Source organism: Ixodes scapularis, unplaced genomic scaffold (assembly GCF_016920785.2).
Source record: "Ixodes scapularis isolate PalLabHiFi unplaced genomic scaffold, ASM1692078v2 PGA_scaffold15__6_contigs__length_5221840, whole genome shotgun sequence".
Taxonomy (NCBI): domain Eukaryota; kingdom Metazoa; phylum Arthropoda; class Arachnida; order Ixodida; family Ixodidae; genus Ixodes; species Ixodes scapularis.
The window spans coordinates 2,744,034-2,888,212 of NW_024609841.1; the positions used below are offsets into that span (position 1 = coordinate 2,744,034).

At 46.1% G+C, this 144,179-nt stretch overlaps 1 protein-coding gene across 1 annotated transcript; it reads right to left on the bottom strand.

Moving 5' to 3' along the window:
* Nucleotides 1-5,843: 5,843 nt before the first annotated feature.
* Nucleotides 5,844-99,939, bottom strand: LOC121835614 (connectin-like). The gene is made up of 2 exons (XM_042290046.1): nucleotides 98,925-99,939; nucleotides 5,844-6,670 (listed from the first exon to the last, which is right to left on the bottom strand). Exons 1-2 carry the CDS (start codon nucleotides 99,937-99,939, stop codon nucleotides 6,090-6,092), a joined length of 1,596 nt encoding a protein of 531 aa, XP_042145980.1. The 3' UTR covers nucleotides 5,844-6,089.
* Nucleotides 99,940-144,179: the final 44,240 nt, after the last annotated feature.

Here is a 144,179-nt window from a genome sequence, read left to right on the forward strand (position 1 = left end):
GTACGGGCAAGAAGCACCGCGTCCTGCGTCAACAAACCATTCGAATGTCGCGTTGTCGGCGTCCTGTGTGAGTCTGCATGCTCTTTTTCGCGTTGGAGTTGTGGATTGTCCTCATCGCAGTGTCTTACCACTTTAATCGCCTGAGCGAAATTATCAAGGCTCGTTACGCCGCTAAACTTTCCGTAAATAATTTGACGTGCGGCGATTCATTCGCATGAACGCTGCAGAATGGACGCCAAAACCATGATGATAATCTTGTAGCTATTTTCGGTCGCGACGTCGCTCGTGCTGCAAAGGTGTAAAAGGTAGCGGCGATGATCGACGTCGATACTGAAACTCGAAAGCGGGAACGGACCAAGCCTAACAAGTAGGTGATGGTCACCGGTACCAATAACAAACCATTCGAATGTTGCGTTGTCGGCGTCCTGTGTGAGTCTGCATGCTCTTTTTCGCGTTGGAGTTGTGGATTCTACGTCCTCATCGCAGTGTCTTACCACTTTAATCGCCTGAGCGAAATTATCAAGGCTCGTTACGCCGCTAAACTTTCCGTAAATAATTTGACGTGCGGCGATTCATTCGCATGAACGCTGCAGAATGGACGCCAAAACCATGATGATAATCTTGTAGCTATTTTCGGTCGCGACGTCGCTCGTGCTGCAAAGGTGTAAAAGGTAGCGGCGATGATCGACGTCGATACTGAAACTCGAAAGCGGGAACGGACCAAGCCTAACAAGTAAATGATGGTCACCGGTACCAATAATTAACATCTTGTATCTACTGTTTACACCGAGCCTACTTAAGCCTTTTGAGGCCTGCAATTACTTCTTATTGCAATCACCGGGTCAAAGTTTGGTCTACGGACCGCTTTTGTTTGAACGAGCAGACGACAAAAAGCAGACAACTTTGAAAGAGCAGACGAAAGTTCGAACGATCAGGCGGCCGTGTGAATTTGAAGACGCACTGAACCCGTGGGTGGTCCGGACAACTCGGGGGTTTTCTCTCGTTCATGTTGGAACAAAGCAAATGCATCTGGCGGCCACAAAGTGTTGCCCGCACACGCAATCGTAGTTCGACAGCGTCTGGTTTGCCCCTTTCACGGCTACTATCCACGTTCTGGGACGAACGGAGGGGCAGAAACAAATGAAAACTGATCTTCAAACCTTTACAGACACTCTTGGTACAGCCCCCGTCGCAGTATTTTGACGAGAAGGCAGGTTTTTGTCTCGTTTCTTCCAAAGGAACACAGGAATGCATGTCCGGCACGGCGACTTCTGCCCACCGCCCCAGACCGGAAGTGCATCCGGCGCGCCACCACCGCGGCGTGACGTAGGAGAGTTGAGTTGGTGTATAAATCTGTGCGCCGCCTCGCCGCACCTCCGCCACTGCAAGCAGAGCGTGGCGCGCCACGCCGCCGCCGCCGGAAGGGAACAGTCCTGTGCGCCACTGCCGTCAATTTCTGAACGGCGCACAGGTCTATCGCGTGGTTTTTGCGCTCTTTCAGGAGCTTCCTTTGGTCTCTAAAAATTGCTCATTAGCTTTTTTTTTTTTTTTTGCACTTTAAACGACGATGTTTAAGTAACTTTAGAGCCTTCATTAAACTCCCAAAAAAGCGCAAGCACCACGTGCCATAGTAGCCATTCACGTGACCACAGCGCCCTCGTTTCCGCGTGCTCCCCCGTGGGCGCGAACTATAAATTCATTTTGCGCCGTAAATATAGCTCTAAAAGTGTTTTTTTTTTTCGTTGTAAATTTTGTTGTATGACGTTCTTTTTCAATCTAGACTGTTTAAATATTTTTCTCCTTTGCATGTGTTCTTTAATTAGGTTGATTACGTACACCATAATAAACATACCCACTTCAATTTTGTTGGATTTTTTATCCCCCCTCCCCACAGTATCTTGTCCAAGGGGGATGCAGCGCATGTTGAAACTTTGCCAACTTCCAGAGTTGCAGGATTTCAGTTCAGAAACCCAGGTAAGGTTCGACAAACGAAAGATTGTGCAGTCTTTACCTTTATTTTGCTCTAAATGCCACGGAACCTTCTCAGAATTCAGCTATCATTGATGACCGCGACATGTACTGTGGGGATTCCTCTGGTCTCCCTTCCCTGATGGCTGCGATAACGGCCGCGGGTCGGAACGCTCGGCCGCCTTCGCCGTGAGCTCCGACCTGTTCGTGAGGCGGAGGGCCACCTGGCTTGGGGGCTCTCCCACACAAAATGGCGCCCAACGTGGGGCCACGGCTTCCTTTATCGTGGTCGTGGCTCCTGGCCTCCGTCCCTTTGTCCGGCCTTTTTGCCCGCATTCCTTGCCTTTGATCGCCCCGTACCACGAGCGTCCTGATCTCGCCACTTATGGCTGAGCGATTAATGCCGAGTCGGAAACCCGCAGTGCCACTCCTGTGAGCGAGCGCAGTGTGATTCGTACGCGCGTTCCTGTTTCGAACTAGCGTGCGTCAAGCAGCATCCGTTGTTGCGGGAGACCTTTTGTTCTCCGTGCTTGAGGCAAATCCTTCACCTGTGTGTATTTGGGTTCCTTGCGCGCCACCAACAACTTGTCCTGAAGGGGAAATGTATATAGAAGTTTCGATGATGTTTTTGAGAACCGGGTGGACTTTTATGTCCGGCGGGGAGCGATCTTTGCCGAAAAGAGTAACGAAGGATCAGCAGTGCAATCTGGGAATGCAAATATTCGCGTTTTCTTGGACTTTGAGTAGCCGCGGACACTCAGTTAGTCGGACGGTACGCCTGCCAATAACGTCGATAAGTAGCTGGTACTGCTACTGACGGGCTCCAGGAGCCGGGCCGCGTAACCGTCGGCGTCGAGAAGCAGTTTGCACACTGTTGATGCGCGCGCTGTATTCACTGCTGGTATTGCAGTGGGCGCGGAGGGTTTCCTTCGGGAAAGATTTGTATCTGCTTGATGCCAACGTACTCCTGTATCCTGATGTTTTTCAAGAACGACACTTGTTTTGCGTTCATGGTGGTGGCGCTACGCGGTCTGAGGCGCACTGTGACAGTATCTGGGTGGACGAGTGACTCTAAGACTTTCGGAGGTTATGTTGCTCTGAAACCCAGGCGCCATGTAGCCAGAGCGCCCTTTGGCGATATCTGTCAGACTCGCGCAATCCAAGTGGAAGAGCTACTCTAAGGGCCGGTTGCACCAACGTCACTTAAGCTTAGTTTCGGTTTCGTTCGGTTGCACCAAACTCGCTTATCGCTAAACCTAGCACCAAACTACGCTTAACTTGAGCGCTCAACATTGGGCGCCTTGCTTTTGGTTGTTTCTTAATCCTGGATTAAAAACATGGCGGCTGGTTTGTCGAGGTCGACGCGGTGGACGAAATTGGTTGTGCAAAGTGTTTTAGGCTACATCAGCGTGAAAGTCTCGACAAAATGACCTTCGATTGTGCCAAGGCTGAAAAATATTGTCGTGTGAAGTGTTTATCGACCCCTGTTTTCAAGTTGGCTCTCCACTCTCAGGACGTGTTAGCCCTAACCGAGATACGTACGGAGCTGTGGGTCTGTGGGGCTCACGGGGCTCACGTCTGTCTACCCGTTGGCTCTTCTGTCAACGAGCTTATTCGAATGTACTTACTAATTTTCGCATAACCGTAACGTATTGTTTTTTACCACCTTGTTTATTTACAATTGCAGCGCGTATCCTCCAATTCGGTCAGCGCCTTTGAATAGTGGCAGTACATGATCTCGGCGATCAGCTGATTGTCGACACCTCTGCCGTTCGCATTAGATTGCGGCGCTTTTAAGTAATAAAACAACGAAAATTCAATTTCTTTCGTTTTCTGAGTTTTGAGACAATCTTCAGTGAATTTTCCTAATCTCGCGAGTAGAATCTTGGCTTCGAAAAACTGTATCGTTCCATAACCGCAAGTTTTTTGGTGATCGCGATTTTTTAGGAATATTTTGCTTTATATCTTTCATTCGTGGCGACGACAAATCGTAACGAATACTATGCTAGATTCGTTCATTGCTGTATCGGGGCAGGCTGGGACAGGCGATGCGAAGAGACGACTGTTCCTATCGGCACGATCTGATGTACTAGTGGGAGTTTTTTTTTCTGAACTCGACAGTGTGAAATTGAAGTCCGTTTGAGGCTGCAGCGGATGTTCAACGACGGTACAGTGCAGTTCTGTCACGAGTACCGTCGATGCAAGGTTTCGTGACCTGACCTCTCGACGACTTCTATTCGACGATTTCCGGGCATTTTCGCAGCTGCCGTGGCGAGTTCGTCACTGTTTTGAACTTCATCGGCCTCAGGCTTGACTCGATTTTAGTAGTCATCTTACCTGCCTACTTATGTCGATGATGTTTTGTCTTTAGCGATGTAGCGAGTAGAGTCCCCGATGGCTCCTTCACCTCAAAATGTGAGCACGAAAACTACTATTACTGTCAAAATATCCTGTTATCAACCGATATTAAACACACAATCACAGATGTAAAGAGCATTCATGTTTATTTGAACCTTTGACTTCTGTAATTGAAAGTTAAACGAAAAAATGATTGAATTCGGAGACCTTTACTTTGTTACTCACCGAAGAAATACAGCGAAAAGCAGACGCAGACAACTACTACTACGGCAATTTTTTTTTTTTTTTTCATTACGTGATTTTTTTCCGCCAATCGTATTCGTCCCTCTGAGCGTTCCCTAGTTCGCTCTGTTTGTCCCTAGATTCTCTACGCAAATCCAGCGTTTAGTTAGGGGCGCGTCTGTAAAGCCGGCTTAACGTTGGTGCAACCGGAATTTAAACCCGTGCTTACCTGAGCTCGGTTTAGGGCGCTAAACCGGCTTAGGAAAGTGCCGCTTTGGGTTAAGATAAGCGGCGTTGGTGCAACCGGCCCTAAGACACTTAGCAGTTACGTTGCTCTGAAACCGGCCTTGCCTCAAAAGAAGGGTCCACACCGTTGTGAGCCCTTGATCAAGCCGTATCGAGTCTAAGACATGTTTTTCTAGCCTCGGTAAGCTAGCTAGCTCAAATAGTTGGCGAAACGAGCAGGTTTGGGCGTGTGAGCTGCGGCCCCTTTTGTATTCCTCCCTGGGGAGCAAGATGGCAGCTATTTTTCGCGGAAACTTGCGTCTTCCCCGCTCGCAGACGCGCATGCATGGCGGTTTGTTTCTATCCGCCCCTTCGAAGTCCCCGTATACGTTTACCTCGACTTCAGAAAACGGGCCAGCTGCAGTCTGTTATCTGTTTTTCGGCCACTTATAGTCAACGGTCTCTTCCGGTAACTATAAAACCGGGTATTGTAAGCAGCCTCTGTGTTAGCTAGCCTCCGCAATGGATTGAGAACTCGGCGTTTTTCCTAGAAGCTCTCTCCCCGGTGCCCACATTAAGCGAACTCAATTAGTTTGCTTGGTATGTGGACGCGTTTCGAACGGAGGAGTCCTCTTTTCAAACTCTTTAGAACCAAATTATACTCTCAGCCGTGCCTGCACTGTACTGGCCTACTTTGCACTCCCGAAATCGATCATTATTATTTCTTTATTTCGTATAGCTAATTAGAAGGATATCGGTATCATGCTGCAATTCATGTTAAGCCTCAGTGGCGAAAGGGCCTGACGCCTATTTTTACTACTGACACTGCAGAGCCATTGGGTGGTATCCAATTAACCCTTCTCATTGGCTATACGCTTAAAGAAAGGTCAATGATTGGTGTTCCTGCCGTGCATCTTAGAAGGCAATATGGTGCTTTTGAGAGCGTAGTAAGTTCAAGTCGTAGAGTTAAGACTCACACAGTCATATCAAACAAGAGCGAATGAACAGTTAAAGGGCACACGCCTCAACTTCCCTCGGACATAAAAAAACGAGGCTTTTGCTTTGCCCATACCACATCACATAAACTACGTTAACAGCTAATAACGAAACAAAGTCACCTCAATCCTGCAACTTATCGGGGTTTTCGACACTCAACAATAAAAGCACAACGCACACTTAATTTCTCTGACACGCCACAGTGGTTCATAATCACAGACCGAGGACCAGTCCTCGCGGCATGATCGTTCGCACCAGGACCGACTACGAGAACCGACCAGTACCACCCTGTCCCCGTTTGCAGTCGTCGCACTCCGCGATCACCTACACGTCGACATGGCGGCCGCCGCCAAACAGGACCAGAGGAGGCCCACCAGACACCATCCGGCGTCCGTCGGCCGACCGGAAGCAGCACCGTTGCCCCTGTGCTGCTGCTGCTGTCCTCTGGACCATGACGCCAGCACATCCGCGCCCTTTCGCTGATTCAAGACGACCTCGATTTCGTTCTTCGTCACCTGCGCATCATCGCCGTTGCCGACTCTGTTCTTCTCGTCGGGATCGATGTCGGGATCTGAAGAGGCCCCGTCGTTAATCCTGTTACCGGACTCGTCCGCGGCATCCTTGTTTCCCTTCGCGGCGGCTGTCGGCGGCGGCCGGGCCGAAGCCTTTCGGGTGGTGGAGTGGGCGATGGCGGCGGCGCTGCGGAACTCTGGCCTGGCGTAGTCGGCGGGGCAGCCCAGCTGGCTGGCGCTGAGTCGGGACACCTTGCTGCTGCTCAGGTTGCCACTGGCTTCCAAGTCGCACTTGACGTGCCTCAGCTCCCGCCGGAGCTTGTCGCTCCTAGTCGCGTTCTCCAGGTGCAGCATCCACACGAGGCGGCAGTCGCAGCTGAACTTGTTGCCTGGAGGAAAACGAGAACCGTTTATTGATCGATCGATTGACTTGATTGACTAATCGGCAGATTAACTGTGTAACTGACAAACTTCCTGACTGAGCTTATGCTTTTTATGGCGTCCCAATTATTATGTCCCGCCAGCGTCATGGGTTGTATGCACATTTAAGGGGTCTAAAAACAAAGGATCTATTGTAAAAGTACTTGTTGGGCTAGTTGCGGATGACTGTTTTCAACCACGGTTGAAAGCCCTAAAAAGACAAACACAAATGAGAAGTAATAAACGGCGCTACTCACAACTGTATTTAAAAAAAATGAAAGCCGTTTACAGCTCTCTGTTACGCCGAATTAGAGCGCAGCTCTTGAGGAGGAGGAGGGAAAGGTGCTGAGGGTCCCGTGTTCTCGGGGGGGGGGGGGGGGGGGGGGGTCACGTGACCTGGTGGGTCACGTGACCCACCAGAGAAAATTTTCCGCTAGGTTAATTTTTCCGCTAGATTTAGCGGGAAATTTTTCCGCTAGATTTAGTGGGGAAATTTTCCCGCCAGATTTCGCGGGGAAATTTTTACCTAGAATTTTCCGCTGAATTTAGCGGCAAAATTCTTCTATTAAATTTAGCGGGGAAATATTTTAACTAGATTTAGCAGGGAAAACTTTCCGCTAGATTTAACGGGGAATTTTTTCCGCGAGATTTAGCGGGGAAATTTACCCATAATGCACCGCGCCGTTACGCCGACGCCGCTTATGCCGCAGACGGGCGCCTAAGAGCTGCGCTCTAAAGCAGCGATAGAAGTACATATAACATATATTGTGGACAAACCTATCGTCCCCTTGTCTATGCATGCGCCAGGATACACGCCATTCAGCCAGTTTACATAAATTTATATATATTAAAAAGAAGTATATCGGCATCACACAATGCAATCGACGTGTAGTTGACGCCTTCGAGCCCCCTCTTCCTGATAAAATATGCTTCTTGAAGTTCGCGTGCTGTTTGATTCTTGTTTATACCTAGAATTTTGTTGTCACCGAAGCGTGGCTCACATTTGCAGGCCTTACAGGGCGTGGATGAGCGGGATTCCCTAATACGGTCTTCATGAATGTGGCAGGAGCCATCCTACAGAAAGTAAAAAACCGCACAACCCGGAACGTGACGCAGTCGGCACAGAGCGACATGAAACCTGAAGCCGGACCTTACGCATACAAAATGTCGCATAACCTCAAGAGGGTCGCGAAGAGGTATGAAGCGCCTCTCGTGTTTTCAGCTCCCAAGAAACTCGGCCAAATGTGTCCTCGAATGGCTAGTGAAAGCAAAAACGAGCGAGGATTTGGTACGAAGCATCTCAGAACGTATATCGAATGCGTCACGGTGGTCGTGTGTGAGATACCGCTAACGTGTGGAAACTATTACGCTGGGCGAACGGCAAAGTGCACAAATGACCGTTTGAAGGTGGGTGCATAACATTCGAAGACAAGTGATGGGGCACATTTGCCCACGCACTGTAGGGCCTGCAAATGTGAGCCACGCTTCGGTGACACCCAGATTCTAGGTAGAAGCAAGATTCAAAGAGCACGCGAACTGCAAGACGCGTACTTTATCCCTGCGCATGCGTAGCCTGAGTGACGATAGGGGTATCAACACATACATATATATGTGTGCTTCTATCTTATTTTTTCGAATACATTTGTTAGTAGCGCGCTCGTTTGTCTTCTCTTGTGTTCGTCGTTTTAGCGCTTTTAACCATGGCTCAAAAAGGATCAATTCGCGAATCACCGTTGCAAAGAAATTATATTAAGCGTAAATGAGTTTAGTTTAACAGACGCGGGTGGTCCTAGAACGTCAAGTAGCTATGTATTGTTTGACATTAGAGGAAAGAATATTGACTGAAATAGATTAAGTCACCTAGAGTTGATAGTCTCCCAAATTATAACATGCTGGGAGACGAGGTGCTTGAAAACGGCTACACTTGGTGTGAAAGGCCCATAGTCAACGACAAACGTAAAAACTATAAGGTCTCAGAAATTACGCACATTTCACGTCACCCAAAATACAGTGGCTAAGCAAGCCGATGCGTGAAACGTTCGTGACATTCTTCTTGGTCGCACCCGGAACATTCAATCAAGAGCAGGCGTATTTTCGGTGGATCTAAGCGATCATTGTCCTATATTTTGTTTTATCTGCTGGAAGAACTCGGGCAGTAAACAATCTAGCGCACATGAAAAGCTGACTTATCGCCATACTAGTAACCAAAAAAATATTAAACTGTTTACCATACTCATTTCGAACGATAACTGGAACGATGTTCTAACCGAACTAGACCCTGATAAAGCGTACCATTAGTTCGTGGAAAGAATAAAAGAGTATTATTACTCAACTTTTCCTCGAGTTCAATGTAAAAAGCACAAAATATCAAAGAAACCATGGGTTACTGCAGAATTATACAAAAGAATAAAAGCAAGGAATAAGCTGTTCGATAAATTTATCAAAACGAGAGACCTTAATATTTTAACTGAATACAAAAAGCAACGTAATAAAGTGACTGTGGATTTGAAAAAAGCGAAAGTTGGATATTATACAAATAAATTTGTATCTATAAAAAACAGCCCAGAAAAAGTATGGAAGACTGTTAAAGACGTACTATCCCCTGTCCCTAATGTCATACCAAATGAACTCACAATAGATGCTCAGACATATTCTCACGCGTCACTGGCCGAGAGGTTCAACTTGCATTTTTTGACTGCAGGTAGCAGTATTCCCACATTAATGGACTACAGCAACTATGAAACGTACATAACCATGAACTTAGCTAACTCTATATTTTTGACTCCCACCGATGAAACAGAAATTAATGATATAATTGTCTCGTTGAAGTGCAGCAGCGCCTCTGGATAGGATGATTTGAAGGTAGCCCCAATCAAGGCAGTAAAAGACTGGATTTGTTCTCCTCTAGCTCATATATGCAACAAAATTCTTGAAACTGGTATATTTTTCAACAAAATGAAATTAGCTAGAGTTTGTATTATACACAAAGGTGGTACATTAACGAACCTAAACAACTACAGGCCCATATCAGTGCTTCCATTATTTTCAAAAATTGCAGAAAATGTAATAAATACTAGGTTTTCTAAATATTTTCTTTACAATAATATTATAACATCTTGTCAGTATGGGTTTCAGAAAGGAAAATCTACAGAAACAGCTTTGCTATGCATAAAAAACAAAGTAATAAGTAACAGAAAATCCACTTTACACACTCGGTATATTCCTAGATTTTCGGAAAGCTTTTGACTCTATAAAGCATGATATTCTTCTTGGAAAACTACAACGATATGGTATAAGGGGATTAGCTCTCGAACTTATCAAGAATTTCTTCTCAGCTCGAAGACAATTCACATCTATAAACGGTTTTACATCACAAACTTCCCTGATGCAGTACGGCGTTCCTCAGGGTTCAATCCTCGGACCTCTGTTATTTTTGGCATATATAAATGGCATTGTTAATATACCGCGAACCCCCGATATTATCCTGTACGCGGACGACACCAACGTTTTCTTTTCCGGGACAAATCTCGATGAAATTGAACAGTGTGCAAATTGCTGGCTTAATGAGCTATCTCAGTGGTTGCGGTCTAACCAACTAGAGTTAAACACAGCGAAGACAAAATATGTTATATTCAGGTCTAAAAATAAACTTGTTCAGCGTAAGTTCAATGTTACATTTTTAAACTCTACGATAGAAAGCACTTCGGCTCACACGTTCCTTGGGGTTTGGTTTAAGGAGTTTTTAAGTTGGACGAACCATGTAAATAAAATTAGATGTGATATATCACGTTCAATTGGTATACTGAATAAAGTCAGACACTTGTTACCAAACTGGCTTAAACTGCAGCTTTACTATACTTTTGTGTACTCCCGCCTACAGTATTGTCTTTTTGTTTGGGGAACCACGACAAAAACAAACATTGAAAAAGTTTTTCTTTTACAAAAGAAGGCCGTTAGGTTCATAGATACTTTAGGTTATATTCAGCATACATCGCCCACATTCTAAAAATACAAGCTATTACCCATCGGACATGTTCTTTTCTATTAAATTAGCGAACATTATATTTGACGAGATAAAGCGGGATGAGACCTCTTTCTTCAACGCCTACCTTCATAAGCCTGCCGATTACACTCTTAGACACACCATTTACATCAAACAAAATGCTAGAACAAACTATGGAACTCAAACACTTCATTATCAAATTGCTGACTTACTAAACACTCATGCAAATATACTTCAAATGGTACACAACTGTAGCAGTCTCCAGATGTTTAGCAAAATGATCAAATTATATTTTCTTTCAATCGAATAATATGCACCTGCCGCTTGTGCCATTAGTTCAAATGTGCAAATGTGATCAATTATATTATATGTAACAGTGTTTGTTATTTTTCACTAAACTTTGTGACTCTTCAAATGTTTTCATCCGTAAACTTATTTTGATGTGAATTAGGTAATTGTTGTTAATTTTTTTTCGGTATCCTTAGAAGTACGTGCCGAGTGCTGTAATGGGTGCTGGTGGCCAGGTCAGAGCACTGTGTCTTCTTTTGCCGCAGCCTCCCAGACATATGCATGTCGAAATGAACTTATTATTATTATAAGAATGTCCGGAACGCAAAATGTCCTTCAAAACTATCACGAAATACATCATCAGCTTCCACGCAATAAATGTTCTGGGAAGTGCAAGCAAACCTAGAAGGCAGCAGACACTGGTAAGACTTGGAAAATAAACCTCCTGCAGGAGGCATCATAATGGACGAACTATTTCGCTAAGGGACTTACTTCGATGTCTCTTAAAGGCCGACTTACGAAACCATTTTCCGCAGGGTAGGAAGGTGCACCCCAACGACCTTCGATCCCTCCCCTCTCGCACTCCTTCCTCCTCCTCCCCCGAAAAGGGCTGGTCCGGAAGCTAGTCTCTGTGGAAAGGAGAAGGGGTTTCCTCCTTTCTGGTAGGCAAGGAGGAAACCTCTTCTCCCGCGGAAAATGGTTTTGTAGGTCGGCCTTTAAGCCGCAGTTTCACGTTGTTCCCTGCAGACAGGATGACAAACGTTATATGCGGCACCCCTCAGGCACCCCTCAGGCGGTGTTTGCACGCTCTATGTAATGTAGGAACTACGAGCAGTGTGCCTGTGGCTTTAGAGAAAAGCCGGTTAGTGTTCTCACTGTGCGGCGTGCCTAGATGATGCCTACACTCTAAGAAAAAAAGGGTGTAGTCGGGTGCATCAAGCGCTCATGCACCCTTTTCCTGAAAGACGCACCCTCCGTTGCCCAGCCAGTGTGCTTGTACACCGACAATGAACATCCCCCTCCCCCTTAAAAACATCTAGGTGTACCAATGCACCGCCACGCTAGCCACGCGCCCCGATCAGCTTGTGCTTGGATTCCTCCATGGGGGTCACTCTTTGGGATGGGCAGTTTCTTAGGAAGTATGGAGCTATCGTGTTCCCTCGGTATTGACAGTAGAGTGGACGCTATGCTTGTTTTAGGCCAATCGGGTCTCCGGGTAGGATCACGTGACTACAGTCTCCAAGCTAGAGATAATGCAGAGCACGGCACCAGCCTGAAGACCAAGGCCACGGATAGCATCCACTGCACTATTAACTTTGGGTCGAACTTTCAAGAGGATATAAGCGACAAATCCTTTCATTATTGGGTTGCCCCTGAAGATCAGCCTTTGCGAGGGTGGCCCCTTTTGGCCTTGAAGGAGCTTCAATTTTTATACTCGTTTCTTTTTCTTTCTATCCCTAAGCTGAAAGCATGGAAGAAGGCGCGCAGTTGCCGGACCAATGAACCGAAGGCTTTTTTTATCCCTCGACTCCTCTGTCTGAGCGCGGATAAGGATGACGTAGTAGCTTTTTTCGATCTCGTAATGTCTGCTTCCCGGCCTAGTTGCTTGTGTGCTGTGCTGCGACCAGCGGGGCTGCCGTAGATCTCGCCCGCAACAACGTAGTCGAGTGTACCAAGATTTCCAGTGTTTGAAAAGTCCTACGCGTGTATCGGCAACAGGGGATTTCTTCAAAAAAGCCCAAGGAAGTTATGTGATGTGTTTAGTGTTCGGTTCGGCAAATTACTGCTTCGGCCACATCGTGTTGAATCTTCACGGGCCCCTTTCTTTCCGTTTTTGTGTTTGTGTGGTTCTGCAGTGCCCGTGTCGACATATATATCGGATTACATATTTTAAGTCCGGTATTTTCATTGTAAGTGCACTGCAACCTACTCCTTTGCAACAACTGACCGTTCCGTTCCGGATTACCTCTAGAATTAGGCAGTGCCTATTTTATAGCAGCCGGGAGAATAATTTCCCCGAAATTCTATTGGCAGTCGCCTGCCGTTAGCTGTATACAATCATGCGACAACTGCAGGTGGAATACTGACTTTCTTATGCTCCTGGCGTTTTGTGAAAACACATTTTTGTCGATACACGTTTTGTAGACACGTTTCATCGACACTAACGTTTCATCGTCACTCGTTACGCAAAATGCACGCTGTAGGGACATTTTGTCGCGCGTGTGTCTCTGAGGCGCGTGCTGACCGACCCAGCCGACCCGTTCGCGCCGCTTCGTGGCGACAGTCTGCGGCGGCTCATTGCAAAAATGTTAGCCCACCTGTCCCACCCATACACGTCACTTCGCGGATACATTCTGGGCGGCTCATTACAAGAAAAGAAAGGAGAGAAGCTAAAATAGAAAAGCTAATCTGAGCTGTCGATGAAACGTCGTTCGATGAATTAACGGCGACTGCCGGTGGATATTTGTGGAAATAATTCTACGGGCTGCTGGCAGAATGGACACTACCTAAGACTCACTCCCGGTTCTTGTTTGCTTAGTGATCTTTTCAGTTGTGTAAAAGCTTCTTTGTACGTCTTCAGATAGCTTGGATTGCTTGCAAGTTTGTACTTGTTTACGGAATAGGCTGTCTAATAAACTTCTATGAGATTTGAAAACAATAGCAAGTGTCCGTTTAGCTGTTTTTTTGCAATGACCGGGGCGCATACATTTTTTACTGTTTTCCTTGATGTCTTAAATAGGTTTATGAAGTTATGAAACGGGTGCATAAAGTGGTGTAACCATGCACCTTCAAATCGGGTGCATCTGTGTTCTCTTCGAATTCAGCGAGTGTAGAAAGAGGTGTAACCGTACACTATTGAACGGGGTGCTCCTGTGTTCCCTTTGAGAGCAGTAGGTGTAGAGAGGGGAGTAATGGTACACTATTGAGCGGGGTGCGTCTGTGTTCCCTTTGAGTGAAGCGGGTGTATGAAGAGGTGCAATGGTACACCATCGAATGGGGTGCATCTGTGTTCCCTTTGAGTGAAGCGGGTGTAAAAAGAGGTGTAGCCGTACACCATCGAATGGGGTGCACCTGTGTTCCCTTCGAGTGAGATTTCTGTAGCAAAAGGTGTACATGTGCACCACAACAAGGGGTGTCCACGTACTCCCATATTTAAGGTGCACTTGTATTCCCCCAAAGGGTGTAGTATATGTGAAAAGCACTTACACCCCCTGTGTGTGTACCCCATGACACCCTTTTCTTTTAGAGTGTAGGAATAAATTAAGCTACCCTAGAAGCTTAATGAAGTAAAACAAAAATCTCACGTCGTTACACTTTCTGCATTGATTCGGAAGAAGTACAGCGTACATGCATTCCCTGCTCGCAGAAGCTCCTGTATGTATATTGCCTCAAGATGCACGCCGAACGTGAGCCATCGATTTTTCTTTAATCAACTCTGCTAATGAAAAGGGCGAGCGCTTTCGCCAATGAGAACATCAAACCGTATTGCGCCCCTCCCAGCAGCATGCAGTCTCGGTAGCGGATGATATCCGAAAAGAAAATGCAGGCAGCAAGTTAGAAAGAGAGAAGAAATCGGGAAGTGGCAACACCAGAGCAAAAAAATAAATAAATGAAAGAGGTAGACGAGAAGATTGGGGATGAGTAAGACGAGAGGGAAGCCTAAATTAATGTCCGGGAATTATTAATTAGCGGGAAATTGTCTCTACAAAACAGCAGTTCCGCTAACCCGGGAAACTTCAACATGTTCAGCAGCGGGTCTCGCACCATGCGTAAGTTAACGAGTCCAACCGGGAAATAAGATAATGACCTCTGCAGGAGGATTGCGAATTCAAGCTTCAGAAAATTTGTCGAAGAGCGGGCGGCGGTTGTTCTTGGATTATACGCGATTGAAAAATATCGTACATTTCTGGGCAGTCCTTGTGGCGGGGACAAGACAAAGTCTCCAAGATACAGAAGCAAAAAAAAAGTATTTACCTCTTTCTGCAACCGAGACAACACTGATTTCATGGCATGATACCAATCACCTTTCTCCTTAGCTGATCCGATTAATCAAAAAGTCAGGAAAAATGTTCACTGTTCATTTCGGTGGAGTACACAGACGGAGATTTCTGAGGGCGTAGACAAAACAACAAGCACCGAATAGAAAAGAAAAAAAAAAGGGTGGCAATTTCTCTTCTGCTTTGCCAATCTTGACGTTTCTGTGGTCCCCGGAAACCAAGTTTGGAAGGTATTAAAAGCGGGACTAAGGATTTGCTGAGTTTACGAAGAAATATTAGTTTCCCTCTTCGGCTCAATGTAGGCTTCCGAAAGAAAACGCCTTTTTTGCTTTCTATTCTTTTTTGCCCGGATCAGCGATCGAATCGGGCGGCTCCGGCATGATCTTTGAGGCCGAACAATGCGCCATCAAGAAAAGAAATTACATGTAACTCATATGAACGAACGCACTTAATTCTTGCTCTTCCGGGTCGTGTTTGAGATCCTAAACAAGGCCGACATACGACATCCCCCCAAGTAATCAGAGAGGCGCCGCCTTTTTTCCTCCAGGTTAGAAGATGAGAAGCGATGGATTTGCTCTTCTCATTGTGGATACAGTTTAATTTACGCTTCAGATGTGGATTTGAAAAACCTAAAAAAATTTGCACTGTTTTTTTTTTGGGGGGGGGGGGGGGGGGCTGCGTGTAATGCTTGGAATATTCTCTTCAAGTATATTTGCGTCTCCAGCTCGTTGCTCACCCTCTCGTGGCAGAAACGAGAAGTGCTCTAACGGGGGTTCCCCGGTTCTCCTTGAAGGGAAGTGTGCGTGTGTGTGTGTGTGTGTAGGGGGGGGGGGGCTATGCAAGACGGCGAGACAAAGGGACCGGGATATTACCGCCTGCTGCGATTGGTCAGCGCCACGCCGCTGACCAATCGCAGCAGGCGGCGATGTCCCCGCCCCTTCGTCCCGCCATCTTGCATAGCCCCCCTGCTCAGCGGGCACGGCGGAACAGCTCACGACCATGGCTCGCCAACAGCCAGCTCTGAATGCAAACAGCACTCTTCACTGTATCAATGTAATGTTGCATCCCGTATGGGATTTGCACCATACTGTTTCGCCGGTTTTCCAACGTCAACGAAGGGTGCCGCAGTAAATGTACGTGCAAGCGGGTAGGCGTTCCTCCATAATTGAAAGGCTGAGATTGGCTAAACGATCACCGCTATTGCTTCCGTGCCCAGAAGTGCTTTGCGAAATCGCTTATGATTGCTGTTCGACCGTACTTTTGCTACTACGTTCTGGTGATGTTGAGATGAACCCGGGACCTGTTACTCGTTCCGAGGCTCTTTTGGATGTAGAGTGTTTGCCCGATGAGCCCTCTGAACAGATGGTTGTATTATTCAATCTTTTAAAGGATCTTCAAGCGCGGTCGATTCACTCTGCAAGGAGTCAGACTGACTTGGCGGCTGACGTAAAAGCTATCAAGGCTACAGAAAAGCATTGAAACTAAGATCGGGTGTATCCAGAAAATATCGGACGAATTAGAAGAGAAAACAAATTCGCTCGACCACTTTGGTCACGATATCGCTAGCGTTCAAGACTCAGTAAAAATCCTAACAGCTCAGCATGACTCATTGCAAGTTCGTCTTGGCAAACTGGAAGGATAATCTAATTTTTCATGGCAGCATTCCTGACTCACGTGAATCGTGGGAACAATCTGAGACAAAAGTGAAAGACGCTCTAGCAGGAGTAATTGACACCTTCCACGAGAATGCAATCGAGCGAGCTCATCGATTAGGGTCCTATTTGCCGAATAAGTGTCGCCCTATCATAGTTAAATTCTCTGGATTCAAGATAAGAGACAGGATACTTTCTGCGCGTACAAAACTGAAAGAAAAAAATGTTGCCGTAAGCGAAGTTTTCTCGCCCGCCACACGCTCCGCTCTAAAGAATCTTGTCGACTTCGCTAAAAATCAGCCCGGGGCACGTCCCTTTCAGCTAAAATGTAACAAGCTTGTCTTAAACAAAAATCAATACGTCTACACTGCCGAAATTGATAACGTGGTTGAACTTATGCCCAAATCAACACAAGACAACCCGCATCCCAGTTGTTCAACACACACAATGACCTAGCGGGACGCGAGGGGCAGTGGACGCTCCTTATCCCATGCATCAATTCTTTTTTGCAATATTCGGAGTGTTATGAGCAAGCGTGATTCTTTAACTTCTGCCATCGATACATGCAACGCTGATTTCATCGCACTACCCGAGACCTGGCTGCATCCGCACTTTCGTGATCATGAAATTTTCCTATCTGCTCGGCATTTCTCGATTTATCGCTGCGACCTCACAACGTGACAAGGTGGTGGTGTTCTGCTGGCCATTTCGAAAAACTTTCCATCCCAGTGTGTTTTTATTCCTTGCAACCTTGAGATTGTTTGGGCTGTCGTTGAAACAAGTAATATGGAAATCATTCTTGGTGTTTGTTATCGACACCCCACACTTTCTTCCAATTCTGTAGATGAACTTCATGACGTAATTAATATAGTTTCATCTCGATACCCCACGTTTCCTTTATTTCTGCTTGGTGATTTTAACATTCCGAATATATCATGGAACAGTGAACCGCCCAGTATACATCCCGTCTCCTCTTTAGCCACTGAGTTCTTGAACTTGTGCTCTATATTTTCCTTTACACAGCTTATTAAGCAACCTACAAGGACAACACAATCTGTTGCGAACACCTTTGATCTTGTTTTGACATACCCGCCTGATTTTGTCTCCGAGATTAGTCACTTGCCTGGCTTAAGCGATCACTCTTTGCTTACTTTCCAGATTTGCTTGTCACGGCCAAAGAACCTTTAAAAAATTAAAACTATTCGTAACTATGCAAAAGCAAATTTTAAAGCAATTATTTATGAACTGTCTATTTTTCTTGATACTTTTTTAATGATTCTGATAATCGCACTGTACAAACTAATTGGGACTTTTTTGTGGCTAAAGTGAATGATTTAACTAATAAATACATTCCCACTTTCACCATCACATCTAATAGTGATGCTCCGTGGTATAGCCGTAACCTCAAACGTTTATCAAACAAAAAAAAAAAGCGCTTATATAGATCATCTAAACTATCTGGAAATGGTGCCCGCTGGGCTGCTTACAAGCATGCCTCCGACGAATATGTAGCTGCGCTAAAAAATGCTAGGGAAAAATTTCATCAAAGCACTTTGCCATCAATGTTAATAAACGACATTAGAAAATTTTGGCGTGTTATACAACCAAAAGATTAGGATACGATCACTTTAGTCGACAGCACTGGAAACGTAATTCCTCCTAGCCAGTGTGCATTGGTGCTGAATGAAGTGTTTTCATGCAACCTTTCTGTAACGTCAGGTGTACCCATACCCGTTACTCATGGCTTTGACTTTCTCGTCATGTCTCCCATACTCATTGAACCTACTGGTATAGAGAGCCTCATTAGATCACTCAAACCTTCTTCGTCTCCTGGATGCGATTCAATTAATCCCAAGTTTTTTAAAAACACAAGTGTTTATTCTTCTATTAAAATTTCTAAGATTTTTCAGCAGTCGCTCGACTACGGTTATCTTCCTGGGGAATGGAAGGTCGGGAAGGTGATTCAACTACATAAATCAGGTAGCAAGTCTTCTCCCCTCAATTACCGACCCATCTCACTAACCAGCATTCCTTGTAAACTTTTTGAGCACATTCTGTTTTCTCATCTCGTTACATTCCTTGAATCAAAGTGCTTTTTCATACCTTCACAGCATGGCTTCCGCAAAACTTACTCTTGTGAAACTCAATTGGTATCATTTACGCATAAACTAAGCCTCATTCTTGACCATTCCTCATTTGCCGATTGTATTTTTTTAGACTTCTCTAAACCATTTGACAAGGTATGCCACAAACTCTTACTATATAAACTACACCAACTTAACCTTGATCACAAGCTTCTCACATGTATTGAATGTTTTCTTCTTGACCGTTCACAGTTTGTTACAGCTAACAACTCCAACTCGCAGCCAACCGGTGTTTACTCCGGTGTGCCACAGGGTTCTGTTCTTGGTCCTCTCTGTTGTATCAGCGATTTTGTATACTACGCTGGCCTTGTCGTGTATCAGCAGTGCAGAGCGCACGTTATCGTCTGCCGTGATAAGCAGCACCGCCGGGTAATCTTTTATTCGTTTTTACTTATATAAGAGGTACGCGAACTGTATGTATAGCAGATGCTCTCTGGCAATTAACGTGTTGAAACAGACTGCGTTGGCTTACGTAACACTCTCCTTTTCCTTATCTACATAAACAATCTACCTTCTTGCGTTTCTTCTAACATTCTCTTGTTTGCCGATGACTGCGTGGTTTTTCGTGAAATAACTTGTGACGGCGATATAACTAATCTTCAGTCGGACCTTAATGCCATCTCTGAATGGTGCAAATCATGGTATATGTACCTAAACGTTAATAAATGCAATTATATGCGCGTATCTAGAAAAGCAAATAGTTTTCCCATCTACTTTCTAAGCCACCGTCCCCTTGATGCCGTCACTTCTTACAAATACCTCAGTATTCACATTACAGCCGATCTCACCTGGAACGCTCACATCTCTTATGTTACTAACAACGCTAACAGAATGCTTGGGTACATCCGACGGAACTTTTCAAAAGCCCCTTCGTCTTTAAAACTTTTGTTATATAAAACTCTAATCCGTTCAAAACTGGAATAAGCTTCATCTGTGTGGTATCCTTACCAAGAAAACTTAATAGGTTCACTCGAAATGGTTCAAAATAATTCAGTTCGTTTTATCCTATCTAACTATAACAGAACTGCCAGTGTAAGCTCAATTAAATCTAGCCTCAACCTACCAACTCTAGAATCTCGCCGTAAATTACTTCGACTATGTCTATTTCACAAGCTCTTTTATCACCCATATCTGCGCCACGATTTTATTTTGCCACCGGAAAGAGTTGAGCACGTTGGTTACACATATTTAGGTATTCAAAAACTGTTAAGCAGGCGGTAGCTTTCACAGCCCTGTTTTCTAGCCTGAAGAAATCCTGTGAGCATCAGCTCTCCCGAAGCTTTGAGTTGCAAATATCCAGACTCGAAGACGCGGGCTACCCGCGACATGTAATTGCCTCCGTGTGCGAAAGAATTTGCCGCACCATCAAGACGACTTGCGGACGCAACGACCCTTCCACACAGCAAAGGAAGAAAAGTAGACCGTTTGTGGTTGTTCCATATATTCATGGGATTACGCATAGGTTAAAAAAGATGGCCAATCGACATGAGGTACAAGTGCTGTGTTCGGCGCCCAATAAGGCCTATTCGTTGTGCCGCAGGGTTAATCAAGGGCAAACCAGCAACAGCAAGGTTTGTGGCACCAATCACAGGACGGTTTATGCCCAGTGCGACAAGGAGGTTATATACCACATACCCCTGACATGCGGCCGCTGTTACATCGGCCAGACCGGGCGTTGTATAAATGATAGGACTCGGGAACATGCCAATAGCTTGAAGACCTTGACGGCAGCAGGTCACTTAGCCCTACATTGCCGCGACTGCAAGTGCAAGGCGAACCTAGACAAAGTTCCCGTCATGGGGCACCATCGAAACCGGTTTGCACGCGAGGTTTTAGAAGCTTTAAACATACAAGAGAAAGGGGACATGTGTGTTAGTTCACCCTCTGTGACCTTAACCAGAGAAGAGAGAACGTTCTTGCGAGGGGAAGTACCGCCCACAAGTAGACAGACGAGGAAGATGCCTTAGTTTAATAATGAGGAAAAAGAGGAAGAAGTGCAGCAAGCTAGGTATGATTGATCCTAGCCTGTCGATGAAGATGAAGTGTTTCATTAAATTTCAGTTGGTAGTCCAGCGGTTGAATGCGTCTCTCTCGTCCTTCTTACATTGGTGTGCTTGGGTTGTTCAGCTGGTGTCTCCTAAATTTATTTTGCCTCCCCCGTATATCTCATCCAGGTTGGATCATGCTTTTAAGGTTGGAATTCCACTCTGCCAAACTAACGCTTTTTTTCGGTCCTTTTTCCCACGCACATCGGATGAGTGGAATCGCTTTCCCGCACCTACGGCAGCCATCGAAGACCACAATCGTTTTAAGAACGCCTTAGCTATCATTGTATGATTAGAAGCCTCTTATTTGTCTTTATTAATAACTGCACAATGTTTTAATATCTTGATGAAATGTAATCCACTCCCCTCTATAATTCCTCAGGCCTTGAGGGTAAAAGTAAATAAATAAAAAATGAATAAATTGAGCGGTCTCAGCGAAATTAACAAGGCAAAACTTTGCGTGAATGATGTGACTTGCGGCGATTCATTTCACGTGGACGCCGCTGAATGGGCGCTAAAGTCCTACTCCCACGATGAGATTGTGCCCGCTATTTTCAGTCGCGACGTCACTCGGGCTGCAAAAGCGTGGACCAGAGTGTCGAACCGATATTTTTATCGGTTCGGTTCGGGTTCGGGTTCACGACTTTCGGTTCAGTTCCGGTTCAGTTCCGCGGGGCGCAAAAATAACGGTTCAAACCGGTTCGAACCGGTTCGAACCGGTTTGAACCGCTAAATTGAGAATATATTTCCTGCGTTGTTCTATCAATAGGCACTATTTAGGCCATGAAACTAACTGCTGTAAACAATCTGATTTTTGCGAGGACCTATTTTTTGAGAATTTCGCGAATCGCCTACAATTCGCGAAAAATGGGTCCCGCGAACAATTTCGGTAAAATGTAAACAGATTGAAATTTATAGTGAGATTCCACCGCGTCGACGCGAAATATTGAGCCCACGAAAAATAAGTCGTTTACAGTATATAGTTTTCTTTTTTTTTTATCGTTTGTTCAATCCAGTTTTATTTTCAGGTACAAAAATTATAAAATTCTGTTATTTATACCTACACAACAAGAAAGGAAAATCTCCATTAACATACCAAACGTCGTGTTTATACGACTCAACCTCCCTTCGTTTACCAGAGTCACATACATTGTACCTGAATCGAAATGTTTTCGCGAAGTGAAGTAGGTTGCCTAAAATACCCGTGACAGGTACAACTTTGTATCGCAGTATTATATGTTGAATCGTGGTTTTTCCCTTGAACTAAGAGATTAATTACAGTGAATAAAATCATGAAATGGGCACCTCGTCGCCATATATACCATAAAATGTGTTTTACGGAATACATTTCACAATATATATATGACGACGAGATGACTGATCTTAAGGCAATATAATTTTAAAAATGTCACGAAAGTCACGGGACAAGTCCTTCCACTCTATATTTTATAAAAACACTAAGCGACAGTCGCAATGCTTGTCTTTTTCTAACTAGCATTGTTTGCTCTCAGCACCATGATGCGGGCGACGAATCATGCGAAAAGGAGTGGCTGAAATTGTTCACTCTAACCTATATGAGCACCTTCGTACTGAGATCGAATCTGACCTAAAACAGTGCTTACCCATGCGAACATTTTCTATATTGGATAAACTGGCATAGCCTGGTTCTGAGGTTTGCTCTTGACAAAATGCCGGTCAATTTAATTTGCAAATAAGCATCACCCTCTCTAATTGATGATTTTTGTCAAATAGAACAAAGTGGGATTTCATGCTCTACTCAATTCGGAAGCTACTTAATTGGACACTTTCTGAGAGTTTAAGTGTGCAATCGTCATAGTTCCATCATTCGTTCCAGTAAAAAAAGGCGATAATAAAAACACATAAAAAACGCAATAATAAACTTCTATATATTTGAGAAGTTATATATGCGTGAGGAACACATATAGTTATTTAAATTAGCTTCAAAATAAAATAAAAAAACATTATTTAAAGCTTTTCCAGATCACCTATAATGTGTCTATAGAGGATAAAAGCGCCGAAAAAGATTTGCAGAACATCTTTCAGATAATTTAAAAGTGCATTTACATATATATCTTTGAGGTGAGGATCTTCTATTTATGCTGCCAAATCTTCAGACAGGAATTAAGTATATTTGTATTATCATCGATAAATAAATTTGACGTTATGAAGTTCACATAACCGCCTGAGACCGACACGGAAGGACGATACTCGAAAATACGCCAGCTGTTGAGACTTCGGCAACGTGCTTTTGTTAGCTGTTTTGCAGTGTAAAATACTGGGTTGCAGGGTATGCCAAAAAACACTGTGGTCACATGATATATCGCAAGGCAAATACACGAAATGTGCAGAAATAAGGAGATGACACGCAATTTTTTCTAAATAATCCCTTACACAACGCTTTACTGCAAAAAGAGATGCATAGAAATGCATAAAATGATATTCCTAATTAAACATAGATTCCTCGCAGGGCAAATGAAGATTTTTAGAATCCTAATATAAGTCACTTTTGGGCATCAGCTTGCCTCAGCTCGAAACGTCGCGAGATACTACTAATGCTATCTTAGGTTTTACGTGCACTTGTTTTGGGACCTTACTTCACAACTCTGTTCTTTATCAGTCATGTGCTGCAACATTTCATTAGGCTGCCGTATATCATCGCGAGACTGCTATAAATACTACACAACTTTACACCTTGGACGTCTACTGCTAGTGTTGCGAACGTCGCACTTCACCAGAAAGCTGAAGTATTTAACATGGTTTGCACGTGACGTAATCGCACTAGATACTGGTTGTCATTGCGAGTTGTTCTTGCTGAGAATATCAAATCCGATGGGGCAAAATGCACGCTGCAAAATTTTCGCGCTCAGTGCAAGCTATGTATTTGAGAGGCACACATTTTTCTTGTTGGTGCATCGTCGTTAGACACGGCGCGAGTATCTGGCGCGGCGAAAACGTTCTTTCTGGCAAGAGTGTTTTTACAAATAAAAGTTGTACCAACTACCCATCTGTCACTATCGTTTCCAGGCCACGCTTTCTAGTCTGCGCCGAAAATGTGGGGCAGAGGAATCTTTACGACACAGTATGCTTTAAAACTACCCCCCTCCCCACTCCCTTTTTTTTAGTTGCTCCTCAAGATACTTTTTATTCCTAAGGGATTGCCTGCTCCGTATTGAGTGGTGTTCACTTGACAATTATATTTGTGTCACTCGTTAACAGTAATTCTTCCTTGCTTTTACTTTGCACCAAACTGTGAAGGTTAAACAAAATACAGGGCGGTCGAAACTTGGAGAACTTGAGAACGACACTCCTGTGAGGCTTAGAGCGGCTGCCAACGTTTTGCTATCCCCGTGAGACCACTAGGATCTTTCTTTTCAGCTATCCCTCACGTACACACTAATAGTTCCATGTAACGTCGGACTAATACGTCACATTTAGACGCTTTAACACTTCTATTCTCGGTACAACTTTCTGAGGCAGTTCAGCAATAACGAAAACATGTTTGGGAGCCTCAATGGTGTGCATACATGTAAAATGGGCCGCGCAGCATTTTTTTTACCTTCAGTTCAATAAATACCGCCAAGTTGTAATCCCTGACGTTGATAACTTGCAAAAGCATGTATTAGTTTGTTCCTCCGAGAAATGAGAGACAGTCGAAAGAAAGAAATGAAACAGCTTTCCCCTCCTCAACTCGCAATTAGAACTATCAGCCACGTGATCTGATCCTAATATATGCAGCGTCAGTGTTTCTCATAGTCATAAGCAGGGTTGGCAAAGCGAAGCATGGGCTAATCTTCAGATATAGTTTTAGTTGGGCTATAATGGGGCCCGAGCCCCACTAAAGCGACAAACAGAAACAAACGACAGCGGCTAACCTCAAACCAGAGTATTTCGCGATTTGACAGGCTTTGTAGAATAAAGAAGGCTATGCTTCAACACGAGTATCATGCACACGATGGTACCATTTGCAGGCTTGTAAACACTCCTGCTAACTTCGCGAGCACCGAACAACTCAAAGCCGTATAAAGGTACCATCGCGAACATGCTGCATGTGTCTGAGGCTTGTCGCTTTCGTTTGCTTCTGCTTCTAGCTCTAGTGGGACTCGGGCCCATCATAATCTTTGAGTTGAACACGAGCCGTTACCCGAGTGTTTGGCGATACTGGTTGTCATGAACCAGAGCATTTGACTCGGGATCATGACCATCAAGTACATCATGGTGTCATGGGACTCTCAGTGCGAAGTTGTGATGTCATGTGACGTCACGGTATCAACAACGTTAATAGATCTAGCGACGTCCTCAATTTGAATCGACTTTACGCGGTGAGTCACGTGACGTCACGGGGTCACGTGATGTGACATTACTTGACAGCATGTCTTGACATTATGACGTCACGTGACGATGTGACACATGGCTATTCATAGTGCCGATAAGAGAGCGCCGCAAAAAACCAGGATTTATTATACATTGGAATTCTGTATATGACGATTTGATCAATACTTAGAGGAATTAACGTGCCAATTTTTTATTCCCAAATAATAAATTTGTAATACTAACAAAAAAAAATTACCGTGAACCGTTTTGAACCAGTTACCGTTATATTTTTTTCCGGTTCCGTTCCGGTTCAGTTCCAAGATGGCGGCGAAGATTTCGGTTCGGTTCAGTTCCGGTTCGGCTAAAAATAACGGTTCTGTTCCGGTTTTCGGTTCGGTTCGGTTCCGGTTCGACACCCTGGCGTGGACCGTAGCTGAGATGGTCGACGTCGATACTGAAAACCGCAAGTAGAATCGGGCATTACAAATCGGTGACGGCCACTGGTAACAATGATCAACATCTTCTTGTATCTACTATCTACACTTAGCCTACTTACCCCAACCAACCTCCAAAAGTGTTCCAAGGCCTGCACTTAGTTCTTATCGCAATTACCGGGTCAACGTTTGGTTTACGGGCCGCTGTCGTTGGAACGAGCTGACGACAAAAAACAGTCAAGTTTGAAAGAGCAGACGACAGTTCGGACGCATGCCAGATGAAGTGCGGGCAAGAAGCACCGCATCCCACGTCTAGAAAGGATTGAAATGTTACGTTGCCGGCGTCTGTGTGAGTCTGCATACTCTTTTTCGCGTTGTAAATGTCGATTCTACGTCCTCATAGCAATGTCTTACCACTTTAATCGCCTGAGCGAAATTATCAAGGCTGGTTACACCGCTAAACTTTGCGTAAATAAGTTGACGTGCGGCGATTCATTCGCGTGAACGCCACAGAATGGCCGGCAAAACTATGATGAAATTCTTCTAGATATTTTCGGTCGCGACCTCGCTCGTGCTGCAAAAACGTAGAAGGTAGCGGCGATGATCGACGTCGATATTGAAATTCGGAAGCGGAAACAGACCAAGCGTAACAAGTCAGTGATGGCCACTGCATGATACCAATAATCAAAATCTTCTATCTACTGTTTACACCGAGCCTACTTCAGTCTTTTGGGGCCTGCAATTACTTCTTATTGCAATCAACGGGTCAAAGTTTGTTCTACGGGCCGCTTTTGTTTGAACGAGCAGACGACAAAAAGCCGACAAGTTCGAAAGAGCAGACGAAAGTTCGAACGATCAGGCGGCCGTGTGAATTTGAAGATGCACTGAACCCGCGGGTGGCCCAGACAACTGGGCGGTTTTCTCTCGTTCATGTTGGAACAAAACAAATACATCTGGCGACCACAAAGTGTTGCCCGCACAAGCAATCGTAGTTCGACAGCGTCTGGTTTATCCTTTTCACGGCTACTATCCACGTACTTGGACGAACAGAGCGGGCAGAAACACATGATAACTGAACGTCAAACCTTTCCAGACTCTCTTGGTACAGTCCCCGTCGCAGCATTTTGACGAGAACGCAGGTTTTTTGTCTGGTTTCTCCGAAAAGAACACAAGAATGCATGTCTCGCACGGCGACTTCTGTCCACCGCCCAAGACCGGAAGTGCGTCCGCCGCGCCACCACCGCGGCGTGACTTAGGAGAGTTGAGTTCGTGTATATACAGGGTGTTTTTTTGGGGGGGAGTGTCTACATCCACGCGCGGGGATGTAGCCACGTCGGGAGGAGATAAGGCTCCATCCAACGTTATTAGATTACCTCAGTTACGGAACTGCTCATAGACGCCGCATGCACAAACACTACCCCCTTCACTCACCACGACTCGCCAAGCGTCGCTCGACGCGCCGCCAGACGGCTGCTTTGGTAACAGAATCAGGACACGTACGTTGCAACGTTGCTAGAAACGTAAAAAACCAACGGAAAAAAACTCTTTTTGTAGTAACGTTTATTGGAGTTTAGTACAAAATGGGGGCGCGTGATGTTTTCTAAAATCTTTAGTTTGCTAGGTTCTGCGGCACGATAATATATTTTTCATACAACCATGCCTCAGCGGTGATTTCAGGTAGCGCGTCCCGACCTAGGCTCATCTTAACTTCTGGGTGAATTCGCGGCGCGTCCGCTGGGGAGACGGGGGTGGCATCGCTGTGACCTCTTTCCACTGTATCTGTTTCGGCTCCGAAATGGCCGATTGAAGCCAAAATAGATGTTAGGTGCAGTTCCTCGAGCGACCACTGCAGGGTAAATGGCGGCGTTGAGATCGCCATTTGGCACTTTAGCTGGGCTCTTTAGAACGCATAGTTATGAAACAAAAATATAGATGGCGCTTCGAACTACGCTTGGCCAGAGCCGTATACACCAACTCATGTTTACAAACAAACCAGAGCGCCCGGAGCGCCCCTAGCGGACGCCACCGGCGCCGCGCATGCGCGACGGGGGTGTGGGCAAGAAGTTCGCCGTCGCCCATAAACAAACTATTGAAATGCAATGTTGTCGGTGTCGCTCTGAGTCCCCGCGCTCTTTTTGGCGTTGAAATTGTTGATTCTACGTCCTCCTAACGATGTCTGACTACTTGAGCGGCGTCAGCAAAATTACCGAGGCTCATTACACCGCAAAACTCACGTGAATCATCTGACATGCGGCGATTCAATCCGCGTGGACGCCGCAGAATGTACGCTGAAGCCTGATTCCCATGATGAGATTTCGCTCCCAATTTTCAGTTCCGACTTAGCTCGGACTGCAAAAGCGTGAACCGTAGCTGAGATGTCGACGACGATACCGAAAATGGCAAGCAGAATCTAACCATGTGAATCAGGCATAACAAGTCGGTGATGGCCACTGGTAACAATGATCAACATCTCCTTGTACCTACTGTTTACGTCCAGCCTGCTTATTAACCTTCAAACTTTTTTATTTATTTATTTTTATTTAGGAATACTGCAGGCCAATTGTGGCCCAAGCAGGATTGGGGGTTACAAAAGTCAAGTAAAAAAAAGAAAAAACGCAACACCAGGTAATCCGTAAAATGGGAGAGGGGAACAGGTGAAAAGTATGCAAAAATTGTAATAAAGCACATGTAGTAGCTCGCAACAAAGTTGGGAGGAGTGGTGGTAGTGGGGAACAGGAAAATAAAACACAATGCAAAAAGTTACACATGAAACAAACGCTCAATCGACTCCAAAACATTGTCAGATATAAATATGTGATGAGGTAGGTTGTTCCATTCTGTTATGGTTCTGGGAAAGAAGGAGTATTTAAATGCATTTGTTCGAGCGAATACTGGAGTTATTTTATGCAGATGGTCATGCCGTGTGTGCCTAGTCGAGGATGGGTGAAGAAAGGACGACGATTCAAGCCGGAGTTTTTTAAACCAGAGTTGATAAAGAAATTTTAGTCTAGCTAGCTTCCTTCGTGATTCAAGAGAGATGATGTTACTTTGAATTAAGGCGGCAGGTGAGTCATGCGGGTGGTAGCGATTAAATATAAAACGAGCTGCTTGCTTTTGAACACCTTCCAGTATCTTGATATCTTTTTTTGTGAATGGATCCCAGACTGTACAGGCGTATTCTAACTTCGTTCTTATCAATGTGTTATAGGCTAAAAGTTTCACATGAGAAGGCACGTGCTTAAGCTTGTGCCTTATCATACCTAGTTTTCGACGGGCAGCTGCACAAACGTGTTCAATGTGTGAGGACCAAGATAAGTTGCTAGAAATTGTAATACCAAGATATATAAAGCTCATCGTCCGAGAGATGTAGTTATCACCAATAAAGTATTCATACTGATGAGAGGACTTGTTGTTAGTGATGCGCATGTACAAGGACTTTTCTTGGTTAAGCTTCATCTCCCAACGATCGCACCAGCTAGAAACTGCATTAAGACTTTCGTTCAGAACAACTTGGTCCTTAGTAGAGTTAATATCCTTGAACAATAGACAGTCGTCCGCAAATAAACGAATACTCACGCTTTTATCTATACAAAAAGTGAGGTCATTAATAAAAATTGAAAAAAGAAGAGGGCCAAGGACACTCCCTTGCGGAACACCCGAAATTACAGGAAGAGGATCAGAATGGTGACCGACTACATCGACGAATTGTTTTCGCATTTGAAGATAAGCTGAAATCCATTGAACAACTGTGCTGGGAAGGCCAATCTCATTTAGTTTGTATATAAGACCGGAATCAGGAACTCTGTCAAAGGCTTTGCTAAAATCAAGGAAGATGACGTCGACTTGACCAGGCCTATCTACTATAGAAGCAAAAGAATGAATAGTTGAAATGAGCTGAGTAGTAGTAGAAAGTCCCTTTCGGAACCCATGCTGAAAAGGCGAGATTATTTCATGTTTATCGAGGAAATCATTGATGTAATTAGAAATTATATGTTCCAGTAGTTTGCACGAAGAGCTGGTAAGTGAAATTGGGCGATAATTCGTTAACATCGTACGGTCTCCTTTTTTAAAAACGGGTACAACTCGAGCAATTCGCCAATCTGAGGGAACAACGCCGCATGAAAATGACATCTGGAAGATAACAACAAGGAATCTAGAAATCCACTCAGCGTAACGACGAAGAAATGCATTTGGTATATCGTCAGGACCATTTGACGATTTAGGTTTGAGGTTAAGTAGCATAGAAAAGATACCTTCAAACGTGATGAACTCTGAGCTTATCTCAGCTTCTTCGTTAAAGGAGGAATGTCTAGTGTAAGACTTCGAGAACACTGACTGAAAGAAAAGATTAAACTCCGTAGCTATTTGTTGTTTGTCGTGAACCAACATTTCCCCAATTTTGACATAATCGACAGTTTTTTGTTGATTTGAGCTGAGGTGCCGCCAAAACTTCGCTGGATCTGTCTTAAGGAATCGTGTGAGTGTATTGGAATGATAGAACTGCTAACTTGTGCGAATTTTAGCTGCCAGTGCTCGCTTTAGGCAGGGGAGGGAGGAACTGTGAACTGGACTTCTACGGTTTCTTTTTACTTTCCGTACTAGGTGAATTATTTCGCGTGTCATCCAGGGGTTTTTGCGGCGCACATATTTACTTTTATTAGGAATAAAGTTTCGAAGACAAAAATGACAGATTGATTTAAATTTATTCCACAAATAATTAACGTCGTTCCCAGAAAATGTATCTAAGGATAACTCAAGGTAATCTAGAACAGATTCGTCATTCGCCCTAGAAAAGTCTTTAATAGTTTTGCGCTTCTGAGCCACAAAATCATCCGAGCTGCCCATGAGGCAGGAGAAAGAAACAAGCTTATGGTCGGACAAACCATCCTCCACTGATACCTGTACCTCAGACAGAGACCTACTATAAAGGACAATATCTAAAATGGACGATGAATCACCCTGGACGCGTGTGGGTACATTAACTGCTTGAGAAAGGTCACAGGCAAACGCAACGTCGAAAATGGTTTGATCAGAGGGTGAGGAGGATGATAAATTATGCCAATCAACGTTAGGTAAATTAAAATCACCAACCAATAGCATGCAGCTCTTGGAATACTTGAGTATATAATCATACAGCCTAGCCAGGTATTCATTGCTTGATGAGGGTGAGCGATATACAGCGATCAAGATGAATGACTCCTTTCCGTAAGTAACACGAAGACACAGACTTTCATGATCAGTTATTTGATCTAGCACTACAGCAGATAGGCTGCTTTTTAAAATGACGGCTACACCGCCACCACGGGAGGGTCTATCTCTTCGGTATATATTGAATGAACCAGCAACTATATCACGGTCATCGATTTCATCGCTTAGCCACGTCTCAGTTAATACTGTCACGTGAGGATCGTGACAAAGCATTACACTTTCAAGCTGCACAGTTTTGTTTATTATGCTTCTGGCATTAATGTTTAGAAGGCGCAAGTACTGTGGTGGAGAGTGCCGGTGATGTCACGTGCTTTCTGGTTGGTGGTGCGTAGATGAAATTTTAACCCGTGCGTTCTTGCTGTCATCCCATATAAACGTGTCGTCATCAATGCGAAGTTTATCGTTAACCATAAAGACACGCCTTCCATCAGCTTTATCACTCCTGGCACTCTCCCACAGCAGCTTACGCTTTCGAAGTGTGCAACGTGAATAGTCATTTTCAATAAAAATGTGCGTGCCTTTTAGTTTTTTAGCGTTCTTCAGAATAGCCTGCTTTTCGTTATAATCTTGGAGGTACAAAATGACCGGACGATTACCTTTCTTTCGACCGAGTCGGTGAATTCTACCAATTGAACAGCATTTCACATCAAGTTTCTTCTCAAACAGTTCCCCGACTACGTGATCTTTAAGCTGAAGGTCAGTTCCATTATTTGGCTCTGGTAATCCATAAATCACTAAATTAGAGCGACGACTACGGTCCTCAAGATCAACAAGTTTTTCAGTTTGTTGTGCTGTGTTAGTCTGGAGCAAACTTAACGTGCTGTCGAGACCATCTATTTTGGATGTAGAAGAGCTCATGAGTTGCAGGAGTCTTTCCAGCTCAGTTACTTTAGTACGAAGGGAGGCTATTACTGCATCGGAAGCAACTAGCTGTGACTTCAAGTCATGAATACCATTAAGGATCTCAGCTTGTCCTTTGAGAATGTTATCCAACATGCAATCACTGTCGGGGCCAGGGTTTGATTCAACGTCCCCACAAAGCAGGAGCCGACAAACAAGAAAACAATCATACATGATACACATACAAGTGCCTGGGCATGGCAAAATAACAAGAAACCTATTGCTAGATCTTACTGAGCAATGTGCGTAACGAACCTGAACAACGAAAAGGACGGATCCGGTCAGCATCGTGGGTGGTTTCACTTCGCCATGCCCAATGAACTGGAAGTGCTGTAGGCCGGTGTTTATAGCTCCCGCCGAAGGTGACGTCACTGATCGCAGCGCCACGCCGATGTCGATGAGAAGATAGGGTTCCGGCAGGCGTGAAGGTACTGGCATGAGGTCAGACAAGGACGGAGATGACGAGGCAGTTGCAGGGCATCGGAGCGGCGGCGGCAGGCCAGTAGGGCTAGCGAGACCGCAGCAGAACAGGAACGCCTGAACAACGAAAAGGACGGATTCGGTCAGCATCGTGGGTGGTTTCACTTCGCCATGCCCAATGAACTGGAAGTGCTGTAGGCCGGTGTTTATAGCTCCCGCCGAAGGTGACGTCACTGATCGCAGCGCCACGCCGATGTCGATGAGAAGATAGGGTTCCGGCAGGCGTGAAGGTACTGGCATGAGGTCAGACAAGGACGGAGATGACGAGGCAGTTGCAGGGCATCGGAGCGGCGGCGGCAGGCCAGTAGGGCTAGCGAGACCGCAGCAGAACAGGAACGCCTGAACAACGAAAAGGACGGATTCGGTCAGCATCGTGGTTGGTTTCACTTCGCCATGCACAATCTTAAGTCTTATAGTCTTTTGAGGCCTGCACTTACTTCTTATCGCAAGTACCAGGCCCTCGTTTGGTCTACGGGCCGGTGTCCTCTAAAAGAGCAGACGACAAGCAGAAACGTTTGAAAGAGCAGACGACAGTTCGAACGATCAGGCGGCCGTTTGAACTTGAAGACGCACTGAACGTAGTCCGCAGGTGGTTCGTACAACTTGACGATTTTCCGGCGCTCATTTTTGAACAAAAAAAAAAAATTTGATGGCCAGAAGTATCTGTGAATTCAACCCAAAAGTGAATTCAACCCAAGCAATCGTGGTCCGACGGCGTCTGGTTTTCCCTTCCACGGCACATATCCGCGTTCTCGGACGAACCGAGCGCATGAAAACTGACCTTCAAATCTTTCTCGACACTTTTGGTACAGCCCCAGTCGCAGCATTTTGACGAGAAGCAGGTTTTTGTCTGGTTCCTTTCAAAACAACACAGGAATACAGGTCTGACATAGGCACTTCCGCCCACAGCCCCGGACCGGAAGTGCGTCCGACGCGCCACCACCGCGGCGTGACGTAACAGAGATGAGTTCGTGTATATGGGGAGAGTTTGGTCAGTCTATGATCTCGCCGCCGTAACGCTCTCCTCCCAAGTGAGCCAATCAGCACACGGCGTAGAGCGAGAGGCATGAGCGCATGCGCGTGAACTTCCGGCTGCTCACACCTGAGTGGGGAGTGCCGCCATCTTCGATCATTCTCCCGGCGGAATGCGTGGGATCGGCATCTAAATCTCGATCATCGCATTTTCGTATCGCTGGCTCTGGCAAGAAAATGACATTCTGTTATTCCTCGTTGGGTTAAAAAGCTGATAAATGAAGATTTTTCGGCGTATGGACACAAACTTTTTTTCAGACGAAAAAGAAGTCGGCCCGTAGCAGACAACGCGTAACCTCCACTGTGCTCTTTTCCGACAGCGTTGCTAAAAAATGGCGGTCGTCTCCATCTCTCCTCCCTTCTTTCTCTCTCGCTCCTTCGGCGCTCTCCTCCCTTTCATTTACGTTTCTCCTCTCCGGCGCCTTCGTCGCCACACCCACTGGCCAAACTCTTCAATTATACGGCTCTACGCTTGGCTAAGGCCCCTGTATACTGAAAGGTAGCGCAAACCATTGTCTGAAATGGGGTACAGACATTTTTCTTCGCCGATGCCCTTCCCCTCTGAAAAGTTCTCTTTCCCCTCACTTCAATTGGGTCTGGCGCGACCCGTGATCGTTATCTTCCCATGATCCCGCGCGATTCGGTCGTCTGCTCGAAACCAACGCCATCACTGGGCGAGGCGTAGCGGTGGCTCCGCTGTTCGCGGCCCGGCCGTAGGTTTTTTATATTTTACCACAACCTCGGCGGCAACGCGATGCCATCATGCTGCGCTGTAGATTGCACAAACAGCGTTGCGAAAGAAAAGAAGCTTTTTTGCCGTCCCGACGAGAAAGGAAAACCTTTAACGGCGAAGACAATGGCTCCACCGGATCGGTCGGAACAGTTTCGAGTGCCTCCGAGGGAGACTTTGCGAGGTAAATCATTGTCAAAGTCTGAATCGTATTACCTGTCTCTTTCGGTCTTGCCGATGAAGATCGCCTAGTACGATCATCAGACAAGACAAACACGGAACTATATTAGCGGCAGGAAAGACTTTGAGACGTCTTTTACCGCGAAAACCAACTCGTTCGCTATTAGCTCGCTTGCACTGAGTCGGCCGAGATGAGTACAATGCGTAAGAGACTAGGGCGCCATTAAAATAAAGAGGGTGTTAGTGTCACCGCGTGCATCTTGCGTCAGTGAAAGGAGAGTCAGCAAGGATCGGCACCGCGATCGGTGCTTCGCAAATGGCGACTAAAATATACGGTGCTGCATTTATTTTCAGGATCACTTCACGAACGATCAGTTTGTGCCAGTGATCTTGGCAAAGACTGGCCTCAAGAAACTCAAGCCATACGTAGATTCTTCCATTTTTAGAGCGCAGCTCTTAGGCGCCCGTTTCCGGCTTGAGCGGCGTCGGCGTCGGCTTCGCCGTCGCCGTCGGCGTAATCAAGGTCACCCCAAGGTCAAATGACCCCCAAGGTCACGTGACCCCCCAAGGCCACGTAACCCCCCGAGGTCACGTGACCCCTCCCAAAGTCACACCAAGGTCACTTCAAGGTTACGCGACCCCCAAAGTGACCCCCACGTGACCCCCCCAGCTCACGTGACCCCCTCCCCCGTGATCAGGTGACCCCTCGGGAGCATATTAAAGAATGAGGGGAGGAGGAGGAGAAGGAGGAGGGGTCTACCTTCCCCTCAGTACCGTTCTCTCCTCCTCCTCAAGAGCTGCGCTCCAACTCGGCGTTACAGGGCTTTCACTCTTTTTCTGACCGACCTCTTCCGAATGTGCAATATTTTGCCTTGTAGTAAAAAATATATTGCTACAAGTATTTACGCACCCGAGACGCGTAAATTGGCAGACGTCGCATATTCCTCCACGCGCATGTTCACAGTTGCAGGTAGTATTCGAAGCTTTTAACATGGGTATGAAGTAAACCAAGCTGCTGGATTGACAAAACGATCGGTGATGCAAAACATTACCGAAAAGTCCTGTTTTACACGCGTAGTGGTGTCATTTATTTGCCTAACTCGAGCGATGCCGATTCTCCAAATGCACTTCGTTCAAGATACTAAAACGTTTTAATAGGGCGTACGCTAAGGACTGCGAGCCTTGAGGGAGCGTGCCCAATTCATGCTCAAACCGACAGCACGAGCTCCCGCAAGCAACGCTGTCCTTGCCCACGAAACTATTTACACGCAGAGAGAGGTGCATTCTATTGTGTGCCTGCTCTCAGCTTTTGCTGCTATAAACGGGTAAACAAAATATATTTTTGCAGTGCATGCCGATGTTCTAAAATACTTGACTACATTTTTTTTTTTTTAATTGTTTGCGTTTAGCGGTATTGGAAAAATTCTTCGTCTTCACGCCCGAGCGATTGCAACTCTGCTCGCACTATTATATCTGCCGATAGAGACCTCTTCCCGTGCTGTATAACTGCAATAAAGGTGCACAAACGCGAGATTCTTCACGTTAAAGAACAACACTGTCTTCATATATGAAAAAAAAAAAAAATCTCTAGTCCGCTGTATGCAATAACATGTTCGGCCTGGCACCCGGTTGTGCCCGGCACACAGGCGCGCTCAGACGCGCGCCTTTTGGGCCCCGCTCAGACATGGCGGTGGGGGTCGTGGCGCGAGGAGGATTGCCCTCGATGGAAAGGAGGAAAACCAGGGGAAAGGATGAATTGCGCTGAAAAAACACTCTCGAACCAGAGCGCTGCGCCAACGCTCCGCTTACCTTTTCCCTCGAAAGCTCGTCCGCTTCACCGAGTGCACTGTTAGAAAGCACGTGCGCAGTGTACGGCGGCAAGTTGCTTCGACAATGTTAGGCGCCGCTTTGATATTATAGCCTGTTTTCGCGCGTGACATGGTCTATGCAAGAGAAGAATCGACCGGGCAGCACTGTGCTGTGATTGTTTGCAAAAATAATAACAAAAAAAGTGAAATAAACGCTGATTCAGTGTGCGAAACCCACGCTGTCAAACAGGATGAACGTGGGTGCGGCATGTTTATGGCTGCACCGGTTCCCCGCTGCTCCAGACCTACGACGCCAGTGGCTGGCGAATTTAAACAGGAAAGTCTTCATGCCATCGAAAGGCAGTCGTGTGTGCTCCGACCATTTCTTGGACGGCCGGCGAACTGCGGAGAACCCCGTGCCGTTCCTTCGCCTGGGTTACGACCGAAAGGTTAGCGGAGGGCGGCTTAGACATTGAAAATAAGAAAACAGTTACGTGACTCCTGGTGTACTCATTTAATAGTACACGCCACGACACAGTTTGCGCACAAATAATTCTCACACGAGGCGATTACAGAGAGGCACATCAATGTGCCAATATTTTGACAGTAAATTTCAAATCAGAAAAAAAAACACGGGTCCGTCGCACTTGCTATCTGTACTCAGTATTTATATATCGATTCATATTTAAATTTGAGGTTTCTACCATTTCAATCAAAGCAGACGTGGCAACGCAGGTCTGAGCCGCTAACCGCGCAATTAGTTCAAATGTTCCCGGCGCACCCGAGCTGCGACAACTCAAGTTTCGCGCAAATTCACATGCCGTAATTCGTGCCATCCTGGCTTCGTTCAATCCTCGATTTCAGCGATCGTCAATTTCACTTGCGCTCCCCAATTTCGCTAGCGATCCAAACGCCAAGTTCGGGTTGGGAGCGACGACTGCCCCAGAACCGGGCTAAAAATTACCAACAAAAAGATGTCAGCAACTTTCTGCAACTTTCTGAGAAAGTCCAGGAGTTACACAACAAGACTGTTGACCTTGAAAATAGAAGTCGGAGACAAAATCTAGTTTTTTACGGAATCGAAGACAACAGTCACTCCGAAACATGGAATGAGTCAGAGAATATTGTCAAAGAAATCTGTAAACAAAACCTGGGAGTTGAACTTAAAACCATAGAGAGGGCGCACCGCGTTGGCCGTTATAACCCAAAGTTCAAGCGACCAATCATAGTGAACTTCGCTTCATATAAAGAAAAACAGAATGTTTTGTTAAATGCCAAAAAATTCAAGGGTTCGCCTTACAGCGTTGACCAGGATTACGCTTTTGAGACTCGAGCCACGCGGAAGAGGTTGTGGGAATACGCGAAAGAAAAGAGGAAAGATAGTACTAACCAAGTGAAGCTAAATTTTGACAAACTAATCATTAATGGGAAGGCTTTCACGTGGAATAAAGAGACTGAAGAAGTTGTTCCAGTAAAGAACTACTGACGCCCAATCAAGCCGAAGAAATGTATCCGACATGAACTAATCGCTGTCATAGTCAACTGCAGAAGTATTGTAAATAAAGTTGATAAATTTGCTGGACTTATCGAATCCGTAAAAGCTGATATTATTTTCGGAACTGAGTCGTGGTTGAGACCTGACATCGCTGATAGCGAGGTGTTTCCGAGAGATTATAGCGTTTATCGTAAGGATAGGACTCGTCTCGGGGGCGGGGTTTTTCTACTGATTCATTCTTCATTAAACTCATCCTTACTAGATCTGGGGCACGTTGACGTCGAATCGATATGGTGTAAAATCACCTTAGCAGATAGTTCCTCGTTTGCAGCCGGTGTGTTCTACCGACCACCAGATTCTAATTTAAACACATTACAATTACTACATGAGATAGTTTCGGAGGCCTCTGGTCAGACTTTTGTACTTGCTGGTGATTTTAATTTGCCGGAATTAATGTGGCAAAATGAAATGTGCCAATGCAAGGTAAACAGCCGCGCTAACCTGGAAATGAAAAGTATTGTGGATACATTTGGGCTCTCGCAATATGTGAAAGAACCAACTCGAAATGATAATATCTTGGACCTTTTGTTTTGTAACTCTCCTAGCTTTGTTAACTCTGTCGTAACTATCCCAGGCATAAGTGACCACCATGCTATCGTTGCGAGTAAAAGAACAAAAACCAAGAGGCAAAAATCAAACGCGTCAAGGAGGGTGTTTTTATTCGAAAAAGGTGATTACAGTAATATCTCTAAGGCGCTCCGTGATCATCTGCCTGTTTTTGAGTGCCTAGCTGAGGATTCTGACGTCCACAAATTATGGAGCCTGTTCAAAAGTTAAGCTGCTTGACCTTGTCGAAAAATACATCCCAAGCATACATTCCACTAGGCTTAAGAAACGAAAGAAACCATGGATGACATCAGCTACTCTTCGATTAAGGAAAAGAAGAAGGCGAGCATTTATTAGGTACAAGAGAACCAAAAGTGATACGCACTTGCAGAAGTTATCGGAGATAACACATGAATACGATTTGAATGTCAGAAGCGCAAAGGCACAATATTTCGAAAAACTCAGCGACTGCATGAAAACTAGCTCTAAACTTTTTTGGAAATATATAAAGAATTGTGGTTCGGATCCCGTGGGTATCAGCGAAATTGTGCAAAATGGCCAGGTAATTTCAGATGATGCAGAGAAAGCCACGTGTTTAAATAATTACTTTCAGTCCGTTTTTTTTTTTTTTGGCTAAATGCAGTTACCAAAGTATTTCATACACTAGCGGTGTTCCCGAAATGCCACCAGTCGAATTTAGTGTAAGTGGCATTGAAACCTTATTGCAGAACATCGATGAAACCAAAGCCAGTGGTCCCGATGGCATCTCACCACGCGTTTTAAAAAGGTGCGCTCAGGCAATCTCGCCCTATCTATACTTAATTTATACCCAGTCGCTGGCTACGAGCGTTCTACCAGATGACTGGAAAGTTGCTCACGTTGTACCTATCCACAAAGGCGGTCCGAAGAAGACTGTCTCTAATTACAGACCTATTTCATTGACGTCTATTTTATGTAAGATTATTGAACACGTTTTTTATTCACAGATAGTGTCTCACTTAAACGCAAACAATTTGATTATCAGTGAGCAACACGGTTTTTGTAAGGGATTGTCTTGTATACAACACAGCTTGCGGAATTTTTTCACGAATTTGTATCTGGTATTGATGAGCGCAGACAAACATATTGTATTTTCTTAGACTTCCGTAAAGCATTTGACACGGTTTCACACTCGCTTCTTCTCCAGAAACTTAAGATATTTAATTTAGATTCAACTGTTATTAGGTGGATTGAAAGCTATTTGTCCCAGCGGCGTCAATGTGTGGTTTTGAACGGCAAGCAGTCTGATTACGTTGATGTTACATCTGGAGTCCCCCAGGGCTCCGTCTTGGGACCCCTTTTGTTTTTAATTTATATTAACGACATTTCTAGCCAAATAACATCCCGTATTCGACTGTTTGCTGACGGTTGTGTTTTATATAGAAGCATTACGAGTGAGCATGACGCAGAACAATTACAGAGTGACCTGGTACGTGTTGAAAACTGGTGTTGTAAATGGAAGATGAATTTGAATCCAAAAAAGTGTGTCCATTTAAGTTTTACTAGGAATAAGAAAAAAATCGATACTCAGTACAGTATAAATAATGACTTCATCAAAACAGAATGTACGTACAAATATCTGGGTGTTATATTATCGAATGACTGTTCATGGAACGCCCAAGTCGATGATGTAATCTTAAGGGCCGGCAGGGCATTAAACTTCATTCAGCGAAATTTAAAATGTTCCGAAACAAACTTGAAGAAAACGGCATATCTGACATGTGTTAGACCAATTCTAGAATATGCATGTGTTGTATGGGACCCTGCGCAGAAGTATCTAATTGAAAGACTAGAAAAAATTCAAAATAGGGCAGCGAGGTTTGTTCTGGGACGATATGGGCAAAAGGATAGCTATACTGACATGAAAAGAGAATTAAATTGGGAATTACTCTCAGCCCGACGGAACAAATTAAAACTGAAATTTTTGTTTTCAATATTTAATGGTCGACTGGGCATTAACAAAGACGATTACCTAAAGCAACCGCACTATATTTCAAGCCGGACCGATCACTGTTTTAAAATACGAGAATACCGTGCCAGAACAAACATGTACGCTAATTCTTTTTTTGTCAAGACCATCCAACAATGGAACAAGCTGTCGGAGGAACAAGTGTGCTCTGCAACCGAAGAATTGTTTTTTTCACGTTTGTAACCCCCCTGCAGTAACGCCTTCGGGCAATGCGGGGTAACTTATGAATAAAGAATAAAGAATAAAGGAAAGCAGGATGCACTTTTCCCTAAGCCTGACATACAAATTAGGATAGTGCTTTCCTCCATGGACAAAGACGATGAGCCGAGGACTCCGAATACGACAGCCGTGTCGGCAGAAGCAGCTGCGATCGGTGTGACTCGGTGAGCAGGGTATCAGTCCAGTACAGGCGCTCGGTCATTCGGGCGGGTTCAGATTCTCCCAAATTCCCGGATGAGGATAGGCGGCGCTACACTCGTTAAAATGGCGCCGGCTTGGAACGGTGTATGCAGGGGCCTTGCGCTTGGCGGATTGAAGTGAGTAAGGGGGAAGGGGGGGGGGGGGGGTACCCCCCCTCCCCCCCCCCCCCCGCAGGAGTTCCACAACTAAGGTAATCTAATAACGTTGGCTCCATCCTCGCACTACGTCACTTCCGGCGCCCTACGTCACTTCCTGCGTGGACGGAGGCAGTTCTCCTTCCGTCTTCTCTCCGTCCACGCAGCAATCAGCCTACGGTCTTGCCTCCCATTGTTTTGCCATGTGCTCGGTGGCCATTGCTCCTTGCGTTCCTGCCGTGCGCGGACTGCTGTTCCTGCCTGGTCTTCCGCAAGCGACATTGACTTTCTCTAAAGAGTTTTTTTTTTTTTTTTTTTGGTCAAGGAGTTGGTTTTTTTGTGTAATCGCTCTGTCGCGATTCTGATATGCCTCCAGTTTTGGTTGCCAGAGATTCGATGGTGAAATACTTGTGCCAGTATTTCACATCGAATAACCGGGTGGCTGTCGAAGTGCAGGTGTTTAGTGGCATTAGGATCGAGGCCTTGTTTTCTAAGGTGTCTGACGCCCTGCTCGATTTTGGCACAACACCAGCGTTTGTGCCAGCCCGTACGTTGACAACCACCGTCGGCTGGCCGCTCAGATCTTGGAACGCAATCCGACGACGAAAATCGCCTTTTCTTCCGAGGCGGGAGAACAGATTCTCTTCGTTGGAGTGTCATCGTAGGCAGAGTGCAGTGATCCAGGCGTTGAATGATCGGCACAGAGAAGTGAACTGGCTCCCGCAGGAGTTCTATCGCAGGAAGGGTTTCGTGTTCATCGGTGATCTCGTGGACGAGTGGCATCTGTGCATCGGCTACTGTTTTATTTGTCATGGAATAAACTGTTTCTGTAATCTTTAACCCAGTTTTCTCAATGGACCTTTTCCGAGAAGCGTTCTGCACACGCGCGAGCGCCCGATGCCAAGCGGTGGAAGTCGGCACGAAAAAATCGAGGAAATTCGGAATGAGGCTGTAAATCGACGAGTAGAACACGTAATTGCAGCATATATATAATTGTGTTACACAAAAAAAGAAAGTGGACGGAAAGAAAAACACGACGTTTGGATGGACGCTACGGATTTCCTTCTTTAAAGTCGCGCTAGGCCTACCTCGTTGCGTTGGGCACGCGACGCTGCTCAGAGAGCGAAGCAACTGGTAACGTAGCTCCCATTATCGATGGCAGCGCAGGTAGGTCACTTCCTCAATTTTTAGTTCGTGCAGCCACCGCCTGGTGCCGTCGGTATTTGGAAAAGGTCCATTCAATGCTCTCAGTAGGTTTGTTATTACTGGTACTAATGTATGCTTTCCCTTCTCACAATATTTGTGAGATTGCTAGCGTGCGCGCCAGTCAAGAACATACGAAGCAGTGGGCTCACACTTGTCCCCTTGACTCTCAGGGAAAAAGAGTGTAAAGGGGTGTATCGTTGCCACCCTTTGTCCCATATAACCCCAAAACTTAAACTCGACGTACTGAGCCCTATAGTCGAACAGACGGCCCCAAATTTTACGAGGGGCTTGATAACGGAGTGATATAACTTTTTAGATAGTTAAAGTACGTATCAAAGACCACTTAAAGAAAACACCGAGTTTTTACAGTAGGGCCAAGAAAACCTCCATTAATTTTTTTCTAGTCAGTAAAACGTACATTATCTATTTTAATAAGTTGTACCACACGGTTATGAAGCTCCTCGTAAAATTAGGGGTCGTCTGTTCGACCATAGGGCTCAGTCCGCCTAAATGAAATTTTGGGGTGTATTATATGGGACAAAGGGTGTAACGATACACCCTTTTACACTCTTTTTTCCTGAGAGTCAAGGGGACAAGTGTGAGCGTGGATGTAGCCTCGGCATTTTTTTTTTTTTTAGCTGCACCAAATTTTCAACAAAAAAAAAGAGCTGCGCTAGGGCACTTTTAGTTATGCCATTAGCATACCCGACCTGGCGCCCACTATGAACCAAGTATTTTGTGCAACTAGGCGACTAATTAACGGAGATCTCTTAATTAAGTTTTTAATTATTGTTTTTAGAGGGCCTATTGCATTTACGAAATTGAAGCCCAACCTTAATATGCTCCAACCACACAGCGAAGTAAAGGCGCAAGCAATTTCTGCGCGCGTTTCTGGCTAAATTATTTCATTCCCGCAGGCTCTTTCAAACCGAAACTGACCAGAACAAGCGCGTCAATGACGTCGATATCTTTGCCCTCGGTTGGCATCACAGCAGTGACATCACCTGTGATCCAGGCACTGCCATCAGCGCTTTTGCAATACGTTGCTCTCTCCTTAGTGTTTTGCTTACCGCGGCAGGTGTAATTTAGGCGCCTGCGGTCTGCGTCAACTGTGCTGTCATATCCCTCTCGACCTGCGGGCGACGCGACGCTTTCGTTGGTACGATAAATGCTGTTGCATGCATTACCAACGGCCGGCAACGTTAGGCGAGCTTCCTGCGTTTTACTAGAGAAAAATATTTTTTTTTAATGCTGGAGACTTCTGCTACCTATTATTTGCCACCGCTGCTTTATTTCCCATTTCTTGATTTTGACGCATTAAACTAGCTAGGTTTTTTTTTTTTCAAAGAACAAAATAATCATGCTTCTTTAATATCACTCGTTGGCCCCTCTGGCAGTTAAACTATTGCAGCGTGTAACAAATAATCTTTCTTTGTTCTATGTTTTATGGGTTCTTAATAAATGAAGAAGGAGCCTTGCACCGGCGTCCTGGCTCACGTTACGGTAGTCATGTGCTGTGCGCCCCTAGTGAAAAAAGTCATTTGTATGAGAAATTTCTTGTGTCCAATAAACACATATGAATCATACAAGATATATAAGAACATATAAGACTCATATAATCACTATATAAGAACAATATAAGAACCATATAAGATATATAAGAACCATATAAGAAACTTATAAGAAACTCCTCTGAGGTTTCTTATATGGTGCATGTATGTTCTTATATATCTTGTATAGTTCTTATATAGTTCTTATATGTTTCTTTGATATTCTTATGTATCTTGTATGATTCATATGTGTCTATTGGACACAGCCATTTCTCATACATATGAGAATTTTCAATAGGGGCGGCACAGTGTAAACACGGCATCGGCGCTTTTTCAAGTGTAGCTCAAACAGGGCACTGTTGAGAACTAAGTTTTACTGCCTCACGTAGGGCCTTAAATAATACCGAAAGAATAAAGAGAGGGACGGACAGAACAGCGCACCTTTCGTGCTTTCGTGCCTCTGTCCGTCCAGCTTTCTGTTTAGTCCACCGTCCGTCCCTCTGCTTATTATTTCAGTATTATTTGGTTTACCAACACGCTAACGTCTAACTTAGAGCCCCAAATTAGCACTTTTCACAGCACCAGTATTTTCTCCGGAAAACTTTTAGTTCGTCGAGAAAAGCAGGCAAAAATATGGCTTAGCGCATTTTGGTACTTAAAAAAAAAAAAAAGAAGCTTGGCAGCGAAAGTTGTTGTGGCATGTGATAAGCCACTTAGCGTTTGCCGCCGCCTGGCCACTTTATGAAGTTGGAAACAGTTCTGTTCAAAACAAGTGCTCGAATCGGGGCCCATCTACAGAAACGCACATCATCAGTCGGCTCCGCATGGAACGCAACACGCGCTCAAGCATATCAGGCTGAGCTGCGGTACAGGCGGCGACGATTCTTTGTTTCAGGTTGTCCACGCTGGTGGGTTCCGTGGCGTAGACTTCATTCTTCACTGATATTAAACAGCGCACAAAAAGTTGGCGCTGTTTAATATCAGTGATGTACCAACTAGCTCAAATTACCACTTTACTACAGCTTTTTCATTCTTCACATAACCCTAAAGAAGAAAAAAAATCTAACGGGCTCAGATCTGGTGATCGTGCCGTCCACGGAACTGGACCACTGCGCCCAATCCACTGCTCTGGAAAAGTTCGGTGTAGAAATCGAACAGCACGCGAAGAAGAATGCGCTGGAGCGCCGTCCTGTTGAAACCACGTCTCCTTCAGCACGCTGAGACGCAGGTCGGCAATAAACTCTTCAACGACTCCCTCGAGGATTCTCTCCGTGTATAGTTTTCCGTTCAGTGTGCCGTCAAAGAAAAATGGGCCAATGATTTTATCATTAAATATTCCCTACCACACGTTAATAGACCATCTCAATTGATGTTTGTGCTGACGGAGCCAACAAGGATTTACGCTTGCCCAGTAATGAGCATTGTGGAGGTTCACCGTTGAATTTCTGCAGAGTTGAGCCTCATCACTTCAAATAATTTTTTTTCAAGAATCCAGGATCCCGGTCCATTTCAATCAGGGCCCAATCGCAAAAGTCCAGTCGTCGTTGGAAGTCCCTGCCATGTAGCTCTTGGTGCAGGCTAACGTGAAACAGATGCATGCGATGCTTCACAAGCACTTTCCAGACTGTAGAGATCGTTGTCCCAGAAGACCTCGCAATTTCGTGCATGCTTGCTTCAGGCTTAGCTGTTGCGTACGCGAGAACGTCAGTCTGGAGTTCGCGGCTAAGGACATATTTTTTTTTGTTTTTGCCCACTCACCACCGTGCCACTTGATGCAAACTTGTTGAAAACGCGTATGAAGGAAGTGTGGGGAGGAACGAGGCGACCTGGGTGCTGAGCGGCAAAAAGTTGAGCAGCATGACGAACATTATTTTCCATAGTTAAATATGCGATCACCATGTCTGTTTTTTCTTCAACCGAAAGCCTTGTCGCAATTAGCGACGCCATTCAGGTGTGTTTCCTGCCACAGACAGAGAAAGGCACAGCACTATAAATCGCATAGCGCCTGTGTTATTTGTACCCTTCGTCCTTCCAAAGATATGGGTGCAAACCTGTGTCTTTTACAACAGAGGAGCAAGTGACGCAGCGTTCGTTGCTTTGTAGCACCAATTGGCACAAGTCTTCGGAGCAGCTTCTATCATATCAACGAAAGGAAAGGGTAGCGTCATGATGCCCGCTGGGACAGCGTGATTTACACCTGCCGCGGTAAGCAAAACACTAAGGAGAGAGCAACGTGTTGCAATAGCGCTGGCGGCAGTGCCTGCATCACAGGTGGCGTCACTGCTGTGATGCCAAGCGAGGGCGAAGATATGGACGCCATTGACGCGCTTGTTCTGGTCAGTTTCGGTTTGAAAGAGCCTGCGGGAATGAAATAATTTAGCCAGAAACGCGCGCCGAAATTTTTTATGCCTTTATTTCGCTGTGGTGTTGGAGCATATTAAGGTTAGGCTTCAATTTCGTGAATGAAATAGGCCCTCTAAAAACAATAATTAAAAAGTTAATTAAGAGAACGTTGGTAATTAGCCGCCTAGTTGCCAAAAATACTTCGTTCCTAGTGGGCGCCAGGACGGGTATACTATTGGCATAACTAAAAGTGCCCTAACGCAGCTTTTCCTTTATTGAAAATTTGGTGCGGCTAAAGAAGAAACCCTGTATATATATATATATATATATATATATATATATATATATATATATATATATATATATAAGACGAAAAGAACCCTTGGTGAAAACAGGAACAACAGACGATTTAATCTCCGACATTTCGGCCGGAGTCCGGCCTTCGTCTTCCCGACGTATATATATATATATATATATATGAACGAATATGTGCAGATGAATGAACCGTACTTACTCCAATGAATCAAAGAATCAAAGTTTTTCAGGAACCCGCCGAAAGCCAAAAATCGGCGGAGCCAGGATTTGAGCTCTGGGCCTCCCAATATCCGGTCGGGTTACCACACCCGACCGGACATTCGGAGGCCCAGAGTTCAAATCCTGGCTCCGCCGATTTTCGGATTTCGGCGGGTTCTTGAAAAACTTTGATTCTTTGATTCATTGGAGTAAGTACGGTTCATTCATCTGCACATATTCGTTCATATCCTCCTCGGAGACCACGTACGATGGTGGGAAGTGCCCGTGTTGTATATATATATATATATATATATATATATATATATATATATATATATATATATATATATATATATATATATATATATAGGCGGCGTTGCGGGGGCCCAGTAGTGATGACGTTTGGGGGGGAAAGGCGCGGGCCTTGTCTTCTAGGTGGCATTGGCTCGCCCCGGGTGCAAGAATACTTCTCGCCCTATTGCTCCCGGTGCGCTCCGCGGGTTCGCGCTAATGGCCGCGCCGCAAAGGAAACAAAGGAAAAAACAGACAATTAGGCGCGATCCGACACGCCATATTTGTTGTTTACTGGGGACCAGATGAATACCAGAAACTGAGCTTTCTCTGCCACTGTGTGCGTCTGCGTATGTGTATGTCTGGGCGTGTGTGTGCCTGTGTGTGTCCGCGGGGGGGGGGGGGGGGGGGGAGTGTAACAGTAAGATTTTTCAAAATATCGGATGACAAATGAAACACGCGTAGGGATACCTGCTCTTTCACGGAGCGTGCAAAAATAGCGTCTTCTCCTCCGAGTGACGGTTGTAAACGTGCATTTAAAAATGAACCTACAGGCTCCTTGCACTGACGTCACATCCCACACATTTGAACACAAAGTAAAAGGAGGAGAGAGAAGCTGCTTTTGTAAGAATTTTGAGTGACAGGTTAATCTTCTATAATCTTCTGGGAGGAGAATGGCGACGCCTGTGCTAATCCGGGAGGCACAGAGGAGGATCCTGATAGGAGGGGAGCTCCTTCTTCCCCTCTTCTCTGGAGGGCATCGGAAATGACGTCATGTGCAAGCCACGCCATGGTCAGAGGACTTTTCACGTAGCCTGTAAAAGCCGTGGTCACACTGCTGATACGTTACACAAAAGACAGCCTACAAACACAGCCATTCATGCGCGTTCTTTTTTCTTTGTCACATTGGTGATACAAAATTGCCTGCAGACATGTTAGAAGCACAGATACGTATGTCGTCAACATGCTTCGAACATCCTTGAAGCGTGTCCGCAGAATTTTCTTCCTGTGTCTGCAGAAAACAGTTTTGTATGATGCGTGAGCAGGGCGACAGTATGCAGCTTCAGGCTAGCAGGAGCCCTTCTTCTGCAGACACTTGGGCTGGGGAAGGGGGGAGAGTAGCTACGATGTAAAAAAAAAAGAAAAAAAAAGCTCAGGGTACACCTAAGCATTTCTTGTGAGTTGTGAATGCGAAAGCATGCAAGCCGCTCGTCCGCTCCCTTTGTCATCTGCTGCGTCCCGGGCAGCAAAAACGTGGTTGAAACGTCGAGAAAAAGTCCCGGACGTCCGTGACGTCCCGCATGACTTCGATCACGTTTTTTCGATGTTGAGGTGACGTCCTTATATAACGTTTCATTAGAGTCCAATCAGGGACGTTGTGACGACGTTGTATTTCAACTCAAACGTCGTCAACGTTCCCACGACGTCGATGCACGACGTTCTCACAACGTCCAACGCTCACGTTTCTTTGACGTGGAGCTGGAGTTCATAAATGGCATTCCTTTATCGTCCTGTCCGTGACGTGCGGGCGACGTCACGTTTCAACTTTAACGTCGTCATCGTCGCCACGACGTCAAGACAAGACGTTTTAGCAACGTCGAACACTCACGTTTCTTCGAAGTTAAAATAAAGTCCAGGATGACGTTACATTATTACCCCGTCAGTGACGTTTCAGCGACGTCGCGTTCACACCTAAATGTCGTAAATGTCATACAAGACGTGCTGGCAACGTCGACCACTCACGTTTTGTTCGACATTTTTAGATTTCCCAGCTCCATCTCCAGCCGCAGAATCACTGTGGTCAAGGTGACAGTGCTCAAGAGCCGAAAACAAAACTTGATTTTTGAGAGGTTAAGGAATTTAATTATTTATACATTAATTTGCGATGACGCTAGAGAGGGCATTTACAAAACTCAATGTACACGGAAGAAAAAAAAATATGAAAGCATGTTGGGAACATCATTCCTGTTAGATGTGCTTGTTTTTGGTTTGTTCAAAATATTGTTACGGGTTTAATTTGCGACTAGAACGGAGCGTCTAAAACGGATCCAATTGTGCAATACTTGCATTTTGTATCTCTACCGCGTGGTGCACGTTAAAGACCCCATGCTAGCGGTCGTATACTGCACTGGCTACATTGCTCATCTAAAGCGAGTGACTCGTCGCAACTTTCAATGGCTGACCAACTACACGCTGTATAAATATCTCCATAACCCAATTTGCTTTTTGCACGTGCGTTGTCGTCTCCATGGGTCCTGGGCCCCGGCACGCGCCTCAGGGGCGCCGGTACACTATCCCCTTTCCAGTTCATTTCAGGCCTGCATCCTTTCCTAGGAGCATTAATACTGCTCCGTGACCACCCGAGATTGTTTTAAGGTTCCTCAATTTCTCTTCGTATTTTGTAACCCATGCTCGCCGGCGCACAACCAAAAAACTCGCATCAACATCACAGTTCATCCATAACACTAGCTTCCAGCGCCTTAGCGTTTTCGGTGGATCGGGGCGCAAAGTCTTGTCACGTGACTGTCAGTACAGATCTGACTTTCGTTGCTACTGGTGACGTACGGAAACGAAAATCCCATGCCAGCACACACTATATCAGAGCACAACTTCACTGCACACTTGCGCATTTTAGGAGTTGACTAAAAAAAAAAAATGCCCGGCAATGACGAAATGCGGTAGATACTGTCTAAGGTTTGTGGAAACCGGAATGACCCAGATGACGGTCCAAAAAGCGTTCAAGTCCAGTCCGCACCTATGTGCCGGAAAAAAAAAACACACACACACACAAAAGAAGGAAGAAAAAAAGAAAAAACAAAAAACAGCCGGCACGGCGCGAGAGAGAGAGGGAAAGGTAGGCAGGGGAGACGCCAGTGGCAGCCCATAGAGCCCCATGCGATGCGTCGGGAAGCTCGGCAAGAAGAGGGCGAGAGAAAAGTGGGGGAAGATAGCGACGGACAAGCGTAAGTTCCGGGTGCACGTATTTTCTCAGTCGTTCCCAAAATATTTCACTGAATGTTCTGTTCTTCGAACAGCTCTGGGACCCGGTCCAGCTTTTTCCAAAAGCCAGTCACTAGCACCGGCCGTCACGTCTACGGGTCTACGAGGCAGGCTGCTATCAGGGTTACCAGATTGGGCTATTAATAGCCAAATTGGGCTACTTCTTTTTTTATTTGGCGTCAAAATGTGGCGGTTGGCTATGTGGCTATTTTTGGGCTATTTCAAATCATGACGGAGAAAAATAATTCAACATGACAAACATTGAGACTGCGGGCAATATAAGGGGACACGAAGACACAGAGGTCTCTATTATTTATTTTTCTTGTGCTTGCTTTAGGGTAGAGAGATAAAAGACACTTTAGGATGGACACAAATCAACAGTCCATTTTTTACGGATTCCTGCTTTCAAGGTTTTCTGTGAAGGTGCGTAGGCATGACGTCAGGACCACGGCTTTGACCTAGATTCAGTTCTAATGGCATCGCTTCTGTATTCATTGTCGTTTATCTTATGCCTCCAAGTTCACACAAAGAAGGACCTTGCCCCTGCATCCTCCTCCCTGACCTTTCTTTTCATCACCCTACCATTTCCTAGGAAAGAGGTGGATTGGGAGGCTACATCTAGGTCAAAGCCGTGCAAGGGCAACTCTTCGATATTGATGAAACGAGTAATCATGCCGAATTACGCATTACCCGAATGCGCGGACTGGGAAACGAATGTGCTTCATGTACGTGCATGTGGCTTCGGAAGTGTTTTTCTGAATACTCTTGAACAGTCCTCGCTTTGCGAGGACAGAATTGCGCTCTTGGAAGTATGTCGGAGGTTTGTAATTGCGTGTATCAAGTGTGATGAAACGCCTCCCTGCGAACATGCAGCTTCTCAACGATTTGTTGTTTCTCAAGCATGGCAGCATCACACAGTTTTCTTTTGACAGTTTTTACAAAGCGTTTTCGCCTTTTATACAGACTTCGATGATCTCGGCCATGGAGTCCGAGTACAGGCTTCTCCAGACGAATATCAGAGATCTGTCTGATGATTGTTTAGAGCTATTTTGGAAAAATGTAAGGGAGGCAAGAAACAGCTCCGGGGCAGCCATGTTCCCGTTGTTCTCTGCGCTTGGCACCGCGCTTTTGACACTACCCATGTCAAATGCCGCCGTTGAGAGGGTGCTTAGTTAGGTGTCCCTCACGAAGTCGGACCTCAGAAACAGATTGTCCCATTCGACCCTGGAAAGCATCCTGTTTGTGAAGTTCGCATTCCTTGGGAAGAAAGAGTGCTGCAAGGACTTCAAGCCCACAGAAGAATTTTTTGTGCGCTTCAACTCGTAACTGATGTATGAGGTCAGCCAGCCCTGCACGAGCGATTGTTAACTCTATGTGATTGTACAAACGTGTGTCAATACTTAAAAATGCCGATACTTTTTTGTGTGTGTTTTTCCAATAAAATGTTTCATATACATTTCAAGATGTTGCTGTTCTTGGAAGCTCCTTCTACACAATATATGCAGATGCAGTTCCGGCTCCAGTTCCAACTTGCGAGAGCATAATTTTGAATTTTGTGGACCCTGACACTCAGCTGGATTTTGGCTACTTTTTGGCTATACAAATTTTTTGCATTTGGCTACTTTTGGGCTACACCGTTTGGCATTTTGGCGGTTTGAGCTAAACCTACCTGGCAACCCTGGCTGCTATGTCGGCGTGATTTTTTTTTGAGTCTGCATAGAATGTAAGTGCAGCGGTTTGATGAGTCGTTCAAGTCGCCCCTATGAAGAAGTCGGTGATCGCCAAAAACACCGTCGTAATCAGTCACGGCTCAAGGACCTTTTTCAAGGCCATAACGCTTCACACGTTGAATCGTACTACTGCTCAAATCAAGGTGCCTGTGAGGATATGAATGACGCCCCCCAGAAAACAAGTGGCTGTGCACATACGGCGCGTCAAGTCCAATCTCCGATCAAGGCCTTCACACCCCTCCGACGATCCCAATCAAGAACGCCCAACGGACGGGATCCCGCTACTGAAACCATTCCCGTGCACGCAGCGAGAGTACCAGCTATGTGCGATGGGGCAGTTAAAGCACGCGCGTCAGCATATTAATCAGAAGCAGAACGAGGTAAGCGGTGGAACATTCCGCGCTGCGTGACATCGTCTCTTGTTCATTTATTTACGTGAATTTGTTTGTTCTTTTATATCTTTGAGGCTGGCACATCCAGGGACGTCTTTTGGGGGGCTCCCTATTGCATCTCGTCTCTGAAAATGCTAAAATAAACAGTTCGTACCAAATTTGTGTTTTAGTTACTTCCTTCGTACTTGCATGATAGCAACTTGCCTTCGGAATAATACAGAAAATTTACTTTTTTTTTTTTTTTTTTATTGGGGGGGGGGGGGGGGGGGCGACGTTTTCCCACGACGGCTAGGGAACGTAATTTGGATGGTTTCTCGACGTTCTGTGAACGTCGTTGGCAGTCCGGATGTCGTAAACACACGCATCATAAACGTCGAGGGAGGACGCAACGGCCCACTGAGACGTGCATGTGACGTGCAACAAACGTCATATGGAACGTCCCCTCGACCTTCTGTGCACCTTTTCTCGCGGACATTTAAAGGTTTCATCGATGTCGAAGGAAGGTAACGTCCGGACCTTCGACGTTTTACGACGTCACGTTACAGACGTCTTCGACGTTCTTTCGACGTTTTCTTCACGTTTATGTGCTGCTTGGGGTACTATACTTCGTTTCAGCTTCCGTCCGAGCGCAGCCGAAGCTACGTGTGGCCGGAGCCAATCACACGCCGGCAATAGGTCAAGCGATCTCGCCTGCACTTCTGTATCACTCCGCTGCGCCGCTGCTCGTCCGCGCCGCCCGCGCTCGCAGAATATTTCGTCTGCTACGGGTGTATCAACGGTATCGTCTGCTACAGGCTTAAAAAGGGCCCTTTCACGTTCTGAAATTTAGTCCCAAGGAATGTGAGTACGTAGGCTGGCCGCTGGCGTCTGTGTCCGAGCTTTCCACCTGTTCGGCATAGCTTCAAGATTTAAGGCCCGTTCACACTCTTGCAACCGAGTGCGACCGAGAGAGACCAAACCGGTTTTTAAGCCTCTTGCGATCTCTTAGGACCAGCTCCGCTCAGTGCATCCGGTCCCAAGAAGTCTTTCTCGGTCGTACTCGGTTGCAAGAGTGTGAACGCGCCTTTAAGTACACGTTGCAAGTTGCCCGATGACCCGGCCGTTGGTGTTCCCTTGTATTGTCTAGATATACCAGGGCTCGAGGCGCAGTTCCTTCCACGAGCTTCTCGGCGTGCAATGTGATCGGCAGGTAAAGAAAGGGGTGCCCTGATTTCGCCGCGTATCAGTGAATTGTAGTGGCCCGGACGCTTTTCTTGTTTACAACGCATTCGCGGTACGACGCGGCCGGAGTCTTCTGCCGAATTTGAAAAAAAACATTCATCACCACCTCTCGCGCTTGACGCCCAAACGTGCATTTGCGAAAGGACGTTTTGAAGCTACCCGGTGTGGAAAGCAGTGAAGCACATGAGTAGATGTTATGGTAGGTTGTTTTCCCCGACCTCGATGGACCACCTTGAAGTTGCCGTCAAGGACCGGGGGATCGTGGATGAAGGTAATTGCTTCAGGGCTGGATGCGTTGGTGGTGATGCAGAGGCGACCGACAACTCGAAGGGTTAACGAGATAAACGAAACTTTACTTCGATAAAAAAAAAAAAGTATCAACCAGTTACATAAAATACAAGTGCGAACTGTAATAAACTGCCGAGCACGGCTTACAGACTGCACAGACGCCTTGGCGTCGGATGGCCCCACCGCGCACGGTAAGGACGGCGACTACCTTGTAGCCGCGAAGACGAAGACGCTGTCGCGCACGACAGGTAACGCGGCGGACCGCGGGAGCTGAGCGTCAGTGGGGTCGCTCACGAGCCCGTTCCAAAACTCAAAGATTCCCCTGTCCGACCAGGGTCTAAAACAGCGTGCTCGAACCTGCGTAGGCCAATCAGGGTTCGACTCTGGTCCGATTGGCTAGAGGAACCAAACTACAACGCCTACACACAGCGCACTTTCGACCAATCGGGTGAGAGGTCATTGCTCCGGGAGTGAACCATGCCGAGCCTTGGTTCTCAGAAGCCGAGGATAAAATAAGACTTATGGCTTTCCTATCTGCCACAGAAGATACACATTTGCGAACGGCGAGAACCAGCGAGACATGTCGGCTGGGGCACGTCTATGCCACCGCGAAAGGCCGTTGGCAACAAAGTAAAAAGAAAGACACGCCAGGCATATGCAGAATATATAGGAAACGCCTGGTCCCCGGACGTCACGGAAGAGTTCCGATACACGACTCCGAGAGCTCTGAGGCACTTTGTCCCCCAGCAAACGGCCTGGCGACCGGTGACGTGTTAATGTCTTGGCCGTGGGTTCCTCGGCAAACCTTTGCGTCTGGTCCCGCGTCCCAAGGTGAAGGGGTAGACGCACGCGGCGCTGAGACAGCAGCCTCTCATCGGAAAGTTAAGTGTCTGCACGTGCGTTCGAAAACCGGGGTTCCGCGTGAAATGCAACGAAGAGGGTGACATGCCCGCGGCCATTTCCCCGATACCGGGAAAAGGTCATAAACAAGCAGAATTCCAACTTGTAACGGCACGGGACCCCCTGAAACGCGACACCCGACTTCCAAAGGGGCTCCCCACTTCGGACCGAAGCGCCGTCAGGCGGCTAAACAAAACAGAGCGGGGTATGCCGTCGTGTCGGTCGAAAAAAAAAGTAATAAATAAAGGCGACCACCTCTACAACATGATTCGGCCATTACGGGAGCGAAATCACACAGAAAAACCGAGCGCTGCAGCCGTGTTGCCTGCGGATGTACGTGTTTTCTGCAAACCACAGGCATTTACATATATTAATAAAACACAAACTTCAGATATTTAATTACTTTAGTTGCAAATCATTCTCAGCAGAACACATCTGGAATATTGTGCAATATTTACGCACAACACAGTTATTTAAAAAAATACTTTGCGCACTACTTTGTGGTGCGTAGGAATGCTCTTCTCGGTGTTGCGAACCGTCCCTCAACCTTTGGCTGCTCGGACGGAGGCTGAAACGGAGTATAGGAGGCGCGCCGCGCGCGCTTCGGGATCTCAGAGGTTACGGCGCAGCGGCCAGTGGAAACCCCGTCAACGCGCGGCAGCTAATGGAACCGAAGGCGAACCCGTGGAAACTAGGAGCCGTTTTCGCGCTTCAAACGGATGTCATCACCTTGCTCCACAAGACAGTTAATGCTTTCGCATTAAAGAATTTGTATGTTTAGACAAACATTTGCGCGACACGCCGCCCCCAGACTGCGCCGTGTCTCTCGGTCAGAAAATCTATCTGCAGCTATGTTTAAAGCATGTACGAAGTAAACATGCGTCGAACATGCAGGAAGCGTGTTATGATGCATCATCATGACATGCAGGAATAACTGCGCTTGCGATTCTTTTTTTATGATGCATCATCAGTGTGACTGCGGCTTTAAACATCGTTTGAAACATTTCATATACTGCACATGTGCATCTTACACTCATGATACACGGAGCGGAGCAGAATACCGTAACATGAATCCACTCGGACAAAGAAAAAAGTGAAAGCCGTTTACAAATCCCTGTAACGCCGAATTGGAGCGCAGCTCTTAGGAGGAGGAGTGAAGGGTACTGAAGGGAGGGTAGACCCCTCCTCCTTCTCCTCCTCCTCCCCTCATTCTTTAATATGCTCCGGGGGGGGGTTCACGTGACCTCGGGGGGGGGGGTGTCACGTGACTTCGGGGAGGGGGGTCACGTGACCTCGGGGAGGCGTGACCTGGGGGTCACGTGACCTTGGGTGTCACGTGGGGGTCACCTCAAGAACACGTGACCCCCAAGGTGATCCCCACGTGACCTGGAGGGGTCACGTGGCCTCGGGGGGTCACGTGACCTTGGGGAAGAGACCACGTGACCTCGGAAGTCACGTGACCTCAGAGGGGTCACGTCACCTGGGGGGTCACGTGGGGGTCACCTTGGGGTCACGTGACCATGGGAGGGGTCACGTGACCTTGAGGGTTACGTGACCTGGAGGGGTCACGTGACCTCGGGGAGGACACCACGTGACCTCGGGGGTCACGTGACCTCAGAGGGGTCACGGGACCTTGGAGGTCACGTGAGGTCATCTTGGGGTCACGTGACCTTGACCTTGGGAGGGGTCACGTGACCTTGGGGTCACGTGACCCCAAGATGACCTCACGTGACCCCCAAGGTCACGTGACCTTCAGGGGGTCAGGTGACCTTGAGATGACCTTGGGAGGGGTCACGTGACCTGGAGGGGTCACGTGACCTTGGGATGACCTTCGTTACGCCGACGCCGACGGCGACGCCGACGCCGCTCAAGCCGGGAACGGGCCCTTAAGAGCTGCGCTCTAAAACTAAAACATCGCGAGTGCAGTAATTCGGCCAGTTCAGCTTCTTTCTTTTACTAAACAGAGAAATTGACTGAAACTGCTCCTGATGTAGGGTCATGTGTGATCCTGACGCGGCGCAGGCTACGTGAGCCACCCGGGATGACCATAATGAGTCCAACTCGGGTTAATATTTAAAAAAAAGAAACTGCGATTAGGATCGTCCCTAAATTACGAGGTATCTTTTTTTTTTTCGCTGGATAGTTAGGGGAGTTTGAGGGCTTCTAACTCCGATTCCCACAGACCTTGTTCCCGGATGAATATGACGCAGCAATACTTCGCTCTCGGCAAAAGGGTTTATTCACTCACTCATTGCCTGGGGGTTTCGGGATCGGGGGACGGTCATCAGCGAGGCCGGGGGAGAGTCCGCTGCCGCTGCAGCTGCTCCAAGTCCCAGCGGTGGTCGTCCCCACCGCGTCATGGGGACGGTGTCGTCCAGGGTCGCAGTCCGGTCCGTTCGTTGAGTCCGTCACTCAACGTCTTGCCCGCACTTTTCCCGCGCCCGCGTCCGTCTCCCGCCAAATCCCGCGCCAGCATCCTCGTCTCCTTGTCACCGCTGCACCATCCTTCGTGCCCCGCCGCCCGAGAGCTTCACCGTCCAAGCGCTCTGCCGTCCAAGCGCGCTGCCCTCCAAGAGAGCTGCCGTCCAAGAGAGCTGCCGTCCAAGAGAGCTGCCGTCCAAGAAAGAGCGTTCCTTTGTCCGGCTTCCCCTTTTCAAGCCTTCGCCCCTTGGTCTTGAGAAGCCAGTCGCGTGACCTCAGTTGGCCTAGGGAGCGCCGTACCCGGACCTCTGGTACGCGAGTCATGGCCGCTCCCCCGAGGCATGACGTATCTCGGAGGCCGGAAATTAGGGTCTGGAGGGTCGGCGCCGGGGAGGGCAGCCAGATCTCCACAAGTTTAGTAAATATTACGACTCGAGGGTTGGTTGCAGGCGTCTACGGCAAAAGCCGCAACTATCGGAGAGGGCTGGCAACGCTGGTTATCAGGCGTCCTGTCGGTGCTGCGGTACGCGGTACGACTTCCGAGTGCCGGCGCAAGGAATGCAGCGTGGCTGCAAATTTCTGTGGCAGTGAAGCCAAAACTATGGGTGCCGTGGGCACACCCACCTTCAGCGCCGAATGGCACCAATGAAAACTGTGCACGCGCAATCTTCACTTCTAAACGTTGACCTTGAGTATGCATACATTTCTGTTTCTTGCTCGCGGAAATAAACATCAATATTATGCAGGTTTTTGTTTTAAAGATTTTTATTAAAAATGTTATGAAAGCTACACTTATGCGGCTTTTGCGAGTGAGTTATACGCCCAGGGGGACATTATGTGGGTGGCTAATCTTTGCGATCAGTCGGCTGATTAATTAAAATTCGTTAATTTACTTTTTAATTAGTGAAAATAGACATACGGTTCCAATTAGAAACTTGCTGAGCGTTATCGAAAACCACTAAATCAGTCATTTTCAGAAAGACTTTCGGCGCGTGAGAATCGTAGTAGTGCACGAAACTTTCCACTCGTGGAGCAGGTACAATGCTGGGGTTAGATAAGAAACGGCGAAATTGCGCGGGCGCCTTACCGCAACCGCTAGCCTTGTACCTGCTCCAGGAGTGGTAAATTTAATGCACTACTACGCTTTTCATGCGTGAAAGTCTTCCTGAAAATGGCTGATTCAGTGGTTTTCGATAACGCTCAGCAAGTTCCTAATTAGAGCTGTATCTGTAGTTTCACTAAATGAAATGTGAATTAATTTTTTTTAATTAATTAGCCGGCTTATTGCGAAGATTAGCCATCCACATAATGCACCCCTGGCGTATAACTCACTCGCATAAACCGGATAATTGTAGCTTTCATGGTTTTTTTAAACAAGTCTGTAAAGAATTTAAAAAAAAACTGTAAATAAAAGGAGAAAATTAATACAGTTCCATCATACAATTGAGCGGCGCGAGTTTCACACGATGCATGTTTGTTTGCAGGTAGTTTCCCATACTGTACGACTGCTTGAAGGTGAGAGTTTGCAGGAAAAGAACCAAAACACCCGTTATGGTTGAGTTCTATGTTTTCGAATAAATCCGAAAAATTACGAAAAACGCTCGCCGGTAAGTTTAAGTCATTTCAAATGTATCAACAAAAAAAAGACAAAAAAAACAAGAAAAATCAAAATTTTGAGCTCACAATAACAAAATAAAATAAAAAAAAGACGGTGCTTTACCAATAAACTTCACAAGGGCACAGGGTCAGTGGTCCTGGGGAGATGCAACTTCAGTGTCCTTTGAAATCTCGAAATACTGACAAACTACTTAGCTCGTCAACATTCCTTCGGGACAACGGGTCAGGGTACACAGACTTTTTTATGTTTTTTTTTTTTTAGTTACAGTTAAATAAACTCCGAAGTTCAGAGAATTGGGAATATTACAAAAATGAACTCAGATAAACCTCGAATGTTCAGCGAAAAATAAACTACCGTAAGACACCCCCGAAGTTTACGATGAATAAACTCCGAAAACAAAGAATCCTAGTATATAGCCTAGTATTGCTTGACTATCAGCCAACCCGCTGGTAAAGAGCGGCTGGTTGCATCTTCAATATTGGCTGTGTTCCAAATCTTACCCAAATAGATCCGAGTTACTCCGGCAGGTCGTGTCACGTGACATCACAGATTGAAATGCGCTGGACGCGGGTAGGTTTTGAAACGCCAAGGTACAAAACCCTTACCCTGGGGTAGGATCGAGTAAATTTTGGAACACGGCCATTGAATTTAGGGGAGTATACGCGGCTTCATTTTGACAAAATATTTCGGCTGGGATCATATTTCGTGCCTCCCCTTACAAAAATGATCAATGAGTTTCAATTGACTTTCTACTGTGTTCCTATAGGGACAATTGAAACTCAAGATAAACTCAATGTCTAATGAGTTTGATAATTAGAAACTCAATTTTGATTCTATTGAATTTACTCATTAGGAATGCAATTGAGACTGGTCATAAAAGCTCAATATCGATTCTATTGACTTTACTCACTAGGAATGCAATTGAGTTTTGTCATTAAGAACTCAATATCGATTCAATTGAATTTACTCATTAGGAAGGCAATTGAGTTTCATCATGAGAAACTCAATATCGATTCTATAAAATTTACTCATTAGGAATGCAATTGAGTTTGGTCATAAGAAACTCAATATCCATCCTATTGAATTTACTGATTAGGAATGCAATGGACTTCTTCCAAAACCGACGCGCCCCATCGCGGCGAAACACCACGCAGTGCACTCTGGGAACTAGCTGGCCGATCAGTTTTGGTTTCGACTGAGCAGTTTCATCTCATGCTATCACGCCGCGACCGAACGCTCTGCTTGCGTTTAAGATTATCTGACTTTTCACGAACGTACAATACACTCATAGTCAAGCGATACAAAACGAAGACCGGGGCACTTTCCTTGGTTCCCGAAACACCGGATATTATGAGTGCGTATGCAAACGTTGTAAGACGTGGCTTAGTCACCTTACCATTAGTTCAATTTCAATAATCCCGTCTAATACCAGTGAACTACAACTGAAATTTGGTCACCTGGAGCCTTGCATGTATTTTGTTTGCCAAACGTCTACCTCTTGTTACTTCATTGAGCGAAAAGGAAGCCGCATCCTCACAGGAGTATTAAAGTTGTGCCCAGCGTTGACGAATGAAACTTTAAGGAAGCGCAATAAATTCGACCTCACTACTGCAGCAAACTTACTATGATGTCTCCCTCGTGTCATCATATATCTCCCACTCAAATTTTAAGCTGATAGAAGATTAAGTTTTCGCAAACGCTGAGATCGGCTATAGCTACGGCGGAGGCCCTAACAAGCGTCCCCTACTTCTCGCTAAGCCTTTTTGGACGAGGTTTTACTGACGCCCAAGATCTGTGCCTGAATGGTGTGTCTGAAATTATCTCGGCATACTCAGGCAGGAAGAAAGCAAACACATAACAAATATTATGGCCACAAGTAACAGTCAAATGCGCTTTGAATAATTTCGTTCGTTTGGCGCGCAACCTAGGGGTTCATGCCGGTCCGGCGCACTTCTGGAGAACGGTGCGACATTTTTCACACAAGTGCTCGACATCTGCTTTCTTACAACGATTTGTATGTGCAAATGTGCCTATACGACTGCAGGATAACGTTATGCGCATACGCGATGTTGAATATTAGTAAAATGAAAGTAGGTCGGACTTCGCTTCGTGCAGTGCTGCGCGTCAGTACAGATAAGAGATAAGAATTTGCGTTGAAATTGAGCTTTACAATGGCGCCTCCGAGTTTTGCCTCGCGTACTCAGGCGTATTAAGAAAACCGTAATTGCAAAAAGTAATATTTCGTCTATGGAGGCACGAAACAAACAAACTTCTTGATCAACAACACTAATGTAAAGGCGCGAGCTCGATATATGTGTACTTATTGGGTGCTACAGCTTCTTGATTCGTACGTAAACAAGATCCCCGAGCTTCGCAGCGTCGAGATTCCCAGCACTGGCTCGCCTAGATACCTCGAAACGCTAACAGGAAGGCTCAAGTACAAAAATACAACAATCATGTGTTAAGACAAGCTATACGTCTTGGGCTTGTGCTAAAGCTTCGAGGCCTGGCCATTTAGGGTAGTTTAGAGACCACAAATGACGCTCTCGGGACCAGAAAGCATGAGATAACGGCCGTTAATAGTCCACGCTCTCGACGTGTCGATCGAAACCGAAACCATGCCACTCTCCTCCCTGGCCAACTAGTTCCCAGAGTGCAACGTGCGCCGTGTTGCATGCAGGGCTTTATGGAAGTAGTCTATTGAGTTAGGTCGTTTGTGGATTACTGCACCCGTGTGCACCGAACGATTATTACTTGTACCAATGTTTTTCTATTAAGGGATAGAGTCCAATGACGGCGAAACACTGTTTATCATTTATGAGACTTCCAAGGAGGAAATAGCAAACTGGGAACCTTAGTAGATGCTGAGGTGGTAACCGGCCAAATGAATACCTTTCTTATGTAGGGTATATAAGGCTACGGCGGAAGGCGGTGGGGTAGTCAAGTGGAGTACGATTTGTGGGTTGGGAGTGCTTAGTTACTATGTTAGTGTTCGTTTCCTCTATGTGCATTGTTTCCTTCATGTTGCATGCTTTAAAGAATTATACACAAAAAATCTCAACCAGGTCAATTTTTTTAAACGCAGTTGCAATAAATTCTATTGAAGCACGTTGCAAAAATTCAATTGAAAGTCAATTGCAATATTTTTATTAAAACTCAATAGCAAAAGTTCTATTGAAACACTATTGCCAAAATTCCATTGAAATGCAATTGCTAAAAATTCAACTAAGACTCAGTGGCCAATACCCTGGGACGGATCAATAGCGACTCAATAGAAAAAGTCAATTAAGTTTCAATTTAGACTGAATGCGGTCTATCGGGTGAGTCCTTTACACTTTCAATTGAAAGTCAATTCATTTTTTGTAAGGGTCAGAAACGATAGTTCTCATTTATTTTCATTTGATATTTGACCGGAGCTGCCCTTTATTCATCGCAACAAGATTCGGAGTTCATCGCGATTTGTCTCGTGGTTAGGTCACTACACTGCCACCATCCGTAAAGCACCGAGAACAACTCAGCCTGTTAGCTTACTGTTTAGAGAAACTCGAGAAAGTATTGCGATGGTCTGGTCTTTATTTTTTTTTCTTTAGTTTTGTAATTAACGACTTGAAAAAACTGTCGGTCTCGAAGTTCAAAAAGGCGTTAAAAAGGCTTTGCAAGATTGTCGCCATAACCATCTTGAAATCGAACTTTATGTAGAAAGAAGTTCGAAACCTTCGAATTTTTGGACCTTTATGTCTATAAAAATTCAAAGCGTTCGAATTTTTCGAATTTTATATCCAAAGAATTTCGAAATCTTTGATTTTTCGAATTTCCGATCCCGGGAAATTTGAAATTTTCGAATATCTCGAATTTCAAGTTAGCAAGGTTCGAAAACTTTGAATTTATCGAACCTCAAGTAAAAAACATATTCGAAATATTCGACCTCCAAATTTGAGAAACCATGAAAGCTTCGAACTTTTCGAATTGGAAACTCCACTGTGATCGCAATTTTAGATTTTTTCGATTTCGAACCTCGGTCGGTACAAAAATATCGAAATTTTTCGATTCGAACCTAAGTTCGCTTCGAAAGTATCGAAACCATTCTAAATCGAACCTAGGCTGGTTCGCGACATCCCTAGCCATGACTAATTTCTGCGCGCGATCCGTGAACGCGAATCGGTTACTTGTCTGACCGCTCCCGACGCGGCTCGTGTCATCTCGTCCTGTCTTTCCTCGGTGCGAGGAAAGACAAGTTGGCGTTTGTTTCCCTGCGACTGCGTTCACCTTCAGGGACGGCCGAGTGTCACTATAGACTCGTTAATTTGTTCTCTTTAATGATCGTTTCCAAAATTGCAAGATGTTCATCTCAGCCCGTATTAGCAGACCAACTCAACTGGCAAACTTGGAAGAAACAAGGAGCCCAGACCGCCCCCCGCAGTCGGCAGAAATTGTCTCACTGCTACGACGGTCACATGGGTCATACAAAAGCTGCCTGCAGATGTGTTGCAAGCATATATGAAGCAAACGGACTTCTATATGCTTCAGACATGCCCGCCGACAATTCCGCCATCACGTGTGCACCAAACACCGTGCCTTTCCTAAAAACGTACAAAATAAAATTTTAAAAAATTCGATTTTAAATTTAGTTTTATTAGATTTATTTGATTTATATCGCACATATTTTGTCTCAATCAGATTATTTTGAAATATATTAGCTTAGTCTTATATAAATCACTAGCTAGAAAAATTAGTTTTTTTTTCTTTCTTTTGCTAGGAGCACTATTAAACTTGGCATACTGATCGCATTATTTATCCGTCCGATCACTGAAAACAGCACGGAAGAAAAACAAAAATTCCGTATAAAAGTGCAATCAAACAAGCAACTGTTTTTTTATGTAAATTCCGCTATGCAGCGTGATATTTCTAGATGTAAGCTTCCTTTGTTTCTTTGTCTTTGTCGTATTCAGATATTCTTGCCATTTGACATTATTTCCTCAAATTTGTTTCTTCCTTTCGCTTTTTTATTTTTCTTCCCGTGGGATATGACGTAACAGAAGTAAATGGAAGGTACAGAGAAATCTCTATTAACGCTCCCATTTCCCCTGAAGAGAGCCGCCCTTTGCTCATTTCCAGCCCGCTATGAATATTTTTTGCTCGATGATTATTTGATTTAATGAACAAATGCAAATGAACATAGAAAGCGTGAGACGATAGGAAAAACAGCAAATAAAATGTATTTTGGGCAGGAAAGGTTTGATTTAAATCATCGGTGTAGAAACGGTCTGATTTAAACCACAATTTAAGTCACGATTTTAATCATCTTGATCCTTATTCTCCACCCTACCATAAACATGCCCACCTCCCCAAGAGCCGGAAAAAAAAAAAGAAAAAAAAAACACTATTCCGACCGTCTGCAACTACAGACTCGGTAGGAATATCGAGCGCGGACACGACAGGCTGCTCTCCGCACCGGTGTCACGAACCCGCTGTTCGAAACAAAGGGAGAGCGAGACATGGCTCGCTTGAAAACCCCGAACAATGGACGACAGCGGCGACAATGAATAGCGGGCCCTTTTCCTGCGGTCCGCTGCCCAGAAACTAAAAGCTCGGAGGCACGCGGTAGCAGCGTCTGCAGCCGCCAGCTGGCGTCCGGCGTCGCAGGTCGCGTTGCTATTGGGTCATCGCTCGGGAGATAGCCCCGACCAGAGCCACATATGTAGAGAGTTTGGCCATTCGTTGGGAAGTATAGGAGAAAAAATGAGGAGACGCTATTGGCCGAAAGCGGACTGGGCGAGTTTCAGGGCGTCTTCAGAAATTCGATTGTGACCAACCGGAAGCCGGAAATAATACCCTGGCGGAGGTCGCGAGAAACAAACCTGATAACTGCATTGGAGTAACTCTCAATGGCTGAAAATATGGTACACGTGATGTTTCAATCACGCTCATCCGAAATGATGGTGGAAGAGTGCGACTAGCGGAACTATCGATATAATCTGTACGCCAAGCGCCGAAGGCCGGGAATCTGCCGTCTGAGCGGTGACACTCTGTCCGAGCAAAACAAAGTTGAGCGATGCATTCGTTTCTTACATGTTTCTGCATGATCATGATCAAAACAACACGTGCACCCTATTTTCAACCACAACGAGTTACTACACTTCACTCTTACGGGCTTATTGAAACGATTTACGAAAGTATACCTTTGATAAGAACTTTTTCTCGCTACCACCGCTAGGGGATTCTTTTCGGCTTTTAGTTGGTCAAGAGAGCATGCCAAGCCCTCTTTCCGAGTCTGCCGCACGCCCTGGCTCTGCCCGCGCCTCCCGTTGACCAAACTCTACATATACGGCTCTGGCCCCGACGCGAGGAGGCGTCTATTCGAACTCGTCGTAGGCACGCGTCTCTCTCGCCGTTCTCGATCAATGATTGTATAACAGTGCGTGACGTCGAGAGCGCGCGAGTTCTCCGATGGCCTGCCCCGCATCCGCCGTGTACCGCGCTCATTGTGAACGTGCGTTTACCCGCGAGGCCCCTAGCACGCAACGTGCAGATTGATTTGTCGCGCGCTGTCAATAGTCGACGCCGACCGCCGGACTCGGGGAGACAAAAGAGTACGCTTAAACCTTCGCGGGGCGCGTGTCCGTAATTTTCAGCGCTGTAATTGTGCCAACTCGCAAAGTTTGTATCCCCGGGGGCCAAAATCGTTTCCGTACGAGTACGTGTCGGTCCGTGCTCGAACTGACGGCACGAGCTCCCCTAGCAAAGTTTTTGCGTAGGATGTATGCAAAAGCTCTAATGAGCTTGTACCCCTTTCCGATACCTTCTGTCTCAGAATAAGTGCCAGCGAAGCCGATGGTACAAGCCCAATATATAGTCTTGCACGATGCTTTCACCCCACGAGAGCGCGTGCATAACACCTAGGCTCAGGGCGTTCTCTCTTGCAGATTCTTCGCTATTCATTAGATAGGTTTCCAAAGTACCGAAGCTCCCTCTTCTGGCATATTTTGGCCATCCCACGGCCATCCTGTAAACGTTTGACAGCAGGGTTTGTTTTTGGTCATTCTAGCATGAGGGAGCTCAATGAAATTCGCGTTTACAGGTTCCTTTATCCAAACAAGAAAAACAAAAAAAAATCGTACACTGACGTTATCTTACGCCTGAAATTGATCGCAGTACTCAGGAAGCCAACATTCGTTATCGCTTACTAACCACAAAACTTGCGAACAAAATTTTTTCTCACGTTGCTACAAAAAAAAAAAAAAAAAAAAAAAAAAGAGATATCTTGAAATTATGATTACAAAGGCCATTGAGGAGACGCGGGTTGTGACGCCTCCAGTTGCAGAAATTCAGTGCCACTCGCGGCGCCGAGTTGTGGATGTTGTGGTATGAAAAGTTGTTTTCGAGATATTGAAAGCGTCCACTATCACGAACTTCATTTGCATGCAACAAAGAAATTCGTCATAATAATAATTGTTAATAAAGCCATGTCTCGTTAATATGGACCCCGTTAATATGGATTCCCCGCTATATGGACACCATTTTCGGAGACATTCTGTGAAAATGGATGCACTTTTGTCTCGTCAATATGAACAAGTCACATTATAGACGATTGTTTTGGGGGAAAGGGGGAGGGGCGAGAACTGTATTCTTTATTTTTATATCTTCGCAAAACTCTATCCCAGATCGCAGATTAACTGCGGTCTCGGGTTCATGGCGGGATCTATTTCTGCCGCCGAGCGAGGCGTTTCGCTGACCGGAAGTGACATTTTTGCGCAGCGCGACGCTGCCTACGTCATGAGCAGGCGTTCTTCCGGGAGCTGCAACGCCCGGGATTACCCGGGAGAGAGAGTCGAGGTGGAAACTCTCGCGCCTCCTGGTCATATTTGAGGGGATGTTACGAGAACAGCTGGGCCGCAGCCGGCGCCGCCGCCGCCGATCGAAGGAAATAGATATAAACGCAACCCACTCGTCCCCGCCGCCGCCGGGAGCGGATGCGCTCCTGCGGCAGCGGATTTCTTCTCGGGTGTAAACGTGCCATAAGAGAGCCTCGAGCGGTACTCGGTTTTCACAGACGCCGGCTGCTCCTCCGAGTTAAGACCAGCCGGCGCTCGACCATGGCTCGTCAGAGTTGGCTTGCCAGACATCATTTTGAAGGAAAAAAAAGAAACAAAGTAAAGCCATATTCATACCGTGCGATATTGCTTGCGAATTCGCAGTTGAGACATCGGGCACCACAACTTCCCCCAAGCTTTTCTTTTCTTTTTTTTTTTTTTTTGCTGCACGAGCGACGTCGCAGTTGCGAAATCGCAATAAAATCGCACCATGTGAATCAGGCATGAAGGGAAGCTGAAGCGGTTCTGTATTTGAGTAAAAACACTTAAATCGTCTCCGATTGAACTCCAGGGTCAAGAATATTGAGATTGTTTTCCAATTTGTTGCACGCGGGCTGCAGAAAATCCTTTCCAAGGTACCGCAGAAGGTCCTCTTCCCCGGAGCGTGAAGTCATAAAGGGATTTTCGGGAATCACCGCTCTCGCGCATCTTCAGCGTACATCAAAGCTATTCACGCGCATTTTTTCTATTTTCAAAAATGTCAGAAAAAGACGTTGTGACTGGTGTCAGGGCGGCGAAATATACCTGGCAAGCCTTGCAATGTACTTCTTCCAAAACCGACGCGCCCCATTGCAGCAAAATACCACGCAGTGCACTCTGGGAACTAGTTGGCCACTCAGTTTCGGTTTCGACTGAGCAGTTTCATCTCATGCTATTACGCCGCGACCGAACGCGCTGCTTGCGTTTTCAATTATCTGACTTTTCACGAACGTACAATACACTCATTCTCGAGCCATACAAAATGAAGACCGGGGCACTTTCCTTGGTTCCCGAAACACCGGATATCGTGCGTGCGTATGCAAACTTAGTAAGTCGTGGCTTAGTCACCTCACCCCACGAGTGCATGTTTGAGCTCAATTTCAATAATCATGTCTAATGCCAGTGAACTAGAACTGAAATTTGTTTACCTGGAGCCTTACACGTATTTTGTTTGCCAAACGTCCGCTTCTTGTTACTTCATTGGCCGCAAAGCAAGCCGCATCCTCACAGGGTATCAAAGTTGAGCCCAGCGTTTACGCATGAACTTTTAAGGAGACGCAATAAATTCGACCTCACTACTGCACAAAAGTTACTATGATGTCTTTCTCGAATCATCATATATCTCCCACTCAAATTTTATGCCTGATAGAAGATTAACTTTTCGCAAACGCTTAGATCAGCTAGCTACGACAGAGGCCCTAACAACCGTTCCCTACTCCTCGCTAAGCCTCTTAGAGCGCAGCTCTTAGGCGCCCGTTTCCGGCTTGAGCGGCGTCGCCGTCGCCGTCGGCGTAACCAAGGTCACTCTAAGGTCACCTGACCCCCAAGGTCACCCCCAGGTCATGTGACCCCCAAGGTCACGTGACCCCTCCCAAGGGGGTTTCACGTGACCCCTCAAGGTCACCTTAAGGTCACGTGACCCCCAAGGTAACCCCCACGTGACCTCCAAGGTCATGGGGGTCGGGGAGGGGGCCACGTGACCCCCGAAATCACGTGCCCCCCCCCCCCCCCCCCCCCGAAGTCACGTGACCCCCTCCCCCCCCCGAGGTCAGGTGACCCCCTCCCCCGAGGTCGGGTGACCCCCCCGGAGCACATTAAAGAATGAGGGGAGGAGGAGGAGGAGGAGGGGTCTACGCTCCCCTCAGTACCCTTCCCTCCTCCTCCTCAAGAGCTGAACTCCAATTCGGCGTTACAGGGAGTTGTAAACGGCTTTCACTTTTTGGACGAGCTTTTAGTGACACCCAAGATCTGTGCCGGCCTGAACGGTGTGTCTAAAATTATCTCGGCATACTCAGGCAGGAAGAAAGCAAACACATAACAAATATTATGGCCATTAGCAACCGTCAAACGCGCTTTGAATTCGTTCGTTTGGCGCACCGCATAGGGGTTCATGCCCGTCCGGCGCACTTCCGCCGAACGGTGCGACATTTTTCACACAAGTGCTCGACTTTTGCTTTCCTAAAACTGTCTGTATGTGCGAATTTGGCTATATGATTGCAGGATAACTTTATGCGCATACGCGATGTGTGATATTAGTGGAATGCAAGCTCGTGGGGACTTCACTTCGTGCAGTGCTGCGGGTCAGTACAGATAAGATATAAGAAGTGTGTTAAAATTGAGCTTTTTAATGGCGCCTCCGAGTTTTACCTCGCATACTCAAGCATATTAAGAAAAACAGCAATTTCAAGAAAGTTATATTTCGTCTACGGACGGACAAAACAAACAAACTTCCTGACCAACAACATTAATGTAAAGGTGCGAGCTCGATATATGCATACTTATTGGTTGTTACAGCTTTTTGACTCGTACACAAGCAAGATCCCCGAGCTTCGCAGCGTCGAGATTCCCAGCACTGGCTCGTCCACATACCTCGATTGGAGCGCTAACAGGAAGGCTAAGAACAAAATTACAACAAGCATGTGTTAAGACAAGCTATACGTCTCTCGCTTGTGCTAAAGCTTCGAGGTCTGGCCATTTAGGTTAGTTTAGAGACCACAAATGCCGCTCTCGGGACCAGAAAACATGAGATAACGGCCGTTAAAGGGACACTGACACCCCCCAAAATTTTTTTTTTTAATTTTTTTGCCAGGCGCTTCATTATGGTGTCGGAGGACTACCCAATTAATATTTTGCAACAGAGTAGCGTATTTTTTTAATAAAGCCAAAAGACGCAACTGCTCGAAACCGAAACCGAAACCCGACGGAGGTCGGAGAAGTGGAGAGAAGAGAGCGAATGTCGGAAGTCACGTGGCTACACCCGACCGTGTCTTTTTTTTTTTTTTTTTTCTCCTTTCCGTAGCAGACGACATGCGGCGTATGGGAACTGTTCGCCGTGGGATTCTTTTGCAGTTATGTATGTTCCGCTCGTTGTTCTGTACTCCAAGATGAGTTGTTTTGTACATTGAGGAGTTGGAGATGAGTAGTGAGTGCCCGTGGTGAATTTTGATCGGCTTCGAAAAGAATACACCCAAGATGTTGCGTGAAGAGCTGGCTCACATGTCCTGCGTCCGAAACAGAAGTGGCATTGTGTGACAGAGTTTCCGAAAGATCAACGGGATCGGGACCAATGGCTGGCTGCAATTCCTGTAGAACAATTACGGGCACCTCGGAAAGCGGACGCTACCTGAGTTTTATGCTTTTTCCATTTTGTGGAAAGTGATTACATTGAGTTCGCAGGTGTCAAAAAGGAAATCCCATATTATTTAATTCAGCGACGTGTCGTCCACAACATTTGTTTCTTTTTTTTTTGTTTTGTTTTTTTGTTTCTTCAGTAATAATTGTAAAATAAAAAAATGTAGACATAAAAAAACATATGCAAAAAAAAAAAAAGTTTTAGGGGGGATTGAACCCGGTCCTGCTGCGTGTGAAGCGGACGTCTTTCCCACTAAGCTACTGGGGCTTTTGTTTCTTTCCAACAAAAACAAGTTTATTTAGATATTGCAGTCACACGTAACATGAGTGGACACTTTCATCTGTTTAGTCATTCTATTATCAAGACAAAAAGACAAAAAAAAGGAGGAAAAAAAAAGTCCGTCCCGGTTTACAGACCACAAGATAACACAAAACAGTCAGTCAAACAGTCAGTCCCGGTTAACAGACTAATAATAAAATAAAAGTTGTTTTTTCCCCGTTTCCCTTCCCTTCCCCCTTCCTTTTTTTCCGCATCTCGTTGCCTCGCCGCAGCCAGCCCCCGAAGGGGCCACGAAGTGTGGGCACCCTAGTTAGCCCCGCTCCTGTCCCTCCGTTGCCAGGAGCGCTGGTCCTTCAGTCGTTTTGCCTCCAGTCTATTTTTTATGTGCTGCCATTCCTTCCCTTCGTGATATTCCTCTCTCGCGGCAATGGAGAGAAGCCACCTCAGCCTTGACATGAAGTAGTCCCACGTCGGCCTGGCGTCGGTGTGACATTCCACCATGGCAGTACGCGCCAACCAAATGGACTGCAGACCCAGCAGGACAATTGCCGGGGCTACGTCCGAATTGTCGGCACCTCCGAGGTTCAAATACTTAAAGACTGGCCACTCAATTTCAAAATGCTGCCCAAATGCCACCCTGAGTTCGTCCCAGAAGAGATACGCATTTCAGCACTCGACGAAGACGTGCTCTATCGTCTCACTCGCGCCACACAGATCGCAGTTTGTAGACCAGGGGACGAAAACACCCCTCGCGGCCAACCACACCTTCACAGGCAGCACCTCGAGGTGGAGTCGGACGAAGAAGTTCTTAGTGGATGCCGGGACAGGGAACCTCCGCACCCGCTTGAAGAGTCCGGCTGCGCAAAGGGAACCGACTCCATTCTGTAGAGGGGAACAGGGAGCACGATGGCGAGTGTGTCCCAGTACAGCGTCTTGCGGCTGGCAGCAAGTAGGTATTCCCAAGAGAAGTGGACCAGGAAGAACTCCACTGAGGCGGCGATTTCTGCGTAGAACCGCAGACACGCTCCCCTGGTGGTGCGACCTGTGGTACTGACCATCCATCTGCCGAGGTATGGGTAGCCGAGGTAATGTAGGGCACTTAAAAAGAGGGGGTCCCGCCTCTCTCTGAAGAGAAGGAAGCGCTGCACGTGGAGCTTCAGCACCACGTTCACGAGGCCCAGACCTCCGGCTGCCAAACTGAGGAAGAGGTTGCTGCGCCGCGTCCTCTCCATCGTCGACCTCCAGATAAAGCTCGCCCAGCTTCGGTGAATACGATTGGCAGTTGACTCGGGACCAGTCTTGTACACGATACTAAAGGAAAGTAATCGATTACAATTACTATTACTCTTGGCTAAAAAGTATTCGATTAGATTACTTGATTACTCGACGGCAAAAGTAATTGGACATTACTTAAATAAGTAATCGTTACTTTTCCGATTACTTTATTGTGTGAAGACACATCTTTAGCGCTCATAACAATCAACTACTTCCAACCTATATTTTACATTTGCACAAGTATTCAAGAAGAAAACTGGCTACCTCTTCGTGGTCGTTGCACCTTCACAATGCGGACACAAGCATAGAATTCATTTGAAGACGTTTAATGATTTGGGCGTTCGCCAGTGTGTGTGTGTGTGGGGGGGGGGGGGGGGGGGCGGGGGAAGCGGAGGGGGTTCTAGATTTTGTTAAGCTTGAGCAAGGGTTGTCGTTTAAACTTTGCGTCGCTCATTTTATTATTCACATTTAGATGAGCTCGCATTTGATACAAAAGAGCAGCAGCTCTAGGATTTGAAACGGATCATGTGTAGTATTCATTAGCGGAAGAGATCACCCCGACCACTTCTCAACTCAAAACATTGCTTGTCACAAAGACCACGTAGGGGAAATGGGGAAATATTTCAACTGCCTTTGTTATATTTTGCATCCGCTTTAGGCATTCTTCGGTTCTGGTTCTCCTACGGGCTGCGAGTAGGTACCCTAAGCAGGATTTTTTTTTTTATTTTTTTTTATTTCTGTGTGTGTGTGTGCGTGAGGGGGCTAGTTTAAACGAAGGACTCACAAAGCTACATTCTGCTTCCTCAAACTTCGCCCTGAACGGCCTTTGTCACGCACTGTGGCTTTCCTGGGGCTTCCCACACACAGTCCCAGCTCGAAAAAAAGAAAACGGACATTCCACAGAAACTGTATATAGAAAGAGATTCACCTCGTTTCCTACAGCTCCGCAAAAATATATCTTTTTTTCCGTTCGAAAAAAAAAGCTAATTTTATTTTTCTCATTTCATAAAAAAAAGGCGTGTGCCCGGGGAAAGGGGGGGGGGGGGGGGGGGTGTCCCGTGGACAAATTGTAACGGTTACAAGTAATTTTCATTACTTAAAAAAGTAATCAGATTACTCTTGTGATTACTGCCTAATAAAAGTAATCAACTGATTACATAATTACTTCAAAAAGTAATCGATTAGAAGTAATTTGATTACTTGTAATGCGTACGGTACAAGTCTGCTCGGGACACACGGCAGCTTGTGCCCAGTAGAGTACCGCTGGATATGAAGTAGAGTTGCAGACGTACGCTCTATTGAAGAGTGATAACCGCCTGCCCAGCCACGGGGACAGCTTCGCCTGAATGGCGTTGGTCTTCTGACGCCACTTTTCCACCGTGGGCCCACGTTCTCCAATCGGCGCTCCCAGGTAGCTATCAACCGTTGTTCTCCATTCGATGTCTGCGAAGATTGTGGGCGTCGTGGCCCAATCCCCGAGCCAAGCACCGATGGACTTCCGCCGGTTGACCTCTGCTCCAGACGCCTGGGAGAACACCGCGACGTGCTGCAGAGCAGCCTCAACCTGAGCCTTGGAGGTGCAAAATAAAGCCACATCATCGGCGTAAGCCAGGAGCTTCACGTGTTGATCGCCCATCTGCAGTCCTTGTATGGTTGTGTTTCGGATGATGGCCCGGCAGAGGGGCTCCAGTTCTAGGGCGAAGAGTATGGGAGAGAGCGGGCAGCCCTGTCGCACCGAGCGGCCTATCGGTATTGAGCGCCCTTTATCGTAATTTACGAGAAGTCTCGTCGATATGTCTCGGTAGCAGAGGCCCACCCAGTCCAACATTCCGTCCCCGACCTCACATTTCTTCAGCACACCACTTAGGAACTCGTGGGACACCCGGTCAAAGGCTTGGCTCATGTCGAGTTGAAGGACCGTCAAAGGCTGGTGTCCCTCACCACTTGCCTTCCTGACGATACGCATGGCGTGGAGGATTCGCGCTTTGGAACGCCCCCGTAGACCGTAAGCTTGATGGTCGCCCACCACGCACCGAAGTCCAAGATCCAACCTTCTCGCCAAAATTTTGGCAAGAATTTTGTAGTCTCCACAGAGAAGACTGATGGGCCTCTAGTCCGTCACTGCTGGGTCGGAGCTGTTGCCTGCCTTTTTCGGGATGAGCACCGTAAGACTTTCCCTCATGGACGGAGGGAGAAGCTTTCGCTGAAAGATGTCTTGGTATACCTCTACCAGAATGGGGCAGAGGAGGTCCGTATACCTTTTGTAGAACTCTGCGCCGATTCCATCCGGTCCGGGCGCTTTGTTGCCGGACAGCTTCTTGATGGCTCGCCGTACCTCAGACTCCCTGATTGGGGCGTTTATTAAGTCTTTTTATATCGTCCGGGACGGCGGCCAGCTCTTGGAGGTACGTGTGGTGGGTACTGGCATCGCGTTCCTGTTTGCTAAAAACTCTTTTGTAGTGCGATTCAAACGCTGCCGCCACCTTTTCCTGCCCGCTCACCAGGTGGCCTTCGTACCGCACATTGGAGATGTGGTTTGCTTGCGCGCGCTTCCTTTCGAAGGTCCGGAAAATCTTCGTGGGCTGGGTCTCACCCTCCAGGTTTAGCTCTCGGCTCCTCACCTGGGCGCCCCGCAACCTTTCCTCCAGCATCTCCTGCAGGCGCGTCTTGCAGTGTCGAATGTCCTCAACGAAGGTGCCAGGCCTTTTCTCTTCTTCCTCGAGTATGATGCGGAGTGTGCCCGTCAGAGCCTGCTCTTCCTGCCTGTCCTCGGTTGCCCTGGTGTGTGAGAAGGCCTCGGCAAGCTCTCGCAGCTCTTCTTTGAAGGCCTCCCACGTGCAGGCGTCCACCACCCTCCCGAAATTCTCCTGGCGTTGCTGCAGCCTCGCTGAGAACTCTTGGCTGTCTAGGATGGCCATGTTCATTTTCCAGGACCCTCTCACACGACGCTTAGTTGGCACGTCGCTTTTCAGCTCGGTGGTGACGAGGCCGTGATCCGAGAAGGGCACCATCTTGACGCTGTAAGAGGAAGCCCCTGCGAGAAGTTCGCCGGAAACGTAAAGGCGATCTAGCCTCGCGTGGGACCCTCCCTGCCATCTCGTGTAACGCGGCATGAATCCCGGGAACCCAGAAGTGACGTCCACCAGGTCGTTGTCTCGTAGTACGTCGCGAAGCGTAGTGGCACTGCTGTCTTTCCCGGCAACACCACCGGCCCTGTCTGTAGAGCTGAGAACGCAGTTGAAATCTCCCCCGAGCACGATGTCCCCAGGGGTGTCCAACATGTGCCTCATCGTCTCGAAGAAAACCCGCCGCTCGCTTAGGCCGTTCAGAGCATACACCGAGATAAACCGTATTAGTTGGTCACCGATGAGGCAGTCCGCCGTCGCGCAGCGCCCATCGTCGCTCAGGTCCCGGTCCACAACGGCGATGTCCCCCCGCTTCCGCACGAGCACCGCCGTTCCCACAGAGAACCTCGTTGTGAGCGTGTGGATACAGTAAAAATCGTGCCCGAAGGCATGCACGAACGACTTGGCCATCTCTGGCGTCGATAACTTTGTCTCTTGAATGAAAGCGATATCTACCATTTCCCTATTTAGTAAATCGAGGAGCCACTGTTTCCGCTTCCAGGCGATCAAACTGACCATATTTAGAGTTCCAATTTTTAAAATACTTTTCCGCGGGCCTTGACCCATGTTCGGTTCGTGGGAGGGGGGTCGATAAAAGCTCAAGGAAAACTAGGGAGAGGGTCTTCTGTGGGAGAGGGGGCTTCGTCCGGTGGAGAGGGGTCTTCGTTTTTCTTCCCCCTCAACTTCATTTTGTTCGCCCGCTCTTCCTCCGATGCCTGGGTTGCTTTTTTCTTGTTGTTTTTCCTTTTCGTTGGGGCCGGCTGCCACCCTTCGCTGTCCTTGGCTGACGTGTGCCCGGCGACGCATTCCGGTTCTCCGTCAACCAAGGCCGGGGGAATAGACGGGTTTGTCGCTTCACCTGTTTCCTCTGGCTCAATGGCGACGGGAGCCGGGGAGGCCGTAGCCTCTCCGGCCGCAGCTGCCGCCGCTTCAACGTTGGTCACCTTGTCTCCCTCGCTGGCTCCACAGGGCTGGTCGTCGACGTTTTCCACGATATTTGGGAGGCTCACGGCGTGTGTCTCCAACTCTTCCATGTCGGCATTGTCAAGCTGCTCTCCGAAGTGCTCGGGCCTCCTGACGCCGCGGGTCATGTCCTCGTATGATCGCGTGCACTGTTCCGGATCGTGACCGAACCCACGACACACTTTGCACCACGGAGCTACACACTGTCGCCGCATGTGGCCGACCCTCTCGCAGTGCAGGCAGAGGGGCGGCCGCCCCGGCACCGAGAACAGCACCTTTGTACCGTCGATGTTTCCCTGGTGCGGCAGCTTGTCCGGGCCGACGCCGTCTCCCAGGATCATGGTGACGTTCCTGGTGGTAGTTTCCAGGTTCCCGAAGCCCTCTCGTCTCCACATTTCACGCTCGACGTGCTTGACTCGGCCGAATGGCGTAAGCAGTTGTTTGACAACTTCGTCCGGTGTCGGGATGGGCACCCCGTGCACCTTCACAGTGAGTTCTCTCACGCTAGGGTCTATGACAAGGCATCTTTTCCCTTTGACGACCAGTTCCGACCTGGCGGCCAGAACGTCCCTTGATTTAGCGCTGTGGAGGGTCACCATCCAATGTGATTGAACTGGGGAGGGCCCAGGCCGGCGATCTTCTCCATGTTCAGCACGCCTTTGAGTGCGTCCCCGAAGTCCTCGATTCGGTACGGTCTCGCCGAAGGATCCCTGTGCAGAATAACCGTGTTGAGAGCGTTCTGACCTTTTGGCAGTTGCGGCAGGATGACCTTGTACTCAGTCGACGTGGTAGCCATGACGGAAGAAACCAGGCCGGGGGCGGCCGTACTCGCTGCTCCGCGGGAGCTCATTTCCGTGCGACCTCCTTCGACGGGAGCGCGCGGGAAACTGACTAAGCTACTGGGGCATATCGAAACTAGGGGATCTCTTTCCTTAGTAATAATTCAGCCGATAAACTGTAAGTTGGAAAGTTTGCTGCCGACTTTCCTCTAGCAAAAGCACTCCCGGGTCGAAGTCGGGATGCACCACGCATTGGCGACATTCTCACCTTCTAAAGAAATCGTACGCGTGCATATTCAACTCGAAGTAGACACGTCGTGCTTGACGTTTGCGCGAGCGATGTCTTCAGCCACGAGAAGGGAGCGACGGCTCGGCGACGTCTTCGTGCAAATCGGCTTGGTGGTCGGGCGTGTCGTACGGGATGAATACCAATTCTTTTGATCAGTCCCAAATTTCTCTTTTAAAGGTAGACAGAATTCGTCAGTACCGCGAACGACAGTTCTGAAATAGAGGTCCCACGCCCGTCGTCAGCTGCCATCGCCGTCCCTGCGAGACCCACGATACGCGAAACGACGCACGCAGAGAATGCTTCCGGTTTTCTGTGAAACTTTTTTTTCAATCAACGTATTTGCAGCTTTTTAGAAGCCACAAAAAATGTGTTTCATATTTTTTTCTATTTTTAATACTGAGTGTGTGCCTTCAGTGACCCACGACTTTGATTAAATTTGGTGGTCGCATCGATACCTTAAAAAACGGCCCGTGACCGCGGAAACGAGAGTGAGCAAGACTCGAACCGGCCAGTTCTTGATCGGCGGTTTTCGGGCGAAAGAAACCGAATTTCGAGCCGCAAATTCTGTTCTGCGTAGTAGAGCTCTCATATGTCACGTACAACTAAAAACTTCGGCGAGCATAAATAACCTGTCAGTGTCCCTTTAATAGTCCACGCTCTGTGTATAATCTCTTGTCGACGTGTCGATCGAAACCGAAACCATGCCATTCTCCTCCCTGGCCAACTAGTTCCCAGAGTGCAACGCGCGCGCCGTGTCGCATGCAGGGCTTTATGGAAGTAGTCTATTGCACTCGCTGCCCACACGAGCGACGCGCGCTTGGCGGAAGAAATATTATTTTATGACGTAATGACTGGTCGGAGGCTTTTCGTGTTTTCTCGAATATAGTTACATCTTCGGGTAAAACGATTGTAATATTTAAATTCACGGGATAAAAATACAAAAAATTCACGTCTTCGTCCTTTCTTTTTTTTTTTTTTTTCTCAATAATTTTCTTAGCCCCTCTCTAAGTCTGGCTTCATCTGGCCCAAATACACTCTCCAGTGTGGTTTTCGGAAGTAATCGTCGGCGAAGCCACCTTTCCTGTTTCGCACAATTGCCAACACCAGAGACGTCGCCAGCAAAAAAACATTGCTTCCGTGTAAATGAGAAAAAGTTCATACAATCACCACGGACGGCTTGCCTGAAGTAACATGACCCTTTTATGAAACCGCCGTATAAGGTATCTCGGACGAAAGCGAAGAAAAAAAAAACGAGAGAAAGAAAGACCATCTGTTCTTCGCCGCTTAAACATCCGTAGAGGATTTGGCAAATACGCTGAAACCCCGGGGGTCTGGTGCACGTCATTCCGAGCGAAAACATAAACATTCACCCATTAACAATTGATTTCTATTATGTATACATATAGCAAAAATCATAAGCTCTTCGCGCTTCTCTATATATTCATAACTCTTTTTTTTTTTTTGGCCGGGGGGGGGGGGGGGGGGTTTAATCTGCATGAAACTATTCTGCGGTCGTGAAATCCGAGATACTTTCTGCGGGAATGTGCGGATGGAGGCAGGGTTGCCCGAAGCGTGTTGATTTAGTGAGCAGTATTCGTAAGGAGAGACGCTGTTCGGTGTCGGAACGCGGTTCACCGGCACCTTCTCAGAGAACACATGGGGCCGCCCTTCTGCGCTGCGTCAAGCGGAGCGGCCGAGGCCCGAATTTATGGACCAGACGTGCCGAGGACTGCAGCTTTGGAGCCGCCTTCTCCCTTTGAACCGGGCTCAGAGGTACGGCCGAGGAGAGTTCCAAACCAGAGGGTACCGACCCCGCGGGCCGCTGGGGCAAAACAATTCCAAACGAACAGGCTGCTCGGCGTCAACTCGGCGTAGCTTTATCCGCTGTTGTAGGGACGTAGCGAAACTGCCGAAGTTGGAATTTGACTAGGCTTTATTTGTTTTAACTTTCTAACTCAAAGTTATACGAAAAGTTTGACATAAGTTCAGCTGTTGCGAGTGCGCGCGTAAATTAGCTGACGTCCAGGGGGAACGGTGCGCCATTTTTACGAACGCACTAAATAATTAAGAGCTAAAATGTCCTCTTCTGTGTGATGCAAACGTTGGTAAGAATACTATGAAATTCATGAAACACGATATTGTATAAATAGTTGCCCCCCACAATTAGAAATGTTTCGGGCCAAACTGTCTAACAAATTCAACATCGTCAACGATTCCCGAACGTTTTGAAGGTTCTACGAAGCGGGCGAACCTCGAAACTCGAACCTCAGATGGGACACGCTCGCGCAGAAACGCAATTTTTCCTAAATTTCTTTTTTCTCGGGACAAAGGTAGTGTAGAGTAGGTTGCAAATGCATCTTTTAGTTTTGTCAATGGGTTTGTGTGAGGGGGTCTTTCGAATAGGGTGTCAGAAGACTACCCAATCAACCTTTTGCTACAGAGTCGCGTGTATTTTTGGCAAAGCCAAAACATTCAACTGATCGAAACTCGAACCGAAACCCGTGCATGGCAGGCTCGGAGGTGAGAGTTGCCGGAAGTCACGTGGCTATCGCTCCCTACCAAGTTTTTCCCGTTCTTCCGTTTCTCGAGCGTGTTAGGAGGCAGACGACGACGACGAAGTTGCGTGCACCGTTTGACGTACGATAGTTTCGCACTTATATCCTTTACGCTCCATGTTCTACGCTTGAAGATCGATTGGACGGTACCACGAGCGACAGTTCTGAAGTAGCTGCCGCACGTCCATCGCAACGTTAGTCCGTCGTGCGCTGCCATCGCGTCGTCCAGCCCGCGGTACGTCGCCATATTGGGAATGACGTAGTCTTGTACTTCCTATGATCTGTGCAACAATTGTTTTTTGGTCAACGTCTTCGCAGTGTTTTGGAAGTCACAAAAATTGGGGCTCATAATCTTTTATATTTTTAATATTAATGCGTGCTTAAATGACCCACGACTTTGAATATATTTGGCAGGCATTAGTTTGAACGGCACGCGACCATAGAGCAAAGAGTGAGCACGCCTGGAACGGGCCAATTCTCGGCAGGCGCCTTTCTGGCGGAAAGAATACGAATTTCGAACTGCAATTTGTATTCTGGGTAGTTGGGCTCTCATAGGTTCTATTCACATAATAACATCAGCAAGCATAAGTACCCTGTCCGTGTCCCTTTAAAGTTTAGGCAAGTTTGGCCGGCGAGGGTAAGGCCACTGGCTGGTAAATCTATAAGCAAACCCCAGATTCGTATTTAATTAATTGATTTTTTCAGGTAAAATGAGGACGTCTTACAGATTGTACGCAAAAAAAAGCTGCGTTCTTATCTGAGAAAAATAAAATAAACTATCATTGGCAATAGCCCAACTTCAGCTGAGTGTAGCCCTAGAACTTGAAAGAAAATACCGAAGGTAAAAAAATAATTATCATTGGCAATAGCTCAACTTTACCTGAATGTATCTCTGGTAGTTGGAAGAAAATACCAAATCTACATAACTTAAGGTTCGGGAATGCACAATGAAGTGCAAAAACCTTATTCTGACTAAGATAATGCGCCGTTGTACAACAGAACCAGGCACAGTGGCCCTTTTTATCTGCGGTCTCTCATAGATGACTCCTCCGCTATCGACTCCATGCCGCCGTCTCCCTCTATGTTCAGATCTGCTAATTACCGGCGATAATTATCAACTAATGTGAGAAACGCCAATATGTCTGAGAGGTTTATGAAAACATTGCACTCAAGTAGCGAGGTAACTTAATTGGACGGGGATCTGTTGAAAGGGGGGGGGGGAGGGGGGGGGGGAGGGGAAGGTGAATAAGAACAACACTCGCAAATCCGACTTTACCAGCGGGGAACTTCGGTTTCGCCATAAGCTCAGCCCAAATAATAATGCGTCATTGTAGGCGATCGTAGGCTCTTCGCGATGTCCTTGACCTTCGTCTAGCTTCTTTTCCCAGCCATGCTCCCCGCTCTGTCCAAACAAGCTTCCTAGAATAAACGTCTCCAACAAACCTCCAACATCCTCCTCCAAACACTGAGCCCCAACCACTGCCCCGCTGTCGCCATCGGCTAAACAAAGCGGGAACTGTATCTTTCCCCCCAACTCGGGGTTACTATTAAGGAAGAAAGAGAGAGAGATAGGGACCATCGACTAAACGCTCCCATCTTGAGCAATCTGTGACTTTCGAGTCTCATATTGAAGGGTACCCCAGCCGCTACTGTACAGTAACTCGGAAATACTGCCCGAATAAAGGGGCGGGGGGTTGTAGACAAGGGCGATATTGTGTCAACGTTCTCCGAAAAAAAAGAACACATTTGACAACAATGTACGCTCTTTGAGCGGTCAGGAAGAATAAAATTAAAACATGTTCTCATATTTTAAATCATCAGACGAGCAGCCTGGCTCAAGGGCAAGGAGAGGTTTAGATATGGTGTTTTTTATTCAGCTCGCCTCCATCGTTTCGCTTCCTGGGAGATATGTTACTCGCTGCTGTTCACGAGAGGTAACACAATCCTAGCTTCGTCACATAAAAAAAAGACAACGAGTAAGGAGTAACGCGTTGCTATTAATGATTCACGTGTAATGAGTAATTTATAACAAGGGACGCACCACTTGTACATCAGAGACAGGCCTCTAAGAATTAATGAAACAAGGCCTGGGACTCCCCTGTGTCGAGCGGAAAAGAGTAAATGAAGTGCGCTCCTAATTGAGAGAAAAAAGAAGAAGAGGTTTATTTAGAAAGACAGAGAGGTCGCTCCATGCAGTTTGCATTAACCGGTTTCTCTGTGCTGGGGAAGGGGAATAGGGGATGCCAAAGAAGGGCAAGAAGAGGAACGTAATAAAAACACGGCGTTGAGAGCAGCGGCAGCCGAAAGGGACTTGGCGTTCCCATTGGCTGTCGGGTCACAATCGTCCACAATTTTCATTCGGGCCCCAGTTGCCCGAGACCGGGTGGAAATGGAAGACGAGGCTGAGCTTCAAGTTCCTCGAACACTTCCAGGAACTTCAGAAACGTCAGGAATATGATTACAACAAACACGTCCGTCGGAGCAAAAAATAAAAAAAGAGAATGGTTTGCATATCGAAGAAAGCTCTACAGGATTTTCTGGAAAGAATAGTCAGGAGATTTCCCTTGCTGCGTTTCATTACTCCGCAGAATCAAATTTTGCTTCCCGGGTGGGAATCGAAAGAGAGTCCTCTAAAAACGTTTCCTTTTTTGAAGCGCATAAACCCGATTGCGCACACTCGGACGTTACTGCGTGTGATCGGTCGTCCGTGTTTTGAGCGTGCGCAGTACCACTCCACTGCGGAGACACGCCACATGCGCCCGCAACCCGTTGACTGGGCATTTCTTGCCCGAGTGACGAGCGCTGGCAAAGTGATCGGTGCGCCTGCCGCGTCCACCTGTACTCTGGTCGAGTTGCAACCTGTTCCCCTCTTCAGATGGGTCGCAGATCCGCTATGTCTAGTGCGCGCGCATCATCTTCACGGTGGACTTGATTGACTGCACCTCCGCGCACTTGTAGCACCAATGGTGGGTGTCTCTATGTAATCAGCCCAAACAATACGAAGGGAGCAACCCGTGTCAGACTCCAATAGCCACACGGTCATGCGGCGACAGGGGCAAACGTCTTTGTTTACTGGGACTGCATAAAGATTGGATTGCGATAGCATGCGCCCTCGTGATCGGTTGATCTTATCGGGGGACGACCGATGAACAGGTCGATCGTGCGTTGGCATACATCTTTTCTTATCGTTTAATACCTAAAAGCGGCAGTCTGTGAACAGCACTTGTCACCTCAACGTCACTGGGGAAAGAATCAAAGGGTTGCGTCTCGGCTTGTACAACGCCAGTCTGTCATGAACCTATGAACGTCGTCGTAATTGACCCAGGCTCGTCGTCAATGGCGACAGCAGTGACAGGCAGCGGTAAAGTCACTCCCGAGGCAGCTTATTCAGCGGCAAACACATTAAGGTTCCCTAACCTAGCGGTGCTCCCGGGCTCATTAGACCCAACTTCTTTTTGCTTACTGCACATAAAAGAAAATGTAAATTTGAAGACTGTTATTAGGTCGAGAGGTAATTGGTTTACGGGTGTTTCAAAATAAGTGCGCTTTTGTCCACACCGGGTGTGGACAGTGCGCATGCTCAGAAACCAAAGACGCGACATCTGATCCATCTGCGCGTGGCGTCACCAGCGCCACCGCTTGAAGCGTCACGTCACAGGCGTGCCTTCGGTCGTACAGTGAGCTAAAATAATTACGCATTGCTCAACAAAGAATTTACCCTCAAGATAATGAGTTCTAACAAGCGTCACGTTAGACCTCGGCAAACGAGACAAGCATCGCTTATAATATATAACAAAAGCGATAGATCTAGAAAGCTATTCGAAAATAAAAGTATCGCAGTTAAATTCCAAAAGCAAAGGCAAAAAAAAAGACAAGAACAAAACGAAGCGAAAATTCGATTTGATTTTCGTCTGTTCGCTTCATGTCAAGAAACGCTTAATTTCGCGTGTTTGCGATTGAATTCGCCGATACAAGAAAGAAGGCGGAATGAAAAAAAAAACACTAGCAGGCTTATATCAAAATCGACGTAGGCGTAAAATCGAAGTCAGTCGCAGCTCGCTCAGGTCATTCCGCCATTGCCGTGACAAGAGAACTCGAGCAGGAGGCTCGCGTGCAGCCCTGGGAGGCTGAAACGGGGAAGAAGTTAACTCGGGTCAGCACGCGTACTTTTAACCCCACCAACTTCCCCTTTATCCATTCCCCATCACAGTAGGACACGCCCTACACTCCTTTATTCCTTCTTTTTTTTTTAACTCGGTTTGTAGTGTCTGTTTCTGTTCTTATTTATTTTCAGATCCTTTCCTCGCTGGGAGGTTTCCCTCCCCAACTCGCCAAACGGCTGCTGCTAGAAGGCATGCCTCCCGATTTCAACTTTAGAGGCAGTTGGGCGCGAAAACAACATTCAGCTAAGCGCCCGTACGACAAATGGGAAAGGGAATAGCGACCTTTGCCAAAAAACAGAGAAACTTTCCCGTTCGTTTCCTTATATTCTTTTCCCCGCCATTTTCTTCTTACTTCGAGTTTTCAATCGCGCTGAAAATTTTTGTCTCATGGAGCTTCTTTCTTTTTCTTTCTTTTCGTAGAGGCCTCGACATTTGAAGCACCAAAAAAGGAAATAAAAACTAAAGGGAATCTTAGCAAATCGCTTTCTACGTTATGCATTGAGAAAAATGTAGTTGTTTCGTTTTCTCTTCCTTCCTGCCTTTGATCCCCCTCTTTTGTTTTTATAAGTAGCTGCTTTGAATAGGCGGGAAGAGCAAGTTCCTTCCATTACCTGAACACGACCATTCCGATGTGTAGCGCACTTCCCACTTGGGAACATTTCAGCGGAGTTGCCGAACGAAACATTCTGTTAGCGAGAGAATGGTTCAGTCCAAGAGAGTAGGATATACGTTTTATTTAGTTTTCTAATGTTCCGCATTGTGACATAAATAGAAAGGTAGCCAGAGCCTTTAAAGAAAATAACTGTGAGCAAGATTAAGATTGCAAGTGGGCTTAACGCGATGGGAGCTTCGCAGGTTATGAAAATACATATATGCACGTATCTGTTCCACAATGTCTTGACATAATTACCAGAAAAAAAGAAAAAAAAACGAACCCACGAAATGGTATTTCGACGAGAGTGTTTGCGTGCTTTTTCTAAAAAACGAATGCAAAACACAAAAAGGAAACGATGAGAGACACGCGCGGGTTTTCAGTTTTGACATAGCGAATTTTCGATGCACGCAAAATCATTGCGCACGCAGAGAAATAGCGTGGGCGCGTGGCGACGATGCTATTTCTTCGCGTACGGAAAGCTTTTGCATACTCCATTCTAGAACTCACGGTTTATATCACACCCGACAAAGCTCCAGCAAATGCAGCTTCTGGATTCGAGACTCCTATTAGTCTTTCGGAGGTTGTAAGCTTTCTTAGAACACCGAGGCGGAAATGTATCAAACACTAGAGTTGTTGGTGTTACCCTACACTCCCACAGCCTGTGCACTTAAGACGACACAACTCAGGCGCAATCTTTTACCACAGGAGACGCCGCCTATGTAATAGATTTGTGAGGTTAGTCACTTGATGAGTTCGCCGATTTTTGTTTTATATATAAGCTTGTGACGCCACTATAGATGCGTTTTGCATGTTCTAAAATGTCCTATAGATCTGAGCGTAACTAATTTTGATCCATATAAAATTGAAGTCATTCAGCGCAAGCACTCTGGGTTGAGCACGGACATCTTCCAGCTATCCGAAGTCAGAGCGCCAGGTTCAAAAATAAACACAAAAAAATGTAACTTTGAAGTTTACTATACGAACGCAGTTTTGTTGTTATTGCTTCACTAAAGAAGGATTCCTAAGGTCGTCTTTCTGGCAAAGTGTCCGTCCACAGAAATTCTCTATTACATTAACTGTAGAAAAAAAAAAAATAGATTACTGAAGAACCAGAAGAAAAATTTGTTAAGAGTTCGATTCAACACTTTATTTTTGGTTGTGCTCTAGATAAAGAATAGCTGCAAACAGCACCATTGATCCAACTCTCCCGGTGTTTACTGATCTAGTTCTAATGGGAAAAGTCATTTGTCATTTGCTTATTATTATTGATTTTGGAAGTTTAACGGGGCCGGATGTAGTCTTAGACGCTTTATTGGTGCGTTATCTAGAATGGAGCAGGGGGTGCGGATAAATGCTTGCTAATAATCATTAACAAATCCTTAAAGTAGAGTGTTATTCTCAGTGAATACCAAAATAAATCTTGATCATTTCTAGAATAATCCCTAAAGTGAGGTGCCGTTCCGAAATGCTGGAAATATATCTAATACCTGTTCTTAAATCAGGCGACAAACATATACAAATATTAGACAGACATTGATAACCAGTCTTTGTTTAAAGTTGCTAGAAAATAAAAAAATAAAAAATTCGAGATTATGCATTTTTATGCAGTATACTTATTTGTCTTGGCCGCTTGTTTGCACAAACTTGAAATGGAATTCTCTAAGTTCAATATTTATTTTTTATTGAAAGATTACCCCGCACAGCCCGAAGGCGTAAAAAAGGAGTTACAGCTTCACGAAAAAGAATTCTCGTTTGAAGAGAATATTAAAAGTAAGGCATAGTTCAGGTAAGGTACTAAATAGCAGAAATCGGATGGTTATTTTTTATATACATCTATGCAAAGCCCGTGGCAATTAAAGCTGCTGACCAATAAACTTCTTCTGAAACAAAATGCCATCTTGAACACGAATAAATTATTAAAATTGATTTTTGTATTGGCGAGAGAGAGAACAGGATTATCATAGGGTACATAGGCCATAAATCTTACTATATGCCTGTTGATGATGCCCCAGGTCATTTTCATTGGGCGCTTGCCTTTTCATTACCGATATTGCAAATATAGATATCAAATATAGAGTATTTATAGACAATTATGTTTCATAGATTGAACTTAAATCGTATCAGGAACAAAATTGTGTTAAAAGAAAGTTAAGAAAAAGAAAAAGCAAAAAGGTTACCTGCTGTCGGAAATGGCAAATGGCTTAAATAACTCAAAACAGTATAATGTACTATTACGCAAAACCTGTGCGACAACATTCTCATATGGCATTGATAACTGGTGCATACAAACATACAACTATAGCTGCTAATCAGAAATGCTCTATCCTTCGTCTAACCTGAACATGGACAAATCGCAAAGGCTACAAGCGCGAGAGAGTAGCTTCGACTGCTGCTCCCGCTGCATGAGCGCTCGTGCAACCGAGGAGCGTTCCAATGCATGGAGTTCGCACTTGTAGCATTTTCTCTTTGTCTATGTTAAGACGAGGCGAGTGTAACACGCCTCTCAACATTTATTTCCCTATTATTTCTCAGCAAGCCTCTATACCAAGAGAGTAGCCTTCGCGTTTCTAATTTCAGCTAGAAAAACAAGGAAAGTTGTCCGGCCTGGCGGTAATCTAAAACGGCGTTCGCGTCGTCTCTCGCTTCGGGAGATTAGGCGCCATGTGCTCACTCGGGAGCATTGTGCTCATTCGAGCCCATCCGTAGGAGCGCCTAAGGTCACTCGCAATGCGATGCACGTCCGCCTTCAAAGCTGTTGTCAGCCTTTCTTACAAAACGCCAAATGTTATTTTTTAGAGCTCTCTCGAAGGCGTGCTAATCGCCGGCTGAAGGCGGCGGCTAAGCCGAATAGACAGAGTTGACTTGCGTGGCGTCACGTCGAAGATATATATGGGAATACTTCATACCTATTCCTATCCGAGTGCGCCCTGACCCAATGATTCATGCCTGCCCTTTGGCTTATATATGGAAGACACAGCGAGAGTCAGTATAACGCGTTACTTGTAGCTAGTTCCTTCTTCGGTGATCAAGTAAATATCTGCGTTAAATTTTGTGGTGTGGAAAGAAAACGAGGAACACATTGACGTACTCGTAACCAAATAAAAAAATAGCTTTTTTTTTATTCTTTTTTTTAGATTAGTTTACGTGCTGCCATTGCCGCGGCAGCTTCCGCAACAGTAATCTTTAGGGGTGTGCGAATATCCTCCATTTTCGAATAACGAATCGAATATTACTCTATTCGATTCGTTAATAGAATCGAATAATAATTTTAGAAAGTTTCGAATATTTTTCGAATAATTTACGAATAGTCGTTATGGTGTCGCGCTGCGAAATTCCCTTCACGGGCGTCCTACAACGCGACGGCACGCCTTCCATACACTCTAAAAAAAGGGAGTAGTACTTCCTCCCTTAAAGGAGGAACTACAAAGGGAGGAAATTTCCTCCTACAAAACGGGAGGACATTTCCTCCCCTAGGAAGGAAGGAAATTTGCCACCTATTTTTGCTCATGGAGAAAACATTTCTACCTTAGAAGGGAGGAAAATCGCCACCTTTTTTTGCTCAATGGAGTAAACTTTCTCCCCTCGTGTAATTCATATAGCTTCCACCAGATGGCGCTCCAAGCAGGAAAAAATGTTGGTGAAGTGCCAATCTGTTTTCCCCCCGCCCTTGAGCACTACATGGTAAATACACATACAACACCGAACACACGGAATACACAGAATACACGAAACACAAGCAGAACAGCTCACAACAGCAACAACGCAGCGACACCGAACCGCCACCCCTCTCCACGTACGCTAAGTTTGCACTCTCTCTATATATGGCAGTCATATTTTTGAATCCGACTTGGCCGGTGACTGCCATCATTTGTCGCATAAACACGGAGAGGCGGAGCAAATATTACTCGTACTTCATGCATTATTTCACTCGTCTCTTGGAATAGCCCTATCTCTTAATTCAACAGCCTGATCAAAGCGAATGTAGATCATTAGGATAATTAACTAAAATGTAATGATTATTTTTTTCAATAAGTTCGAAGAATCATGTTGGCAACGCAGTGTTGAAATGCAGTACACTGGTGCTGAAATTTGCCACCAAGCTATTGCTTGATTGGAGTGTTCAATGTCAGTGTAATCTATTTTAAGTTTCGGTGGGGGAATAATTAATTTTAATTGTTGCACAAGAAGTTTAATAAATTTTTCAAACAAAAAATATTACTGGTTTTAACAAGACCCGTTGCAAGAGCAGATGACATATCTTGGGTCATGCTTGGTCACCCGTAATAGAAAAAATTAATATTGTTTTAATTTCCTAACCTCGAGCGTTTTTCCTGTCAAAAGTAAGTGTCGGGAGCGATAAGGACCCACGAACCATGACTTTGGTATCGCAACCGCTTGAAAACATCACGTTACCCAAGTCAGAAAGTTAAAAAACCCGTGTTGAGAGTTTTAGATGATGATTGAAAACCTGAGACTGTGGTTTGAAAAACAGAAAATCGTGAAGTAGAAAGAAAAAGAAAATCATGAAATAGAAAGAAGATCGTTCAGAAAGAAGATCAAAAGGTCGTTCAGTCACTTCCGGAACTCTAGAAGCAATCCGTTATGGGTATGGCCTCCGCTATATACACCCTGGCGGAGCCGTGTTTTCATGTTTTAGAGAACGTTTGCAACCCGTTGCAGAATATAGCGTTACGAGAGCTACTGCAATGCAACTATTTCGTACACTAAAGCTAAAATATATGGTAGTACAGCAATTGTTAGTAATATTATATTCAAGTCGCTATCTAAATAGAACGTTAATAGTAAACTTTTGTTCATCCTTGGTTCTTTTAAAAGTACGTCCAGTACATTTGCGACGAGCAGACTTGAGATCCACGTTGTTGACGCCGGGTCAGCTTGGTCGTGTACTACAGCCGGCCAGCGCTCGTTTCGCGACACTAGAGAAACCGCGCGATAAGGGACTAAGTGGGCCGCATAAAAGAAAACAAAAGTGCAACAAAATTGTTTGTTCACTTTACTTTTTTTTTTTTGCGAGTGCGTTGTTTGATTTGTAGCACACAGTAGCAGGAGATGCCGCACAAACTAAAAAGGCGAATCATCCGTTCCTTCAAGACCGCGGATCCGGCCTCCCTCCCCCCCTTCGCCCCGCAACCAGAATGGAATGGTTGTGCTACCCTTTCTTCCAAGTGGACTCTTCCCGAATGAATAGTTGACCTTGTCTCCCGGATTTGTGGCTTCGTTCCTTCGCCGAATCGTCATTCCAGTGTCCTTTCTTGTGCGAAGCTCAGGTTTAAAAAAAAAAAAAAAAAGAAAATCGCGTGGTCCCGCAAGCCGGTCGTGGTCCCGATGTTGACGGACTACAGAGTGTGTCGGACGCAGTCGCTCGCTGCAACGCAGTGCTCGTTCCTATCGACTGGATATGCTGTTCTGTTTTACACAGAACTGAAATAAACGCCGCACGGATTACCTTTCGCTGTATGGTACGTACGCTTTATTTCAAGAGTGTATGTTTGTCGCGGAGGTGACGGGGCTAGGAACGTATAGACGTGTCGACTCGAATAGAGCAGTGATCTTAGCAACTACGTGATCAAGGGAAAAAAAATTCCACGCTCATGACGATTATTTTTTGTGCGCCTTACTTGTTACTAAAGTTAAAGCATATAGGCAGGCGAGCTGGTTAAGGATAGATAGTTTCGTGTCTCTCCGTCCTTTTTTTGTTCCTTCGCTCCAGGGTCACTATGTCTACTTGTTACGTAGCAAGTAACGCGACGAAAGCGGTCGTACTTGCCATGCCCGTGATAAGTCGCCACCTGTACTTATCGCAGCTGCAAGGTTTCATCCACAATGAATAAGCGCGATCTCGAAGCGGGCACATACGGCGTAATTCTTGCGAGACGCAGGCCACGCTACGCGCCTCGCTCATTTTCTTTTTTTTTCTGTTAAACTAGTGTACCTTAGCTAGCCCCCGCAGCTCCGCTTTTTCTCTTCTAGCACCGCGCATGGGCAGTAGTAGGATTGCTCTAGGGGACGGTAACCAATCCCTCAAGTTGCCAGCACCGCCGCGAACATGGGGAGGAATTTTCGTCCCTTTTTCTAGCGCCACCAGGTTGCGCTGCATCTAAATCGGTGAAATGGAGGAACGGGTGCGATTTCCCCCCCCCCCTTCCTTAGCGACAGGGAGGAAGATCGCTTTTTCCTCCCTTTCTCCTCCCTTTTTTTTAGAGTGTACACGCCCGCAAGATGGCAATACGTACCCTCCTCTCCTAGACAATGATTGTCGCCATCGGCAGCAGCAGTTTCTTTCTATACGCACGTTGCTGTTGCCTCCATTAGAAACCACTGTGTTAAGTATAACCCGCATGTAGTCGATTTGCCGAGAGACGATACAGGCGACGTCGGCCCGCTTTGCTGTCGCTCGGTCAGTCGCGCGATGAGGCAAACCGCATGAAGTGGCGTGAGCAAGCGACCAAGGAGATGAGGATGTTTCCTAGAAATCGAAACACCGAGCGACGCGACAATCGAGCGACAGTGAGAAATATCCGTCGCTCGCCGCTGACTCTCGTCGCTGTCGCTCGTCTCGTCGCTCGCTAAATCACTTACATGCGGTTCAGCCTTTAGGGACCGCTTTCGCACGAGCCTGTGCGTGCACAGTTTCGGAAAGCGTGTCGTGGAGACGTTTCAGAACTGGTTGCAACGGTACCGCCGCTCTGTATGAGCGAAGTAGAAGTACACATTAAACATTGTAACACCCTTGTGGGGGTAAATGGCTTGTCCTATAACTAACACCCATTTGGGTGTAGCGAAACGCCCTAAACAAAGGGCGTTATTCCAAACGCCCTTAAAATAGGGTGTTTTTCCCTAACACCCTTAAAGCACGGCGTTATTCCGAACGCCTTTCAATTAGGGTGTGATTCCACTGTACACCTTTTTATTAGGGCGTTATGTCTGCGCAGTACGCCCTCTAAATTGTGTGTATCACCGCCAGAAAGGGAAATAAAAAAGGGGCGATTACCAACACCCATAAAGCAGGGCGTAATAACCCAAAAGAGTGCACGAGAAAATGACTGGTTCACTTTTTATTTTTTTTAATCAAGGTTCTAACAGGTTCTACAAAATTCTCTATAGACGATTGCAAGTAGGTCATCTGGCCGCCGCCATGTCTCTGCTTATACGGGCAAGTGCGTGCAATTAAAAGCGTGCCAAAGGGCAAAGCTACGTTCACGCGCACGTCATCAAACTTGGCGAAGGCAAGACTGAAAGAAATAGTTCTCTTTTATCCTCGCAATTCCACCACGACCGAAACGCGTCTAAAGCAGTGGCGGTCCGTGCGTGTAAGGTCATGAATATTTCAACCGGATATTGTTTCATAACCCCTTCCAACTGTACAACCGAAGGCCCTAGTTGAATCTCCAACTGTACTTTTCTTGTGACGTTTATGCTTCCATGCACTGGTGACGTGGACAAAACTGGCAAGCTTGCAAAGACGGTACGACCATGAGTTGCTTGGGACGCAAGCGGCAGTTCATGTTTGTAAACCGTAAAATGGTCTATTGAAACGGAAGCAGGGAGGCTATGTTCGACAAATGTTTCGTTACTCCTAAAAATAAACGGAAGTGGCGGAAGTGACGATATCGCGTTTGATTGGTTAGAGGTTCAAATGACGAAAGTTACCTATTTTCGCCATTTGACCTTCCAACCAACCAAACGCGATATCGTCGCTTCCGTCACTTCCGTTTCTTTTCAGGAGAAATGAAACATTTGTTGAACATAGCCCCTTTGGACTACTATCAGAAGCATGCTTGCAGAGTACTTACAAATAAAACAGCGATCTCATGTAATCCGTGATAGATGCATAATCCGATTCGGGCAGCACAGAACTATCCACAAACACAATGTCGAGGATGAAGCGTTCGCTCACATTCAGCGGAAGTTTCGCGGTCGCCGATGAGCACCTCTCTGTCGTGATAGATGCGTAATCCGATTCTGGCAGCACAAAACAACGCAAACACAATGCCGAGGTTGAAGGCGGTCGATCACATTCAACGGAGGTCTCGCGGCCGGCGATGAGCAGCTCTTTGTCGAAATGCGTCCAACAAATACAGCACAATAATTCCATGGACTCCGACGAAATAAACGATCATTTCCGAAAAGTTGGCGTGGATGTATTCCGGCCGTTCACGACGAAAAATCACGGCTGCGACTGAACCGCACGAAAAACAGGAATACACTGACGGGCGCCCCCCTTTTTGTAAACCGGATCTACGTGGCCCCTACAACTCACCATAACTTGGCATACGGCAAAGACTACGGCCCCAGTAGCCCATCAGCGCGTCAGAGCGAATCACGTGACAAATTTTCGTCCAAGCGTCCTTGCCCTACGGAGAGCGATCACGTGTTTTGCGCCACCCCTCTGATTTGCTAGAAGTGGTCTTCGCACTCGCTCACAGCAACACGAAGACACAAAAGAAGGTTTGGAGGCTTATCAGAGGACGAGGTCAAAGGGGGTTGGACAAAGCCGCTAATCTCCCTCTGGTGCTTTGTATTGCCACCTGCCCTGCCCAGGGAAGGTCGCGAAATCGGACTCGACAGGGCTTGCTTTGCGTAGTACAACCTTGAGCGTCTCAAACTGCCACTCCTGTAGACGCCCATGATCTGGTACGGACCGCGAAATCACAAGATAAATACGAAAAAACATTTTTAACGCCGCCGAAGACGCGGTTTCACGTGTACCAAAGAAAAACCAAAAAAAAAATCGTCGGAAAGCTAGAAATTTTGGTGTTATTACGCAGAGATAAGAGTCGCGTCCCTGGGGGTGTCATTAATCCGGCTCTTTCGATTGTCTTGCGACATTGTTTCTTCAGAGATACACTCCAAAATAAAGTATCAGTGATCAATGAAGGTGCTATAAGTAGTGCGAAACCCAGTCAGGTGAGTTTGTAATATCCGAAATTAGGGCGCCACAGTTTGTTCAAGTCTTCAGCTTAAAAAGACTTTCTCAGGTTAAAAGTAAGCAGATTCTATTTTACTTAATCTTGCTTTGTATTGTTTTTTAACGTCGGATTTTAGACAGTCAAGAAAAAGAAATACCTCGCCGGCATAGCCGATTCACGCAGGACACTCCTGACAGTCAACCAAAAACGGCGCCACGTACGGTATGTCAGGATAGCGTCGGCGCGACCCATCCCATTTTTCAGATATTGGCTAGACCAAAATAATATCGGCACAATCTTTCCGATTTAATTCCATAACAGCGCAATAGTGTGTGCTGCCTAGGTTGTATATTTACACGTCTTCATTCATTTTTTTTTTTGCGAGTGGAGATGATTTTTTTTGTAATCTAGGTTGAACCGATAAAACTGATGCACGCGCGAAACGTAATTTTAGGCTCGTGTCGAACGAAGAGTTCAATAGGAGTTGCAAAAACTATTCTCTACACTCTCAGAAAAAAAGGGTGTATGTGGGTGTATCGCGCACCCTTACACCCCCCTTCGACCGGAGACACCCGGCGAGCGTAATCGCACTCCCATCACGTGAATCCTCCTCTCCCAAAGGAATCGGCGGGCGAGGCGAGGGTGTTGCCAGGTGCACCATTACACCCCTCCCCTTTCCTTTTTCAAAAAGGGGAGAGGGAGTGCTATCAGGAGAGCGCAAGAAAACAAACAAAATGCGCGCGGTAATAGAGTAGAGCGCGCGTCCTGATTAGCAGTCACTGGTTACACGTCATCCGACTGACAACCTATCACGATAGCGATCGCGTTTCCCGCGTTATCTGGCCTTCGTGTTGCTAGGAGACTTGACCTCCTCACCTCCTGCATTCCATCTCGGCGTGCTTCGGCGGCCATACTTTTGCTTCGGCTGGCGGGTGACATCGCCTTTGTTCATTCGCGCTATTTTGAATTGCGTGTTTTTTTAGAAGGTGGTTGGACAAAGCGGATCGTGTTCACGAAGCGACGCTTGGCACGTAGCTGCACTGCAGTCACAAACCAAGATGTGCCCGCCCGATAAAGGTAAGTCTGCCGTTTACATGCACTCGTTGGATGCTGCGTTTTGCGAGGCATGGGGCCTGCTAGCTGGGGACGTGCTTTCATTTTTCTCCTGTTTATGTCAGAGTTTCTTCACTTTTGTATTCGTGGCATGTGTGCGCGGTGGCGGTGCCCGGTTCTCTGAGTGTACAAACGAGCACGACATCGCAGCTTCGAGACATTATTCTTGCGTGTAGAGCTGGCGTCATTCAGAGCAACGGGTCTCTATCGTTTCGCCAAAAAACACTTTTTGTGGACAGATGTTTCATGGACTCTCGTTCGTCGACACTACCGTTCCATCGACAGTCGTTACGCGGATTTAGCGTTGTAGGGACATTTTGTCGCGGGTGTATCCTACACGTACTATCCGCTTCGTGGCAACAGTGTGAGGCAGCTCCTTACAGAAAAAAGGTAGTTTGTGCTGTCGATGAAGCATTCTGGCGATGAAACATCGCGTGTCTATAAAACGATCTGTCGGTGAAACGTTCGATTGCAAAGCAACATGCTCGCGCTTGTTACCGGCTTCGCTCGCACGTATGGTTATGCAATGCGATTTTCAGTGGGGATGATGGAACTAAGGTGGCGCTTCAAGACAAGGCAGTTAGAGTTCTTTGATAGGTTCCCTACGGGAGTCAGAGTTGCGCGTTCATCTTCGTAGCGCCGTTTTTTCTGCACGGCATGTTGATCCAGCTCCTCACGCGACTTTTGGACCTCTTGGCGAATATGTGCTGCCACCTCGACACGAGGCTAAGTGTCGAGAAAACAACGCGCGCGCAAGGCCTTTCCCACCCGTTCCACACCCAAAACGTCAGCTACATCCTGTTCAACCATTGAGGCGCTGTGACCTAGATACTGTTTCCCCAAACTCGCCTTTGTCCCCATCGTGCGTAATCTTCCGCCCCCGAGGTCGACACAACGAAACCATATTCCCTCCCTGCTCGGCCACTTCGAAGAGGGACCACTGACTGGAACCACTGACTCTCGAACCGACGAGGCGCGCGGCGCGCTCAAAAGCAGGGGTGCGTACGGCGGGGCGCGTGCAACGTTACTTTCTTGCACGGTACGTGGTCGGATCTCGCCAAATAGCGGCGCGGCGGCACGTAGAAAATAGACGCGCAACTCTGGCTCCCGCAGGGAGCCTATACAGGAACTGGTACTCTAGTGCAGCATTGAGATTAAAGGCTCCAGCCAGAGTTGCGCGTCTGGTTTCCACGTGCCGCCGCGCCGCTATTTGCCGATATCCGATCACGTGAGGAGCAGACTCCAAATGCCGTGCAAGAAAGCCACCGGTACGGCGGCTTCGCCGACGGTGCAAGCGCCTCGGTGTGCATACCCCCGCTTTTGCCTCCTCCTGTCCTGTGTTGTCCCCCCCCCCCCTGTGCCACCCCCCTAAAACAGCCGCCACAGGGCAGGTTAAAGACTGGCCGGCGGCGCCCAAGGGATACTAAGAGCACTCCCCCCCCCCCCCCCCCCCCCCCTTCCTGACTCGAAAACAAGTTGGAACGCCACTGACCGTACATATTCCCCACGAACTACACCCTCTACAATACAGATACAACTACACATTGTATCTGTATTCCTGAATACTTTTTCACCAGTTTCGCGGAAGTGTCTTGGGGATATAGCATTGCATAAAAGACAATGTATCTCAGTATCTGTATTTTTGGCCTTAAAGCAGATGTATTTCAGTGATCCCTAATACTTTTTGGAGTGTGTCTGCCCAGCCCTGGTTTATGGCACATTAATTTATTCTATCATTCTTATTATTTTCCAGGTACTTCGGGCAAATCAACCCATCTGAAGTGCGATAGAAAAGTGCAACCAGTGGCATTGCACCGAAGTTGCGAACTCTTCAATTGTGCTTTGACATCTGTGAGTGTACCGTCCTTCAATTATACTCCGTGTCACTAGTTGTGTGTAGTGCAGGTGAATGCAACGGCCATGCGAAGAGAGAAAAGGCGAGCACTAGGAAGGCATATGGGAGGGGAGGGCAGGGCTGGGGGAGAGGGGGAAAGCACTACGAATGTTAGATAGGAGAGGAGGTTACTCTCCTCATCCGCCTTTCTAGCGCTTGCCCTTTCCCCTCTTCGGGCATTGCCTTAGCCTATGCGGCGCGCAAGTAGTGACTCGGAATATATTCATCATTGTACAGATTATGATGCACTGGCAGGTAATAGATAACTGGGTAAAATTAATCTGCTCAGTGCTTGAAGACGCAGCTCGCGACTTGCTTGAACACGGCCCACAGGAAACCAGCTGCAACTTCCCGTTCTCATAACGAGCATTACAAATGGCATGCATTATAATATGTCGCTCATAGACCGATCTCACCAGCTAGTTTGAGTACGCCACCGCTGCCGATATGCATCGTGGGAGCTGTAGTCTTTCTACACGCGCGACAACCATGCTGGAGGTTTGCGCGAGCAGACCACGAGGCAGCATGAGCTGTCGCGTGAACTGGAGTCTGCCTCTTACGAACTACAGTTATGGCGGCGTCACGCATGCGTGGAAAACTTGGTGCGATCGGTCTATTCATTTACGCTGGAGACGTAGCTATGCTCTTATAACATATCCACATAGTTAATGTAGTTTCGTTTTTATTTTTCAGGTGTTTAGTCTCTATTTTTCCTTCCCTTCTTTTTTTTAGTATTGAGCACCTGCACGACAATTCCGCTGGTAGGCTGCAACCACGAGCTCTTTGCCCAAGGATGCACTTCAACTGCTTGAACTCTCGCTTGTCAGAAGAACCACCAAAGATAAATTCATGAGCTCTGGATTCTCGCCCTCAGAAAATATCACCATTAAAATACAAGTATTCGCTCAGACTGGTGCTATCAGAAATTCTCAGAAAAGCAAAAGGCATTCTTTCGAGACATGTTGAGCTTGAATATATCCTGAGTGAAATAAGCAACGGCAACAACAGTGTACTTTTTCTCTTGTCCTCTTACAAAATGGCAGTATGTTGGCGGCAGTACCACTTTAATTCTTGTGATTGCATCAGGAAGGGGATAAGGGGAGCACTACAAATGAATCACGGCTAAAAATGTCACTGTCAAGATTGCAAGTTACAAAATGTGGAGAGCGCAAGGTCCCTTTAACAAATTTCTTGACCCCCATGCCTTACAGAAGCCCTCGATCTTTTGGGGGTGGGCTATCCGGCCTCTACACTCAAATGTGTTTGAGAGCACTGTTTTAGATGGTCCAAAATTTTGTTAAAGGAAGCTTGCATTAGGACACCTCTGATGTTGACATTCGTTTATCTGGTTAGGCGCCACAGTACAAGGTTGCTTATGGCATTTTTCGGCTAATTGTGCATTTTATTAGTAAAAAATAAACACAGTTGCAATAAGAAACAGGCTGGCATTGTTGAAAACCGCCAAAATCAGTTGTTTAAGTATAATGAAAACACATGCTTTTTATCTGTGTTTTCGGTTTGCCAGCCTTGCACCTGTATCTAAAGTGGTAAACTTTCCACCCCACTATTCTTCAATGGTGTGTAAAATATTTATGAAGTTGGCTGAGTTCCTGGTTTTTGGTAATGCTCATTAAGTAAGGTGGGGGGCCTTGACAGTGTCCTATATGTATCTAATCATGGTATACAACTGGGTTTTGCTTTTCAGGAATGCTCCATGGCTCTTTTTGGTGGTCAACACCCAAGGCACAAGACTAAAAGATAAGACATGCAAAAAGAAGAAGAAAGGAAACAAGCGACGTTTCTGGTGCATGCATTCAATGTGTATTTGTGTAGTATATGTTTCACCCAGTGTTTATGAGCAATAAATATGTAGGAACAGATACCAATTTTCGTAGCTTATTTTATAAAATATTGCATGATCCTAACAATATTATATTCGCAGGAGTGACACAAAAGCTCTCAATTGTATTTCAGGTTGACAGTTAGGACGTCAAAATGATGCCCGGCCACATAATGAAATGACGGTAGAATGTGGGATTGGCAGCTTAGTTGTTTTCGGGTTGACAAATGGGACATGAAAATGATACAAAACACCGTCGTTTGACGGTTAAAAGCTTGGAAAAGAGCTGTAAAGACATTTCCTGTCAATTTAATGGAAAATGTTCTAGTGTTAGTTTTGTTGACTTCGCACATGTACACCTAAGAGTGGGGTTTATCGGTTCCCATTAAGTGAGATCGGTGTGGAAAACGGTATATAAGTACACCTAAGAATCGGGTGTAACTGCATTCCCAGTAAGTGAGAAACGGAATATCTGTGCACCTAAGAATGGGGTGTATCAGTATTCCCAGTAAGTGAGAAATGGAATATATGTACACCTAAGAATGGGGTGTATGAGTATTCCCAGTAAGTGATAAACGGAATATATGTGCACTTAAAAGAGGGGTGTATCAGTATTCCCAGTAAATGAGAAACGGAATATACGTACACCTAAGAATGGGGTGTACCGGTATTCCCAGTAAGTGAGAAACGGAATACACGTACACCTAAGATTGGGGTGTATCAGTATTCCCAGCAAGTGAGAAACGGAATATATGTACACCTAAAAATGGGGTGTATCAGTATTCCCAGTAAGTGAGAAACGGAATATATGTACACCCCGGGGTCGGGTGTGTCTTATGCACCCGCTGAGGTGCACATGCGCACCTCAAAATGAGGTGCATGTATGCACCCCTTTTTGGGGTGTCGCATATATACCCATGGGGGTGTCGTATATGGGACAAGTCACATACACCCCACTGGGTGTAAGTACTACACCCTTTTTTTTTTAGAGTGTAGCACTTTCCAACCATACGCGACTCCGTGTGGCGATTAATTATACTCGATGTTTGTACCGCCGTACATCATCAACAGTTTCACCAAAACAAAAAATATGAACGGCTATGAAATCATGGGTGTATTTGGCAGCATCACCATTACGCCCATTTCACACCGTGTGGATGAAGGGCGTAAAATTCGGCCATACACCCTTTCTACATGATTTCAGACACCATCGCTGCAAGTGGGGCGTAAAGAGGGCGTGTAAAGGGTGTAAAACGTCAGCACACCCTTTTTACACCAACCGATATTCAGAAATCGTGTAAAAAGTGTGTAAAAAAGGTGTTTGTCCTAACCAACACCCTTCCTACACCCTTTTTACACGATTATGGGTGTTACAATGTTCAGTGTGCTAGTAGAAGCGGGAAGTTGTTCGAAGAGAAAGTGCAGTAGTGTGTGGAAGTTTTTCGGCCGCTCCCACGCCACCAATTGAAAATGTCACAACAGCTGCTTGTGTCGAGTCTTTCCCAACCTTTTGATGGTTGTTCCACTTGTTCAGTGTGTGAAGCTAACGTAGAGTGTATCCTTAAGCTCCCCCCCCCCCCTCCCCGCCGCGAAAAAGTATCACGACAAAACTTACGTTCAGCCACTTGTGCTTTTGACGCTGCTTGATTGGTCCCATTACCTCGTAACGTCGACTGGCGCGACGGCGCAGTGTGTTCGAAAGAACGTGGCGAAAATACCATGGGGCAATATCTATGCAGAAGCTTCTTCGAGTATAAGGGAACAGAAACTAAACGAAACAAAAACACTTACCAGTGAGGCTCATGTCGAAGGACTCGGCGTCAATCTTCCTCAAGTCCAGGACAGTCCTCCAGGTAAGCGTGACCAGCTGGTTCTGCGACAGGTCCACGGTCACAAGGTTAGGAGCTCCCATGAACATTAGCGCCGGCAGGACGCGCAGCCGGTTGAACGAGAGGTACACGATGGTCAGGTGCGGTAGACCGTCGAAGGCCAGTGGATCGACTTCGGAGATCTCGTTGTACCTGAGGTCGAGCTCCACCAGGGACGACAAGCCGCCGAAAACGCGGGCTTCCAGCCTCTTCAGCTTGTTTCCAAACATGTCGAGTCTGAGGACCCGCGACAGGCCCTTGAAGCTGTGTTCGGTGAGGGCCTCGATGGAGTTGTCGCTGAGGTATAGCTCTTTAACCTTGCCCAGGCCCGCGAAGGCGAAGTCCTCTATGACCTTCATCTTGTTCCGCTCCAGGAACAAGTGCGTCAGAGACGGCAGGCGAGACAGGGCTCCCGCGGGCATCTTCTTTATCTTGTTGTCCGCCATTTGCAGCCTCTTGAGGCCAGGCAGATGCGAAATGCAGTCCGTCTCCAGTTCCGTGATCTCGTTGAAGTCGAGGGACAGCTCGGCCAGTTTTGTCAGGTTGTAGAAGGTGTGAGTCTTCAAGACACCCAACTCCGCCTGGGAGAACGTAAGACGCTCCAAGACCGGAGCATGTGACAGGACGTCAGAAGGAACAAACTTTAAATGGTGGTCCTCACTGAGCGAACTGAACGTGATCGAGATGATGGACGGCTGCTTCGCGAGGGCCTTGAAGACGATGTCGTCTCTGGCGATGTCCTTCAACACGTAGCAGGTTACTTCGGTCGTGTCATCGGTGATATCGTCTGTGTCGCAGCGGCAGTATAGCGCTTGATTGATGCGATTGCAGAGGTTCGGCACGAGGTTCTCGGCTTCTGATGCTCGCGCTTGGAATGTTGACGTGAGGAAGATTAGGAAGAGCGTGAGATACCTAAACCAAAAGAAGAGCGGAGACATTAAATTGTGAGCACAACGTGATTATCGAACAAACTTGATGAGTAAAACTGCGGATACTGTACACTTTAAGGCATCACTTAATTCATGTATGATTCATTTCATAGGTTAGTCCCGGGAACATTATATTCAAGTAGTATTTTAGATATAATTTTGTATGCGCTCTCAGAAGTCCCTGAGCGTACGCTTCCCTACAATGCTCTCCAAACATAAATCATCAGTATTTCTTCAATTGGCCTAACAAAACAGAATTGTAAATGGCACAGCATACACCAACGATCAGTCTCCGTGGCAAGAGAAGTTTTGCCACTGAGACCGCATGACGAATGCTTGAACAACTTTCTTGTTGTGTGAACTAATTAATGGAATACCAACAACTGCAGCCGTATTTACCAGGCGTGACTAATCAGCGAGGAACGAACGACTAGGACTGGCAGTATTCCTGGAAGCAAACTTCATCGCCGTAAGTGGGTTACTGCTCAGGAGTAACAAGCGAAAGTGACTGGAAAGTAAAGGTCATGCAGGCGTGTACTCTGGAAATGCTCTATATATACTGCGCGAACGAAACGTTTATCGCGTCAAACGTAGACATTGATTAGGTAAAAAAAAACGTTATAACTATAGAGCTTTGTTGTATACAGATCTGATTAAAGGGAAAATTGAACATCGAAAGACGGCATGAAGAAAGACGGATTGTAAGCGACGTAATGAAGACGGAAGTACTCTTAAATCGCGGCCTCTCTCGTAGTTCAGTGACCTGTTGAGATCATGTTAGCGGCAGCTCTGTCCTCTAAACAAGGCGATAGCCAGAACATTTGCACTCTAAGAAATTCCCCTACGCGTCTACTTACTCGCAAAACACTGGAAGAGCCAATCTCTGCCATCTACTAAATCAGCTTAATGAATGATGAGGCGGAACATCTGCTTAGACCTCAAAATGAAGTATGCGCTCTGCCATTACGCAATGCAAGCATGACGCTTTGCATTGCGTAATGCCACAGCGCGGACTTACTTTTTAGGTCTAAACGGATGTTCCGCCTCATCATTCGCTGAGCTGATTTCGTAGATCGCAGAGATTGGCTCTTCGAGTGTTTTGCGGGTAAGAAGACGCGCAGGCATTTCTTAGAGTCTGTTGCTACATTTCCTACTGAAGTTATCCATCGGCGTCCTGAAACAATATTTGCTTCGTTCAAGATGGCGATTGGCGGTGATGGGAGTAGGACACGGCGCTGAGCGCTAGCCACTCACAAAACACCGGCTAAACTAGCCCTAGTCCTTCACTAAGGTTTCTTAGTCACATTCCAAAGGTGGCCCATTCTCACACTTGCAATTGCTTAGAACCGAGCTCTTGGGATCTCTCTCGACAAGAGTGAGTGCTTGCGTTATTTATGAGGTGGGCCTGGAACTGCATTTCACTATAGAGCGAAGGTATCGCGATATTTGCTAGATCAAATGTACGTACGTACAGGGGTGTCAAACACGCGGCCCGGGACCCTCTGGGACGCGACTGCGAGCCCCGTCCCTATGTCTCAAGTGCTGCATTCTCCGAAGTCATAGGTTCATATCGTCGATTTATTTCCGCTGGGTAAGAGGCACCGCTCATAAAATGTGTTCACACATTTTTCTCTTCTTCATTATCTTTTGGACTAAATTTGCATTGCCTAAATATTTGCTTCTCATTCAGCGCTTTCTCACAAATCAGCCGGAACGGCAATACCCCTACTTCGCTACAAGCGCGAGCTCCCTACTCGAGGACGCAGCTCGACTGCACGAATTCTTTCTCAGCAGGAGGAATTGCCAAAAATTAGGCATAAACTCAAACTAGCCGTCCAGAAGAAAAAAAAATGCATTATCTTATAATTCTGCTACAAAAATCGCCAGGAAAGGAAAAACTGTCGTATAAAGAGATATTGTTTTCCATTCCGGTTGAGTCTAATTGTGCGACAAGGCAACAACAGTGTGGTTGCTCTCGTTCTATCGCCAAATAGCAGCACATTGACGTTTTAGATTGATTTTATCGCCACATCAGGTGTGGGCCCAAAGTAAAGCGAGTCAAAGGTAGAGATGTCACTGTCAAAGAGGCAAATTTACAAAAAGCAGAGAGCACGAGATTCCTTGTTTGGAAAACCACAAAAGGTTCCTGAAACATGAGGCGAAACTACGAACGTGGGGTGAGCGTTCTCTGTTAGGGTCAAAACGCTCACGGAGCAGTGTCCACGGTTCTTACCCTCCGTGGCCGCGGGTGCGACTGCAATCGAGAGAAAGATAGAGTGCATTCTGAACGTCGACGTGACGACAACGTCACGTGCGTTGCCCTTTCAGTTACAGAGGGTAGCAACTTCAACTTTAGCGTGCTGAAATGAAATACTTGATTACATCCTTACCTAGAAATTGGGATTAGACGATATAAGTTAAGCTCACTGCTTCCACTATAGAAAATATTCGTGGCTAAGTGATTGGTCAGAAGAGCTATCAATTAATGCACCCAAGCTCATTTAAAAATTTTCGGTCAATGATGTGTCCTTACTCTTTCCAATTAATGACCACACTTTCTACGTAAACGGCTCTGGCCTTAAGGCGCTCGGGACACGGGTAGTAAATACCGAGTACTTACAGTACCTCCAGCTACGCTATCGTTTTGGTCTATGACGTATTTAGTCGGCGGTGACAAGCTCCTCCTTCGAAACCCTTCCCCCTTTCCACTTAGGGGAGCAAACGCCGGAGAGGAGGTGAGTACCTCCTCGCCTCGTCTCGCCTCCTCTCAACACTCCTCTCCGGCGTTCGCTCTTTTAAAGGGGAAAGGGTTAAGAGCTTAGCGGGAACAGCTTGCCCTGGTTTTCTTAACCTGCAACAGGGTATGGTGACGTCTGCTGCATAAGTCTGCTGTTGTTTTGATCGTATGGCGCGCTAGAGCACACCAAGGAGCTTCTGAAAGGAAAGAGTGAGGTTGACGTTCGGATCCGCCCCTAGCAATTTATTCAAAGAAACTTCAAACTTTTTCTAATCATCTGGTGTCGATGGGCTGTCACTTCGACACGAAATTCCTGTGAAGCCCTATCAAATATTTTGTTTGAACGTACCAAGAATGAACACGTACCCAAACACATTCCCTGCAAAGTTCAAGCACGATTGAAGTGCTATTTATCTTTGTCGCGCCAGTTTCATTCGCAATTATATCTTCAATTTTTTTTATATATTTTATCGGTAAAAAGTATACTGCACGTAAAGGAGCATTTTACGATTTTGAAAAAAATTTAACATAAATGTGCCTTTCGAACTTCCATCGCTCCACCCACACGTCATTTTATATCTCGAGTAAGTTCGTGTTCTACCGCGTCAGCCTCATTTTATTTTATCGAATGAAAAATATATCTTGCCTTTTTAAGTTTTCTCAAGGGCCTTTTGACGGCAGTCAAACGCCGCTTCCGCGGACAAGAATGTCGACGAATACAGTCTCTACTGACAAGGAGACAGCTTCTACCAGACGTCATACTGGCTTTGTTCGAAACGTCGTAAAGATTTATCGAACCCCTCTTCGGCGAGCCGGGGCAGTTTTCTAAACCTTCCCAAATTTGCTCGAAGCTGCGCCCCGTACCGCCTTCGCTAAATTAATGAGCGACGCCGTAAATCTTGCCGCAATGAAAAGGGTGCGCATCACGAGATGCGAAAGATGAAGTAAAACTATTCGTTTACGACAGGAACATCAATTAAGCGTCGGGCTACAATATACCCACTGTAATCTGGTTACACAAGTCAGACGAATAAGCAACTGTTTTCGCATAAATTACGACCTTTGTTACGAAGAGGAAGATACTTCCAAAGTTCCTCGCATCTACGACAGCTACCGCGACTGCATGTGTGCCTGAAGCCTTTAAGCTTCCTAACGCATAAAAGTCGTCCAAGGTTATTTGGCTCTGCACTAGTGGAAGTGCTATAAATGTGTTCTGTCTGAAATGTCAATCAGAAAATCCTTCAAACTCTCATCCTTAAATTAAATTATTGATTTCGTCTTTCAAATATATTCCCCCAAAGATTGACCTGTATCTTTTTTATCACTCATTATTAAATTTACTAATAGGGAGTTAGTAGATTGTTCCATTACCTCCGAAAACGATACTCGATAATAATACTGTCGCGAAGCCGTGCTTGCGCGTGTGATCAAATTAACATCTCTGTGTCTTTTTTTTTTTTCGCGGACCTGCGAGGGTTTTTTTGGCCGATGCTGGTCGCCTCTACGGCACGGCGCATGATTCCTACCGGAGTCTGGAGGCCAAACATGGAGGTGACACTCGGGAGGCAACGACGAACGTGAACGCTGCAACGGTACACCCGTTTTAGAGCTCCATGTCGGAGATGTTTTGTCATGTACATGCCTGCTTTTGAGATTACTTCTTAAATGAGGGGGGGGGGGGGGGGGGACTTGGATTTGTCCTGTGTATAACTGTTCTTGTGATCCTGGCTTCGAATGCCTTTTGCATTTTTTATAGCCACTCTTTCGAAATTTGTTCGATAGTGTTTTGCCTTGCGTGTGCTGTTGATTTTGAGATATCCATGTCTGCTTTGTAATCCGAACCTTTCCATTGGTACTAAGAAAAAGACTCGCCTAGATTGCCTCCGAATGCTGCTAAGCCCACGGATCTCCACCATAGGGGACTGGATGGCGCATAGCTGCTCTCCGAGCCTGGCGCAAGTGAAGCCACCGGAAGTTCGATGCTTGTCCCGGTAGTCAGGCGTCTGCTGGGCTTCCAAGTGCATTCAGTCGACATTTTGGTCCAAGCGTTTTTGTACCTTTGACTGGGTTTTAATACTCCCGTTCTGAATTATATCCTGAGAATAAGGCATTTGAGCGTTGGACATACGCAAACTTGATGAACTTGAACCTCAAAATTTTCACATCGAATGGCTTCTCAGGAGACTTCTCAGGTCCGCATGTGCTGTTACTCCGCAAAAAAAAGAAAGAAAAAAAGACTCTCTCGGAATGACAAAAGAAAAACAAATCCAGCGCCTTGAACCCTGTTTGATCCAGCACTCGGAAGAGTAAAAAAGCCTGTCAAGCACTTACTTGTGGAACAAGCCGCTTACTTCCGGTGGCTTCATGCCTGCGTGCTCAATTCGTCATCCAGCCCCTATGGTGGACATCAGTGGCTAAACTGAATGTAAGCAGGCAGCCGCTAAGCTTTTTCTCGTCACTCCGCCTCTGGATGCAAACCTGTACGTCCGACCCTCTTCGGCTGTGGAGTCTTCCGCCCGCTATCTCACAAACATGCGACCCCTCAAGGCCGTGGAGGAGTTCGACTCGCCCGCCTTTGTGTGTATGCCTCTTTGTCGAGTTTGGAAGAAGCCGGCCAACCCTCTAGAGGTGTGATCGAGAAGGACGGCAGGGGAAGTGGCAGGGATAGGAGTGCTCCCCCCAAAAGTGCATTGTCCGATCGCCTATTGTGTTGTAAAAAAAGCTTTTCTAATCTTCTTCGAATAAACAGATATATTTTTATCGAAGCAATTCAATTAAGTAGAAAGAGAAACCATTCAAGTTTTTTTCGTTACAATACGGTGCATGAAAAAGGGTGCCAGACGAGTATGAGGTATCGTTATCAGAGTTTTCGGGGCGATCTACTAAAACTCCCTGATGTTTTAGTGAATCGAAAAAACGAAGCGTATCATCGAGCACTCGTTTTCCTCCTTTCTTTGTCAAAAATCTTTGGGAGGAAAATTTTAGAACTCTAACTCGTGAATATAAAAGAAATACTAGGATACAATGTTTCTATGCATGGCATCAAACTTGACGTCATCACTCTGCGCTGACTATCATTTTGTATCATTCCTACATGTCCTTGTTGAGAAAAACAAATGCATTGCTGCGAAACGTGGCCTGCGGCATGAAAGCGAATGTGACGTCATTGCCAGCCATGTATAATTGCTTCCATCGAGCGAATTGTCGGAAGGGCGGAGATCAGTCGCATTGTCCTGGTCTAAACGAGCATCGAAGTGCCGCAGTCGCTCACCGAAATCGGCGTCATGCGGGCAGTCATGTTCGACTCGATGACGGCAGGGTAGAGGCTGTCCCCTGATACAGGGCAACCCTTGCGCCGCATAGGGCGGAAACCAGAGCGAGCAAAGGGAACATAGGGTTGCCAAAGGAATATGTGTCAAGATGGGAAACATTTTGCTCACAAATCAGTCATTATGAGACTGGTTGAAACGCTGCCCTGTCGCTCGAAGTTTGTGTCTTTTTTTATGTAGACAGAATTTTTTTTATTTAGTAAGAAAACAAGTAGGCATATTTTTATAAGTGCTCACGCCGACGATTAAAACCAGAATATTATTTTTTCCACAGCAATAAAATTAAATTAAAAAACCCAGTGCAAATTACGAGACCAATCTACTGAACCAGCAACTCCGAAAAAGATAGTCTTGAGGAAAATGTCAAAGAGGTTTTATAAAAACAGCATATACGTAACGGAAACCCAAAGCCGTATTTTGATCATATGGGCACTTTTGCAGCGTTCATTGTTGATTTTTAGAAGGAATCGGTCTCTATAAATTGCATTATGGTTCACACTAAGAATCATCTTGGAGAGCCTGTGTCTCGAACTTACTATTGTTGACGTGGTTCTCTTCACGAGCCGCGTGCCTTTTGCAACGGCGGCATAGACATTACAAATTCAACCAATACGCATGTAGTGTCATCAGCATAAAAAGTTGTCATGCGAACCACGTACAAGTGCGCTGTGCATGTCAACATTTTACATGTTCTCAGGTGAAGAAAAGATTACTCCAATCCCATTTTTCTTTCGTTCTTCCTCTCATATATTGAGAAGAAAAGTAAACCCGAAAGCGCAGAATGATTACATTGACATAATCACGGTATTTCAATAGTCAAGAACATAAGCAGTACAGAGCAAAGCGTTTCTTATTCGTGTTCAAGAAAATTCTGAAATGCTGAACCGCACGCTTCGCAAGGCCCAGCCAACCGATAATTAGCTTTCTTTCTTCAGTTTCAGAAGTAGCACCGTAATCGCCTCGAGCGAACAACGCAAACATTAATATCAATGGGGAATAATATCTCACAGTCGTTGGGCGCCCCGCCCCACCTATACTATTAACTAAACAATTCGAGGGCTAGCTTCTCATAGACAATTTTCTTGTGGCTCATTTTGTTAACCGGGTTTGAAATCAGCGCAGACAGCGTAGCCTTCCTCTGCTTGACTATGTGCGACGATTTCGGGGTAGTCCTTACCAGACTTGTTCACGTTACTGAAAAATAGTAAGGGATTACACTTACAACTACTCAAGGCTAAATTGTAATTAATTACAATTACAATTACCCTCCCATAAAAGTAACTGACCGTTACCCCAAAAAGTAATCCGTTACTTTCGTGGCGTTACTTTTAACATTATTGGCCTCAAGTAAAAAACAAAGGGAAGAGGGTTATTCAAGTTCTTATTGTTGCTACGTGTTCCATTTAATGACCTTGAGTATTCTGAGCAACAGCAAGCTCTCGAAAGTCTCGTCAAACATCTTGCGGTATTTCTTACTCAATATGTCGACTGCTACGCTGAACACCCTTTGAGCTGAGGCACTGGATGGGACTGCCAAATTGTTCCTTACGAATGCTTCATTTTCTGCATTGAGCTTTTTCAGCGAAGCAAGGGAAGTACTATTTACCTCGAAGATAGATCAAAGCTTCGTCGTTGCAGCCGTTGCCTGATATTTGAGAGATTTAGTACATCCTTCCGATACCTCCGATACCCGCCCTAACGGTACCTGATAACGATATGATGGCTGCGCAAAGACGGCGGCGAAGTATCGGATATCGTAATCGAAGTCATCGGACCGAGCTACTAAAATTCTCCATTGTCTAAATCGCGAAGCTGTGGAAGTCATCAATAGCAAAACATAGTTGTAACAGCAAGGTGATAATTAAATAATAAATAAATTTTGGCTCGATATTCTTCCTTTGGTTCGGAACAGTTGGAGCCCCACTTGAGACGTTGGTGAATAAAAAAGTTTCCAGTATATAAATATAAGTAATAGAAGAATCAGGACACTCATAACAACAATTAATTAGAACGTCGGTTAAAACAAGGAAATGTATACGCACGTTTGCCGTGTGTACCTTTCTTGGTGCAGTTCAAAAACGCGCGGAGCACGGACCGACTGCAGTTTACTCCGGTGTTCTCCAGATAGACGTCCGCTGATGCCACGGGCAGCAAAGGGTAGAGTACTAAGTAAACCGCGCTATGGCCCCACTCACGAATCTCACTCTCTCCTCAAGCCCAGAATATCAAGTCTGCGTCAGCCACCATTATGTTTTATTTGTAAAAATATCTGCTTGAGATAAGATGCGTCCTGCTGGGGCAAAACAGGAAGAAGAAGAAAGGAAGACTATTACCATTTTCTAAGTGCTCGCAAAAAGCTGACTGACAAAAAGGGTAGGGTAGACGGAGCGTTGTCTCGTGTGGTGACATTAGGAAAACGGTCGTAGTCACTATAACAGGGAAGGATATTGTTAATCCTTTTCAGTGCACTTACCGCCTTGAGCTTCTCGAAGAGGCGTACAATCACTTGGTGTTCTCCTCTCCCCGTCTTCGATCGCAAAGAAAAAACAAAGGGACTAAAAAAAAAACGGAAATACCTTGGCCACCCCCCCCCTTTTTTTTTATAGAAATGTTCATTTGGATTGTTTGACATTGTTGTTAGGGTCTAAAACAAAAGATTCAGGGGCTTGGTGTTGCAAACAAAGGCTTTGCGGAACTGAAGAGCGCCAAGCCTTCCTTTGCGCTGGTCAATTCGCATGACAGTATCACTAAGCTCGACTTTACAAAAACGAAAAAAAAAAAGAAAAAAGCTTCATTTAGAAGGGGCGCGGGGGGGGGGGGGGGGGGGGGAGGGTTGGTTCTGACAAAAAAAAATGTAACGGATTACAAGGAATCCGTTACGTCAAAAATGTAAGGGAATTACTTTAAAATTACTCTAGAAAATATGTAATTATTTCGTTACTAAATTATTGATAAATGTAAGGGATTACAAGTAATTTCGTTACTTGTAACGGATTCCGTACAAGTCTGGTCCTTACCGCGATCCTCGTTCCGAGGCCTTCGCTTCCCACGTGCAAACATATCCGTGGGCGTCTACACAATGGAGCTGATTACTGGAGCAGCGATATTTGGGTGCGACACCTCCATCACGGCTTAACGATTCGACCGCACACGCCCGCCGATACTCTCCAAGATAGAGATTACCCGAGGCTCATGTGTGCGATTTTTTCAACAAAGCGTAATAAAACCGTGGGATATTATTAAAAAAAAATCGGCGCGTTTGTAGTGGCGAATATTGGAAGTTGAGAAGATTGTCCTTGGAAAAGGTCGAGTTTGCAAGGATGACGCAGGAATCACGCTAGTTAACACTTTACACTAATAATAATTGACGTATTTAATATAATTAGAACACAAGAAGCCAGTTAGATACAGTCAGTGCAAAGGCGAGCTGGTGGAAGTTTATCATGATGACTTGAACCCGAGACTGGAGCAGGAGGAGGAAAACGTTTTACAGTAGTAGAACAAGAAACAGGGACATACAGTCTCTATGAAAACGTGCCGGTCGCTGTTTTTTTTTTTTTTTTTTCTATCACTGTAAAATTATTTTTCTCCTTTTGTCCACTCTTGGTTTAAAGTCGTCATGACAAGCTATTCAACCCTGCGTGATTATTTCAGTTCCAAAACTTGTTCTTTCTATGGAAGACTTTCAGCAATACAAAAGGGAGTAAAAATAATACATGGCGATCGAGTGAACATATGTTAGCTTCATGCATTGCTTATCGCATTTTATACGTCAAGCTATGAGTTTCAAGATATTAGTCATTACTTTGCTGGTTCTACAATGTCCTCCTGCTTCCGTTGTACTGCCTCATCCCTCCCCTAATGAGAAAACATTGGATACTTTTTTTCATTAAAAGTTGACCTAAGGCTTTGATCAGAATTATTGTAAAAAAGGGGCATGTGATATTCATAAGAATTTTAAGAAATATTTAGTAGATAATTTGTGTATCGTGCCCCATTTGTCTAAAGGAAGTAAGGTGAACTGCTATTAGCCAGTGTTTCAAGGGCTCCGTCAGTCCAATGTGCACAAATGTGCCAACTTTTCTGAGTAAAGAAACCGGAAGTATAAAAATTACATATTTTAAATAAATTTTAGACTTCGGTCTTCCTCACGAGCGGGGGAAAGCGTTAACCTAACGGAACGGCACTGTGCTGTGCAATCAAGACCGGCCCTACCGCATCATGGCACCCTGAGCAAACTCTGGCTGTGGCGCCCCCCCCCCCCCCCTCTCCCCACACACACCCTTTTTATACGCCCCTATTCACTAGGTTACTAGGTACGACATCAAGTTAGTAAACATGTGAGTTGTGGCCCAGCACGAGCGTTTTGCCAATCGAGAGCCTCATTCGAAAAACGAACCGTGCCTAAAATAAATCAAACAGCTAAAGCGGAATTAAAATGGATGGACCCGGCGGCGCCCCCCTTTTGACGGCGCCCTGGGCGACCGCCCAGGCCGCCCACCCCTATAGGGCCGGCCCACTGTGCAGCACACAAAGCTCGCACGTGAACTCATCGCACTATCCGTTCTTGCGATGAAAGACAAATTCAGCGATGCAAAATGGGCGCTGCAAAAGCTACATGCACAGCATTAAAACAACAATGGCAGCTGGTCTGATATTGGGCAGGTTTGTATAGGGGTATACACAAGGCGCCATATTGCTGGTCGTTGTTTGCAGCGCAGGCTCCAAACTAGCTCCTGCTTTTTGTCTGTCAAGAACACGGATCCTGATTGGGTCGCAATGCTCGCTAAACGCGCATAATCCTGCATTGCTCAAAATCAAGCTGGTTGTTCTTTGTAGACAACAAATGGGCAAAGTTTCCAGCACCCGCTGATAACAGTTTTCAACGATACGGCGCCCCGTGAATACCTCCCATAGCTAATGAGCATTAATTTAATTCCCATCTGTCCCAGTTTCTACGCGCCTGAATAGATATGCATAACCGTGACGACTTAATGGCAAGAGGTAATGCGCTAACGTAGACAAAAACGCGGGCCAGGTTTCCTCGGTAAACTACAAATGACACCTTCTGGGGAGATTGGAATACCGCACGCTCGGAATCGAAAACGCGCGCGACCGCAAAAAGAAAATGAAAGAAGGTATATGCTATTTCCAAAAATGAAAAATGAAAATAATGATGAGCGTAGCGCAGGTTGGTAAAGGTTGTTTGGCCTCCTTTTTGCCCAAGAAAGGCGATTGGAGACATTATTTTAGCAACTCATTCGAGTAACGTATTTAAAATTTTGAGTTAATCAGCCTAGTCCTTCACCACAACCCATGCATGCATTTCACAATAAAAAATAGACACCTGAAAAACAGAAACAATTGAAAACACATGTGGGCTGCATCGAGTTTAACATCAGAAACCTTGGCACGAAACCCCAGCAAATTTAAATAAAATCGTGTTTTATCTAAAATGAGGACGCGATACCAAACAAAAAAGAACAACAACAACAAAAAGGCTTCATCGGCAATGTTGAAATGAAAAACAAAAACACACAAAAATCTTTCGCTTTCTGTATCCGTGAATCGCAGTGTCTTATCCACTCGTCTCAAGCTCGCGATACTCCAGAACTCGGATCAGCAACCTAACATCTCTGCGCCTCACAAACGAAAAAAAAAACACACAAAAAAAAACACGAGGTCCCCTTATTTACTGCTTGGTGCACTAGTAACTACGTATGTACCGTAGGTAATTACCCAGTTTAAAAAAAAAAATTACTTCACTTTAAAACGTAACACGGTATAATCCACGTTCTTTCGCGAATTGGGTAAAAGGGGGTGGTCAACATAAATTTAGAAAATAGAGACGCGGTTAAAAAAACGGAAAACAGATTGCTGAAAGGTCAACTGAAGGAAATCTAGCTACTTCTGTTGGTTCTCAGGTCGATACAATAACGAGGAACAAACAGATAGAGGTAATGCGCTGAGCGAAATCTGCGGTCTAATCTCTGTTGTTGTGCCTATGCTTTTTTGTTGTTGTTACAGTTTTTCGGCGCTTCCGGATTGTGACGCAAATATGGCAGATGCTTTAGTGAAAACAACATCGGTGTTACACATGCGTGTTCAGAGTACAATGCCTAAATATAGCGTCAACATTACTCGATTGAAAACGAACTAAAATTCGTTAGTTCTTCCTGTCGCCGAAGTATAAAGAACAAAGAAAGTAATTTCATTATTACCGAAGAAGTACCCAGCTACAAAAAACGCCCTACTACACATAGTTTTTTTCTTTTTTTTTTTACGCGCTTTGTTTGCGTTAGCATTGGTGTTCGTCGTTCGAGTACAGCCAGCAATGCCACGCGCGGGCCGACGACGATCGTTTTGCCGGGACCGGCACGGTGCGACGCGCGCCTACGCGAGGTGACGCTGGAGCGGACGAAGCCCGTGAAAAATTTCTCACGGGGTTCGGGCTCGAGCTGTAACGCTTCACGTACACTGTTCTCCAGACGACATCGGGCCGGGTGGCAGCGAATATGCATTAATCTAGACTCATAGCAATTGCTACTGTTTTGCGGTATCCCGCAAAACAAAGTATGGAATCACTCGAAGTAACTTGTTTAACTTGCAAGTGCACACAAGACGCTGTCAGACACCCTCATTAACTATAACGCTACCAACCAAGCCGCGGAGAAAGAGCATTGCTCACATACACTCCCGCCCAAATAAGAACTAATAAAATGAAACGGAAATTAATCTTAGTTCTCGTCGATCCATTAAAAGGCAGCACTCGGTGGGCTCATTTTTCCACTCGAACATGCAGTTAGGACGAGCGGACCATTACCCTCAAGGGTTGTCGAGCCCCGAAGAAGCCCGCGCGCAAAGCATGCGGGCACATTTTTTCTTCTTCTCTTATTGATGGTCTGCGCGTGAAGTACGCGATTTATTAAGTGCCCCGCAATTGGCTCAAGTGGTAGAAATTCTAGCCGTGCGTCTGGACCAAATGCAAGCGAGAGGCTTCCACTTCCGGTCTTGGCCTCCCTCGGAGCATCCGGGGCAGACGCAGCGTCCCCCGACGCAGTGCGCTCTTGGGAGGCCGAACATGTCGACAAAAAGTCCTCGAAATCTCGGCATTCGCGTGTCCTCTGCAACTCGCTTACCAAGAGTACGGTTTGGCACAAACCACTCCAGATGATCGTCCCCTCGACCGTTGCCGCACAAGTTGGAAAAGAATCTCATTAGGAGGGCGCTCTCTCGATCGGGTCGTCGGCGCGCCCATACTGACGAAAAAAATCCCGGACAAAAGCTCACCGGACAAAAAGCTCACCGGACAGAAGCTCACCCGACAAAAGCTCACCGGACAAAAGCTCACCCATTTTTTCACAGACCCGGACAAAAGCTCACCCATATTTTCACAGACCCGGACAAAAGCTCACCACGAGAAAATTTCATGTTGGTCTTAACATGAGTGCGGACAACTTAGGTGCATGCGTGCGACACAAAAAGGCAACGATAAATTGAATCTGACAGGCGCATGGTTTGTTGATTTTAGTAGAAACAAGTTTATTTATCGATTGGTTAGAAGCGAATGCAGTCCCCCACTAGCTCCAGCAGTCTTGGTAGATCTCGATGTACATGCAAGCCCTCGCAAATATTTCTAAGACGATTCTGCAGGTGCAGAGTAATTTTTCGCACTCGCTTTACGGTGGGCTCACCTCTCCGGGCTTTTGTTAATGCCGTGGCAACGAGCGCCTGATTTTACTGTAGGCATTCAATCAGCCTCAAGACGCTTGGATGGGCGTGGCCGACGAGCTTCTGGAACCCTGTAGTCTATCTTTCGCAGGTGTTGCTCATCCGGTCTTTATCTTGAAGAGTGGTGTCGTACATATTCCACCGTACCGGGGGAAGCTCCGGTCGCCGTCGGCGCAGAGTCAGGCGAAGGGAAGAATTCGCTCTGGGTGCCGCCGCAGATGGAACAGAAGCATAACGGAAGCAGCCGTTGAAATACGTGTAATCAAAATCGTCCAGCAGGTACCCGATGTCACCGGTAGACTTTTCCCTGGTGGTTAGTTATTGTCGAACAAGCTGTGGTGGAAGTAACCCTAACCTATCTAAAATCCCGCACAATATTTTAAATTGATCATCGGTCTTGTACTTTTCCAAAAGGTCGAACTCCCGTTCTTTCAAAGTATTTTTAAAAAATTCGCAACTCAATGGAGGATGAGGTACAAGTTCTCCTAAAAATGGTCCAATGTCCATTGCGTCCGCACTTTATTTCAGCCTGTGTTTCGCCCGGGGAGGAAAAAAAAAGAAATCGAGGTGAGCTTTTGCCCGGGTCTGTCAAAAAACGGGTGAGCTTTTGTCCGGGTCTGTCAAAAAACGGGTGAGCTTTTGTCCGGTGAGCTTTTATCCGGTGAGCTTCTGTCCGGTGAGCTTTTGTCCGGTGAGCTTTTGTCCGGTTACCGACGAAAGAGCCCTTCGCTTGAAAATCGCTTAATCCGTTTTCTTCGAAACGTACGCTTTTCTTGGCGGCCACTCGTATAAAAACCTAATATTATATGATTGTAAATTATTTTTAAAGAAACGAATACAAACATGCGAACATTCGGGTTTTCGTTTCTTCCTGGGTAAATGAAATTTCAGGTTTCAAGACGTTGGATCCATCGCCCCCTACTCCTTTGAAGAATTGTTTTCTTCTTTAAATGTCCGCTTCAGACAGAGTTCTTGAATGAGAAGCCAGATTTCTTTTAATTATTTTTCATTTTAGCTAAAATAAAGCCAGTAGGTCTCTTGAAATAAAAACAAAAGTACTGAAAAGTTTCCCATTAACCTACGTCTATCGCAAATTGTTTGGGCATTTTTGTGAATAAGGCCCGGCCGCGCTTCGATTGTACAGCAGAGCGGATGAACATAAAATCACGACCATTAACGCAAAGGTTTCTGCACATCTCAAGGTACCGTTACCTATTCGATCCCAAACCAAATAGCGTTTCTTTGCTAGAAAGCTGTCAGCGCTTCATCATTCGCTGTTCTCTTTCCGTAAATGGCGATGATAGGTCTCCACATGCCCGGTAAAAAAATTAGACGCAGTAAGCAGAAACCTCTTACTATCTGTAGGACTCAGCTGTAATTTCTAATTGTGAGCATATATTTGAGGGCAACTAAACGGTTCCTTTCTTGTTTTCTAGTTCGAGCGGCTTATTGTTCCTTCTAATAATACCAATTTTTGAAGTGAAGCACACACAAAGCCCGTTCAGATGTGACACTAAACTCAACGAGCGTGTTTTTGTATTCAGTAGCAGAAAATACGCATTGCTACATTTTTTTTTAATTCTTTTAGGCATTTTTGGCGACACAATTGAAATTCTATGGCTTCTGCGATATACCCTATTGGATGAACAAACCTAAGGGGCAAATCCACACGCAGAGATTCGCTTTATTTGTGCGTAAATTTGTTTTAACACCAACAATATAGCCCTCGTGTCTTCTTTTCTTTAAAGGGGCCGCCATCTTGAAAATTGCGGTGCCGACGGTGCCGTCTAGAGGCATAAAACTTGAAATGCCGGCCTGTTCTGGCAGCACAGCTATCTGCGTATATGCAACGTATGCTTAGGAAGAAAAGGCGGGGGGGGGGGGGGGGGGGGCACTTGACTAGACTTGGCTATGGTGGGCTACAATAACTTGGCTGCAACTTGGCCGGCTGAATCGTGCTGACTAATGACAGGCCAGAACCTTGCCTCCTCGAAAGAACAAGGACTAAGACGGTGGGGTGTTTTGATCGAGTTTCTACAATGAAGTATACATATGAGGCAGAATAACGTAGTTTACGCAAATAAGCTCTAGGCATTCGATAGCTGCATCTTGGGTAGTGGCACGTAGACGGTTTCATACCTTTCCCGTGCAATGGAGTAATAGCATTCTTTGCAGTGAAAACCTCCACGCAGTTGGAATCGGTCCCCTTGCCATAGACCAAGAAGATGTGAGCGTAAATGTGACGATGAGTCTGATAGAAAGCCCTTGCGGTTCACGCTCGCTTTCAACTAACTTCATAAATAAGGATCACTGGGGAACATACGAGGCTCAATAGCATAGCAGCCACACTGGCGCTGCAGAGTCTTGTGCTCATCGCACATTTTTCGCGATTGTACCTCTGCGTATTCAAGTTATTTGAGCACCCGACGACGACACAGTGATATCCGGACAACTGTAGATTTTCAGAGATTGTAACACGGCAAAAAGAAGCGCTCGGAAATAACTCACGCACGGCGTCCGCTTCTAAGCCTCTTCGCCCATACCCTTGGCGGTTACATATATACGTGTCAGCGGGCAATCCAAAAATGCACCAGGTAGAGGGTACGTCGGTTGCGCGCAGGTATGAAGTGATGCGAAAAAGGTCTATAGGCTGCATTTACATGGTTGGGACTGCAGAGCACCGAATCGAGATTTGACTATTTTGATTGGCAGCAGATGAGTAGAAGAGGAAAAAGTAGGAAGAGAGGCTGCGAGCGATTGATCCCTATTCAACTCAATGTGCTACGATCGCATTCATGTCAACGTAGCCTTTATCAAACACCGTTCGCAATGTGTTCCCCAAAAATAATGCAGCGCGCGCCGGATATCTTCTGGAGGAAAGAAAGAAAACCAAATGCCACTCCGAAGGGGGTGGCTATCAGCGTCAAACAGGAGCGTTCAGCGACAACATTGGTCTAGACTCTAGAGTGTGATAATGACGACATAGGTAGGGCTGGATGAATAGGCGCCAGTGATCCTTTCAAGCGCGTGACCCTCACTCAGGTTGTTGCTTGGAACACCAGTATAAATGGGTGGGGCGTCACATCTTCGACACTGGATGTTAATTCCCAGAATTAGGAAGATCGCGCATCGTCGTTGCACGCTCTTGTCGTTTCGGTTCTCCATTGGTTCAGACCAAGGACGTCATCAGCAATAAAAAAATGCTCAAAATTTTGAATTTATTTTGCCTATTTCGCTCAAAATTCATCAGATGTTTCCTTTGATATATATTTAATGGGTCGCTAAAATCCCACAGATCAGATGGAATAAACGCAATGCAAATTTAAAAAAAAAACGGTTAGAAACGCTTTGCAAAGCCCCTCTAATTACGAGCCACGCGCACCCCTCCTTCATCCGATGATAGCATCATGTACTCGACGAAACTGTTAGAATGGGTCATCGTGATTTTGATAAAAAATGTATCATACGTGCAAAAGTTTCCTTTTCTCTGTCGATAACGATAATTCAGTTGCGAGAGGTGATGTGTACATCGCTGCAATAAGGTTCGATGGGGTGCACTTTAACACTAGTGAGAGCCACGCATTGACAAAAATAAACAAAAATAAGCGTGAAATTTGGTTTAGAAGCAGCCACCCGTGTGCACCAGTTGATTTCATAAGCTTCTAGTGGAAACGCGATGTGAACCCACCAGAGCTTGGTGCGATGTTAGAAACGTCGTATTTGCACTTCGCCAAAAAAAAAAATGAAATAAAGTTAGTCGTGATTTTACTTTGCGCACTGCCGCTGCACTGTTCTCGTATATGTGTTAACTTTAGCGTGTGCCTCTAACGATGTGATATAAACTTCTTTTTCAATTTGCGTATGGCTCGGTGACATCAGGAGGCAATTCAGTCGTCGCTAATAGCTAGAAAGAGAACACTGCCGATTCCCAAAAGAGTTTTCAATATTATCGACTAGGTCAGTCGGCCTTTGAAGCACGCCGTTGCGTATCAAGGACAGATCTACGAAATACAAATAGTCCAACGTCGCATTGAGACGATTACAAAATGGCAACTAAATATGCGTAACGGTATGCTGACAGTGCAAAGCGCTGAGCATGCAGCGAGAGCAACTTACTTCCATTTGGAAACCCAGATAATCGAGAACGGGTTTCGCCGAGTGTTTTCTTTTTCAAAACAACGAAAATGGGTTATTTTTATAGAAGTACAGGTATAACATACTCAGGTACAACGTTCTGTGGCGTTTCTGAAAAACAGGAGGAAAGGGCGCGCACAGCCAACAGCGCAACTCTGCAATCAGCGTATGTAAGGTGGGCGAGGGCTCGCTTTCCCTTATCTTCGACCACACTGCCAGAGAACGTTGTTCCCGAGCATCAAGTGCGGAGCCTGATATATGTACGCAAGGAGTGCACTAGATATTCGCAGGAAGAATAGCAGGGCGCACTTCTCCTTTACCTCGGAAACCGTTACACGAATATAAAACATTATTTTTAGCTTCAGTTCCTTTTGTTTTTTTAACTTTTGTCCAGGGCCGGCATTCCCTAACGCCGACCCTGCTCCAATCTTACAAATGACAAGTCGAAACAGATGTGGTTAGGCACTTTTATATCACCTGTTTACGTTGGGTTTTTTCTTCTATTAATATTAACTATCCTACGTATTTATTATTTATTTTTATCATTTTTTATTTATCTTTATTTTAACCTTTTTATTATTTTTATTTTTATTTTTATTATCATTATCATTATTATTATTATCCTATGTGATTCTGGCAAGTCTCGTGCACACATTTTTGAGCTACAAGCTTGGAAGCTATACTTGACGGAGCTCTGTTGCAGCCACTCAGGGCATGCAGGTACAGCGAGCCACAGATAGTGGACGTGTGTTTCAATAGGTTCTTCTCGTGTGCTTCGTCACGCACGAAACAGCACTTGCGACCGCAAATCTCTTCACCCACGCCAACTGACCGCCGCTCCACTCCTGTCGTCGGAATATGCATCGGCGCACTGTACCGCGAAATATGTACCTTACTGGGAAACGAATGAAATCTGACCGGTTGCGATTCAGAAACATGTTTGCATAATGAATTTCAGTTGAGGATTCTTAAGGTACTCACATTTTCCCAAAACCGTGAACGATTGCATTAACGATATATAAAAGGCATTACCAGTGGAGGTCGCGCGAACAAAAGACGTTAAATAATTTTGTCACTTCCAGCAGAAATAACAAAAACAGAAAGAAGGTGAGACACAGGCGGGAACATGTCTCGTCCTCTTTCCGTTTTATTATTTATGCTACAAGTAAACTTATTCCAACACACTCGTTATGGATATAATGTATTATTGTTATAGTATAATTTTATACACTACTCGATATGCTTAACTAGGATCACAATTTTTCTGGCTGTAGAACTTGCATCATTATGTTTTTGCAAGTTCTTTTTTTTTAATTCTTTAATATTTGATTACCATAACAGGGCTCCGACCTAACTTGGCTTTATAAGTCTTTCGCGCTTGCGTGACGATACCCCGCGAGCATAAATGATAAAACTTGTTGACATTGTGTAGATAAAAGCGACTCTAGGTAAATAGTAGCTATAGAGTGTACTTGGTATTTTCTGGAAAACCTTAACTTGTGTCGTCGAAATAATGTTACTGCAATAACGTTGGAACGTTCACGGCTGTACTTTTGTTCGTTCTCCCCCTTCAGAGGAGACAATATAGCAAATGGACCGGCTCGCTCGTAGTAATTTGTACGGCAATAATCGGCATCTTCCCGGTTACCGGTGTTATTGCACTCACGCTGAGCAGGCGGGGGACGCTAATAGAGCTTCAGCAGGTCGTAATTTACAACAATATTGGTGATGGGCAGAACTTCTCCGAAGCACGCTTAGCGCACGCATTGGGTTCCTGAATATGTTTTGCTGTAACTCCCTATTGTTTCATTGCTGGTGCTTACAAAAAATGGGCGTATGAGTATATTTTAAGTATTATTTTGACAGACACTTTCACACAAAGCGACTGTGCCAAGAATATTGGCGCAATTCTGATTGCAGCGGTTCGTTCGTCATTAACCGGCAACCGCGCCGTTTGTGTCAGTGTGACCAGTTGCACCGGGGACAGGTGCCAGCGTTTGGTTTGCTATGAAGCAAAACGGGAATGTATAGTTACGCAGGAATTTTCCACTAATCTATCCACTACCCCCGCTCGACGCCATAGTTAGCGTCATTACCATCGAATGACATTCTGTGATCAGCCAATCACTGCATGCCTATCCATTGGAGCCGTGCCCTCGTAACACGTGTATTCATTATCGCGAGTTGATTCGCCGTTACCGTAATGTCATTCGATGAAAACGTCATCAAATTTGCTGTACGGCAAGAGTATTCAAAACTAAAATGCACAAATTTTCATATCTAAAACAAAATTATTTATGTGGTGTGAGTTTATGTCTTCCATTACTTAACTATACTTCATCTAATAAATGCCTCCAGTGCAGACAAAGGTACAGGAACAATGTTCATGCAGGTGCAAGTGCCTGAAACATTCATCAGAATGTTTCATGTACAAAAACTCGTGCATGAAAGACACTTAAAAGCGCACGCGCTCGCCACCATGCCTTTATAGGCACTGCTGTACTGCAGATGTTTATGAGATAGGGTATAGTGGGGATGAAACAGCTGGCCAGAAAAAAAACATTATTGTTATTTTTTTCGGCATTTTTTTTCGTCGATTCCGCACGTCAATTTTAGACTTATTGGACCTGTTTTTTTGTTTGTTTGTTTTTTTGATACGGACAAGTCGTGGCGGCAGGCATAACTGTAACCACTTCACTGAAAGGGGGTACACTCAATGTGAACAATGAAGGCACATTGTCAACTTCCAAATTCAAAATTCGCTTTCAGCGCGCTTTTCAACCGGTCTACGCGGTTCGATGACCTTCGCCGAAACCAAAAGGGACTTCGAAAATGCCGTAATGCGCCATCCCGAAAACAAAAACAATAAGCCAGCTTTCGCTTCGCCCTCCTGATCGAGCGAACGCTCTTGCTCAATGGTTCGGAAACGCCGAACACCTGTCGCCGTCCCCCGGCGGCGAGAACCGTTGACCTCTGTAAACGTCGGCCGACCCCCGCCCACTGAGAGCAGGTACGGACGCCAATAAAGCTTATCGCCGCCGCATCGAGCACGCGTGATCCTCGTTTAGGAGGGAGCAGGGGCACGACACGAGCGGCCGGAAAGGAGCGGAGACTCTCTGCGCGAGATTCGGGTCTCTCTCGATTTGACTCCGGGTGTCCCGATAAGGACAGCGACCGGCGAGCGTCTGCATACCCACGCCTTGCAGACGGCCGGCAGGTGGTGCAGGGGCTTTGTGGAGTGAGCGCTCATTGTCGGTTTCTCCCTGGCTTCCATAATGAGATCGTCGAACGAAACGAACTGGCGAATTAACCTCCACGGTAGTCTGCAGTCGGTGGATCCTTTTTGAGAACCCCATCAAGCCACATTGGCGGTCGCCATTTTTTAAGTAAGCACGATGCGTGATATTTGATCCGAGTCCTCGGCGACAGCAGACGCGGGGCTCATGTCCAATTCGTGGCCAGATTACATGCCGCGAATTTCTGAAAAGTGTTTAATCAGCGTGTGCATGATAATAAGCGTATTTCGATAAGTGCGCACTTAAAGCTCAGAGACCAACCAAACCTCGGAAGTACATGGTCGAAGCTGGTTCGCTTCCACACGTTCCCGAGCGTATGCTCCATCGCAATGCACTCGGGACACGGAGAGTTGATATATCTAAGTTTGTTTTAGTATTTGATTTTCGTTTAAATAAAGCCCCGAAAGCTGCATTACTGTGGTCTCTGCATGTCAGTTATACAGCCAGGAAGGCATAATGTAGGAGGCTAATCTTCGTCATAGGTCGGATAATTACTGATACATTTTAATTATCATCTTAGTTCGGGAAAGTAAACATATGGTTCTTATCATAAACTTGCTGAGCGTCCTTGAAAACCACTGAATAGGCAAATTTTAGAAAGACTTAGACAGCATGAGAAGCGATGGTACACTAAAGTTACAACATGTGCTAGAGGCGCCAAGCAGGCGGTACGAAAACAGGGATAATAAAGGGAAAAAGTGCGCAGAAGCGCCGAAGTTGGATGCATTTTGGGGACACATGGAAACAAAGCACACCCACCAAATAAGTAAATAAATATATAAATATATATATTACGAGATCAAATCCTTTTTTTTTTATCAATGAAAGATTATGTTATTTACATATTTAGACCGCACCCTAAGCGCCCATGCTTGGGCGAACTCGATTTTTTTTTCAACCTCAACGGAACATGCGTGCAAGTGTGTTTAGGTGAGGCGCAGCGGTCAAAGATAAACCTGGAATTGAATGACCTTGCGTAGCCAGAACGCTCTCTTCGCAGTCAAGCATCTGTGTGAAAGACTAAACACAACCGTAAAAAAAAAAAAAAATAATAATAAAGAAAACAACAAAAACTGTAATCCAGCTGCTCCAAAGACGTCTCCTATCGTGGCTCTTGAGTTCTGTCGTCGGCGAAAGTACTTGCCATATCCCCAAAATGTTCGAACACACACACACACACAAAAAAAAAAAAAGGCCAACACAAAATCGCTTCTACGCAGGCGAAGATCGCTTATACACCGTTTTACTGAAAGAGGGCGAGAGAGAAAAGGGGAGAGGCCTACCGGCGCTTTCGCCCTTTCTGATTGTGTAGAAAGAGTGAAGGTCCCTGATGAGAGGCTTCGCCGGTGTTGGGTGTCTGCTGTGCCCCAACTTCGTTCGCGCTTTCTCTTCGTTTTTAAACTCGCAAACTTAGTTGGAGGCAGAGGCTTCGATGGCAACAGTCCCCCGGTCATCGGGACACAATTGCTGGGTCATAGGGTGCACAAACAAAAACAGAAAGCATAGAATACTGTCCGAGAACGTATGTAGCTTGCAAGGAACCCGGCAAGGCGAGAGCGCCTGCAATGTCTTTGACCTACATCGCTTTCCGCATGACCCCTGTCTCCGGGGGCAGTGGATTGCGTCCGTAAACCGAAAAAACGTTTCCTCAACGCCATCCTCTCGACTTCGCTCGGAACATTTCGTGAATGGAGCGCGCACCGAACGCTGTACCACCGATGAACATGGGGTACGCTCGCAAGGTGCGTGCGAGAAACAGCAGTTATCTCATGATAACTGCTGTTTCAGCTTGTAAAATTTCGTAACTGAATTTATCTTAATAGTGATAACTTGCAGTGGTGACTGAATCGATTTTATCATCTACAACACTTAGTTGAAGGCTTATTTCCGCCGCCGGGTGAGGCTGGAAATTTTTGAAGACGTAGTTCTATTGTTTTTTTTTTTGTTGTTTTTTTTCTTTTTAATTGCGATCTTCTGCGCGATACCAGAGAGCCGGCAAAAGCGCTCCTTGGAGTGCCGCTGGTGGGTTGTTTCCGTTGACTAAGGCGCTTTGAGGCGCTTGATAGTCGCTACAGGGAACGTCTCGTGTGTTGCGATCTGCGTTTTCGAACCGCAGTCTGCGCGTTTCTTTGTTTGAGTCATGGCATCCGCCAGTGTGGCGACGGGGGGAACAGCGGCAGCGAACGTGCCAGCTATAAAAATTGGAGGTGAGCACCCAACATATTGCATCAAATAGTAAGATAATTCATGGCTGCTTCGAGGCTACCTGCGGTTCGATAAAAGTACATCTAGAGCGTCTTCGTCGTTCAATCGCAAGGAAATATAAGAACAGGGACACGAAGATAAAAACAGCACAGCAAGACGATATGCAGCAGCTCCGGGCGTTTACAAAGTTAATTGAGGTTCCCGTTTCGTGTATCGCTTATTGATTACAACTAAAAGCGGCTACGTTGAAATAGGCCCATTGCAAGCAAAAATGTATAAATAGTTCATCATTTACAGCCATGCGGAAAGCAATGGAGCTTAAAAACATTCCAGCCGTACTTGCCTTGCCGGATTCCATGCAAGCTAGATAGGTCCTTGGACAGTATTCGACGCTTTCTGTCGTTATTCGTGCACCCTATCACCCAGCAATGGTGTCCCGATGACCGGGGGACTGTCGCCACCAAAGACCATGGCTTTAATTAAGTTTGGGAGTTTGAAACGTAGAAGAAAGCGCGAACGAAGTTGGGGCACTGCAGACGCCCAACACTGGCCATGCCTCTCATCCGGGACTTCCACTCTTTCTACACAATCAGAAACCAGGAAAGCGCCGGTATCCCTTTCCCCTTTTCTCTCTCGCTCTCAAAATGGCGCTACCCACGATAAAACGGTCTATACGCAAGCGTAGAGGGAAAATGACCGGAAACTGTTCTCCAGCCCCTTCAAAAAGTTCCGTAACCGAGCCGAAAAGGCGCTTCAGTTCCGGTACGTAGGAATAGTATTTGGAGCAACACGCTGTTAAAGGGACATTGACAGGCTATACATGTTCGCCAAGATTTTTATTTGTACAGGAGATATGAGAGCCCAACAACCCAGAACACAATTTGGGGCTTGAAGTAGGCTTTCTTTCCGCCCCAAAACCACCCATCGAGAACAGGGACCCTAACCTGGACACTTGCCGAAAAAATCGGCGAGGAATCCTGAAGCCAGGATCGGCCAGCGCAGCGTTTGACTTTCGCGCCGTCCAATCACGGCGGTCGAATTCCTCGGTGGCTTTTCCTCCAAGTGTCCAGATTAGAGCCTCTGGCCGGCTTGAGTCGCGCTCACTCTCTTCTTCGTGGTCACGTGCAGGTTTCTTTAGGTGTAGTAGACACACGCACCAAATATAAGCAAAGTCGTGGGTCATCGAAGGCACACAGCCAATATTAAATTAAAAAAAAAAATATGTTACCGGTTTTGTGGCTTTTAAAATGCTATAAATATGTTGATTAAAATAGGAAGTTGCGCATAGAACCGGAAGTGCTCTCTTCATTCCCAGCGTAATTCTCATCATGGCGTCGTACCGCGAGCGCCGGGAGTCGCGGGATGGACGGCTGAAGGAAGCGGACGAAGCGATGGCGGCGGACGACGGGTGTCGGAACTCTACTTCAGAACTGCTGTTCGCGGTACTGGAAAATCCGTTTAGCTTTGAAGAAGAAATCGTGTACCGATCAAAACAAATAAGATGTATTTCCGTACGACACGCCCGAACACCGATCGGATTGGCACGAAGATGTAGCCGAGTTGTCGTCTTTTCTACTGGCTGAAGACATCGCTCATCTTACAAACACGAATTGGTATAAGAGCTTGAAAAACGCGCAAACGTCAAGCACCAAGTGCTTGATTTTGACGTTTTTTGCTGAGACGTGCGAATTTTTCATCTGGCTTGCAGGGCCGGAAGAACGAATGGGGAAAAAATAAAGAAAAGTTGGTCGGGTGTAGCCACGTGATATCCGGCAGCTCTCTCCTGCTCTACATTTATTCTACCTCCTCAGACCGGTTTCCGTTTCAAGCAGTTGCCTTTTCTGACTTTATAAAAGCTGTACGTGAAGCTATAGAAAAATATTGTTTGGGTGGTCTCCTGAGACCATATTAAATTGCCTAACAAAAAACTATTCTTTGTTTTCTTTTTCTTTTGGGGGGAGGGGGGGGGGGGGGCGGGGAGTGAGAGGGGGGTTGCTGTCCTCTTAAAAGGACGCTGAACCGAAATCTGGATTGCACAAGACACGCGGCAAAAGAGTGCAACGGGATGCTACAAACACCAAAACATACTCATAAAGCGATATCTCGAACGGATGACCGTATTTTTCAAAAAAAGGAGGAGCATTTGAAAGGAATGTTCACGTCATAATTTTCCCAGAAAGAAAGAGCCTATTCTCCGCCTCGCCATTTCCAGGGAGCGAAGTGAAGAGAGGAGGAAACGAGATATCTTGACGTCACGCGCGTCGTCGGCCTCATTCAATCTCGACCTCGTTTTCCAAAAGTACGGCCGTCCATTCGAAATATCGCCTTACGATATCTCGTGGGGATTGTGAGGATTGTAGCGTCCCGCCTACATCATCTGCATTCCTTTTTTATTAAATCCAAATTTTAGTTCACCATCGCTTTAACTATGGAGGTAAGAAGCTTCTGGAGGCGACATGGCGCCACCAGAGGTGAGGCCGATGTAGACTTCCGGTTGGGAGGGACACGCCCCAACGATGTCCAAGAGCAAAAGACGCTATTGGGCAGAAAGGACAGTTGATGTGGCGCCAATAGCACTTGTGTGCTTGTTTGGCCACCCCTGGGGGTGCATTCCCCACCTCTACTTCATGCTTCACTCGGGGTTTTCTTCTCTGGCTGACTTGAGCCGGTATGTCGCCTCCTCTCCTTCCTTCCTTCAAGCTGTCAACAAACAAGTCGGCACTTGCCCACACCAGGTAGGGACACTGCGTGTGCGCAGAAACCAGGTTTGCTCGAGATAAAGCGTCTGCACATGCGCAGTGCCGACAGCAGCGCCACCGCTGTGGCCTCACGTCAGCGACTTGAGTTCGTGCATACGGCCCTACGGTAGCCTAGTAAGTACCTTTGTTACTTTCTTTATTGGGAGTCACCGCAATTGAGACCAAATTGTGCGTTTTCTTGTTAACGAGTTCTTGACAAAGCAAAAGGCTTCGGCTTTAGAAGGCCCATTTTTGAAATGCGCGGCGGCCTGTCCGGTCAAGTACGTCAGCTCCTCGCCAAGCGCGTCACGTCGGCGAGACGCCCTGATCTGCATGCCGAGTGTCCTTGTCCTCACACCCGACATTGAAGCGGAGGCTACGTGCGGGCCTGCAGACCTCAAGAAGTTACCTTCAGAAAGTATATACCATACCGTTGTAGTCACTTGAGCTGTTATGAAATTAGTTACTAAATACATGTGGTTACATTCGTTTCACAAATGCCCATCTAGATAAAACCGAGTTCTACCCGCTAGGTGTAGGTCATGCAATTTCATGACGTCGATGCGTGCTGCGATATCTGACGAAGGGTTCCGTTTTTCAGTACGAACATTTTTAGGTAAATCACCTCGCGTATGTATCGTCATATTTTTTTAGAGATGTAAGTGATAAAACGTACGAATTCCTCCAAGAATCTTGCTATCTTACAGCAGCAGTTGGTGCTAATTTATTGTAACGAAATTAATATTTGGCTTCTTAACAACTCATATTTGTTTATTAGTTCAAAACTCAGATGGTCTAACGAGTGAACTATCAGCAATAAGCCCCTCGATCCGAGCACACATTGTACGCACAGCACGCAGCGAGTGACATCACTCGAAGAATCCAAGAAAATTTTCTTTGGGTTAGACGGCATGCAGCCTGCACACCACGGTGAGCTTAGCTACGAAAAAGGATATAATAAAATCTGAGACCGAGAAGGCAACAATGCTGTGTGAGCCGCCTGTCCGATGGTCGATCGCAGGAGTGATCGACCATCTTGCAGGGTTGGAAGGCTGCGCTGCATAAGAAGCTCGTTATAAAATTGAGAATGTTTGCGTGTCAAAAATTAATGGCATAGAATAAATATCCAAATGACGACTGAATTGCCTAAGTGTCTTCACTGATTATTAGAAGGAACGCTTTAGGTTTATGTTTACCTTTTAAGATAGAGTAAATGGTGTCTAGCGTTACGCAACAAACTACAGATGCGACGCAAGTTATTCAAATGTCAATATAAAGAAAGCTCATTGGAGCTCAGTTGATTTTAGACTTGCAAGTGACGGCAATGAACTCTGCAATGCTCAATATTAGTCACGCCCTTTCTCGTTTTCACCTAGTGGCGCTCTTGAATAGCGACGCAGACACGCCGGCAAAAAGTGGTGTGGTACCAATACCACCTGGAAGACAGGGCGCATATGTGTGCCTAAACCTCAGATATAGGCACTGCGCATATGTGAGTTTTAAACTCTATATGCGCAGTGCGCATATATGAGTCTAGAACTCTCTACTGTCTCATAACGAAAGCGACGTTAGGACGCGGCGAAGCAGCAATGAAGAGCGCCTCTGGCGCTTTGCGGTGTCTCTCGTCGAGATTCAAATTGCTTGCCGCAGTGGGCCGAATCAGAGATCCACTAGCGATGACGTCATGCGCAGGCCTTGTCTTCTAGGCGGTATTGGTCGTACGCGTGAATGTGCAACACCAGCCAGGTCTACCCCGGTGCGTCAGAAGACTCGGATCGATGAATAGAGGACGAGACGACTTCGCTCCGCGCCGGTGCACGCGGGTGGGGTTCGTTCACACCGGAAGAAAAGGAACGCACAAGACCGATCTCCCGAGTCAGACATCCCTGCTTGTTATTCCGAAACAGTCCGATGCTGTCCAACGAAGGGCGTGTGCCATTCAGACACCACTAACAGACCCGCCATTCGGAGACGATTTTACGAGGGACATACCTTTCTCGTCACTCATTATCTCAAATAGACGTTCTCTAATCACTCGAGCGCAGAGCCGTAATCTAAGTAATCGTAAGAATTTAACTCTGTATGATTACGCAGTTATGGTGACTAAATAGGACTTTTAAACTTACGATGAAACAAATTTCAGCAAATGGAAGTTTTTGCAGCGGAGCTGTTAAGGGCTAGTTTCAACAGCATCGTGTCTGCCAGCAAACGAATGATGACACAGAACTCTGGACAGCTGCCGCGATCTCTGAGTGACGGCGGCAACCACACAACCAGCTTGCCGCCTGTCTGGTTGCCGCCGTCGCTCATAGATGGCGCTACCTTTCTAGCCTTTCCACCCTGGCTTGCCGACTTGCGGCCGGCCTTTACTTAATTCCCACCACAATACAGCTTCGCTGGTCTCCCTTCTTCACCAGAGTGGAAAGGCTGGAAGTTTTTTTAGTAACCTAACTCTGTTCGAGAACAGTTACTCCAAGTTCTGTTTAGGCTCAACGCGATGTGCTGTGTCCTCATTGCCTAAATCACTGCCCCGAACAAAGTGCTGAATTAAGTCGAAGCTGCTCTAATATCTGCGGCTGCTGAGCGACAGAGGCACTCCTCAAAATTCTTGGGGTATTTTAACAGTTGCTGGAATGTCGTACCTTGGGCACTATTTGAGTGTAAAAGCTGGTTTACACTAAAGTTTAGTTCGCATAGCACAGTTTTCTTACGTGACGTATAACCCACCGAAACTTTTGTGTATCAAACTGGTAGACGCCTAATATGAAGCGCATATGTCACGGTGACTTGTACGTAAGCTTTCGTGACGAAAGTTACGCAACGTAAAAAAAACTGGGCTGTAGGAACCAGCCCGTATTTAGGTAGATTTCCAAAATTAAATTTATTTGTAACCAAGCACATTAAAAGCTCACGTAACTATAACTCTAACTCAATAGACCTTTTCCACATACCGACGGCACCAGGTGGTGGCTGCACGAACTAAAAATCGAGGAAGTGGCCTACCTGCGCTACCAATCGGTAAGGGGAGCTACGCTACCAGTTTCGTCGCTCTCTGAGCTGCGTCGCAAGCCCAACGTGACTGTAAAGACGGGTATCCATGGCGTCCACCCAAACGTCGTGTTTGTCTTTTCATCCACTTTCTTTTTTTGTGTAACAAAATTATATATATGCTGCAATTACGTGTTGAAACAGCCTCGCGTCTTCTCCGCCTCGCGGCCTTGAGGGAGCGAAGCAAAGAGCGGAGGAAACTAGGTATCTTGACGTCACGCGCCTCGTCGGCCTGGTTCAATCTCGACTTCTTTTTCCAAAAATACGGCCGTCCATTTGAGATATCGCCTTACTAGTAGTGTTGTAGGGATTGTAGCGTCCCGCCTACATCTCCAACATTTTTTTTTTTTATATCCAGATTTCGGTTCACCATCCCTTTAATACGAAACGCCTATGCAAACAACGAACGCTCGCCCCCCCCCCCCCCCCCCCTAAAAAAATACGAAAAATTAGATCAACTTATGTTTACAAACAAAGCGGAAGGCCCTAGCGGACGCCACCGGCGCCGCTAATGCGCGATGGAGAGTTGGCAAAAAGCTTGCCGTAGCCCGTAAGCAAACCTTTGGAATACCATGTTGTCGGCGTCGGTGTGAGTACCCGTGCTACCTTTCGCGTTGGAATGGTCTATTGTACGTCTTCCTGGCAACGACTGACGACTGTGGCGGCCTCAGCAAAATTAACAAGGCTCGTGTTAAGTAACGAAGGATTTTGTTAGAAATAAGTAAGATTTGTTTTAGAAAAGTCTATCTTTCTACAGCTGCGTCGGCGTCGTTTTATTTTTTTTAGCTATCTTTTTGAGTGTCGGCATTTTGGAGGGAGCATTTGCGGGGGCCGAGCGGCCGGGAGTGGGGAGCGGCTTCCCCGCGGTCGTTAAGAAACGTCTCGGGTTTCGGTAGTCTGCTCGGACAGATCCCTTCTTGCAGCTGGTTGTGGCTTTTAGCCGAATGTGCCTGTATATAGAGGGTTTCGCCGCTTAGTGTAAAATTGTCGCTTTTTGCCCGATGCAATAACTTAGCGGTTGGCGCCAGTCAGACTGGAAAAATTGCAGAGAACAACCCTACAAGGAATTTAGGTTTGGCGGTTACAGCGACAGGATGACAGCTCGCCGACCATTGGACGACAGTGTACCACGTGGGAGTGGTGAAATTTGAAGTGATTGGTCCATCTCTGGAGGGAAAGGAGGCATCTACGAGGCTAGAAAAGGGCTGCCGAGAGGGTTCTTAGGGGGATTCGGCTCTTGAGACTGGGGACTAAAGTATGGGGTTTTAATTTTGGAAGTTTTGTATATTACCGTTGACTTAGCGTTTTGTTTTGAAAATAAACGTGGCCACACTGGCCACCGTAAACCTACCGACGTCGTAATGTGTCCAGCGGGATCGAACAACTTTTAGTTTTTTTTTCTTATTCGACTTCCCGGGGGACTACCATCGGGCGAACACCATCATCGGTCGTCACCATCCTGACCGGGCCCCTTCCCCCTCGGAAAGTTGACTGCTCGTTACACAGCAAAACGTCTCGTGAATAATGTTACATGGCGGCGATTCATTCCGCGTGGATGCCGCAGAATGGACGTTAAAGCCTGATTCGCACGCTGAGATTCTGCTCGCTATTTTCAGTCATGACGTCGCTCGGGCTACAAGAGCGTGAAAGGTAGCTGAGATGTCGACGTCGATACTGAAAACCGCAAGCAGAATCGGACCAAGTGAATCAGGCATAACAAGTCGGTGACTGCCACTGGTAACAATTATTAACATATGTTCGTATCTACTGTTTACTTCAATCTTATTTATTCCAACCAAGCTTTAAGATTAAAAGTATTTTCAGTCCTGCCCTTACTTCTTATCGCAATGACCGGGCCTTTGGTCTACGGGCCGCTGTCATTTGAACGAGCCGATGACAACAAGCAGAAACGTTTGAAAGTAGAGAACAGTTCGAACGATCGAGCGGCCGTTCGAAATGAAGATGCACTAAACGTAGTCCGCAGGTGGTGCGTACAACTTTGCGGTTTTCCCGCGTTCATGTTGGAACAAAACAAATAAATTTGACAACCAGAAGTATCCGTGAATTCCACCCAAGGTGCTTCCCGCACAAGCAATCGTGGTCCGACGGCGCCTGGCTTTCCCTTTTTATGGCCCTAACCACGTTCTCGGACGAACCGAGCAGGCAGAAACCACATAAAAGCTCACCTTCAAATTTTTCCCGACTCTTTTGGCAAAGACCTAGTGGCGGTGTTTTGACGAGAAGGCAGTTTATTGCCTGGTTGCTCCAAAAACGACGTAGCAATGCACGTCTTGGATGGTGACTTCCGCCCACAGCCCCAGATTGGAAGTGCGCCCGACGCGCCACCACCGCGCCATGACGTAATAGAGCTGAGCTCCTGCATGCAGCCTGAACGCTGTGGGAGCCACTGGTTTCCCTCACCCGAGAAAGCGTAAACCGCGGACGTTCCGGCCGAAGTCGTGTGTCTGGCTTCGAGCCTGCTCGCTACGTATCGTGTCGGGGAGAGTACGCCACCATGTTGGCCTATCCTCTCGCACTCCTCCTCGCGTCTCCCGTTTTCGGGGGACCAGCGAGATCGCGCGGCACAGTCGGCGCTTCCATCCTCCGAGTGGACGGCCGTCGGGTCGAGGAGTCCTGGAGTGGACTCCAGGCGAAGGGTCGAGTCGCGGCGCACGAGCTCGTCCGACCGGCGATGACTCAACGCTAGCGTTTCCCCACGTGGCCGTCTCTCCACGTATCGGTTTGACCCCACAAGTCTTATAGATTATAAATAATGCTGTGTCCTCTTCCTCCACCCCTGGCCCTGAAAGTAAGCATCCCCTCCTCCGGGTGGATGTCCGTCTGCCGAGAGTTCTGGCCCAAACTCCTGCGACGACGGGTAGCGGCGTTAGCTCGGCCCACTGGCGATAATTCCGCTCGCAATACCCCTTTGGCTCTCATGTCGGCGGGCGCTGCGGCCACACTGTGTCCACGGCTCGCTTGACCACCGTCTTGTCGGGGACCCCTGTTTACCAATGAAATGCCTTTGAATACCGGGATATGGTTGTTGGTATGCCGTTGGCGAACCCGGGGCGGCGGTCGCCCTTGCTAGTAGCCGTCGGCCGCGCGGTGGGATTGCATCGGGTTCCCCTACGAGCACCGGTCCCCGGACGTGAAGGTACGTAATACCCCCCCCCCCCCCCCCCCCCCCCCCCCAACATCTGCCTCCGCGGGCGAGTTGTCTCTCGGCTGTGGATGAGCAATTGAGCCAGTGCAGTACAACTGCTAACCTGGGGTCGTTATGGTGCACCACGCAGTAGTGATGCACCGACTTCACACCGGTACGATGCTCATCCAGATCGAAACGGGCACGGGTGGGGATTAAACTGCACGCTCGCACCTTTACCGTTCATTCCGTCCAATTGGTTCGAAATGACAACTTAGCGTTCCAGACGTCATACCTCAGCTATCGCAAGGTTTCTCCTTACGGGTTGCGTAAGTCTTTTCAATTTTTTGAGTGATCAAACTGGAGATGGTCATCCTGCCGCGCTGCTTTCTGATTAGGTACCTTAGAATTTAGTGGAAATAAATATTCTTTTTTTTTCTCTGGAAATCCAATTTTTTTTTTAAAATTAGATTAACCAAAGTGACACTAGCACGATATTGAACTCTGAACGTCAGACATGCAGTTCGGGCGGCAAAAATCGAGATTTTTTTTAAAATCAATTAAATAAGATTTCTTCGATTTAAATTAGATTACATTTTTAATTACTGTAGCAAGAAATTATCATTTCTAACAACCAGATGCATTTTTACACATGGCGTATTGATTGATCAATTCGTCAGCTCACTAAAAACAATGTGGAAGAAATACCTGCAACTTTAATGCATGGCTTAGTAAGCAGCTTTTTTGGTAATGTATTTCCTACCCTATTAGAACTAAAACAGTCCCACCATTTTAGGTATTTTAAAAGCTTTATTTACTTTTTCTTTCGCATTTGCGTTCTGACTTGGTTGTAACAGAACATTACGTAGCTGCCGAAGAGAGTTAAAGGTAGAAATCAAGCTCAGCACTCCGATTTGATCAGAAGAACACGTTTTTTTTTGTTTTTTCTTATGACGTTCAGTCTTATATAAATCTTACCTGAATGTTCTTGGGTTTAAGTACAATAAAAATGCCCATAGAAAGCACCCCATGACAAACGAACGGTAAATAAAAAATGAACGGCGTTTCCAAATTGCTGTAATGCGATATGAAAGAGCAGCTCTTGAGGAGGAGAACGGGAGGGGAGGGTACAAAGGGGAGGATATGCCCTCCTCCTCCTTCTCCCCTCCTCCTCCTTTCCTCCTTCTTTCATCCTCCTCTCTTGCTCCTGTTAGATTTCCCCGCTAGATCCAGAGGAGAAACTCAATTCGTTCATGGGTGACGTGACACGAAGTCATGTGACGTCAGTGTCCGCGCTAAATTTTGCGGAGAAACTGAATTGGTGTTGAAGTCACGTGACGTCAATTTCGCCGCTAAATTTAGCGAGAAAAAGTTTTAAAAACGGTGATTAATATTTTTTTTTTTTTTGTAAACGTGGTAAAAAAAACGCGCACCCTGTCATAAAGTTTTTTCTTAACATATTTGTTTGGAGAGATCCCTAATTCCCCTCAAAACTAAAATTAAAACTGGCACTGTCTCTACCGATTAAAAATATTATTTTCAAATCTTTTCAAGCATTTCATCATCCCAAAAGCTGTGCACCTCCTTACTACGCAACCTTGGCGGTGACGAAACATAATCTTCGATTTTGGTCTTTTTATTTTTATTTTTATTTTTTGCGATGCATAATTTGCTTGGCGTTCAGTGAATTAGGTTCAGCATAACAAATCATAGCTTAACTCAACTCGAACATTAATATGCACCGTAATGAACAGCCTATACTGGACCCCGGCCAATCGAACACTTTATATCTAGGCATCATCCGAGTCCTCGCAACGCACTTTAGTTTCCACGGACACTCGTTGAAATTCTCCAGCCGTGCACCTCACCCAAGGCACGAGAGTTCTCCTCCATCCTGCGGCCGTGAAGACTAATTGATATTCCGAGCAGAGCTTTAGACGTGTTCCCTGACAGTCCCGACACCCCGAACAGCCCCTGTGCTTCCTCACCGCTTCCCTTTATACACGTCCCCACCCTCCACTCGTTATTTCGAGCACCGAAGCGCCGGGTGAGAGGGCAAGCGGCGGGGTGCCGAAAGAACGGGGGCTTCGCCGCAATCGCTCAACTTCACATTGACCTTCGCAGAGTTTCTTGCTCTTGCTATTATTACGAGACCCGGTCGCACACTCTCCTGCTACCTATCCCCTCCCCCTCCATGCCCCTAAAAGAAAATTCCTACAATACAAACTCTTCTTTCCATGTTTAGAAAAATGTGTTGTGTCTGATTCCGTACCCCCGAGTTTTCGTAATTCTGAAATATCAGCGGAGATTTGAACTTTAACCCGGAAAGCATGCGTCCTACCGCGAACAATATGGCCCGAAAAAACCTTCTATGTTCCTTCAGATTCCCTGCCAGTTTGTAAAAAAAAAAAAAAAAAATATTGTTTAAAATGGATTTGGAAGGCGAAGCACTTAGGTCTTTTAACTTTTTGATAGTTTCAGAGATAGCGGAGGCTTGTGGGAACGGTAGGCGTAGCGAACGTCGAGATCGGCCGTTTCAGCATATAATGCCCGGGAATGTACATCGATATATAAATTCAGGAGTCAGTCTTGGCAGGCCGTTAAACACATGTTTTGTATTTACGTATTTTTATGTCAAATACGTTTTTGGGTTTTCTCCACTTCGGTCTACACCTGGATAATGTAGCGAAATGACGCAACGTACGTTACACTTTCTCCAATCACGTGAAAACCCTTATGCTTGGCGGGTGATGTGTGGCTTACAAAATTTGGCGGATTTTGGTGACTCCGCGTGCAGAATTTTAATAAGCATTTAATGTACAAAACTTTTCTCAGGCATGAACAAGACAGGCTACAATTTTCATACAAACCCTGCTGAACACAGTTTGTATCTTTTGTATTTATTTTCCATTTTATTTTGGGGTGGCAGGGACAAAAGGTGTATTAAGGCACCTGACCCAGGTCCTGTACACCATACAGGTTTCAGAGTGGCGCAGCTCTTACAAGGAACACACAGTATATTTACAAATGAAACACAAGAACATAACAGAAATAACAAGAAATTTGTACATTTCTAACGCAATGAAATGTCTGGCAGCATTTCTACCCAATATTTTATATATGCTTGAAAATATAATCCCTTATTTTTGTTTTTAATATATCTGCAGATCTTGATTTAGTTGCTATGTCGGTAATTTTTTGATGCATATTTAAAAGTTGTGTTAATTGTTGCTTTAATGTTTGTTCACCATAATTACCGCGTATTCGGACTCTATAATATTGCACAATTAACGCCGACACATCACCGGAAATAGTTTTTAAATTCTATTTTGCTCGATTACATCAACTTTTGCCCACTGAGCTAAATGTACAGAGAAGCACCTCGCAGAAAACCAGCAGGGATGGTGACTACTGGTATGTTTACTTCTTCGTTAGAATGATAAGAAGAAAAAAAAACGCGGTTTGCTGGCTTGTTGAAGCTCTCCTGTCTGCACACTGCCGATAAATATTTCTAGAAGTAACTTTTGACGGCAGAATAATTTGAGCGGAGCATCTCGGAATTATACTCAAAAGCTAAAAAAACCTAAATCTCTCAGCGAATCAGCGAAGCATTGGTTTTCAGTTCAACGTTTCCCAAAAATTGCTTTACAAATTTCTTTTTTTTTTTATTGTTATTTTTTCGTTTTGTTGGGAAAGCTTGACTATAAAAAAAACGTCAGTGAAATAGAAGAAAAACGCATGTCACCTTATATGTGATATCGCCTGGCGTTGTAACATAGCAGCTGCAAACTTGCAATAGCTAGTCCATTAAACAAATACTTTCAAGTCTTTGCCGCTGCTCCTGTTGATCACAGTAGAAAGCTGCCTAATATCACTGTCGCACTGTCTGATCAGATGCTGAATATGTAAAATATTTTCCCAGAATCTCTTTCTGGGCTATGTGCCCTCTTCCCACTCTCCATTAGTGTAGGGCCCAGATATGAATCATTTAATGATAATCAGGTTGAAATTCGGGTATAAATAGCCTGGCATTTGCGCAGCTCTTTGTTTTGTAAGCAAAGCACATAGATAACGCTTGATGCTGACCTTCATTTGCCTCGAGCGCTATTCGTTAAATCTAACATCAGCTCGTGTTGGCTCTTCTAATTTTTTTTTTGTTATATCGGGTATTCGTAGAGTTTCTCAAAAGTATTTAAAGAACAAAATTTCCGCTCTAAAAACTTAAAAAAAAAAAAAAAAAAACACTCGTACACTCCCGTTTTTCGGCCCCGTGTATCTGGAGCGGCTCTTATCAGAAACGGTTGTAATCGATAAAGCACGACACAGAGAACACGAAGCTTATCACGAGCACAGCTAAGCGGCGCCGAGTTGTCCTTGACATTCATTGACTGTCGACCGACTCCGCGAATCAAGAACCTATCGCGACACCATTACGGAAAAAAATATAAATAAAATATCGAATTCCAGTTGCATTTTGCTTTCATCCGCTCACTCTCGTCTCATACAAGATCAGTCATATGCACTCGGCTTTTTTAAATTTATCTGATTACCGAAAGCGAGATGTTCGTAACACTAGACAGTTCAATCATTTTCCAGGAGAACGTCGAATTAAATGGAGAGAGAAAGAAGAAGAATGTTTTCTTCCGACAACAAAAGGTCCGGCAAATTTTGTTCCTTAACGGGAGCTGAGCCAAAAATGTACCCAGCGCTAAAACTTCTAAATTCAGATAGTCTCTAGAAATATTAATTTCGTCGGGTTTTACAGTTTCTTCCTCTCCGTTAAGTAGCCGAAGACGGACTGCCTAATTTTCTAGCCTAAAGTACCTGCACTTTGAGAGCGACCTTTGACTAAGAAGAGAAACGAGAGCTGCACTAACTAATGCTTGTCGTGCGACATGCGAAACAAAAGAGACTTATTAAACAAAAACAAAAACATTGCATCCTGCCTTTGCTTCGTTGTTTGTTAGGGTGGAAACATTTATTTCCCCTCCCTAGGATACGATCAAATTATTATGTTTAGACTTCGAATACGTCGTGTCGCTCGTGTAAGCTGCAAGAACCCAGCATCAACAACGTAAGTCGCGGAAGCGTGAAAGGAAGCTTAAAGGGAAGCTACGGAGCTTCTTGAAAAAAATAGGTTAGAAGTGAATTCTAGTGTATTTTTACCCCGTGAACCCGAATACCCAAACCATTTGCTGCGTAAGTATTGTTAAGCGCGAGAAAAACGCGAAAGGCAGTTGCTGTCCGTGACGTCATCGACGGCTCTTTTGGCTGCCCAAGGCTAGGGAGGCGGGGCTTCAGTCCTATTTTGAAATTGCTCGTATGGCTCTCCGGCGCGTCGTATTGAAATACAATTTTAATATCTGTTAATCTAAAGGCCAAATGAACGCAATTCAAGCGTTTTCTCTCAAATGTAGAAGTGCCCCATCTTTCGTTTAAAACCAGATTTTCCCCCAGCGATAAAAAAAAGAAAAGAAAGCGAACATCGAAAGTAGCAGGACCGAGCAGCAGCCAGGTGCAAGCGGGGAAGCACGCCGCCGGTCCAAGCTACAAAGAGACACCGAAGAGCAACGCCGTTACTCGCGGTTCTTCCCGTCCGACTTAGCGTATCCGGGGGTCAGCAAAACAAACCAGTGTTGGCGGTAACGCGTTACAAGTAACGGCGTTACCGGTAACGCGTTACCTTTTTTGGTAACGTAGTAACGAACTCGTTACTTTTCCGAAGAAGTAACGGGTAACGTATTTACGTTACTTATTTTGAGTAACGTGTAACGAAATTACGTTACGTTACTTTACTTCCTAAAAATCAAAAAATTAAATTTTAATTTTTTTCTTGTGTTTTTAGGTGCCCAGTCATAAATTCCTTAGTCAAAAAATGCCGCTGTCCTCCACTTTTCTTTGACGTCGGTGCTCGTTAGATTTGACGTCAGACGCCACCTGGCACTGGTTTTCTCCCGCGGCTCGTTGACCTCGCTACCGCCGTCGCCTCGGCTGGAAGGCCAAAGAGGTTCGGCTTCGGGTAGATTTGGGAGATTCCTGCGTCGAAGCCTGCTTTCCGCTTCCCGCTGGGAAAGAGAATGACACCGTCGTGTCATTCCCTTTCCCGTTTTCCATGTTATAAATCTGCTTCATATATACTTCCGCGTTTTTTCTTGTAACTATTCGGGTCAAACCTGAAACCCTAAAAAAGAGAGGGAAATAAAGTTTCCGCATGGACATATTTTAGTTATGGCGCTTACGCACATATCAAACGTCGAAACAGCAAAGGTTTTAGTTCGTGAATAAAAAGTAACGCAACAGTAACGTGCGTAACTTTTTATCAGTAACGGTAACGGTAACGCGTCCCTTTTATTTTGAGGTAACGTAGGTCGGTAACGCGTTACTTTTATTTGCAAGTAACGAGTAACGTATTTAGTTACTTTTTTCGGTAACGCATACAACACTGAAACAAACACACTCGAGGGTGGATCCGTAATTCACTTAGGGCGGGTTCGGGGACAGGGGCGAGCAAAACCCCTTTTCAAGGGCGGATCCGGCGTGCCCGGCAAACAAGGGCGGCGTGTTCTGGCCGTGTGTTACGTCGGTGCAGCCGGTAGGCGAGGAGTTGCTGGTTTCTGCGTCTACTAAGTCAAACTCCGGTAAGGAACGTCTGGGCTGCGTACGCAACGTATAACTCAGGCTACAGACAAGGACCAGCGATTACAATGAATACCGTATCGCAATAGATGGCCTCATTATTAAAGGGATTAACGAGCATCAGCTCTAACCTATTACCGGGCTCGTCCTATTAGAGAGTTTTAGAATAACACAGGCAATTTTAGCGCACGCTAGCGCTAAATTTAGCGATTGCTTTAGAGCACGTGACGCAAGAGAGTTTTAGAATGGCGTTTCTCCGTCGCGACGCAAAAGCGCAACCATCTCGCGCTTGCGACAACCCCAAGATACAGTCACGATTTTTATTTCACACACAAATTGCTGAAACTTGAGAAGAAACAAGATTTTTGGTCCGGAGTAACAATTTTACATTTGTTTAAACGTGAGAGTGCGACGCAAGTGGTCGAGCGGTCGTGTCCGCCGCATGCGTCGCCTCGGCAAGAGAGTACTGACCTTCACCGACAAGTGTTCGCTCGTCGCAAGCATAAATTTGCCGGTGATCGTTGTCCACCCTGCTGGGTTTACCAAACCGAGCGCAATGTCGTCCCGCATTGAAAATCGCAGTCGCCAGGATGCCGCCGACGTCGCGCTCACGACGTCGCCAAAGCGACCGCAGCTATGGTCCTGGGGTCCGATATTTTTTTTTTAACTGTGCTTGTCTTGGCTTTAGCCAACTTCTCATCACGAATCCTCCTTAGAGGAGCGCAAAAACCCTTTGCGTACGTACGCTATTTCCGACAAATAGCGCACGCTAAAAGTGCGCACGCAAAGCGCAAAACCTGGTTTGCGTTCGCAGCATGTGCAGTGGCGACGACGCTATTCTTTGCGCGCGCAAAGCTTTTTTAGCGTGCGCTGTTCTAAAACTCCCTATTGTTAAATTGACATTTGTGCGTTTGGTACTCACTGAAGCTGAACTGAGATGAATCACAAACAGCAACTCGCGTTTCTTTTTCCACAATAGTAACCACATTTTTTTATGGCACGCGTCGTCCGCGTATGATCTCCCGAGTGCTGGATAATTCAGGCAATTAGCTATTCATAATAATTAAAAAAAAAAAAATTACATACGACAGTGATGATGGTATGTTTACTATATGGACATGTAACGAGTAAGCGGTACTTATAATTACTTCTTTAGATAACTGTCCGGAAAAATGACGTACGCAGAGACTAGCGTCACGAGCATTTCCCCGAAACTGGCTTCCCCGAAAACGTTCAAAAACGACGGGAAGAGCCAATGAACAAAAAGTAAGGGCGCAAACGAGCTGGTGTACATTGCACATGGTTGAAAAAACCCCGAGACTGCGGGTAAACGACACAACACTAAAAAGTCTCTAACACAGCTGAAATTTTTATTTTCCAAACCTGGTTATATAGGCACTTCGATACAAAAGAAAAAAGGGGGGAAGAGGGTGAGAACCTCAAAGAATGCCACTTTCCACCAACGTAACCTCTTGACTAAACAACAAGGACAACAGACTCTGCGTCACGCACTGCACTTATCTTTGACCCCTCGCTTCCCGACCGCCAAACACACTGGTAACCCCAAGCCCAGTAACACATATACAAAAACGAAAAAAAGAAAAAGGAAAGAACGACCCATCGTCCCTTCTACCCGAAAACCGACAGACATAAACCTTGAAGGTCAGAACTTTTCACAGCCTAAGAAAACGCCGCAGTTCATTGTCCAACCCAAACGACGGCTTATTAACTGCATTCCCGTGACCTAATATCGTTAATGACTCTTTTATCAACCGCTTATGATCATCTTTTTCCCGCAACTCTACTGAAGTTAGATGCCACAACGGTACACAGTTTCTACATTCGATAACATGTTTTGACACTTCGGAGTACGGGTCTTGTTTCATTATACAACTGTCTGTCTAAAGAGGTTCGTCAACCCATGTGATGTTCAACTATCAAAACCGACGGAACGCATTCTTGCTAACGGCCCTAAATTTTGTGTAAATATAAAACCGTCCAGGATGGATATTGTATCTGCGATTCATACTGTGTCAAGTGCCGTCTCTGACCCGGCGGTAAAAACTGCATTGATAACGTCTTCTTTAAAAAAGATGTCGGATTTGGTTGACGATTCGTACAAAAGCGACCGTCGGGACTTCAGCAAGATCGTATCGGTCAAGAGGGAATTAGATGAGAAAGATGTAGTACTCTTAGAAACCGATAAGTCGGGTTTGTTTTCAGTGTTACCAGTGTTGGAGTTTCGAAGGAAATCGGACGAAGCCATGGCGGGGTTGTTTAGACCTTTTGACGGTTGTTTGAAAAAGTCCAAAAGAGAAATTGTGAGGGTTTGTAAGGACGCCGATCTAACAGCTTTGACCACCAGAATTAATAATGTTTCTAAAGACACGTTTGGCATAAAATTTTTCCTTAAAGATCATAAGGTAGATCTTCCTCTAAGAGTAGTCATAAACGAGAATGGCACATGGCAGAAAATAGTGTCCTCATTTCTTCAGAAAACTCTCACGATTTTGGATACTAGATCCCCGTTGTCACTGCGTTGTTCTGATGATTTAGTAGCTGAATTGCAACCTTTCCACGGAAAGAGGTGCACGATATTTTCACTTGACATAAAAGATCTGTACTATTCTTTAGAACCTAAGACGTTATTGGCTAGGGTCAGCAGCTTTTTGGAAGAACATTTGGTCAGTTTCCAGTCGCAATCGGGGGTATCTGTTCAGGATGTTCTCAAGATTTTAGAAGTGTATCTAGCTTCTACGGTTGTGCAACATAATGGTCAAAGTTACATTCAGCAACAGGGTGTGTGTATTGGTTCGGCGGTAGCCCCAACTCTCTCGGATATTTATCTAAGAGACCTTGATCTGCGTCTTCTAGAGTCTTTTAGACATAGCTCCCCTAAGGAAATTCTGGTGAGGAGGTACGTAGACGATATCTTGGTTTGTTCGACAGATAGCTCCTTGGCGGATTCTTTGGAAAAAGTAGTGTTCGAAGCAGCGCCCGAATTAAAGTTTTCGCTAGAGAGACCGAATGACGACCGTTTACAGTATCTCGATATTCAACTTAGGAATAGTTCAGGCCTTTGTTGGGAGTACGGAAAGTTCGCCGCAAAACCTCTTCTTCCTTTCAATAGCTGCCATTCTAAACATGTCAAACTGGGAATAATTCGGAATCTCGTCAATTCAACAGTACAGAAGTCATGCTCACATTTTATTGGCTCTTCTCTTCGTCGACTGACAGAACGTTTCGAGGTGGCTGGATATCCACAGGAACATATTTTAAGGCAGTTGATGTATATGATATGTCCAAAGAAGTCAATTCGGAAAAATCCTAGGCCTTCAAAGCGAGTAGTCCTTCCATATTTTCATAAAATTTCGCACAACATCAAAGCGTTAGCCAGCAGGTTTAATATTGGCACTGCCTTTTCTACAGATTATAGATTGAGCCGTTTGACCCCTTTTGCCTCAACTGTTTCAGGTTGCACGATAAAACACAGAGAAAAGGATGTAGAATGTTCGTCGGGTGTCGTTTACAAGATACCATTTGATTGTGGCCTCTGTTATATTGGACAGACTAAACGTTGTATAAATGAGCGCATGATGGAACACAAACGTTGTATAATGAAACAAGACCCGTACTCCGAATTGTCAAAACATGTTATCGAATGTAGAAACTGTGTACCGTTGTGGCATCTAACTTCAGTAGAGTTGCGGGAAAAAGATGATCATAAGCGGTTGATAAAAGAGTCATTAACGATATTAGGTCACGGGAATGCAGTTAATAAGCCGTCGTTTGGGTTGGACAATGAACTGCGGCGTTTTCTTAGGCTGTGAAAAGTTCTGACCTTCAAGGTTTATGTCTGTCGGTTTTCGGGTAGAAGGGACGATGGGTCGTTCTTTCCTTTTTCTTTTTTTCGTTTTTGTATATGTGTTACTGGGCTTGGGGTTACCAGTGTGTTTGGCGGTCGGGAAGCGAGGGGTCAAAGATAAGTGCAGTGCGTGACGCAGAGTCTGTTGTCCTTGTTGTTTAGTCAAGAGGTTACGTTGGTGGAAAGTGGCATTCTTTGAGGTTCTCACCCTCTTCCCCCCTTTTTTCTTTTGTATCGAAGTGCCTATATAACCAGGTTTGGAAAATAAAAATTTCAGCTGTGTTAGAGACTTTTTAGTGTTGTGTCGTTTACCCGCAGTCTCGGGGTTTTTTCAACCATGGGAAGAGCCAGAATCTTTCTATGACTTGCCGCCAAATTTGCCGCACCACCTCGAGCATTCGACATTTTAGTGATAATTTGATGAAGTGAGGAATTTGTTCCTGTTCTCTGGGAGCGCCACTCAAAACTAAAGAAATAGATTGGATCTAACAGATATGAACTACCATTACGAAATCTGCACACAATTAATAATGCACCAAACTATACTACCAGACATCATAAGAACTTGCATAGGGACTACAAGAGACCGAGCCGGGGAGGTGCCAACCAGTAGCGTAGCCATACATTTTCTTGGGGGGGGGGGGGGGGGGGGGGGGGGGGGTCAAAATGCATGCGAACATTAATGGGTCGGCTAGATTTCGGAGGGGGGGGGTGGGGGGCAGGGAGGGCTCAAATTTCATAAGACCCCCCCCCCCCCCCCCCCCCCCCCCCCTACTGGCTACGCCCCTGGTGCCCACTTTGCTACGTTGTCTAAAAGCAGTCCGCTCTTTCGTCTCCCTCTTGTCAGGAAAGTTTACAAATGGCCGAAAGCGGCTGAAATGTCATGTCCTGTCGCGAAAGTCGCCTCTTTCGGCACGCTACAAAGGGCCCCCTCCCGCGCCGGGTTGGGTTGAAGTCGAAGCGGCAAACGTGGATAGAGAGTGTGAATTCGGGTTCGGACACTCACCGCGGTCCGAAGCCGTGTTTCCGGAGGAGGCGTGCGGAGCACGCGGTCGTCCGCATGTCGCTGCCGTCGGTGCCGGGGGCCGCCGAACGAGAGCGTGGGTATCCTTCGGCGACGGACGAGCGGCGTCCTCCCTTCCGCCGCAGCTGAGCTCCGCCGAGTGACTGTGCCGACGGCGAGAGCGACGGAGGCGGCGGTCGACGCGGTCGGGATCGCCGGCTCTGCTCCGCTGTTTCGGCGAAACGGTCAGCGCCGCTTAACGACTCCTTGCTACGCCGCCCAAAGAACCGTTCGTTGCTCGTTAGCTTACCGACAATGAACGCCTTACCGAGATTCGTTGTCGTTCAGCAAACGTCACAAAATATCGTTACAGTTACTTCCA

Coding starts and splice junctions, on each gene's coding strand:
- LOC121835614 (XM_042290046.1), bottom strand. CDS start 99,939: ATGTCTCCGCTCTTCTTTTGGTTTAGGTATCTCACGCTCTTCCTAATC. Junction 6,671..98,924: donor CTTCGACATGAGCCTCACTG/GTAAGTGTTTTT, acceptor GTTTTCCTCCAG/GCAACAAGTTCAGCTGCGAC.